Source organism: Gorilla gorilla, chromosome 10, assembly GCF_029281585.2.
Source record: "Gorilla gorilla gorilla isolate KB3781 chromosome 10, NHGRI_mGorGor1-v2.1_pri, whole genome shotgun sequence".
Taxonomy (NCBI): domain Eukaryota; kingdom Metazoa; phylum Chordata; class Mammalia; order Primates; family Hominidae; genus Gorilla; species Gorilla gorilla.
Window position 1 is genome coordinate 143,209,969 of NC_073234.2, and position 142,504 is coordinate 143,352,472.

At 41.3% G+C, this 142,504-nt stretch overlaps 1 long non-coding RNA gene across 1 annotated transcript; it reads right to left on the reverse strand.

Moving 5' to 3' along the window:
• Window positions 1-3,642: 3,642 nt before the first annotated feature.
• On the reverse strand, window positions 3,643-111,590 carry LOC129525649 (uncharacterized). Its single transcript, XR_008670079.1, has 3 exons — window positions 111,553-111,590; window positions 43,383-43,453; window positions 3,643-3,707 (listed from the first exon to the last, which is right to left on the reverse strand). It is a non-coding gene; the product is annotated as an uncharacterized lncRNA (long non-coding RNA).
• Between the last annotated feature and the right edge of the window lie 30,914 nt (window positions 111,591-142,504).

The following is a 142,504-nucleotide window of genomic DNA, read 5'->3' on the forward strand; positions in this document are numbered from 1 at the left end:
TTTTCTTTTCTTTTCTTTCTTTCTTTCTTTCTTTCTTTCTTTCTTTCTTTCTTTCTTTCTTTCTTTCTTTTTTTTTTTTTTGAGACGGAGTTTCACTCTTGTCACCAGGCTGGAGTGCAGTGGTGCTATCTCGGCTTATTGTCATTGCAACCTCTGCCTCTCAGGTTCAAGTGATTCTCCTGTCTCAGCCTCCTGAGTAGCTGGGATTACAAGTGCACACCACCACACCTGGCTAATTTTTGTATTTTTAGTAGAAACGGCCAGGCTGGTCTTGAACTCCTGGCCTCGGGTGATCCACTCGCCTTGGCCTCCCAAAGTGCTGGGATTACAGGTGTGAGCCACTGGGCCAGAAACCACATTTTCTATTCATAGGAAGATTCATGTGTTTGTTTTTTTATCAAATAACTGTTGGGTGATGCCTATATGCTGGACATAATCCTACACCTTATGAAAAAATGAAATAAAATAAAATATACTTTCCCGGACTGAACTTAGTTTCTGGTGTCAAAAATGGATGCTGATTCAAAAATATTCAAAATAAATTGTATAATTATAAACTCAAATAATTTAGGAAGTAAAGGTGTGTGGCGGCATGAGAGTTTTCAAGACTAGCTTTCCAATGTGTGGAATATTAAGGAAGGATTCTTTGAAGAATTTTTAAAATATGAAAAATTATTAGAAACATGTTCTGGTGGATTAGTTGGTTTTTCAAAAATATTTCTTTCCACCCAACCATGTCTCTCAACTGACTCATACTAGGGTGAGCAAGAATAGATTTTTGTTGTTTTCAGTTATTGAGTTGTGTTACGCAGCATTGTTACATCAATACCTGACTAATACAGATGTATGTCCATTTTCCTCTTACCTGGAGGTGCTTGTCTCTTAGCAATCCAAGTGCCCTCTGAGTAGGACCATCAGTCTCATCGTCTAGGCTGAGCACCTACTGAGAACTTTATGTTTCACCAAGATGTGCACGTTTTCATTCATACTAAATGCCCAAGCTTGGAAATTAGCTGCAGACTTCCTCGATAGATAGAACAATGGGTAACTCAACACTCCTGTCTCAATGTAGCAACCCCAACCCAAATAAGCAACCTCCACATACACCATGAATTTACTGAAAAGAAGATCTCACTCTTCCCTCGAGAATGTCACAAAACCCTTGTCAGGGGTGATACAAGAAAGTGGAGTGGAGTGGGTTGATGAGGAGCAAGACTCTATACTTTCAATCAGTTCAACAACTGTTGATCATCTGCTCTACACCAACTTGCACCCTTGGTCACAGCAGTAAACCAGACAGAGCAATCCCCCAGCCATGTAAAGCTTAACATTCAGGCCTAAGGATAAGGAGTCCTTTGGGAGCACAGCCCTACCCAGGGCAGCCCATTTCTTCACACAGGCATTTTATTATTATTATTTTTTGCTTTGTTGACTGATACGTAAATTGCTCAAATAAGTTCTCATGATTCAGAATTACAAAGACTAAGAAGTAACATTAAATACGTAAAAGGGAACAGCCTGTTAGTGCCTAGACCTGAATTCAAACCCAGATGCTTTTAGCTACACAAATAGATGTGTCTCAGGGATTCCTATTTAAGACCCCAAATAAAAACATGTCTATCTGGAAGTCTCGTGGGGATTTTTTGTGTGTATGTTTTGTTTTGTTTTTGTTTTATGAATGGCTGTCACCTTATGTACAAATGGTGAACTAATTAGAGTAAAATTTAGACTACATGATTATGACTATGAATGAAGGTTTTTATAAAATATTTAGGAATGTGTAGGTGTTTCTTTCACCTGTAAGTGAAAGCAGCAGCAAAGAACATAGAAGCTTTAAATGTTGTGAGGATGTTTTCACTAGAAAAGTCTCTGTAGAACATTTTTGATAAATACATAAAAATGCTGGGTAGCTACTTGCTGTTTACACTAAATGACTGCTTCCAAAATGTTCCCAGAAGATATATAGTGCTTGGAAGTGGTCTGAACAATTTCCTGAAATATTATTTACTCCCCAGATTGCTTGACTCAATCTACCTCTGTAAAGCAGCCCAAGCCACCTATGTCCTGGCTGCTGAGGGTTCCACCGGCTTGGGTTCCTGGTGCCCCCTCTATGAGTCACAGGAGTTAAGGTGAAAATGATCCTCAATTTCCTCTCCATATTTGCATTTTTAAGATGATTGGTCAGGCCTTCAGGGTCTCCATGACCCAGTAAAAGCAAACCCATTCTTATTCCCACCACCCCTTCCTTGCGATTGTAATGCCCAGGATGGGGTTACCCCTCCTGCAGATCTCGGTGGGTGGGGGTGCCTTATGGGGACTGGGGATTGAGACCCGTGTCACGGACACCCTGGGTTTGCACATGAGGCTGGCACCATTGCCCCCACGTGGAAAGCTTCATCTTACACTTCAGTGAAGGAAGGGCCTCGTGTTTTGCATTTCAATTATTTGTTTTCATTGAGTCTGAGGCTTTCTATTCTCAGAAAATTCACCCTTTTGATGCAACATTTGAGTATAATTACAAGGCATGAAACCAAATAAATGAATCATTGCAATACTTTAAATTAAATATGGACAGGTCTAGACACATGAGAGGGTTTTCATTATTCAGGGACACAAATGGGCAGAGATTTCAATTATGTCTAACAATATCTTCTACTTTTGACATGAAAGAGTGCCATGAAAATAAAAATGAAATTTATCTTATTGATGCAATTTTGAGAGCGATTCATCTGCTTATTGTAACCAGTAGAATTTTAGTGTTAGAAGTCAATTAAAAGTATTAAAAGATTTAAAACTTATAGGTAAAAAAACCCAGCCATGGTGGAAAAACGTATTTATTTCAATCGTAAAAGGAGAAAAAGTTGCTTAAATACTGAATGTCAAAATAAATGAAAAATATAGAGCCACACAAAAACTCTACATGGACTTCATAGTGGCAATATTTATAATAGTCAAAAAAGTGAAGGCAACCTTAATGCCCACAGACAGGTGAATGGATAAACGAAGGGTCGTGTATCAATACAACGGAATATTATCTAGAGCTGGAAGGAGAGAAGTACCAATGCATGCTGGAAATGAACCTAGAACACATCATACTGAGTGAAAGAGGCCAGACACACAAGGCCAGGGACCACATCACCCCATGTATAGGAAATGTCCAGAAGAGGCAAACCTACAGTAGCAAAGGTACATTAATGATTGTCAGGAAATGGAGTCAGGAGGGATTTGATTTGAGATGAATACTAATGGGTATTTTTTTGTCAGGTGATAAATACGTCCTAAAATTAGTTTGTAGTCTTATTTGTACGACTTTTTAAATTTACTAAAAAAAAAAAAAAATCAAACACAGAAATGGGTGCTGCAGTGAGCAGTGATCACGCCACTGCACTCTAGCCGGGGTGACAGAATGAGATCCCATCTAAAAAAAAAAAAAAAAAAAAAGAAAAAGAAAAAAAAAAGCTGGACATGATGGCTCATGCCTGTAATCCCAGCACTTTGGGAGGCTGAGACGGGCGAATCTCTTGAGACCGGAGTTCAAGACCAGCCTGGAGCAACATGGTGAAACCCTGTCTTTACTAAAAATACAAAAATTAGCTAGGCATGATGGCACCTACCTGTATTCCCAGCTACTCAGGAGGCTGAGGAAGAAGGGTCATCTGGTGAGGTGGAGGCTGCGGTGAGCTCTGATTGCACCACTGCACTCCATCCTGGGCAGAACGTATGTTTCTTTCACCTTTAAGTGAAAGATAGGAAGAAAGAAAGAAAGAAGGAAGGAAGGAAGGAAAGAAAGAAAGAAAGAAAGAAAGAAAGAAAGAAAGAAAGAAAGAAAGAAAGAAAAGGAAGGAAGAAAGAAGGAAAGAAAGAAAGAGAAAAAGAGAAAAAAAGAAGAAAGAAAGAAAAAGAAAGGAATGAAGGAAGGAAGGAAAAGAAAAGAAATTGAATACCCCAGAGTGAGACCCCATCTCAGAAAAAAAAAAAAAAAAGAAAAAAGAAAAAGAAAAGAAAAGCAAGAGAAGAAATTGAAGTTTGTACTTTAGTTGGGTACATTGTGTGGTATATAAATTATAACTCAAGAAAACTTTTTAAAAATTGAATGGAAGATAATACAATGACCATTCCCTCAAATGCCACACATAACTTTAGAAAAACTCATTTATCTTATTTATTTATTTATTTTTTTTGAGATGGAGTCTTGCTCTGTTGTCCAGGCTGGAGTGCAATGGCACTATCGCAGCTCACTGCAGCCTCCGCCTCCCGGGTTCAAGTGATTCTCCTGTCTCAGCTTCCTGAGTAGCTGGGATTACAGGCACGTGCCACAATGCCTGGCTAATTTTTTGTATTTTTAGTAGAGACGGGGTTTCACCGTGTTGGCCAGGATGGTCTCGATCTCCTGACCTCGTGGATCCACCCGCCTCAGCCTCCCAAAGCATGCCGCTGCACTCCAGCCTCGGCAATGAGTGTGAAACTCCATCTCAAAACAACAACAACAAAACCACCATGGCCTCTCTATTCATTCAACCCCATAGAATTTGTGTTTGCACCTCCAAGTTGAATCTTTTCCCATTGGCTAAACTTTTCTCTTAAGATCAATGATCTAACCAGCCTAATGAAGGCTTTGCCTAATGATTTTCCTGTGCGCTGATTCTTGCTGCCCTTTCCTCCCTCAGAGTTCTTTCTGTGTGTTAGGAGCCTGTTACTAGATTTCCTGGGTAAGTGACAGTGTTGGGTCACATTGCTCCTCAGAGGGTTATTTTAATGACAAGAGGAAAAGTAATATGACTTAGGAAGTGCCTCACACCCTGCCTGCCACACAGCAGGTCTCAGCTTTTCTCCTTTTTCTCTTTCTGCTTGCAGTCTCAGTTGATGGGCACTGGGACTGTCCACTCTGCATGTTTTGAGTCATTTAACTCTTCCCACAAACCTATGAGATACACTAATTATCTCTGCACTTTATAGATGAAAAGACTGAGGCTCAGAGTGATTTTCCCAGGGTTATGGCACTACTGAGTTGAGAGATCAGAATTCGAACCCAGAAGTGACTATCTCCATTAGAGACCAAATGTTTGTGCCTCCTCCAAATTCAGAGGTTGAAATACTAACCTCCCAGCAATCATATTACAAGATGGGGCCTTTGGAGGTGATTGGGTCGTGAAGGTAGATGGAGTTCCCATGAAATTAGTGCCCTATTGTTCCTGGAAAAGGGTCCAGATCCAGACCCCAAAAGAGGGTTCTTGGATCTTGCACAAGAAATAATTCAGAGTGAGTCCATATAGTAAAGTGAAAGCAAGTTTATTAAGAAAGTAAAGGGATAAAGAATGGCTATTCCACAGACAGAGCAGCCCTGAGGGCTGTTGGTTGCCCATATTTATGGTTATTTCTTGATTATTTGCTATACAAGAGGTGGATTATTCATGCCTCCCTTTTTAGATCACATAGGGTAACTTCCTGAAGTTGCCACAGCATTTGTAAACCGTCATGGTGCTGGTGGGAGTGTAGCAGTGAGGACGACCAGAGGTCTCTCTCATCGCCATCTTGGTTTTGTTGGGTTTTAGCCAGCTTCTTTACTGCAACCTGTTTTATCAGCAAGGCCTTTATTATCTGTATCTTGTGTGGACCGCCTATCTCATCCTATGACTTAGAATGCCTTAACCATCTGGGAATGCAGCCTCATTGTACCCAGCCCCTACTCAAGATGGTCGCTCTGGTTCAAACATCTCTGAGACTACCTACAGAAAAGACTCCAGGGAGCTCTGCAGTGCTCCTTCAGCCATGTGACGACACAGGGAGAAGATGGCTGTCTGCAGCCCCTATGAGGGCTCACTCTAGAACCTGACCATCCCAACCCTAACTCAAATATCCAGCCCCCTGAACTGTGAAAAACACATTTCTGTTTTTCGTAAGTCACAGTCTGTGGTCATTTGTTCCAGAGGCCTGAACTAAGACATTCTCCAAAGCCCAAGCTTTTAACCACTAAGCCTCCCCTACTCCTATTCACTTACACATCTAATGCTGTGGTCAGTCTTGTTTGCACACTCAACTGCCAGCCCGCCTCTACTTTTCTGGAAGATCCCTTTTCCCACTATAGAAGGCTATAGAAAATGTAACTGCCGCCAGGCACGGTGGCTCAAGCCTGCAATCCCAGCATTTTGGGAGGCCGAGGCGGGTGAATCACCTGAGGTCAGGAGTTCAAGACCAGCCTGGCCAATATGATGAAACCCGATCTCTACTAAAAATACAACAACAACAAAAAATTAGCCAGGCTTGGTGGCAGGTGCCTGTAATCCCAGCTACTCAGGTGGCTGAGGCAGGAGAATCGATTGAACCTGGGAAGCAGAGGTTGCAGTGAGCCAAGATTGCAAAACTTCGTCTCAAAAAAAAAAAAAAGAAAAGGAAAGGAAATGTAACTGCCTGAAGTGTTCTTTCTGCTCACTGCACAAACAAAATCAATTCACAGAGGCTGGGCATTACAGTAAAGAGTTTAACTGATGTGAGGCTGGCCATGCCATACAGGAGACGGAGTTATGACTCAAATCAATCTCCCCAAGCATCTGGGGGCTAGGATTTTTCAAAGGTAATTTGGGGAAGGGGTGGGGGTGGCTAGGCAATGGGTGCCTGCTGCTGATTGGTTGGGGTGCAATCACAGGGGTGTGGGAAATGGTCCTCCAGTGAACTGGGTTGCTTCTGGGTGGGGTCACAGGAGCAGTTGGGAGGTCCAGGTGGAGTCATCTGTGTCAGACATGCAAAAAAACTATAAAGGTATCTCAAAAGGCCAATCCTAGGTTCTCCAGCAGGGATATTATCTGCAGGAGTAACTGGGAATTTGCATATCTTGTGACCTCCAGAATAATGGCTGGCAATTGTTTATAGCTACACCTTAGCAGAATTCAGCCTCCTTTATCCTCCTAGCCTGGTGGCCTCTCATTAGCTTTACACAGGCAGTTGAGTTTGGGGAAGTGCTATTACCGTGTAAACTATAAACTAAATGTCTCCCAAAATTAGTTTTGCTTAAGCCCGGGAATAATTAAGGGCAGCTTGAAGGCTGAAGGCCAGAGCAGCCTTGGCTCGATCAGATCTCCCACAATGCCATAATTTTCTCACTGGCATAATTTTTGCAAAGGTGATTTCAATGATGTGACAGACATGCCCTTTCCAACTTCTCTGGCAGTTAGGGCTTAGATATATAACCCAACTGCAGCCAGTGAGATGTGAAGAGACCTCTTCTGAGAGTGTGAGGACTTCTTTTTCTTCTGCAATAAAGATACAGAGACAAACAAAAGGACCACACCTCCCACCTCCACCCACTGCCCTTCTAAATTCTGCTATTGTTGTGTAAAGATGCCACCATCAAACTGCCAAAACCATCTTTCAGTCAGAAGTGGGTAACACTGCTGGAACAAACAGCCCTCTGGCCTCGGTGATTTAAATGACATTTCCTGGCCTGGCACAGTGGCTCAGGCCTGTAATCCCAGCACTTTGGGAGGCCAAGGCGGGCGGATCACAAGGTCCAGGGTTCAAGACCAGCCTGACCAACACGGTGAAACCCTGCCTCTAATAAAAATATGAAAATCAGCTGGGCATGGTGGTGTGCGCCTGTAATCCTAGCTACTCAGGAGGCTGAGGCAGGAGAATTGCTTGAACCCGGGAGGTGGAGGTTGCAGTGAGCTGAGATGGCACCACTGCACTCCAGCCTGGGTGGCAGAGCGATACTCTGTCTCAAAAAAAAAAAAAAATGACATTTCCCTCTGTCGGTCCTACTACTTGTTCACTCAGATAGGCTGGAACATTCTGGCCACTGTTTTCACTCAGATCCAGCCTGCTAGAGCAGCCACCGTCTCCAGCATTGTTTGTTTTATTGGTTTATTGTTGATATTTTTAGGCCAGTGGACAGAGAGAGCCTCAGAAGTATTTTCTTAAATTCAGTTTCCTTTTTTTACATTGGCAGATAAAATCATATGTATAAATCCGTACAGCATGATGTTTTAAGTGTATTTATGCTGCAGAATGACTAAATCTGGCCAATTAACACATATGCACAATTTCATAGATACCCAACAACAGATACAATTAGAAACAATTGGCTTGAATGCTCCCTTTTCCTATTTTTGTATAGTTGAAATTTTCCTAATAAAAATGGACATAAATAAATAACATTTAAGGAATTTTTTGTTAGGCATAAGCATGCATTTCTGATAATATAAATCACCCAAGAGCATTTGTTATCCAGGTATACACACATACACACTACTCTGGAAATGTGTTTTCAAGTTTTATTTTCCTGATTACGGGTCTACATTTTCTTGCCATTTTGTGTGATGTCTCTAACAGTGCTTACATCTTGTTCTGAAACTATCTGAATCATTTCTTTCTTAACGTGCAGCAACATGCACTTATTAACAGTGAAATCTAGCTTCTGTTTTTTTTTCTATGCATCTTTTGAGAGCATCTTTAGCTCATCAATTTCTCTTGATAATTTCAACTCAGAAGAGCTAAGCATCATCTGCAGATTTAACGATTTCATTGAGAAAAAAAATCCTCCTCCAGATCAGGTATTTTAGAATATTAAATAACACCAATCCCGAGGCCCGTCTGTAACCACTCAAAGGGTCCACCTTGCCCGCTGCCTAGACAGAGCCAATTCATCAACACGGGGGAATTGCAATAGAGAAAGAGTAATCCATGCAGAACCGGCTGTGCGGGAGACCAGAGTTTTATTATTACTCAAATCAGTCTCTCCGAGCATTCGGGGAGCAGAGTTTTTAAGGATAATTTGGTGGGTGGGGGGAAGCCAGTGAGCCAGGATACTGACTGGTCAGGGATGAAATCATAGAGAGTAAAGCTGTCTTCTTGTACTGAGTCAGTTCCTGGCTGGGGGCTACAAAATCAGACAAGCCAGTTTATTAATTTGGGTGGTGCCAACTGATCCATCAAGTTCAGGGTCTACAAAATATCTTGAGCACCGATCTTAGGAGGAGTTTAGGGAGGGTCAGAATCTTGTAGTCTCCAGCTGCATGACTCCTAAACCATAATTTCTAGTCCTGTGGCTAATGTTAGTCTAGTCCCCAGGCAAGAAGGAGGTCTGCTTTGGGAAGGGTGATTACCATCTTTGTTTAAACTGTAAACTACAAACTAAGTTTCTCCCAAAGTTGTTAGTTCAGCCTATGCCCAGGAACAAACAAAGACAGCTTGGAGGTTAGAAGCAGGATGGATTCAGTTAAATTAGATCTCTTTCACCATCTCAGTCATAATTTTGCAAAGGCAGTTTCATGTCTGTCTGCAATCCATTATTTAGAGGCCTTCCCCTTGCTTCTACTAAAAAATGAAATATTTCCTGCTGACAAAACATTGATCCTGAGCCCAGGATGGTTAATGGATTAAGCATGTTTGGGTGTCAATCATGGTCAGGGGGGTTTTGAATAAAAGCTAAATTAGTTGGCTACATTCACTCTATATTTTCCACACACCCTTTTTATAGAATAAAAGAACAACTTGCTTGTGATATTTAATGAAGGCAAACAGCACTTCATTAATGTGTTATCATCAGCACTGCCATCTGTCCCATCAGCCGACGTAACAAGCCGGGCAGCTGGAGGTATATAGTTCATGACCTTTTCTGGGGTTGAAGAGGCCAACAGCAGGGAAACATGCACACCATTGAAACAGGCTTGATGAATAGATCTAGTGATGGGATCTATTTTGAGGATGTGTCTTTGCATGGGTGTCTTTTCAAGCCTGCTTTCCCTGATGCCTGCAGGCCATCAACAATTCTAAGCTGATGTGTGCTTTTAGCAGGGACTGGGCACTTAAATTACGTAAAGGATTGTGTTAGATGGAAACTTTCTAGTATCTCATTAAATCATCAAAGCGGCATGATGGGTTGCAACTATTCCCATTTCCAGTCGTGGACATGGAGAATCAAAGAATTTGAAGGTTGAAAGTTGTCCTAGGTTCATGGAGTAAGCCTGAGAGCTGAGATTTGAACAAAACATTGATCCTGAGCCCAGGACACTTAATGGATTAAGCATGTTTGGATGTCAATCATTGTCAGGGCGTTTTTGAATAAAAGTTGAATTAATTGGCTACATATGTCCTATATGTAGCCAATATAGCCTCTCTCTCTCTCTCTCTCTCTCCACACACACACACACACACACACATACACACACACACATATATATATATATAACCAATATATGCACCCTAACTATATCCCTCCAGCTTCCTGGCTGGTTATGTTGGCTGATGGGACAGATGGCAGTGCTGATGATAACATATTAATGAAGTGCTGTTTGCCTTTATTAAATATCACAAGCAAATTGTTTCCTTATTCTAGAAAAAGGGTATGTAGAAAATATAGAGTGAATGTAGCCAAGTAATTTAGCTTTTATTCAAAGACCTCTTGACAATGATTGACACCCAAACATACTTAATCCATTAACCATCCAGGGCTCAGGATCAATGTTATGTCAGCAGGAAATATTTCATTTTTTAGCAGGAAGCAAAGGGAATGCCCCCGAATAATGGACTGCAGACAGATGCGCCTCTGGATTGGTGTTATTTAACATTTTGCCTATCTGAGAAGGGAGGCTTTGCTGTCTTAGGTAGCCACCATGCTGAACTCCTGCAGACACAGCAGGGCTCAGCAGTGCTAGAGGATGCACAGGATGGAGGAGTTAAGACAGTTTTAGAATACTGTTGATGCTGGCACATTTCCAGCTTGATGACATTAAACAAGTCACTTAACTTCTCTGAGGCTCAGTTTGTATTCAATATGAGCAAATCTTACCGGATTTTTTTTTTTTTTTTGAGATGGAGTCTTGCCCTGTTGCCCAGGCTGGAGTGCAGTGGTGCGATCTCACTGCAAACTCCGCCTCCTGGGTTCAAGCAATTCTCCTGCCTCAGCCTCTAGTCTCATGTAGTTGAGAGTGCACCACCATGCCTGGTTAATGTTTGTATTTTTAGTAGAGACAGGGTTTCGCCATGTTGGCAGGCTGGTCTCGAACTTCTGACCTCAAGTGATCCACCTGCCTTGGCCTCCCAAAGTGCTGGGATTACAGGTGTGAGCCACGGCGCCTGGCCTAATACATTACTGCATTTACCCACACCTCCGCAGCAGCTGTTTCTAAACCCTGGAGAGCACTAATCTGCCTTCTGCTTCTGTAGGTTCCTTCTCTCCTTTCTTCTTTCCTTCTTTCCTTCCTTCCTTCCCTTCCTTCCTTCCTTCTTTCCTTCCTTCCTTCCTTCCTTCCTTCCTTCCCTCCCTCCCTCCCTGAGGATAGGAGAGGAGAGTGAGGATAGGAATTACAGATAAAAGATAACTCAGTGTGCTTACATAGGCATTATCCTATGTAAGTGTTGAATTAAAGATGCCTTATGATCTGCATTGAAAATTCACAAAACACACCCTCCTGTAGGCGTAATCAGGTTCCAAAGATAAGAAGGACTTCTCAAAATCTATGCTCAAGAGCTGAAGAAGATTGCAGCTATTTCCCCATGGTGTGGGCCAAGCTCAGTTCTGCTACGTAATTAGTCCCAAGTCCTTAATCCTTAGTGTATTTAACAGGATGTCTTCAGGAGTTGCTTCAGCTTATAGCCCTCAAAACCATACTCATACTTACCCTGCCTAGAGGGCCGTGGGCAAATATTTTGATCTGGGAGAATGCAGGCTACATAAGCTTGGGGATATGTATGTGTGTGTGTGTGTGTGTGCATGTTTACATTCATGGATGTGCCAAAGTATCCCAAATTGTCATAGAGGGTCTGGCACACACCAGGTGTTACATGAATACTTACGGAAGAGATGAGCGAATGCATGGAGATTCCAATAACAATCACAAACAAATCCTATGAAATATCACATTTAGAAGCCGGCGATGCTCAATATATTTTCAAGCTCCCAATAGAAAGAAGAACATCCTTCTAATTATTACATAGTGTTTATTGCAGAAAAATTCGATTTAGGAGAGAGCCATGTCACTGTACAAAGAAATCTGGGATCTGACTGCTGGCACTGTGGGTGCTCATGCTGGGGTCCGGGGACACGTTCCAGCTACGCTGTTTCCCTATTTGTGTGCGGTGATATTTTTTACTGTGTAATCATGTGTTTTTCCCCAACCTTTCTTTCATGCTGTGACTCTTTTCCTCCTGCACATCTCAGTCTTGTGCCAAAACCTCAGGTAAGGGACAACTCATCAGAAAGTGAGAATCAAAAGTGCTTTATTTTTAATGTCCAAAGCTTTAGACCTAAGGTAGTTGGGGTTGGGGAGGGAGACTGTGAGCAAAAACAATGAAGTATTTTTAGAAAATCCAGGAGAATTGGAGAGAAAATCTCTGTGTGTGTGCTTATGTGCTTACATGCTACATTTCTGGAAGATGCGAATGATTGCAGGAGCAGGACCCAGTACACAGAGAGATACACTCTGGCTCTCGGGAGGGAGAGGAAGCAGCCGGGGAAAGCAAGTCTAAAGTCAACGGTGGATTCCAGAGAGATGGGAATTGGCCTGATGGTGAGAAAGAAAAAGCCTAGATAATGTTTAGAGCATTTGAGTGTGAAGGCCCAGCTCCACTTTCCAAGATGGAGCTAAGGGAGATGAAAAATCCTTAGTGTAGAAATGGATGCACCAAGCCCTCCGCCCCCCATCACAGCTGATTTCCAGTGAGGAAGGCTCTCCCACATGGGATGGGGCAGGGTTAGCAAGAGAGAGCTGGACCTGAAGGAGTCATGTGTCCTGGGACAATTAGGGACCAGCAGTGGATGAAACAAGAGCCCTGATGTCATCAGCCCCAAGAGGCCCCAACTCTCAGTACCCTGGGTGCAAATAAGCTCCTCCTGCTTGGAATTTAGAGAAAGGGAATCACCCCAAAAGTGACTGAGATTGTTATATCCCTTTAGGGGACTCTAAATAGATATGGAAAATAGAGTCCCCTAAGAGGATGGCTATCTCTATCCGAACAGAGATACTTATAGAAATTAAAGTAGGTCATATTTCTGGCATAATTGAGCTGGGTGGTAGCGTAAAAGTTTTTGCACGTTTTTCTTGTAAATTCGTAAATATAAGTTTATGTGCCTAATTCTCCCTGTCTTTCTCTCTCCTTCTCGCTCTCTAAGTCAAGCATGTGATGGTCAGGAGTTATGGAGCAGCCGGCATCTCTATCTGACCACACGCAAAGCCTCCTGGAAAACACGTGGCCATATTGGGGTTGATAATTCAGGTAGCAGAGTTGGCTTCCATGCCAGAAGTGGGAGGGACAAAGAAACCACAGACTCCCACAAAAGGAGGAGGAGCTTTCTCTGAAGTGCTACTGCCCAAGAATCAGACACCTTTTGTGGTGGCCACTGATGTTTAAAGCTGAGACATTGGCTTCTGTGCTTGCCTTTCTGGGACCACCCTCCCTTTCACAGCACATGGAGATGCTCCACGAATAATGTGGCCAAGGCCCAGCCTCCCTCCCCTCTGCAGCATCTGGAGATGCTCCATGAAGGATATAGCCCCGGGCCTTCTGAGCCAGGCACCCTCGACTTGGCCAGCTCTATAACTTTGGGAAGTAGGGTGGGCCGGAGAGACCACCGAGTCCAAAGACCAGAGCTACTCTGGAGTGCCACCTTGTAATGCACAATTATTTGTTTGTGGCAATAAAACAAGTGGGAAACATTGACATTTAGCTAGAAAATTGAGGCTCTGACCTATGCACCATGCCTATAAACTCCAGCTACCTAAACCTAAACCTCAGTTTGTTTGTTTGTTTTTTTTTTTTTTTTTGATTTGGTCTATTTCATCCCTTACCACCCTGGCTGCTCAATGGAGTAACCTCAAGAGCTGAAAAAAAGTGCTAATGCTCAGGACCTAACCCCAGAAATAGTGACTCAAGTTTTCTGGGATGAGACCCAGCTGTAAGTATATCTTAAAAACAAAACAAACTAACACAAACTTCTCAGATGATTTAAATGTGCAGCCGGGGATAAGCATCTCAGACTCACTTTTGGAATATTTGCAATGCAAGATTTTTAAAAATATGGATTAGCATCTATATTAGGGCAGCTTTGTACCCCAACAGGATATAAAGGACTTCTCCCACGATAAAGTGGGAGAAGAAGGAGACAACTCTTTCTGAAGGAAGCAAACACACACACTCACAGTGTACTGTGCAGGGGCCGTTTGTCATCAGCACCAGCCCACGTCCCATCTGTGTTATGATAAGTGGCTTTAGTTGTGCAAGTTTTCTTGCCCTTCTCAGTTGGGATCTGGGGGTTGGTGCTACTGATGATAAAGAATGGTTCTAAGACCCTTATCTGGCAGAGGAATGTAAGTTATGGCTCTCGGTGAAGTATAACTACAGATGAAATAAGGCAGAAGGGATGCTGCATAGTGCAAAGTTTGTTATTTCAGACCTAAGGCAGAGCAACTGTGGTCTGTCTCAGTCTTCTGACCTTGTACAGGGGTGATGTACAGAAGCGAAGGATAACAGCATCATGATCTTCAAGCAAAACAGTGAATCAGATTTTTCAATGATGTACAATATGGTGTTTTGAAAGACATATACATAGTAAAATAATTACTACTATTAAGCAAATTAACATGTCTATCTCCTAATTTATTTATTTATTTTTGGTAAGAGCCCTTGAAATCTACTCTTTTTTTTTCTTTTTTTTTGAAATGGAGTCTTGCCCTGTTGCCCATGCTAGGGTGTGGTGGCACGATCTTGGCTCACTGCAACCTCCACCTCCCAGGCTCAAGCAATTCTCCTGCCTCAGCCTCCCTGTTTCAAGCAATTCTCCTGCCTCAGCTTTCCGAGTAGCTGGGATTACCCCTGGCTAATTTTTGTATTTTTAGTAGAGATGGGATTTCATGCTGTTGGCCAGGCTGGTCTTGAACTCCTGACCTTGTGACTCACCACCTTGGCCTCCCAAAGTGCTGGGATTACAGGTGTGAGCCACCATGCATGGCCTGAAATTTGCTCTTTTAATGAGTTTCCAGGACACAATACAATACAATATTATTCACTACAGTCACCGTGCCGTATATTAGATCTGTAGACTTACTCATCCTGCATAACTGAAATGTTGTACCCTTTGACAAATATCTTCTCATTTTGTCCTTCTCCCAGCCCCTGGTAACCACTGTTCTACTCTCAGCTTCTATGTGCTCGACATTTTAACATTCTGCATAGAAGTGAGTTGATGCAGTATTGTTCTTTCTGTATCTGGCTAATTTCACTCGGCATAATGTCCTCCAGGGTCATCAATGTTGTTACAAACGACCTTCTTATTTTAAGGCCGAATAATATTTCATTGTGTATATGTGTGTCTATCTACAGTATTAGTTCAGTCTCATGCTGCTAATGAAGACATACCCGAGACTAGGTCATTTATAAAGGACAGAGGTTTAATGAACTCACAGTTCCACATGGCTGGGGAAGCCTCACAATCATGGTGGAAGGCAAAGGAGGAGCAAAGGCAAGTCTTACATGGACAAGAAAGCATGTGCAGGGGAAATCCCCTTTATAAAACCATGAGTTCTCGTGGGACTTACTATCACCAGAACAGCGTGGGAAAGACCCGTCCCCATAATTCATTTACCTCCCACTGGGTCCCTCTCACAATGCCATGAGTATTATGGGAGCTGCAGTTCAAGATGAAATTTGGGTGGTAACACAGCTGAACCATATTATATACATATGTGTGTGTGTGTATATATATACATATATATGTGTTTGTATACATACACATCACATTTCCTTTAACTATTCATCTGCTGATGGACACTTAGATTATTTCCGTATCTTGGTTACTGTCAATAGTGCTGCAATGGACATTGGAGCATAGATATTTCTTTGACATACTGTTTTCACATCCTTTGGATATATACCCAGAAGAGGGGTTGCTGGATTATGTGGTAGTTGTATTCTTAGATTTTGAGGCACCTTCATACTTTTTTATAATAGCTGTACCAGTCTACAGTCCCACTAACAGTGGGCAAGAGTTCCCATTCCTCCTCATCCTCACCAACACTTGTCTTTTTGTTAATAGTCATCTAAACAAATGTGAGGCCATAGCTTGTTGATGTTTTCATTTGCATTTCCTTGATGATTCGCAATGTTGAGCACCTTTTCATCCATTTAATGACGTCGGCACTTTGATAAAACAGGTGAAGCGATGCCTTTACGTTAGACATACTGACCTTTGCTTTCTTGTTCAGCACCTTTGAGCTTTTGTGTAGGAAGCAAACTTCATACGGTGACTATTAGAAAAGCCTGCTAATTCTTTAAGAAAGTTGATCACCATTACACACATTGCGTATCCATAATATTCATATCCAATGAGAGTGATCTGGCAATTCTGTGAATGCCTGTAATTCACGCAGTTAGCTTCATGGGAACTGGGTGCCAAAACATAAGGAATTCATCCCCTTGCCCACTAATAGTTTACTTAGAGTGACCGACATTCCAAATTTATCTGAAAACAAAAGGTTCCCCAGGATGCAGGATTCTCAGTACGAAACATTCTCCAGGATGCAGGATTTTCAATACTACTCACAGGGAAATCAGCATAGTTGGTCACCCAAATACTGCAAAACATTCATTGATCTGAATAACCTCACAGATGCACTTATCTTACTCCCATAAATTATGTACAGACTTCACTTGTGAGTTTAAACTCCAGAGACAGGAAGCCTGCTCCAGAGAAGAAAAGGACAAATTCCGGGTTTGTCCAGCTGATGCAAAAAAGTTCCTCCTGCCTCCAGTCTACATTTTTGCATGGTGAATCCCTTAATTCATCTTTCCAGAACCTACTCAGAGAAAAGGAGCCCACACCAAGTATTTTAAAACTGGCTAGGAAGGGTTGCTATGGTGTTCTTAGCTGTCATTCAGAGACTGGTCTAAGATAAACGTTGAACACACTGCAGAATCATTCCTTGGCACTTTGATAAAACAGGTGAAGAGATGCCTTTACATTAGATGTATTGACCTTTGCTTTCTTGTTCAGCACCTTTGAGCTTTTGCATGGGAAGTGAACTTCATAAAGTGACCATTAGAAAAACCTGTGAATTCACTAAGCAAGTTAATCACCATTATGCACATTACATACCCACTGTATCCTATCCAATATTATATCTTCTAATGTGAGTGATCACCACTTTGATACTGTTTTATTGGTGCAGACAGAAAAAGTCAGAGGAGTATTTTTATGGGGTTTTATGGCCTGGGCTGGGTCATTTTTAAGATACGTCTTGCAAGGCAGGAAGCTAATTGGGATTAGTTGTGGACACAGGGAGGCAAAGGTCTCAAATAGAATCTTGATGAGAAAAACATAAATCATGATAAGTAAGCAATTTTAGTTGTTTACAGCTTTAATTTCAGGGTCCAGTATTCTCTGGAGCAAGCAGATAGTGTTTGTTCTGAGTATTATTAAATATAGGAACAAAAATATGCCCACTCTCAACACTGCTTACCACACGAACAGGACATTGAAATGGACTCGGTTCTCAAAAAAGTGTTAATATCACGGTGATTTATTATTTTTGGGAGAGAGCAAAACCTTTGTTTTTGAGATGGAGTCTCACTGTCACCCAGGTTGCAGTGCAGTGGTACAGTCTCGGCTCACTGCAACCTCCTCCTCCCGGTTCAAGTGATTCTCCTGCCTTAGCCTCCCAAGTAGTTGGGACTACATGCATGCGCCATCACACTGGGCTAATTTTTGTATTTTTAGTAGAGACGAGATTTCACCATGTCGACCAGGCTGGTCTTGAACTCCTGGCCTCAAGTGATCCTCATGCCTTGGCCTCCCGAAGTACTGGGATTACAGGCAGGAGCCACTGTTCCCGGCCAGAATCTTTGTTTTTCTCTAGGGTGTTATCTTCCCCCATTGTGTCAAGTCTTGATGGGGCCATCAACATAGATAACTTACTGCCCACACAAGTGGTACGGGTGTCACTCTGGCTAAGCAAGTAAACTTCTCCTGGAATTTTATTCACAAGCAGAATGGTACAAAAATTAAAAATGATGATAGTTGATTTTTCCAGCTGTATCACCTTGACAATTTAATTAATTAATTCCTGCAAACTGTTTTTCCCAAATTCCCTTGTACCCTGTGCTTTTTGAGCATGTCTGGGTTTTCCCATCAATCTCTAAGCATTTATATCACTTTAATATTTTTTTTTTAGTTGTTGAAGGGAGCCACAGTTTGCTTCTGTTAGATTCAACAGAAGAGGACTAGTTGATACATGTAGCAATTATTATAAAAACACTCTTTTCTGTGCAGCTCATGTCTGGTCCCAACAAGCCAACGCATCAGAAAACTTCCCTGAGAGTTACTTAATCTCCCTAAACAATACCTCCCAGGATCTCAGAGGTCAAAGATAAGGTCCTTTTCGTTGAGAAACTCTTTTTCATTATTTAATTTATTCTACAGTTTGAGTTTTTCTCCTGTGCCCAGCAACTGTTGTAGGCACTGGGAGTGGCAAAGTAAAGAAGTCCTTCGCCTTCAGGGAATGTGTCTCGTAGTAACTATAAAATCCCAATAAGCAAGTAAATATATTACATGCCCAGAGGCAATGCTTATTTTAAAGAAAAAGAAAGATGAAGTGTGATAAAGAGAAAGAGAGAAGAGTTGCTATTCTACCAAGGCTGGATCAGGGAAGACTTCATTAAAAAGTGGCATTTAAACAAAGATCTGAAGGCTGTGAGGGGCCATGAGGCTTTCTGGGGATCCAGGCAGAGGGAGTGGTAGGTGCAACCCTGGGGCAGGGGTGCAGCTTCAGAGTTTGGGGACAAGCAGGGCTAGCATGGCTGCAGCTCCGAGACTACGGGACGGCTGGTAAGAGTTGAGCTCAGAGAGGTAATGGACAGGTGTTCCAAGGCAGGTCTTCCAGACTTGCAGGTCATTATAAAAACTTTGTCTTTTGTTCCCAGTAAAATTACAGTCACTGTGGGATTTTGAACGGATGAGTAAGATGACTGATCTGTATTTTAATAACATTAATCTGGTTGCTGTATTAAGAGAGAACTGAAGCAGGGGCAAAGATTAAAAGTAAAGGAAAAGGAAAATAGAGAAGAAAGGAAAGAAAGAAGGAAAAAACCAGGCCACAGTGTGTATAACCAGCTCTCTAGAATTCAATGTCATCAGCTTTGTGAGTTCCCTAACTCAAAGTTATTTGTTCATCTTTGGAAAAAACAATTTGTGAAAACAAGGAGCTGGGCATAGTCTTGAAACTCTACAAGGTACTTCAGACAAGACTGACAACCTTAATTGGGAAATATCAATGTTTATCTTTCTGTTTCCCTAACGATCCCCGTTCTACCAAATCCATTTCAGTCCTGCTTTCAATGTTGATATATTAGGTAATAATGCTCATTGCTAAAAAGTGCCAACGTACTGTGCTTATTCCCAAGAAAATGAGGAAAAATGGCAGCATCTGAGAGACAGACCAGGCCTCTGGTGCCGAACCCAGCCTCTGAAAAAAAAATGGGACATCCAGAGGCACCCATGTGTAAAGAAAACTGCCACCAAATGGTTTTTTAAACATGAAAACTAAAATTGCTTTAGCTTTAGGAGATGTGTCCCAGTCACAGACACAGCCAAATTAGTGCTGGGGCTTCAGGCAATGGTTTTTACAGGGAAATTCTGATTACATGCAAACATCAGAGCATCTCTTTTTCTGGTCATGAAATCTCTATAGATGAGTTCCAAAAGGCTTTAGGCATCATACATAGATGTACAAATTATATACAAACTATCCGATATGGTTTGGCTGTGTCCCCACCCCAATCTCACCTGGAATTCCCACATATTGTGGGAGGAACCCAGTGGGAGGTCATTGAATCATGGGGGTAGGTCTTTCCTGTGCTGTTCTGGTAGATAGTGAGTAAGTCTTACAAGATCTGATGGGTTTATAAGGGAGAGTTTCCCTGCACAAGTTCTCTCTTCTCTTGTCTGCTGCCATGTGAGATGTGCCTTTCACCTTCCGCCGTGATTGTGAGGCCTCCCCTGCCACGTGGAACTGTAAGTCCAATAAACCTCTTTCTTTTGTAAATTGCCCAGTCTCGGGTATGTCTTTATCAGCAGCATGAAAACGGACTAATACACTGTCTTATATCAAACAAAACACACTAGCAGTAGCAGCAACAATAACAACTACTTATGAAAGGAAAATATTTTGTGTCCCCAAAATCACTAAGCTAATGGAAGTCAAGCTGGGAACTGCTTAGGGCAAACCTGCCTCCCATTTAATTCAAAGTCACCCATCTGCTCACTGAGATAAATGCATGTCTGATTGCCTCCTTTGGAGAGGCTCATGAGAAACTCAAAAGAATGTAACAATTTGTCCCTTATCTACCTATGACCTGGAAGGCCCTTCTCCACTTTCAGTTCTCCTGCCTTTCCATACCAAACCAATATTCATCTTACACATGTTGATTGATGTCTCATGTCTCCCTAAAATGTATAAAGCCAAACTGTGCTCTAACCACCTTGGAGACATGTTGTCAGGACCTCCTGAGCCTGTGTCATGGGTGTATATCCTCAAACTTGGCAAAATAAACTTTCTAAATTAACTGAGACCTGTCTCAAACTTTCAGGGTTCACATACTCCTGAACGAATTGTTTATCCCTGTAATTTTCAACTTATGGCCTACAAAGTAAAATAGGTGGATTTTCCAATATCTGCAACATTCTGAGGAAGGAAATCAATTAAAGTAAATTTGTCAAGTGGATAATCAATCAGTTATATGATTAGCCAGAATTTTTAAGCCTTACTTTGTACCCTAACCTATGTTAGATGCCCTTGGAGGATGCTAAAATAAAGGAGTCACAGCCTGTATTCCAGTTGAGGAGATAGGACCTAGAGGCACCATGCTGTGAGGAGTTAGTGGCACTGGGGAGATGAATGAGGTAAGGGAGAGGTGTCTTTCTAGGGAGATGCTCCACTGATCCTTGAGACTGAGGCTGGGTCAGAAGGAAGATGGAAGGAAGAACAGAGATACAAAGACTTAAGAGAGATAAGCCTATGTCAGGGAGGAGGAGGAGGAGAAAACTCGCCTAAAACTACGCTGAGGTCACCTGGGGCAGAGCAGAGAACCGGGGAATCAAACAGTGATAACAGCTCATTTCTTAAATGTTGCTACGTGTGTGATTTTTTGGTAATCCTTTTATAAATTTTTGCAATCCACCCATTGATAAAGGTCTAATATCCAGAATCTACAAGGAACTTAAACAAATTTATAAGAAAAAAACAAACAACCCCATCAAAAAGTGGGCAATGGATATGAACAAACATTTCTCAAAAGAAGACATTTATGTGGCCAACAAACACATGGAAAAAAGCTCATCATTACTGGTCATTAGAGAAATGCAAATCAAAACCGTAATGAGATAACATCTCATACCAGTGAGAATGGTGATTATTAAAAAGTCAGGAAACAACAGATGCTGGCAAGACTGTGGACAAATATAAATGCTTTTACACAGTTGGTGGGAGTATAAGTTAGTTCAATCATTGTGGAAGACAGTGTGGTGATTCCTCAAGGATCTAGAACCAGAAATACCATTTGACCCAGCAATCCCATTACTGGCTATATACCCAAAGGATTATAAATCATTCCACTATAAAGACACATGCACACATATGTTTATAGCAGCACTATTTACAATAGCGAAGACTTGGAACCAACCCAAATGCTCATCAATGATAGACTGGATAAAGAAAATATGGCACATATACATCATGGAATACTATGCAGCCATAAAAAAGAATGAGTGCATGTCCTTTGCAGGGACATGGATGAAACTGGAAGCCATCATTCTCAGCAAACCAACACAGAAACAGAAAACCAAACACTGCATGTTCTCACTCATAAGTGGGGTTGAACAATGAGAGCACATGGACACAGGGAGGGGAACATCACACACTGGGGCCTCTCTGGGGGTTGGGGGGTAAGGGGAGGGAGAGCATTAGGACAAATACCTAATGCATGCAGGGCTTAAAACCTGCATGACAGGTTCATAGGTGCAGCAGACCACCATGGCATATGTTTACCTATATAACAAACCTGCACGTTCTGCACATGTATCCCAGAGCTTAAAGTAAAATTTAAAAACAAAACAAAACAATCAAGGTCAATCTCTGTGTGTTGGTTATGGAAAGATGTACAGATAAACCGTTAGGTAAAAGACACGAGACATCTAAGTTCGATCTTATAGAAGACTAACAGTTTCCAGAAGGTATGTGAGTTTTTCCTTGGACACAGTTGAGAATTGCCTGGACTGGGGAAGAAAACTGATAGAGCCAATATTCAATCCCAGGTATGTCTGGCCACAAAGCCTGTGTTCCTAACCATTCACAGCCTTTTTATGTTTACACACTTGATCTTTAAAAAACAAACAAAAACCATCTTTATTTATTTATTTATTTTGAAACAGAGTCTTGCTCTGTTGCCCAGGCTGGAGTGCAGTGGTGCGATCCTGGCTCACTGCAAGCTCTGCCTCCCGGGTTCATGCCATTTTCCTGCCTCAGCCTCCCAAGTAGCTGGGACTACAGGCACCTGCCACCATGCCCAGCTAATTTTTTTTTTTTTTCGTATTTTTAGTAGAGACAGGGTTTCACTGTGTTAGCCAGGATGGTCTCAATATCCTGACCTCATGACCCCGCCTCGGCCTCCCAAAGTGCTGTAATCTTTAGAAGGGTTTCTTCTGCATAGAAAGATTCTGGCTAATTATGCAGAAGAAATAGTAGAAATTGAAAATCATAACTCTGAAAGCCTGAATAAAATTGCTCCTAGACCAGTAGCTCCTAGATGAGGAGCAGCAAAGTATGCTGAGGCAATTTTTTGAAAGAGGATTGAGATTGGCACCATGGGACCGTGCTGGCCAACCACAATATCTGCCTCCAGATACAGTGCAACAAGAAGTTCAAACACAGTCAATGAATTAATTTTGCCTAAAGAATGAAGCCAAATCTAATGAAGGCTGTAGATCTATCTACCAATTGACAGAAGATATATGGTACAGAGATGAACTTGTTCATAAAAGTTCTAGCATGCAGGCAGCCAGTCACAATGGGAGAAAAAACACAGGAAAAACAAATCCGCCTTTTCATTGAAGAAACGATGGTTCCATGGCAACGGGGAGGGAAATGCCTTCCAAGTAAGACGTAAGAGATTTATCAACTAAATGCAATGTGAATACTTATTTTTTTGCACTCTAACACACTGGCTATAATAAAAGACATTTTGAGGTGATTAGCAAATTATTAAAATAATACTAGCCGAGTATTAGATGCAAGTTGAGCATCCCTAATCCAAAAATCAAGTCCAAAATGCTCCAAATTTGTAAAATTTTGAGTACCTACATGATACCACAAGTAAAGAAATTCATACGTGACCTCGTGTCCACAACCTTTGTTTCATGCACAAAATTATTGAAAACACATAATAATCTTCAGGCTATGCATATAGGGTGCATATGAAGGACAAATAAATTTCGTGTTTAGACTTAGGTCTTACCCCCAAGATATCTCATTATGTATATGCAAATATTCTAAAATCCCCACAAATCTGAAATCTGAAACAATTCTGATCCCGAACATTTCAGACAAGGAATCAACCTGTACTATTAAGTAATTATCGTTAATGTTTTAGAGGCCATAATTCCACTGCAATTGTGTCAAAAAGTCATTATTTGTTAGATTTATATGCTAAACCATTTATTATTTAAAATAGAATGGTGTCTGTAATTTGTTTTAAAATACACCAGGAAACGAATGGGTGCATCTATAGATTAAACAAGATAATTTAAAAAGTAATTAGCACATGGGGATTTGTTATAATTTTATCTCAACTTGCAACATTTTCATAATAAATGTCTTAAAATGTGTAAAAAGAAAAGATACAAAATATTCAATTTCTATTATAATTGTTTCCTTTTCTTATCTGGGTTGACTTTTCTTCTAGTCACTTCTCACTTCCTGCTGTATAATATAGCTATTTTTGTTTGTTTGTTTATATTTTTTCCTCCACAGTGTAAGCCCGTGGAGACTAGTACGTGCTTGACGTTCTCACCGTTGAATCAGTCTTCAGTACCGTACCGAGACCAGTTCCTGGAGCATGGTAGGGGCTTGCTGAATGTTGTCATTGTTTGTTTATTTATTTATTTACTTATTTTATTTATTTATTTGAGATGGAGTCTCACTGTCGCCCAGGCCAGAGTGCAGTGGCGCGATTTTGACTCACTACGATCTCTGCCTCCCGGGTTCAAACGACTCTCATGCCTCAGCCTCCGGAGCAGCTGGGGTTGCAGGTGTGTACCACCACTCCCGGCTAATTTTTGTGTTTTTAACAGAGACAGAGTTTCACCACGTTGGCCAGGCTGGTCTCCAACTCCTGACATCAAGTGATCTACCTGCCTCGGCCTCCCAAAATGCTGGGATTACAGGCGTGAGCCACCGCGCCTGGCCAGTCACTGCTTACTATCGTGAGTACCAAGTTCTAGTCCAACTCCTCGAGACAGTCTCCAGGTAGCCAACAACTTTGGAGAACCCTGCCCTTCACCCCTTCCTCTTAAACACTCGCAAAGCACGTTAATATATTGACGTCTCCTTGAAACATCACCTTAAATTAAAAATTTGCTTATTTTTGAGGAATCGATTTCTTCTCCCGGAACGCTAACGTCTCCCAGGATTTGTCTTCACAGAAGACACTGTGGGGGACGCCGGCTTCCAGCATGAACGCGGCACTTTGAGAATCGAGCAGCGGGACCCAGGCTGAGCCGCGGAAGGGGTGGGTGGGGAGCGAGGCAAGCGGAGCTTCCGTAAAGTGACCCTGACTCCCGGCTGGCACTCTCTCCACTCACGAATGCGCGGGTGATTCCCGCAGGGAAACCCCAGCGCCATCTGACTTCAGGGAGAGAGTGGAGGGACCCGCGGGACATGAGGCTGGGAAGAGAACGCTCATGGATAAAGGAGGTCCCTGCCGAGGAAGGCCTGCTGGTGCTCTTTGAGGTGCTCTTCGGGAGCATCTTCAGACCGAATTCTGCCCGCCTGGGGATGGATTCCAGAGACGCTTTTTTAAAAGTCACCACCAGATCCGGAAGATTGTCTCTCCGAAGCTCACACAGAAGTGTGGGATCAAAAGACTCGTTGCCTTGTGTTTCTAGCTCCCCCTGAAATATCCACAACTGCTTCCAGAAATGCCTGAATTGGGAAGCTTTTCCATTCCCTAGCCTCCAACCCTGTGCTTAGCTCTGGCATATGGGGAACACCCCCTGGAGAAGACAAAAAACAAGAAACAAAAAAAAAGGAAGAAAAATCAAAAGTACAAACAACAACAAGCAGAAACGTTAATAGCTGAGCTAGTCTCTCTCAAAATAATAATTTGAAAATTTAATCAATTCATTGCGTTATCTGCTGGTCCCCTTTTAAATATGTTTGAGGGAGAACTCTGCTCAGAAAAACTATACAGATACCTAAATTTTCACTGCTGAAAAAATTAAACGGAATCTCCCTAAAGCGTGGGGTGAATGCAAGCCATCGCACTGTTATGTAATATGCAGGAAGGACCACAGAAAAGAAGCGGCCCCGTCTCCATGGTATCAACCCACGGCTGCAGAATGTCACTTCCCATTTGCAGGCGCTGGGGCATGCAGTGCTCCGTACAACTTGGGGGGTTGGGGGATGATACCAAACACTTCCCAAACCAGGGGCCCCCTCTCATCTTGTCCCATGCCTTTCTGAGGTTATTCACCACCGGTGAGCAAGAACACGTGATTAGAAACGAGGCAGCACCTGCCCCACCCCCCTGCCTCTCTCATTAAGCACCGTTGTCCTTGGCTCACCTTCAAAGCCTGGGCTCCTTCTATCCTGGGTTGTTTGCAAGACCTCCCTGTTTCTTCCTGGGAAACAAGCTTAATTGATATATTTCCCAGTGTGTCCACTCAGTCCTGCAGGAACCCATGATACTAAATTAAAAGCTATGTTTCACATTTTGGATGAGATGTTAGTCGTGTCTGTATTAAAATTAATGAGAGCAGCAGCCCAAGCTGCAAACTTCAATTTCTTCAAGGCAGTCTGAATATCCTGTCCAAAGTGCCAAGGGAGAAAATGTTGTTTGAGTCAGTGACAATATTTTAAACTTTAATAACATTTTGTTTGAAAATAAATAATACAGGTCCTATATGATTTGAATCTTTATATTACATTACATTTTTTCATTTTGAAAATTATTATCCTGTAATGGCTAATAACAAACCTCACATACTACTTATTCTTTGCCAAGCGCCCCTCTCAGGACTTTACAATTGTCAAAGTATTTAATTCCCTGAACTGCCCTGTGAGGTAGGTGCTATGCTGATCCCTCCTTTACAGACCAGGAAACTGAGGCCAGGCATGTTAAACAACTTGCCCAGTGCTCCATGGTCAATAAGAGGCTTATCCAGGATGCAGATGAAGGCAGATTGACTTGAGCCCAGTTTTTTTAACTTGACAGCAATGGCCCTCAATTGGTTGCACGTTTCAGGAGACATCTGGAACACCTTTTAAAAACACCTCTACTGAGGCTGATTCCAGAACAATTGTGTAAGGACTTTAAGACCAGGCTCTCACTCTCGAACCCTGGGGTGGGAGTGGGAGTGGGAGTATTTAGGTAAAGCATTTAACTTCTCTAACCCTCAGAGGCCTCATCTGTAAAATGGGCTAGTACTGGCCCCACCTACTAAGGTAGTGGTACGCATTAAATGTGGGGCGTTCACCTGTCCTAGTTTACTTAAACTGAGTGGGTTCCTGGGACTTGGGACCTTCCATGCTTAAACGGAGACAGTTAGGGACAAACTGGGACGATGTGGGCACCTTAATTAGATGAGCTGATGCTGTCGTATCAACGCACACTTTACCTCGCATGCATAAGCGTAGAGTCAGCAGTCGTGATCTGATTAATGTTTTACACACTTCTCTAGTACTTTAAAGCCACCCTTCATGCATGTAAAGGGCTTTTAAGGCAGAAACGAGCAGGCACACTTGAAGGTCAGAAGAAAGCAGTGTGGATGGAGCACATACAGCAAGAAGTTGCTTTTGTCAATCTCAGTAGTAAGAAGGCAATAAAAAGCCAGAAAACAATGTACAGTGATGGAGATCCAGTCTGGCCGCATTACTTGCACCACAGCACTGGAGAATTTGAGATGGGAAGAGGTCAAAATCATTACCACAGAGCAGCCAGTACAAATCAGTCCCACTAATAGAGTCCCACTAATGACACCATTTATGAGGAAACAGACTCCAAGTGCAGTGCTCAGCACACAGAAAGACCGTCCTAATCTGCACTGGCTGCAGCTCTGTTCAACTCTAATGAACACAGTCATGGAAGAGGGGTGCAAAGACAAGGTCAGTCCTGGAGGACAAAGGTGCTGACTTCTGACACTTGGCCTTTACTGATCTGTAAAATGTTATTGGTATGTCTTTACCTTGGTACTACTAGTGGAGCCAGGACATTTCTAAAGAGTGATGGGACTGTTACTTGTTTGTTTCATATCTTGTGGGTCAAAAATTTCAGGGCTGAAGTCCAAAGCCAACAAACAAAAATGCTTACCTTTTGCTCATGGCTTTTGTTTCGTATCTTTTGTATTTCCTTTTATGAGTTTATCTGTCACATTAGATAATAATTAAGTAAATTTGAAAAAAAAAGTTATGACATTGAAATTCCAGCAGAGAGCTAATTTCTCATGAGTTGAAAAGCGTATGAATGAGGAGGGCTTTTTGAAACAGCAACCTGGAAGCAATGCAAGATGCCTTCACTCCCAGATGTCTTTGCCTCTTGTATGTCTACTCTTTTCCATTGACCGTGGGATTGCAAAACCCAAAGCCTTCACTGACCAGGCAGGTAACAGACATGAGCAATGCAGGCCTGGCCCAGGACAACCAAGAGTGCAGATGGGACCATGAAGGGCCCATTACACCCTTGTGAGTGTTAGAGCCAGGAGAGGGAGGCTGTCCTGTTGCGATGTAGCTCAGACTCCAGAATCGTCAGCCTGGTTCCCCCTCCAGTGGCCTCACAACTCTCTCAGAGTAAAGGCCAAAGTTCTTATGCCCATGAATGATCTCACCTCCCTTCCCTGCTGCCCAGACCTTCCTCCATTCTTTTTAGATCTCTGCTCCTGTTTCCTGTGCTCCAGCCAAGCTGGCCTCTGAGCTGAGCTTGGGAGATACCAGGTAGGTTTCAGCCTCAGGACCTTTGCACATGCTGTTCCCAGAGAACCATGTCACTGAATCCCTCACCTTCTTCAGATCTTCACTGAAGTGTGAGTTTCTCAGTGAGATTTTCCTTGGCCATTCTTTTAAAGATTGCATCTGTTCTCTCCTGCATTGTTGTTCTTCCTTGTTTTGGTTTTTCTTCTTAGCACTTGCCATCACCTGACATAGGACATACTTAATTATCTTATTTGCTGTCTCTCCCATTCAAAATTGCAAGCTCCATAAAGGCAGGGATTTTTGTCTGTTATTTTATATATATATAATTACCCATATATATGTTTTAATATATATTACATAATATAATATATATTTATATTACTATATGGTATATTATAAATATAATATGCATAATATATATTTTATACATATTTAATATATGTATTGAAACTCAGTGCCTAGAAGAACACTTGGCAATACAGCACTTGACAAATATATGTTGGATAATGCATGAATTAAATAAATAAAGATGAATCCTCAAACAACAACTACACCTCTGCTTAAAGGGAGGGAGTATAGCGAGGGTGTGGCAAATATAATATGTTGGTGGGTTCAGTGGATCCTGGGGGCAGCCAGTTTGCAAGGTTTCCATCACCACTTCATTGAGTCAATTTACTTTTTTTTGTTTTTTGTTTTGAGATGGAGTCTTGCTCTGTCGCCCAGGCTGGAGTGCAGTGGCACCATCTCGGCTCACTGCAACCTCCACATCCTGGGTTCAAACAATTTTCCTGCCTCAGCCTCCCGAGTAGAGGGCCTTACAGGTGCCCACCACCACACCCGGCTAATTTTTGTAGTTTTAGTAGAGACGGGGTTTTGCCATGTTGGCCAGGCTGGTCTTGAACTCCTGATCTCAGGTGATCCACCTGTCTCGGCCTCCCAAAGTGCTGGGATTCCAGATGTGCCTGGCCCAGTTTACTTTTTTATTAGCACACAGGACCTTTCTATACCTTGTCATGGATAGAAGTGGAAGAGAAGTAGAGACAGGAAATAAAGGCAAAAGTGAGGAAACAGAAAGAAGCTCAGGACACTTGTAGACTAAGTCAGGCCTGATGACATGGTGGCCCAAAGACTAGCTGGCATCAAGAACAACTTTGGTGGGCTCATATAGGATTCAAACAAAAATAAAAACATCCTAAAACTAAGGATACTTCAAATTAAAACAGAGATGTCTGGCTTCTCTAGAACAATCGGAGACCTGACAATAGAGACCCTGTGTTTCTGCAGGACAAGGATTGGCCCACCCTGAGAGACACTTGTTCCATTTCTTTTCCATTCCCTGTGAAGCTCAAGGCCCCAAAGCTCATCCGTAGGGTTAACACATGCAGGTAAGAAGAAATAAGGGCCAGGGCAATCTGCAGTGGTCAGGGAGGGCTGCCTGGAGGAGGAGAAAGTGGAGGAAACAGCTGAGCCTGGAGGCATAAGGAATGCTCCCTTCAAAGCACCCTTTGGCTACAGGAATCCTGTCCTTCAACCAGTTACAAAGCTGGAATTTTGGTTCAGGAAACTGTAGGGAACTGAAATTTTCATTAATTAGAATTTACTTATCATTTACTTTAAAATTGCAACGGTATTGTAGGAAAATGTTAATTCATTTAAGCTATATATTGTGTATGATCTTTTCTTATTAATTTGCTTTTCTGTTTTCACTTATTCCAAGGACCTGATTGCAGAAAATATAATTATTCTTTGGCCTCATGAATCCGTGTTCAAACATTTGCCAATCGAGACCCAATGCTGCACCCTGCTGTCAATGCCCTCCAGCCAAAGCCGGAAGAAGACACCTGAAGTTGAACAGGCTGCGTTGATTTCTCTTAGCACAGCATGGGGAACTGAGGGGCTTTCTTATTCAAAGGGTGTTAGAAAGAGCTTAGTATAGGATTCAGAGACAAGCACTGGGTGATTTGGGAGGGTTCAAAGAAGCAGGGATTTAAAAAAAAATTGTGGATACATAGTAGGTGTATATGTTTATGAGGTACATGAGATGTTTTGATACAGGTATGCAATGTGAGATAATCACATCATGGAGAATGGGGTATCAGTCTCCCCAAGCATTTGTCCTTTGTGTTGCAAACAATTCAATTATACTATTCTAGTAATTTTTAAATGTGCAATTCAGTTATAATTGACTATAGTCACTCTGTTGTGCTATCAAATAGTAGTTCTTAGTCATTCTTTTTTTTTTTTAACCCATCAGAAGCAAGAATTTAAGCTTCAGTCACTCATATTACCTGGGGCAAGAAAATGTTTGGAATTTTGTATTCTGGCAAATGTTTTTGTCTTGCCTGTGTTCAGACAAGATTGTGGGATGATCTCACCGTTGTCTTAATCCATCATGGTCACAAAGAGGGCTTCTGTGATATCAATATTCTGTGAAAATATTCCTATTTTATAAGAGGACAGCAAGGCCTAGCCTATCTCAGAATCAGGGGCAACTTTTCTTCTTTCTCAACGGGTTATTATGAAACAAACAAAGGTCCTGTCTTACCTTCATTGAGCTTACAATCAGGAAACACAGAGAGGGATTAAGCAAAAAGTTGGTCACATAATTAGTTAATTCCTTAACCTTGTGGTAAGGCCAGTGAAGAGTAAATTCTACAAAAGTCTGTCCATTAAGCTCAGCAAACCTATTGTGGGAGATACGGGTGGTGTGGGATAATAAGCCCCAGAGAACACAGGCTTTTCAGAGGTTGAGAATTATCTATGTCCATGCATACTTTATTTCTATTTTTATATGGAAAAATAAAGCAAGCATACATAAATTTGTATTTTAATGCTTACTATTAAAACACCAATTGCACACTCAGGTAAAAGGACTGATTTTGAGATAAAGATGCATGTTCACATGGGAGCCCCCATATGGGTTTGAAGCCAGAGGTCAAATGCTACTTTAGCCACCCTCTTATGCTGCTAGTCTCATAATATCCCCTGAACACTCCAGTGGCAAGTGGATGTCAACTCAGAAACTTTCAGTGAAAGGGAAATATAAAAGAAATAAGTCATTGTTAACCCTAGCATCTCCATCTTCATCCAGGAACTGAAGGGCACAACAAGGACTGCTGCTTTAAAGATGCTTCTAGGGCTGACTCACAAATGAATCCAATGGAGTGTGGCTGGCCTCTTCCTTATCCCATGCAAGGGTGAATGAGAATAAATATCCATGTCATTATCACTTTCCATGGTGTACCTTCCTGTCATGCAGCTTGGCTTGCCAGTTTCAGGAGTGGCCTCAGAATCAATTAACAGTGAATTATTTATACTGGCAGCTGCTGCAAAGTGTTTCCAGCTGTTGTTTTACGAAAGACATCTTGTTCTTTTCAAATTGTGCCCTTGCCTTTTGTACGTGACCAAATCCATCAACAGAAATGAATGGGGTTTTCTTTTCCTTTTCTAGATATAAAGACACACTCCCATGCAGCGTCCCTCAGCTCACTCTTGGAAAGTTATGTCAGTCCTTGCTGTGTAGTTTTCACTGTCGTCTTGCTTGATGGGACTCTTAACAACCACTGTGTTTGATCTAATCTGATATGGTTACACATAAGGTAGGTTCTCCCCCCACCAAGTGCAGACACTTGAGAGTCATCTGTAGGTTACCATGCACCACTTCACAAGGGAGAAACTGCAGGATGGTGTCCCACAAGGACCTGCCCCCTTTCTTCCATCATCAAGCACTACTCAGAAACATAGCTCTCTTTCCCAGTAACCAGAGCAAAAGGACATCAGCAAGACAAAATCATAACAAGTTCCAAGGAAATTCACTGAAACCATATAGTCCTTCTATTGCTTTTCATATATACACAAATCCATTTTCTTTAGGAAGTCCTTTCACTCTCATGGAAGCAACCAGCCAATAGAGAAACTAATTTGGGAAAATATATTCAGTAAATATTAAACTGCTAACCAGATTCAGAGGGGAGGCTTTCATTTATTTATGAGACTTCTGGGAATTTATAAGGGGTTCTGATGTGAGGATGTCTTGAGGAGCCAGGAGAAGACCCAGAATTAAAGTCTGCATGGGATTAAATTTGCTGACAACTTCAGAGGAGAGATTGCAGGAATTTGGGATGGGGAATGCTGTCATGAACCCCAAGAGATAAAGTGAAGAGCAGAGTTGAGGAGAGGATTATTATTTTTCCTAAAGAAGAAAATGCTGATAACGACTCTAACCCATCAAGGACTGGTGATTTTGACATTATTACGAGATAGCACCATTGACGTGGAATTTGCAGTTCTCTCCATGGGCCGTTAGCAGGGGTAGTGACAGGGCTCTGCTGTGTGACTGTTCAGGTATCAGACCTAGGGGAATCTAGAGGCGGAACCTGGCAGTGAATAAGGGCTAGCAAGTTGGTGTGTAGGTACCAGGGAGCCTTCTACTTGGGGTTCTACAGAAAACTAACAAACAAAAAGGAAGATGCCTTGAGGACAGCTGAGTTCTTCTTTTAGTAAGTAGAGAGCTAGAATTCATGGAATTTGTGAATAAACAATACTGTACCCTGAATTTGTCACAACTGAGTTGAAAGGGAAAATCAGTGTCTGTGTGTATCTGTGTGTGCATAGTACAAACTCACCTGTCCCTTACTTTGCAGATGAAAGGTACAAAGGAAATAATGTAAAAATTTTTACTTTCAGTGGTTATTTCTGGGAGGTGGGATGACGGGCAATTCCTCTTTTCTTATTTACATATTTCTTAAATAAGGTACCAAGAAAACTGAGATTGTAAGGAGTTAAAGACGAACATTTTTTTCAGAGCATCAACAGAACATAACGTAAAGAATAGTGTCTTATATGCATTCAGGTCCTAGCTTTGCTCCTTGCCATTATAAACCTCAATTTTTTTTCTCATTTTTAAAGATATTATACTTAATATTATAAGTGTAATTTAAGATGTCATTTTGTATTTGATAGAGATGTTTTTGTCTGCAACTGACAGAAAACCTGATCACATTAGCTTAAACAAATAAAAGTATTTTTAAAAATATAACACACATTCCAGGAGTAGATAATTTGGACAATTGGTTTAGACGCTTGGTGCTATCTGGGCCAAGGGCTTTGATTTTTCTGGGCTGCTTTCTCATAGTCACAAGACGCCTGCAGTAGCTCTAGCCATCACAGCTTTGTTCAAAGGAGAAAATGAGGAGGAGACCGGGCACAGTGGCTCACGGTTGTATTCTAGCACTTTGGCAGGCTGAGGTGGGCAGATTGCCTGAGCTCAGGAGTTTCAGACCATCCTGGGCAACATAGTGAAACCTCGTCTCTACTAAAAATAACAATAAAAATAAAAAATTTTAAAATTAGCAGGGTACGGTGGAGCATGCCTGGAGTCCCAGCTACTGGGGAGGCTGAAGCAAGATAATTGCTTGAACCCGGGAAGAAGAGGTTACAGTGAGCTGAGATCATGCCATTGCACTGCGTGCAGCCTGGGCAGCAGAGCAAGACTGTCTCAAAAAAAAAAAAGTAAATAAAATAAATAAAAATAAAAATAAAATTTTTTTAAATGAGGAGGAAAGTAGAGGAGAAGATGGTGTATTTGAAAAGCAAATGTATTTTCCCCAAATCCGTGGCTGACTTCTGCTTCTCTCTCCCTGGCTAGAATGTGATAGTGGCATCTGGAAGGCAGCCAGGAAGAGCGTGGTTAGAGATTGAGCATCAGGGCATCCAACGAGCCTCCGATCATCAGAGCCCTGTGTCTGACACACAACGGGCAATTGATAATGTCGCTCTTATTCTTATCACATTTTTACAGGAACGACCTTTTTTCTTTTTCACAAAGTTTCCTGGAAGTGCCCTGCACATCCCTAAGGCATATTTGCTCCATCTATCCTGTCCCAGTCGTCAATACACAAGGATGAGTAGAGTCACTTGCAACCTGCTCACACAGCAGCTTTTATCAGCTGAAGCCATTTTTCCCAGTCTTGTCTGGCAATGCTGGACATTAGGGATCATCTACTTGGGTCCAAATGGTTATCAAGGGCTACCTGGAGAAACACATCCTAGAAAAGCTTCCCTAACCCCAGAGGACTGGCCGACCTATGAACAGCAGCTCTAACAGATGCCAGACGGATGCAAACTGCCTGGAGACTCACCTTTAGCCGCTCTGAAATGACACCGCCCTACAAAGGTTGAAATTGGGCACTTTCCATACAAAGGGCAGAGATCGCTGACAGTTTTGCTTTCTTATTATCTGCTTAATTTATACTTTTATTGATTCTTGCCCTCAGACAAACAAGAAGGTTTAAACATGCATGATTGGAAAACTCAAAGAATGCTGGTTTTGTTTGTTTGCCTTTTAGCCATACAACAGAAAAAAAAAAAAATCATGGGCTGAGAACATGGAAATCTAAGTTAAAATCCCAGATTTGGGACATATTTTACCCATATGATCTTTGTCAATAATAATAACAGTTGTGATAACAATAATAATTTATCTAAGGTCTACCATGTAGCAGACAACATGCTAAGACAGTTACGATCATTATCCCATTCAACAATTGCAACAACCTTATGAGGAATACTCTATTTTTTTTTTTCCAAGATGGAGTCTTGCTCTGTCACCCAGGCTGGAGTGTAATGGTGCCATCTTGGCTCACTGCAACCTCCGCCTCCCGGGTTCAAGCGATTCTCCTGCCTCAACCTCCCGAGTAGCTGGGATTATAGACACCCGCCATCACTCCTGGATAATTTTTGTATTTTTAGTAGAGACAGGGTTTCACCATGTTGGTCAGGCTGGTCTTGAACCCCAGACCTCGTGATCTGCCTGCCTCGACCTCCCAAAGTGCTGCAATTAGAGGTGTGAGCCACCCTGCCTGGCCGGAATACTCTGCTTTTATCTCCATTTACAAATGAGGAGACTGACACTCTGAGAAGGGAAACAGTCGGTCCATTTCCATGCATTGAGAAAGAGGTGGAGCAGTGCTTTTTAATTCACGTACGTTCTCCATTTCTCACCACCAGGCCATATTCTGACTGGCCTGTGCCCGTCTTGTAAGCATCTCCTGTACCAACTTCTAATTAAACCCATTAAAAATATTACATTTGCCACATTTCCCTAAGGGTCCAATAAAATTTCTTATTAATTCTTATTTAACATCGTGCAGCATTTAGCTCAATTCTAGCTCTATGTTCCAATTCTTTCAACCTCAGAGAAATGACTGCAAAACTCAAATACTTCCCGGTCTGTATTATCATCTGGGAGTTTAGCCAAATAATGTCTTTGGAGCTGAGGGAGATGTGAATCCAAAAACGTCTGTTGCTTTGTTTATTTCTACAGAAGACTGAGGTGACTGTTTAAGGAATGTGCCCACCACCAAGGAGGGAAGGGAAGGAGGATTTGAGAGAGAGAAGAGAACTAGAGACAGAGGAGAGAGAGGTGGGGAAAAAGGGAGAGAGAGGGAGAGAGAAAGAGGGAGAGAGGAAGAGAGAGAGAGAAGAGAGAGGAGGAAGAGGAAGAGGAGAAGAGGAGAGAAGGAATGGATCAAACGCCACAATGGAAAGTACACCGCCACCTGTGTATTTTCACAAATCTTTATCATTAGACACCCCGACTCACTGACATTAAGGAAGAAGAAAAACATCAGTGTCTGCAAAGCACATGCAGATAATGAGAAGCTAATGCATGGAGAAAACTTGCCATATGCCTCCCTTCCCTTCCTCCTCGCTGTCTGCTTCATGGGTTCTCTGATCACACTACTCCTGTCCCTGGGGACAGTCCATATTTATCCATCAGCAGCAAAGCCTTTAGAGGTGCTCTGTTTACTTTGAAAACTTCTTCTTAGGACATCCCTTGAGAGAGCCCACTCTTCCTCTGCCGATGACTTTCTACATTAGTATGTAGCAAAACTAGAGATACGGATTCGGGGGTTGTCAGCACAAATGCTATTTAAAGCCATGGGAACAGGTTAGATTACTTGGAGAGTGATACAGTGCCCCATATCCATATTTAGTAATTTCATCCATGCATTTTCTATTTTCCCCAGGAAGGAAACTTCTCCAGGGTAGCATATCCATCATGCAATCCTCCGTACCCTGCAGTGCTTGTCTGAGTCGGGGCCCTCATGGTAAGAAAGGATGTGGAATGGCACATCTGGGTCTGGAACACAGCAGGATGGGAAGTGGGCCAGCTGGCCCGTGGCCTCAGCCTAACCAGGGCAAAATATCAGATATGCCCCAATTGAGGGATAGCTATAAAATACTTGAGGAACACTCTTCAAAACTTCCAAAGTCTTCAAAACCAAAGTCTGAGAAACTCATAGATAAGAGGAATTGAAGAAGACAGGATGACTAAATTAATGTGGCCTCCTGGACCCCGAAAGAGAAGGACATTAAGCAAAAAGTAAGGAAGTCAGAATAAAGTCTGCACTTTAGTTAATAATAATGTATCAACACTAGTTCAGTAATTGGGCTGGGCACGGTGGCTCGCACCTGTAATCCCAGCACTTTGGGAAGCTGAGGCGGGAGGATTGCTTGAGGCCAGAAGCTCAAGACCAGCCTGGGCAACATACTGGGGCCCCATCTCTACAAAAAACAAACAAATAAAAATTAGCTAGGCATGATGGTGTGGGCCTGTGGTATCAACTATGCAGGGAGCTGAGGTGGGAGGATCTCTTGAGCCAGAAAGGTCAAGGCTGCAGTGAGCTCTGGTTGCGCCACTGCACTCCAGCCTGGGTCACAAAGTGAGATCCTGCCTTCAAAATAAATCAATACGTAAACACTATTTGTTCAGTAATTGTAACAAATGTACCTTGCTAATGTAAGATGTTAATAATAGGGGCAAACAAGTGCATGGGTACCTTCTAAATTTTTCTATAAATCTAAAACCGTTCTAAAAATAAAATATATTATTGGGGGAAACAAGAAAGCTAGGCCAACTGGGTCCTGCCTGGGGTTCTGTCCCATCTGGGCACTGAAATATTAGAAATATGATGTGAGGTAGTTCAGATTTTAAACATCTGTTGGGGAATGTAAATGACTTCTGTCCCCATCAAAGCAGACAGAGCCCTCCAGTGGACACTGAAAACATTCTTGAGCAGCACGGGGTCTCTGCTCATTTGTGTTTCTGTGACATTCACCTGCAGGCTGACTGGAGCCAATACACCCCACAGACACATGAATCAGGCCAGCTGGCCCTCGCCTGCAGCAAACGTCAACGTCTGGTGATCCAAACCCCAATTATGACATGTAGTTTAACAGGAAAGAGTTGTTCCTTTTACATCAAATTACCAACTTAGACAGCCTTTAAATTTTCCCCCATTCAATTCTTTACCAAATTCTACTAGTTGCAGCTTAAATATAGATGTAGATGGTCCACACCTCACCATGTCCATCAGCACCCATCTGGTCCACACCACCATCTACCCTCCTATCTGAACAATTGCAAGAGCCCCAATTGCCCCCAGATCCTCTCATGCCTCTGCCAGAGCAATCCTCCCACAGAATACATCAGACCTTGCCCCTCCACTTAAACATCATCAACAACATCCATTGCATCGGGAACAAAATTTGCAAATAAAGAATCCCAAGAGTGTGTGATGGACCCCAGCTCACACTCCACCTTCCATCTCCTGCCCCTTCCTCTTGCTCACTGTGCACAGTCTCAGGGTTACTCACTGGAGACAAAGCAACAGTCAGCTTTCAGGAAAGGGGACCTCCTTTCAGTCCAAAATCCTAGCTAAGCATACAGACTTGATTAGCATTGCTGATTGACTCTGAGAAGAAAGCAAAATTTGAGGGGAAAGCTTGTTTTCAGCCATTTCAGGAAGACACGTGTGGGTCACAGGTAGGATGGCGGTGACAGCTGCCAGCGCACGTGGCATAAGAGCCACCGAGCTGTGACGCTCCTGAGCCATTCATCAGCGCTGGCAGCAGGACGTTGATGTTGATGAAGCAGCAAGCATGGGGGGAGGAATGAAAGATGCTCCCGTGCCTCCGCCTTGGCGCCGTCTTCCCTCCAGACACCAGGGCAGGGGAGCATCTGCCTCCTCAGGTGACACGGACGCTGCTCCCTGGCTGAGAGATGAATTATAGACAGTTTGAAGACACTCGCTTTAGGGATGATGCTCTTCCTCACCCCCACCCACAATGCAAAATTAATATGAGGAGGGGTGAATGCAAATCTCTATTCACATGAAGCAGGAAAGAAGCTTTTAAAATAACATTCATCTGGGAAGAAAGCATTGCATCATGTGGAGTTGCTTAATAAACCTCAAGAAAAGCTCCCAAGAGCAGAGAGGAGCACTTGGCAGGGCCCCTGGTGACTCACAGAATATCCAGGAACAGCCTCCATCGGCTGCCCTTTCCCAAGCACTGGGGCTTACCAGCGTGGGGAGGGCCTGGAGGACGAGCGTGGGCTGCTTCTCCCTTCATACTTTTGACTCCCTCTGCCCTTTGCCAACACCAAGAGGCCTTTGTACCATGTGGTCTCTGCCTGGAACACTCTCCCCTCAGAAATCCAGGCTCACTCCTTCATATTCTTCTGTTCTTTCTAAATGCCAGCTTCTCAGAGTATCCAATGCTGATTTATTATTGTAATGCTGATGAACTACTATACTGATTTTCTTTTCCCTACAAATTTCTTTGAGATTTTCCAATAATACAATTAGATGGGTCATCCAGCGTTTGTAATATGGTCAGATAAAAATTAAAACCATAATAAAAAATAAACTTATTTATAGTAATAAGAAACCAAGCCCCCAATTTTTAATGGTTTTGAACTGCTTGACAGGTGAGATTCTTGTTTTAGGATTGGAGTTTTCAAAACTTCAAAGAGTCATTTGCAGGCCAATATAAATATTAGTATAAATAGTACTCAAGCAAAGTTTCCAAAAATCCCCTTAAAATAAGCAAGTGTTCTCCCTAAATTGTATACAGATCTTTTATTTTCACCACTTAAAAACAATGAAGCAGGCTGGGCCAGTGGATCATGCCTGTAATCTCAACACTTTGGGAGGCCAAGACAGGTGGATCGCTTGAGCTCAGGAGTTCAAGACCAGCCTGCACAACATGGTGAAACTCTATCTCTACAAAAAAGTACAAAAATTAGCCCGGCCTGGTGGCACACACCTGCAGTCCCAGCTACTCTTGGGAGGTGAGGTGGGAGGATCACTTGAACCAAGGAGGCAGAGGTTGCAGTGAGCCAAGATCACACCACTGCACTTCAGCCCAGGCAACAGAGCAAGACTCTGTCTCAAAAAAAAAAAAAAAAGCTTCTAACATTAGCTTATATAATACTGGGTATGTACTTACTGTATCAGGCACTCTATTAAGCATCTTGTATGTATTAGTCCATTTAGTTTTCATAATTTTAAGATAAAGCATAACTTCAGGCCAGGCATGGTGGCTCACTTTGGGAGGCCGAGGCAGGCGGATCACAAGGTCAGGAGATGAGACCATCCTGGCTAACAGTGAAATCCCTTCTCTACTAAAAATACGAAAAAAAAAAAAAATGAAAAAAAACTTAGCCGAGAGTGGTGGCGGGTGCCTGTAGTCCCAGCTACTCGGGAGGCTGAGGTAGGAGAATGGAGAGAACCTGGGAGGCGGAGCTTGCAGTGAGCCAAGATTGCTCCACTGCACTCCAGCCTGGGGGACAGAATGAGACTCTGTCTCAAAAAAAAAAAAAAAAGATAAAGTATAGCTTCATATAACATTAAAATCAAGCAAACAAGCAAATAAAACAAAACATTGGCACCTTCTCTTCCCTACACCTTGCTCTCCACCCATGACACATTATCTATTGATATTTTTCACAGCAAAACACCTCCAAAGAGCCACCTGTGACCCTCTTTGATGGCTTTGTCTCTTATTGCCATTTTGTTCATAAAGATCAGAGTCTTGCAATTTTTCCAAAGTCACCAAAATAATCAATGCCAGAGCTCAAAACTAAGCCTGTCTTCTAAGTAAGCAAGCAATACATTAAACTGCAGCTGTGAATATTAAACACACACACATACACACAGGAAAGCTAAAGTCCTCTTTGGTACCTATTTTAAGACATCAGGCTGTACACAATAAATATATACCACTTTTATTTGTTGATTAAAGAATGAATGAACTTTAAAAATAAAGTCCTTTTGACCTCACTTTTTCTTCATGATTACCCTGAGTTAATTTGTATTGTCATCAATGTGGCATATTACGTAGATATCGATACAGGTACAGATACACACATACATATATGCATATGTAGGTATGTGCACTTATGCATGCATGCACACATATATATGCGTGCTGAAAAATATCGTTTTGGTTTGTGATTTTTAAATATCATGCATTGTATGTATGTGTTGGTTACTTAACAATGCATGTCTTTGTCATTTAGCCTAACATTTAGCATAGACCTGCTGCATCCTTTGGGCTCTCTGAGAGTATTGCTACAGAACACCTATGCCGGAAGATTATTTCATTGGCAGGTATTTTATTGCTTCTAAAAGTTCCATTTATTACTGCAATGAACATCTTTTTACATAGGTGCCTTGGTGTGTGTGTCCTCAGCTAACATTTATCATGTGCCAGGGAAGATACATTTTATAACCATTATATAATTTTCAAACCGCCCTTTGAGGAGATGGATAATCTGGATTCATATCCAGTCCATCGCTCTAGAGTGGGGATGCTACCCCCCTGCTAGGATGTCCATATTCATGAGTGAGTAGTTCACCAGGCATCATGCTTCTCTTTCTCTAAGTTTTCCAAATTTTCTGTCAAATATGCATCAATTATTCTGGGTCTAAATAACACACACCCATAAACAAGCATAAATGAACTTAATGCAAATGTGTGTGTGTGCAAGAACCCCTAAGTCGACCATGCTTGGAACAATTAAATGACAGCAAATTCAGGAGACAGAAAATAGAAGAGCCCTATGGAGCCTAATTCTTAAAGATCATACACTCCACAATTGCTTCTCACCATTCTGAGGGGCTTGGGAAAATCCTAATCAGCTCATTTCACGGGCAAGAATGCCTGAAAAAAACCACCTCCATTGTTCTGAGACTTCTCTTTTTTTTTTCCTCTTTCCTAACTCTTCCCATTGCCCTGAGATTCCAGTGACATTTTTAATCACCCGTGAGATGGCCTCTCCATGCTGGCTTGCCTTTCTGCAAAATGCGGATCAAAACGATGGATAATTCAGATACATCGTTTGTTAATAAATGTATTAATAGATCTAAAGGCAGATTTCCTTTTTATTTGGGTTGATGTGTTGGCAGTTAAACACTATATCTCACCAAGAACAAAATAATTATTTTTGCTTTTGACACAACCAGGATACATATTTCAATTTATTCACTTATGCAATCACTTTTACCATCAGCCCACTCAGCCAGAAAAACTCATAAAACACAGTTTGATTTTTCTTTTTTCAAATGGTGCAGGCGGCCAAGCTTCATGTCCTTAGTTACCTTATTTTATACTCTTGCACTCCAGCATGAGATGCTGAGCAGAGCCCCTCTTCGCCGGCCAGGAACCCTGGACTCTCTACCCTCCCTAGCCCCTACCTGTGCCTGGCATATGAATGTGTTTCTACTTCATGCCTTTGTTCTTCTGATTCCAACTGAATCCTGTAATAGATCTGAAGTGTGTGCCCCATTTATTTGTCTGGGTACAATTATGAATTGATTTCCATTCCCAGAGTGAGGGTCCCTTCCCCTCTGGGTGCATATGTGAGTCTCACAATGCCCAGATCGTTTCACTCAATAAAGTGGTAAATTCACATCTGGCCTTGCAGTTGCCAGAAGAGACCATGAATTGGCTCAATTGGAAAGAAAATCTGGTGGACCCATTGGAAGACTGCCCTCTTCTCACCCCATGTTCAGCTGCAGAAATGTTAAGATTGTCTGGTGTCTCTTTCTGAAGATGGGCACAGAAAGCTCCACTTTTCAAGATCCACGAGATGTCATTTGAGCTAGGATAGGCATTTTGTCTTTGGGATCCATTAATCTGCTTGCGCTTCTCCCATTAGCTGAAGATTCCCTGAAGCTCCTGAATATCATCCCTTGAGGTCAGCGAGATACATTTTCAATTTCCACCTGCAAATTAGACTGGGGCATACTTTTCTGGAAATATCAGAAAGAAAAAGATGTAAAACTCTGGTCGTAATTTTTTTTTCACACCAGAGATGGGGAAGGAATACTGTTTTAAAGACAAAAGCTCAGTGAATTTTGTAAAACTTAGGAAGGATAATTAAAGCCACATTTTGGAGCCTCACTGGATAGGAGAGAGAGATCACACTGCAGTAAAGATGCCCTGGGGCTGTTGAGACCAACAGCAAACTTTATTCTTTGACATGTTGGAGTTGACTTCTGTTTCTCTCTTACCTCAACTCACTGTATCCCAAATCAATCAATAGATGAGTATTGCATACCTGATCCCTACTAGCATGTGCTAGATACTGCAGGGACCATAAGAAACATATCACACGCCAAACTTCCCTCTAGGAGCTCACAGTCTAACTAGGAGAATGATTGGTTAAAGTTTAGATTGTATTGAACTGTAAGTAATATACAACCTGAAAAAGTAGAGTAATGAACAAGTAAGAACACACATGAGACCTCAGGACTTAGACTGTTTAGAAATAGTATGATGATCCCTCATTCCCAACAGAAGCACATGCTTCTCCCAGTGTCCTGCTCTGCCAACTTACCCATACGGCTTTATCTCCTCATAGTCACAAAATGACTGCTTCACCTCCTGTATCATACACACACTCCAAAGTTAAAAAAGGGATGGACAAAGCAAAAAGACAGACCCAACTGAGATAATCATCTTACAGAGGCTTCCTAGAAGCTCTTCCCAGCAACTTCTGTTTATATCTCTAGGCTCAAAACGGTGACTCATGGCCTCCTCCAGCTGCAGATAGCCTAGTGGAAAATAGTGTTTTTCCTCAACATGAAAATAAAATCTAGGTTATTACGGAAGAAAGGTGAAACAGGTATGAGTATGTTAAGGGTGCTTGTCGTAGGCAAAAAAATAAAGATGGAAAGGTAATTGTTAATGGAAGGCAGTAGGTAGGAAGGTGTTTGTGAGGATTCAGGAAGGCGGCTCTCAAGAATCCTCAGAGGGGAACTTGATCCCACAGGAATCTTGGTCCTCATTAGGATCATGAGCCAGACGCTGATGGTAACAAATATAGACTTCTGTTTCCCGGGAGACTGCCTGCCGTGAGTGTCTTACCTGGAGTAGTGGGAAATAGGTGTGAATGGGTGGCCTTCAGAAACTGGTAGTTCAATCACCGGGTGCAGTTCCTGGAAGAATGCAAAGCAAGAGGAGGGCTTTTTTAAGTAGCCCTTGTGATCTGGTTCTGTCCTCTCTTACAAAGCATGAAGGCCTTGTTCTTTCACACTTGGTTTCCCTCTGGCACCCCCTACATCGGTCTCTGCAGACCCTTCATTTTAGACAAGCTGTTCTGAATCCATGCTACACATTAGAATAAAGTGTATACCCTAAAAAATACAAATGTGCAGGCTCCACCCCAGAGAAATTAAATCAGGATCTCTAGAGCGTGGGGAGAGGGAATATTTTTCAAATTACTAGATTTAATTTTAGAGCAGTTTTAGTTTTATAGAAAAATTGAGCTGAAAGTACAGAGAGTTCCCACATACCTCCTTTCCCCCAAATAAACAGCACTCCCCAGTGTCAACATCTTGGATCACTGCGGTACGATGGTTAAGTTGATGAGCTAATTCTAATATTGACACATTATTAACTAAACTCCATAGCTTTCATTAGGGTTCACTGTTTTGTGTTGTAATGTTCTACAGGTTTTGACAAACGCATTCACCAGTTCAAGAGTTTTCAGAAAGTCCCATATCCACCATTTCAGTATGAAACAGAATAATCTCATGTACCAAAAGCCCTCTGTGTTCTACCTATTCATCCCTCCCTCTCCCCTAATTCCTGGTAACCACTGGCCTTTTTTTTTATTTCCATAGTTTTGCCTTTCCTAGAATATGACATAGTTAGAATAATTAGGTATATAGTTATAGCTAAAATCGGTATATTTTGAAGGTCTCCAGGAAATTCTAATATGCAGAAGCATTGAAAACCACTAGGCTATAATATAGAATGATGTTCCAGTAATGTATCTGAAAGATTTTTTTTAACATACTCAAAGTGCAATCCCCCCATTTCACAGATAAAATGTATGTTCTGAAAGAGGAAGTGACTTGACCATGGCCATGTGTGAATATGAAGACTGTAAGTGTATCACATTGTTGTTCTGAGATAAACTGGTTAATGCAAATTAAAGTGTTTTCTCTCTTAGGGTTGTCTTTCTTCTAACATCCATGCATCGCACAGATATTTATTGAGAATCATTTCTCAGTCAAGCAGCATCCCTGGTGCAGTAGCTACAGCCGTATATCTGAAACCACTGTTGATCCCACAGGCCTCGGGTTCGTGGAGGTTATGGACAAGTGAACAGCTGCGTAAAGTAGAGCGGTGATATAATGGCCATCCCTGAATACTGCTCTAGGTCCTTTACCATTAACTCCTTTAATCCTCACAAGAGCCCCTTGATGTAGGTATCATTATAACCTCATTTTACAGATGAGGTTACAGAAACTGAGGCACATAAAAAGAAAGTGCTTTGTCTAGGGTTATATAAAATATAGATGGCAGAGCCAACATTTAAACACAGGAGGGACTGCCCCATGCATTAGACTGTTTACTGAGAATTTTTCCTGTGTTCTGCAGTATTTTACACTTTCACTACTGTGGCCATGGGGTTCTGAAAGTCTCCTTCTCTGTAAACAACCCTGTGACACATGATTCTGGAGGTGACTGTTGAAGCAGAACATATTCCATATGGCGTTTTGACGTGGAAGCTGACTGTGTTCACCTGGCAAGCGTACAAATGTCTCCAAAATCCCATTCCTTAGAACAAAAGGTTTGAACATCGTTGCATTCAATTGTCTCTACAGAATGAATAATACCAACTGCCATGGTTTCAGAGTCAGGTGCTTAAGAATTACTTCACTTGTGGGAGCTTATCTGCTGCTCTGTATTTACTGTGATTGAATAGTTTCACATTGATGAGGGAAATGGCTCTCTTAACTAGGTCATCTCTTATTGGCATTTACAAGTTTTAAATTTAAAATCCAACCATACGTCACTGCATTGCAAACAACACCTGGAATACCAGTTACTATTAGTAATAATATTACTAATATAATTAGTAATAACTAGTATACTGTTAGTATGCTGTTACTAAAAACATACATAAAAACGGTATGTTTCTTTTCATTGACTCTGATAAATAAGGTAATGTGGTTAAAAAAAAAACAAACAAACAATCTTAAGCATGAAACATTGGTATGCCAACCACCCATAAGAAGCCACTCAAGAGCTTAACAAATTAGAAGAATCCAAAGGTATCTATAAATGCCCTAGGGACGATACTACCAAAAGTAGGATATCACAAATGCCATGAACAGGAGCATTAAAGAAACTCTTGTGCATCACTTAACAGAGATGCCAGCTCACGATCTGCTACTCGTGAATTTCCTATCCATAATCTTTTAGTAGAAGATGCTACCAAAAAGGTTGGTAATGCAAGCACAACCCCAGAGTCGAGTCTCTTTGCCCCCTTTCGGGTTCCATGATGAATGCAGAGGCAATTACCATGGGAAGGGAAACGCAATGCATTGATTGGCGGAGCTTTGGACTCCTAACCAGAGCTATTGCCGGAAGCTCAGGGCCTCTGCTAACAGCAGAGTGTCAAAGTGGAGAACAGGTGTTGTCCCAGGAAATCGGTGTTCCATTACCTGGACAAGGGAGAGGGGGTGGATATGGGTCAAGAACAGCCAAGGATGTTCCTTGAGATGTGCATTTACTTGCCTGCTCCAGGGCACCATGCTAACTGTGCTAAAAACTTGGTAATGTCATTGTGGCTGGTCCTGTTATTTAAGATGTGGTCCTTCTTGGATGATGATGATGATGATAATGATGATGATTAAACAGCTATCACTTATTGAGTGCTTATTAAATTTCAGGCATGATACTAAATTGCATTTGTCACTCAACTTTAGACAATGACCCTGTAAAATACGCACTATTATTATTATTGTTAATATATCACATTTACAGAGGAGGGAAATAAGCATCTGTCTAAGTCACTGGGTGTGTTCTTTTTGTTGTTGTTGTTGTTGTTGAGACAGAGTTTTGCTCTTGTTGCCCAGGCTGGAGTGCAATGGTGTGATCTCGGCTCACTGCAACCTCTGCCTCCCGGGTTCAAGCAATTCTTCTGCCTCAGCCTCCTGAGTTGCTGGGACTACAGGCATGCAACACCACACCCGGTTAATTTTGTATTTTTAGTAGAGACGGGGTTCTCCATGTTGGCCAGGCTGGTCTTGAACTCCCGACCTCACGTGATCCACCTGCCTCAGCCTCCCAAAGTGTGGGGATTACAGGCACGAGCCACTGTGCCCAGCTACTGTGTGTGTTCTTAACCATGCTCCATCTCCCTCAGCCCCACAGTTCACATCTAGTTGCTAGTAGATCCTGACTCCCCATCCTACTTGACCATACTCTCACTCATGGCAGTCCACAATGATAAGTAAAAATAAAATAATACAATACAATACAATACAATACAATACAATACAATACAATACAATACAATACAATACAACTACCACAACCAAAAACAATAAAAGGCTAAATCTTAAGGGCTGAGTAAAAATTTGACTGCAAACAGGCAACCTGACTCAGTACATCTTTGTAAGAGGCTTTTGATAAAGGGGCTGAGATAAGGAGAAATGCAGTGGATCTTTTAAAGCCAAAAATATCGTTGAACTGCATCTCTCCTACGGTAGGAAAGCGACATTCCTGAGTCGGGTTTCTTGCATGGCGACCTCCTCATCTCAACTTCATGTAAGCCCTGGACTATTTGGAGACAATCTTCTATGTATGTAGGGTCCCCATGTCCAGATTTGGCATCTAGCTGCCTTGTGAAGAACCTGAGTTGGGCTTTTATCTCTCGGTCATTTTTTAAATTTTAACTTAATATTTAATTTAATTTTTTTTTTTTTGAGACGGCGTCTCACTCTATCACCCAGGCTGGAGTGCAGTGGCCCCCGAACTTGGCTCACCGCAACCTCTGCCTCCCAGGCTCAAGCGATTCTCCTGCCTCAGCCTCCCAAGTAGCTGCAATTACAGGTGCCTACCAGCAGGCCCCGCTACATTTTTTGTATTTTTAGTAGAGATGGGGTTTCACCATGTTGGCCAGGCTGGTCTTGAAGCCCTGACCTCAAGTGATCCCCCTGCCTCAGCCTCCCAAAGTGCTGGGATTACAAGCGTGAGCCGGTACGCCCAGCCTAATTTTATTTTTTAATTGACAAATAATAATTGTACATATTCATGGGGTACATGGTGGTGTTTCAATAGATATAATGGATAATGATCAGATCAGAGTAATTAGCATGTTCATCACCTAAAGTATTTATCGTTTCTTTGTGTTGGAAACATTTAATATACTCCTTCTAGCTATTGGAACTAATAATATGTTATTGTTAACTGCAGTCATCCTCCAGTGTCACAGAACACTAGAACTTGTTTATTCCTCTACCTAGCTGTAATTTGCTATCTTTTAACAAATCCCTCCCTTTCTTCAACCTCTCCCAGCCTCTAGTATCCTGTCTTCTATGTTTTACTTCTGTGAGATCAACATTTTCAGGCTTCTGCACATGAGTGAATAAAAAACACAAGTTTTTAATTTTCTGTGTTTGCACAGGTGCCTGAAGATGGGATGGCCAGGTCAGAATTTGTCAACAGACAATGAAAAATGTCCATGGACTGGTTGTGATTCTCTCTAGCTCAATATTTGGCTGATACACACAGAAATCAAGAAAGACTTAAAATAACTATCACCATTATTTTCTTTTCCTCCCTGGTGAGGAATTCTTCCGGACCCTTCTTTGCTCTTTTAAACTCTCCCAGTGGCTCAGGATCATATCATGGGTAAACACATGAGTTCCTGATTGAGTCTGGACAGACCCACTTCTCTTTGCTTGATAAATATATCAATCCATTGTTACAAAGCTCCACGGTACTAAGGAGATCCCTCTCTGGGTCTGGGCTTTCAGACACACCCTCGACCACACAGGGTGGGATTTCTTGTTGCTGTTGAAGTCAACATCGCAGCACTAGTGATAGAAACGGCACATTTAACCTCCTGACCCTAGGGGGAGGAGATGCCCAATTTATTAATATATTAGAGTATCCTGTGAGTGGGGCAGTCACACAGGGACCTAAGCCTCTGAATTCAAGCCCCAGGCAACCTGTCCCTGCTGTATGTCCCCTGGTTCCTCTCTCAACTTCACTCTTTGTGGTTGCATTTTCCAACAGGGCACCTGCACCAAATAAATATGCATATATTTAGCATCCGTATTTCAGGAAGTCTCATCCTCACCTGTTTTTGGAGAGAAATATGCTGGGGACACACATGGTACTTGTAGAGTGGGAAAAGGGGTGCTGCGCAGATGGGGGATGCTGTGCTCTGGGGTTTATGAGTCTCTGTGACAAACCGTACACATTATCACAGGGTGTATCTTCAAGAAGCCTCCCTGGGCAGGATGTTTAACCTTTCTAAATGTCGTTATTCTCATCTACAAATCGGAGATTAATATGAGTGGTCTCGTAGGTTGAGAGGAGAGGGAATTCCTTGGGGGAGGGCTGGAAGCCCTACTCCCAAAAGGAGCATGGTAATGAGTCCAACAAGAGGTAGGAGGTAAGAGGCAGAGGCCAGTAGACTTGGAGGTGGAGGGTTCTGTGATAGCTTAGCTACTGCTGTTCCAGTTTCTATGCACAGCTTAGGAGCCCCATGTTTGGGGAGACAAGGTCTCCAGAGAACTGACTGGGGAGTGGAGGTGTCTCTGCAATCCAAGAGGTTCCTTCCTCCACAGAAGCAGCACAAACACACATCCAGGGGCACAGGATGTGTTTTTGCCAGAAAGAACGAGGAGAAGCAGCAGCTTGCCACACCGGGCCCACGGCTCCAGGTCTGCCTCCAAGATGGGGATGTGTCCAGATCCACCATATGCCATGGCTTAGAGGAGAGGTGGTGAGAGATCCAGAAACTCTCAATCCTTCTATCTTTAGCTTTATGATGCAGCAGGACCCAGGGTGGGCCTCTGAGTCATTTTCTTGGCACAGACTCGCAGTGAATTAAAGACACCTCACTCCAAATTCAAACAAGATGCAGCAAGAATGAAAGAGAAAAACAAATCCTAAAGCTGTCAATGTCACCGTCTCTTTGATGGCTCCATCTCAAAGCCGTCAAAGGAATTCCCAGGCCCCTTTGGACATAATTCTAGGTGGTGGAATATGGGGAGGGTCACCCCGAGAGATGCCAGGCAGAGCAGAGGCTGGTGGACCGTGCACAGCCAGAAGCCCTCACAACACAGCAACCCTCAAGCCCAGCACATATCACCCAGCAGTTTGTAGGCAAAACCTCAGGCAAATCTCAGTCACAAGAACAACCTCTTTCAGTCACAAGAATAATCTCTGTCCAGTAATGCACAGTGTCATACCAAGTCACATCAAAACTCTGAAATGTATGCAAGTTAACGGTACCACCCTACCCCAGCTGGGGCTGCTTCTGGCTGAGAACCTGCAGTGAAGTTTACAAAGGCAAGTGGGGACGGCTCCTTCTCTCTGGTTTCATTCCCCGCCCCCGCCCCCCTCCCCCGCTTCAGTCACTTCTGATTATGGCCCCAGAGTGAGACGAAGAAGTACAGGAGCGGAAAATATCTGCCCTGACAGACACAACCAGGAACTGACACCAATGTCCCCTAGACGGAGCAGATACCCAAGTCTGACTCTTCCTCCCATGGCATCATTATCTGAGTTTTGTGGGGCCCGTGGCATGGACGTAGCCTGCATTAGCTTGATCCAAGTGACATCTTTTCCTGATGGCCGTGAACAGCTCTCCCGTTCATGCCTTGGCTTCAGGCAGTCCACTTCCTCCAGGCAGTTCCCTTTATAGGTTCCCTTTGAAGACCACTTTTGACCCGGCTTTCTTGTACCGTCCCAAGAAAACAGACAGCTCTTTTCCCCTTTGTTGGTAAAAGCACAGAGTCTCCCAATGCGTCCCTCTCTGTCTGTGCTCTGTCCCAGTCAGGCAGTTCTGACCCCAGCCTTTGACATTCAGAATTCGCCCGGTTGGACTCAGATCCGAGTTCTTACGTCTATTCCACGCCAGAGGTCACAAGTCAAACTCTCCATGTGATTTCTCCGAAGCTCAAATTTATCCAAGTCAGTGGCTCGATCCTGCCCCATCTCAGGTCTGCGCTGGGCTTAGAAATTGTAGTGAAGAAAAGAAACGCAACTAACTGACTCTCTTTTGCTTCACCTCTTCTCCAATTGCTAATTACTAATTACCTCCTTCCTAACGGTTACATTAAAGCTACGTTCACTGGCTTAGGAGGTGAGAGATGCCAGCACAACAATAACTTCCCTCCAAGTCATCTCAGCACCTCTGATCTTGGCAGGAGCAGGTGATCCGCTGCTGCTGGAGGATCCATGTTCAGTCTTTAGCATGTCCTTCCAGTGTGTTTTCTCATTAGCCTCTGGGGGACACCTGGTACCTATTTCATGATTCTCATCTCCTGGTTATTAGAAAAATGTATGGGTTTTAATAGATGCTACGTTTAATATCCTCCACTCCAATTTTTTTTTCAGATTTTAGATTTGGGGGTACAAGTGCAGTTTGTTACATGGACATGTTATGGTGGTGAAGTGTTGGCCGTTAGTGCAGCCATCACCCAAAAGGTGTACATCGTACCCGGTAATTAATGTTTCCTCTCTCACCCCCTCCACCCTCTCGCCCTTCCAGTCTCCAGTGTGTTATTCCACACTCGTTGTTCATGTGTACACATTATTTAGCTCCCACTTATAAATTAGAACATGCAGCATTTGACTTCCTATTTCTGAGTTATTTAAGATAATGATCTCTAGTTCCATCTGTGTTGCTGTAAAAGACATTATTCCATTCTTTTTTTATGCCTGAGTAGTATCCATGGTGTGTCTGCGTATGTATAGGTGCGTGTGTGTGTGCATGTGCGCGTGTGTGTGTGTGTGCGTGTGGGTGCATGTGTGTGTGTGTGCGTGTGTGCGTGCGTGTGCGTGTGTGCGCGTGTGCGTGTGCACGCGCATGTGTGTGTGTGTGTATACATCTGCACATTTTCTTCACCCAATCGTCCACTGACGGACAATTTAGTCGATTCCATATCTTTGCCATTGTGAACAGTGTTGTGATAAATATACCAGTACAGGTATCTTTTTGGCCTAAAGATTTTTCTTTTGGGTAGATACCCAGTAGTGGGATTGCTGAATTGAACGGTCATTCCATTTTCTGTTCTTTGGGAAATCTCCATACTATTTTCCACAGAGGCTGAATGACTTTACATTCCCATCAACGGTATCTAAGGGCTCTCTTTTCTCTGCATTCTCACCAACATCTGTTATATTTTGATTTGTGTGTGTGTGTGTGTGTGTGTGTGTGTGTGTGTGTGATGGAGTCTCGCTCTTTCTCCAGGCTGGAGTGCAGTGATGCGATCTCGGCTCACTGCAACCTCTGCCTTCTGGACTCAAGCGATTCCCCTGCCTCAGTCTCCCGAGTAGCTGGGACTATAGGTGTTCGCCACCATGTCTGGCTATTTTTTTTTTTTTTTTGTATTTTTAGTAGAGAAGGGGTTTCACCATGTTGGCCAGTATGGTCTTGAACTCCTGACCTTGTGATCCGCCCGCCTCGGCCTCCCAAAGTGCTGGGATTACAGATGTGAGCCACTGCACCCGGCCATATTTTGATTTTTTAGTAATAGCCACTCTGACTGGCATAAGATGATATCTCCCTGTGGTATTGATTTGCTACATTGACTCACATCTCTCTTTTCACCGATCTTTGATGTCCTTTCTGTCCTCACTGTTCATGTGACAAGTGTCTGCCGCGTCACATCCTGTCTTATCTTTTATAGTTTAAGAGCTTAACACTAATGAGTCTATGAATATTTTTAGAAAAATATCTGCCAACCAGTAGATATAGGAACCACACCATGTGTCGGGCACAGAGACTTTCAGTGGGGATACAGCAGTGTCCAGACACATATGGTGTCAGCTCTTGAGAAGTTTGCAGGCTTCACGTGGTTTCTGAGAACACAGAAGGAACTCAATAGATGTGATTGGTGATTAGTGGGTTATAGGAAAGGAAAATTGGATTGCGATTAGTGAGGGGGAACTCTCAAGACTCTGGCTGTGATGGGCCAGGCATGATGTGAGATGCTCCTCCAAACCTTCCATGAAACACCGGTTTATTTGTGCTGCAAGTACCTCTGACTTTTTCCAGTGCTGCAGCTTGATGGTTCAGTGACATCTATCTTTCCTTTGCCTAGTGTACAGTGGCTTTTACACAAAGCTTCCTTCCATTGAGTGACTTTGTCAATCTCCTTTGTTTAATTCATTGGCATTCCATCTCTTTATGGCAGAGTTTCATCAGGTAGAGGAGGGTAACTCTCTATTCTTGGTAATAATATCTGCCACCTGAAGAAAACACTAAAGAATACACAGAATAGCCATATCTTTACCAAGAAGTGCCTACATACATTTTGATCATGAGTAAGGCACTAGAATGTCACAGGAGTGTCCTCTTCTTAGAGACTATGGTAAGATGGCCCTAGGAACAGCCGATCACATGTGTAGATTTAATATGATATGTTTGTAATGTCAATTCTGTTCTTCAAACTCCCTTCAGATCCTGGTAAGCTCTCAATATCATCTCAAAACCCTGGGGTTAAAATACTGGTCCTTGCTTTGGACACTGCGTCGTGACTGACCCAGCCAGCATAAAATCCCTCAGCTCATCATCCATTGCCATCAAGACTCCAGCAGCTACAGAGCACGGACCCTCCGCAGAGCTAATGACAGCTCCATCTCTGAACCTACTGGCAAAAGAAGGGATTGGGAGACCATGGAGATGGGCCCAGGTTAGTCCAGCCATAGAGGGGGACAGCTTCCTGAGAAGGCGGCTTCTGCAGGCAGTTGTGTCCAGTCCTCGCTCTGTCATTCCCTTCCTGGGAGATGTTCAGGCCTGAAGGGCATCTCCAGGTGGACCAGTGGGCCACTCTGTTCCCGTCAGAGAAGTCCCTTACATCTTCCCCTGCTGCTCAGACCCTCCTTGCACTGCTGATCCCAGGGCATCCGTGGCCTCCACACCAGTCTGAGGATCTCCTTCTCTGCCATGTGCTCACTCAGGGTCCCTTTCAGAGGAATGAGAAGACGGAAACCCTCCAGTTACAGAAAGTCCCTCTGGAAAACAGGTCCATTCCTATCACTCCTCTTTAAGTGTCTCTCAATGTCGACATGAAACTGTAGCCTGTCTCCATATCTTAAAACCATCTAATTAAAAAACATATAATATATGGCCATTTTAGTTCATGTTTGGCATTATGTTATGATTTCTGATAGATTGTGGTTGACAACATTCAAAAATTAAAGGGAGTGATAAAACTAATGGATACCTCTTTTATTCAGTATTACTTTTCTTTGGTGAAAGTTCTCCATGGACCATGAGCTAATAATGAGACCAGCTCAGGTATCCACCTTTAAGCACTTGCATATTTTTTCTGTTGTCTGAGAGGTACCAACAGTCTGTGTTTGTAATTACTCTGTACATTCGACAGAGCATTAGTGATCACATTTGAGAATAGCTGCCCCACTCCAAAAGTATCCTATAATACGGCTGCATAAAACAAAAAGTAGAAACAAAACATAAAAAGCAGACATATTACTCTTCATGAGTTCAGGCTGACACTCATTTTTCCAGCTCTTATTAGTGAAATAAAATGACAACAACAGCAAAGTAAACACATGCCAATATTCTTTATTCCCAAGCACAGACTGTCAGCATGTGTGAGCATGTGTGAGCCTCTTTCCGACTTGCATAGCCAGAGTGTCATTATCTTCTACTTCAAACGTTAGAAACAGCGGAAATGTTGAGCTAAAGAAAGTGATATTTACACTTTGATAGTGTCCATCTTTCTCCAACATGGGTTGCCATACTCCTGGGAAATTCACTTGGATTGGTCTCTAGGAGCAAAGATGTGTGACCTTAAATCTGATTGTCTCAGAACATACTGTCCTGGACCCAGTCACCCGTGAAGGAGAGAGTCTTTAAAGACACAGTGAGCTCTATGGTATCCAATGGGGTAACTGTGCATAGGGGGATTTTAGGAAGTAGTGCCCCAAATTGCCTTTCCTGATAATGTGAATTCCTCATGGGCTGGTAAATGCCCCCACATACAGTGAGCTTTAAATGACTGGAAAAGTGCAATTAGAACTTTGTTTCACAGAGTAGGGTAATTTTGACAGATGAATCTCTGACTCATGAGAAAGAAGTAAAACTGAATGTCAAGAAGATGTAGAATACGATAGACACTTAGCCTTAAAGCAACTTAAAATATCGAAAGCCAGAAAGAGCTTTTCTGCCCAACCTAACAATAGGAATAAGATGGATAATCTATTACATTACAACTTATATTGAACCTCTCAGTTCAAAAGGAACCGATTAGATGCAAATTTAAGGGATACACCACCAGTCAGAACAAACTGAGGTCCACAAAAAGAAATAACTGTAAAAATTGTTAAAATGGAACCGAATATCAATGACTTTTTTGACCATTCTAAAAGATAATTGTCTGAAGAAAGTCCAGCGTCATACTGTGTGCATGTATAATGCATGTACATTTTCATATGTGCATATGTACAATATGCATATGTATATGCTATATATGGCATATGCACAATAGCATACATTTAGATCATATGTAAAACTAAGCCGTATGACAGTTCACAAAAGACGAGGGAAAATAATTGGGAGTACACTGTTCAAGATTCTTGCAATGCATGAATCAGATAATAGTGATATAATATTATCTGACGTTTGAATTTGATTATTTAAAGATGTATATTGCAAAGCCAGACAAAATATAAAAATTATAAATAAGTTAATATTGAAGATAAAAATGATTGGTAAAAATATACAGTTAATTGGAAGCAGGCAGAAGAGAGGAAAAAGAGAGAACAGGTAAGAAAATAGAAGACAACTAAAATGGTAGACTTAAATTCAAGGATATCAATTATTAATACACTAAATGCAAATAGTCTAGGGTCTAGACTACCAATTAAAAGACAGATTGCCAGACTGCATAGAAGACAAGAATCAACTATATGCTGCTGTGAGTATCAAAATAAACAAATGGGCCTGGCGTGATAATTCATGCCTGTAATCCCATAATCCCAGCACTTTGGGATGCCGAGGCAGGCAGATAACTTGAGGCCAGGAGTTTGAGACCAGCCTGACCAACATGGGGAAACCCCATCTCTACCAAAAATTCAAAAATTGGCTGGGCGTGGTGGCACAGGCCTGTAGTTCCAGCTACTTGGGAGGCGAAGGCAAGAGAATCACTTGAACATGGGAGGCAGAGGCTGCAGTGAGCCGAGGTCATGTCACTGCAGCCCAGCCTGGGTAACAGAGCGAGACTCCATCTCAAAAAAAAAAAAATCCCCCCAAAATAAACCTATGCCATGTGAACACTAATCAAAAGAAAGCTGACTGACTATGATAAACGTAGGCTTCAGAAGAAGGAATGTGTCAGGAATAAAGAAGGAAATTACATAATGATAACAGGATAAATTCTTCAAAAGACCAAACATCCTCAATGTGCATGTATCTATCAACAGAGTTGCAAAACATATGAAGCAAAACCAGCAAGAAATGATAAGAGAAACAGACAAATTCACAATTGCCATGGGAGATGTAGCACTCCACTTTTGTTAATAACATCACAGAGGCCAGGCGCGGTGGCCCACACCTGTCATCCCAGCACTTTGGGAGGCCAAGGCAGGTGGATCACTTGAGCTCAGGAGTTCCAGACCAGCCCGGCCAACATGGTGAAACCCTGTCTCTACAAAAAAATATAAAGATTAGCCGAGCAAGGTGGCACACACCTGTAATCCCAGCACTTTGGGAGGCTGAGGCAGGTGAGTCACATGAGCTCAGCAGGTCAAGACCAGCCTGGCCAACATGGTGAAACCCCATCTCCACAAAAAAAAAAAAAAAAAGAAAGAAAAATTAGCCTGGCAAGATGGTGCACACCTGTAACCCTAAATACTAAGGAAGTTGAGGTGGAAGGATGGCTTGAGCCAGGGAGGCAGAGGCTGCAGTGAACCAAAATAGTACCACTGCACACCAGCCTGGGCAACAGAGTGAGACCTTGTCTCAAAAAAAAAATAAAATAAAATAAAAAATAAGAAAAATTTAAAAATTTAAAAGACCCAACAGCTCAAGGAGGAAAAAAAAATTAGTGCGCATATAGTAGACCTTAAAAAAAGCTATCAGTCCACCAGTGCCAATTGTTATTCATAAAATACCTAATAGAAGAGCACACACATTTTCTTTAGTATACTTAGAACACTAGCCAAGATAGTTTATCTTCTATTTCATAAACCAACCTTAATAAATTAAAGAAATATAAAGCAAAGTATGTTCTTGAACCACTATAGAATTGAATGAGAATCAACAACAGCAAAATACATAAGCAATACTTAAATATTTGGAAATTTAAGGACACACTAAGAAATTTATCCATGGAGCAAATATTAACTCATAGGAGAAACCAGAGAAATTATAAAACTTGTTTTGATCACGAGGTGAGGAGATCGAGACCATCCATCCTGGCTAATATGGTGAAACCCCGTCTCTACTAAAAATACAAAAAAATTAGCCCCGCGTGGTCGCGGGCGCCTGTAGTCCTAGCTACTCGGGAGGCACGGGCAGGAGAATGGCGTGAACCTGGGAGGCGGAGCTTGCAGTGAGCCGAGATCGTGCCACTGCACTCCAGTCTGGGCGACAGAGCAAGACGCCGTCTCAAAAAAAAAAAAAAAGAAAGAAATATTTTGGGTGAAGTGAACACCATGAGTAACTACATTAGAATGATGCTCTGATATTTAATCCTACTCCACCATCTGACCCCAGGACAAAGGAGACAGAAATCTAAGAAACTGGAACATAATCTGGAAGGATACTTTAATATTTGGCTGGAGACCACATATACTCACAAAGGATGAAAGCCTAAATCAATAACAGTCTTCACACCTGTGGCCCAGAGAGGACAAATACGGTAGGTGGTGAATGTGGAATATCTTAGTGATGGGTGTTGTTCTATATTTTTGTTTGCACTCATATGTCCTGATACTGGTTCTTAATGGTAGTTAAACTCTATACGTGAGCTGGACAGAACTATTATAGGCTTTCCACACCTAACAAAGTTGTACTATTGAAGCCATTTTGCAACTCAGACTAGAGAGTTATGAGTAATATTAATGTTACAAAAATGCACATAAACTATTGAAATTATTTAAAAATTAATAAAGCACCTACAGAACCCAGATTCCTGTTGCTGAGTGAATTTGTGAAGTCTGGTCACATTTGGGAACATTTTTCAATTACTGGTGTTCTTAGTTATAGCCCAAGACATCTCTTAAATTATAATCCTTCAGAAAAGAAATGCAAACACAAGTACAACTCATAATAATTTATCACTGCCACAGATAATTGGGGAATTAGTCTTTATCAGTCAGTCCTTGTTTCCATACTCTTACAGAAAACCTTCTCTGAGTCCTAAAAACTGAGCTAGCAACCTATCTTCAGTGAAGTTCCAATCACTACACTTGCTTCATTGTATTATGCTGATCTATATAAAAGTATGGACTTCTTACTAGATTTTAAGCTCTTTGTGTGCAAGACAACGATGAATATCAATACAGTTTTGCAGAACAAATAAATAAATGTGTATCAAGGATTGTGACTCACCAGCTCCACTTGTATTCTCCAAGGTCTTGCTTGAATTTCAAGTAGAGAAAGAAGAGGTAGACCACATTCTTCCCTTCCATTTCCTTCCAGTTTATTAACTTTCCCTGTCACCTACAGCTTTGCCAAATATGATCTACTTCAGTCAACGTAATCTTGAAACTTCTGAATTTCAAAAACTGAAGAGTTGTAGAAGATATGGCTTCATCTCTCTTGGTGCACATCCACACATGGCACACAACTAGATTCAATTCAAGTTTGTTCTATAAGATATTCTTCAAGTAGAAATAGGTTAGTGCATTCTTTCCTAAAATATTAATATCCAAAAGATGGCACAACTTCTCAAAAGACCTGGTCTTTACCTAAACAGGTTTTATGTGACATGAATCTATTCTTTTTCTCTTTTAATGACCATAATCAAGGCAAAAGTCTTTACCCTCTTTTTCTCAGAATTAGAAATCCAAAGAACACCATACTTATGAAAACACACTTTGATAATTTTTTAGAGATCAAGGTAAAGATTACAAGTCCTTCCACTTTCCTTCTATGCTCTTCTCCTCCAGAAATAGCACTTTTATGTTCATTTATCTGCTTCCTGCTTTTTTCTCTTCACTCTTAGACTCTCTTCATGTCTAAGAACTAGGCTGAACCCTTGATTTGCTACTCTCCTGCTATAGGGACTTGGAAAACATATTTTTCTCATTGGACTTCAGTTAAGTCATCCAAAAATATGAGGATTCAAGCTGTTATCAAATAATTGTTTTAAGAAAAAAATCACCAAAGAGATGTAAAATATTTAACCTAGCATTCAGTACTGGTTATCTATTATATTATAGTAATTCTTTAAAATTTTATTCTTAAAAATCACTTTTTTTGAGGAGGAGTATGCATACAGTAAAGCACACAAATCTTAAGAGAACAGTTCCATTAATTATTACACATTTACCTGCCCGCCTGGTCACCACACAAATCCTGATATAAAACACACCTAAAAGTAATTGCCTCCTTAAATTTTGTATTCTGGTCCAAAATTTGCTTCACTCTAATTCCAAACATAATCTGATATTTGTTACCATAATGTCTTGGTTATTATAGCTTTCTAGAAATCTTTGAGGTCAGATTGTACATGTTCTTTAACTTCATCCTCAAAATTATGTTGGCTCTTATAGTTCCTGCTTCTTTCCCCATAAATATTAGAATCACTTTATCCATTTCTATAATAATTTCCACATGGATATTTGTTGAAATTGCATTTAAACTACATGTTATTAGAGAGAGTTCACATCTTAAGAATATTAAGTCTTTCAATCCATGAACATGGTACCTTTCCATTTATTTAGGTCTTAAATTTTTTTCATCAGTGTTTTGATTTGTCATTTTCTGCATACAGCTCTTACTCATATTTTGTTATATTTGGCTATTTGGTGTTTTTTAAATGGTACTTTTTTTCATTTAAATTCCCAAATGTTCATTGTTAATATATAGAAATGCAATTGATTATTGTAAACCGAAACTGTATTCTGCAGTCTTATTAAACTCACATTTTAATTCTAGTAGCTCTTTTGTAGAATTTTTGGATTTCTCTAGGAAGACTGCCATGTCATCTGCAAATAGCAATAACTTTATTTCTTATTTTATGTTCTGTATGTCTTTTATTGTTTATTCTTTACTTATTATGCTGACCAAGATCTTCAATATGAGGTTAGGTAAAAAAGGTGAGAGAAAATATTATTTTCATGTTCCTTATCTGAGGGGATGAACATTTAACCTTTTGTCATTAAAGGCGATGCTAATTGGACATATTTTTGATGTAAGAGATTTTCTTTCTGTTCTTAATTGATTACAATTTTTATCATAAATGTGTAATGATTTTTCTCAAATGCTTTTGCTGCATTTATTATAATGGTTGTATGCTTTTTCTTCTTTAGTCTGTGTGATGGTTAATATTGAGTGTCAACTTGATTGGACTGAAGGATACAAAGTATTGATTGGCAACACCTATAAGGCTGTTGCCAAAGCAGATTAACATTTGAGTCAGTGGGCTGGGCAAGGCAGACCCACCCTTAATCTGGGTGGGCACAATCTAATCAGCTGCCAGCACAGCTAGAATATAAGCAGGCAGAAAAATGTGAAAAGAGAGACTGGCCTAGCCTCCCAGCCTACATCTTTCTCCTACGCTGGATCCTTCCTGCTTTCAAACATCGGATTCCAAGTTCTTCAGCTTTGGAACTCCAACTGGCTCTTCTTCCTCCTCCGCCTACTGATGGCCTATGCTAGAATTTTGTGATCATGTGAATTAATACTTAATAAACTCCCATATATATATATATATATATATGTATTCCATTAGTTCTGTCCCTCTAGAGAATCCTAATAGTCTGTTTATATGTTAAATTATACTGATTGATTTATGAATGTTGAAACAATCTTGCATTTCTCAGATAATGGAAGCGATTATAATGTAATAGTGTTAATTTATTTTAAATTAGATTTTAAAATAATTTGTTAAGAATTATTGCATTTCTATTTATGAGGAATATTTGTTTCTATTTGCTTTTCTTGTAGCATCTTTGTCTGGTATTTGTATCAGGGTACTGCTAGCTAATAAAATGAACTCAGAAATGTTTTTTCCTCTTCTACTTTCTAAAAGACATATTGTACAAAGCATACTATTTCTTATGAAATATTTAATAAATGTAACCAGCATGCCATTGGGTCTGGGTTTTCCTTTCTGAAAAGTTTTTGTTCCCTGCCCTTTGAATTAAATTTCTTTGAGTCGTTTAGGACTATACAAGTTATCTATTTCTGCTTGAGTGGCCTTGTAGTTTCTGTCTTTCAGGGGCTTGGTCTATTTATTTAACTTGGTAATAAAATTGTTGCAGTATTCCATTATTTCACTACCTCAATTTTCTCACAGCTAGTCTACCAAAGGTCGAGAAAAAAAAAAGGAAAAAGCTTAACTCTTAGTGAATTGTTTTTTCCTGTGATTACTAGATGGAACTTGCTAGTAATTAAAATATTTTATATTCCTTTATGAAATTTCTACAATCAATCAAACATACTTCTTTCAAGACTGTGTTGTGTGTTGTTATCTCCAAAATATTGGTATTCATGATACATTTTAACAACTCTACTGAAGTATCATTGACATAAAATACATTGTATATATTTAAATGTACAATTTAATAAGTTATGACATATCATATACTCATGAAACCAACCATGACTAAGACATTTTTTTTGAGATGGAGTCTCTCTCTGTCACCCAGGCTGGAGTGGAGTGGTGTGATCTTGGCTCACTGCAACCTTTGCCTCCCAGGTTCAAGCGATTCTCCTCCCTCAGCCTCCTGAGTAGTTGGGACTATAGGCACATGCCACCACACCCAGTTAATTTTTGTATTTTTTAGTAGAGACAGGGTTTCACCATATTGGCCAGGCTGGTCTCGAACTCCTGACCTCATGATCTGCCCACCTGGCCCTCCCAAAGTGCTGGGATTACAAGCATGAGCCACCGTGCTTGGCCTAAGACAATTTTAACATATGCATCAGCTCCAATGGACTTCTCATGCTCTCCCTATTCCTCTGGTCCTCCAGTCACTCTCACCATGCCTGGACAACATTGGTTCATTCCTTTCATTATCAATTATTTTGCATTTCTAAAAATATTATGAAAATGGAAGCATATAATATGATGGCTAATTTTATGCATCAACTTAACTGGGTCATGAGATGTCCAGAGAGTTGTTCAAACATTACTCTGGGTTTGTCTGTGAGAGTGTTTTGAGAAGAAATTTATATTTAAAATGGTAGACAGAATAAAGCAAATTGCCTTTTATAATGTGTGTGAACCTTATCTAGTCAGTTGAGGGTTGGAATGAAAGAAAATTCTGATCCTCCCTCTAGTAACAAAAGGATTCATCTACCTGTCAGCCTTCAACTTGGAACATCAGCTCTACAAATTTGGACTTGCCAGTCTCCATAATCACATGACCCAATTCCTGATAAGCTTTCTCTCCTCTTTCTGTCTCACTTTCTGTGTGTGTGTGTGTGTGTGTGTGTGTGTGTCTGTGTGTGTGTGTGTGTGTACACATACCTTTTTGGTTCTGTTGTTTTAGAGAACTCCAACTAATCCATATAGCAAGTAATATTTTCTGGCAGCCTTTTTTCACTCAGTATAATTATTTTGAGATTCACCTCTGTTGTTTTGAGTATCAGTAATTTATTCCCTTTTATTACTAAGTGTTTATAATGTATGGATGCACCATAATTTTTTTTATCAATTCACTTGTTGGTGGACACTCGGGTTTGACTATTACCTAAGGAGCTTTTATGAACATCGGTGCATGAAACTTTATAAAGACATAGGCTTTACCTCTCTTGAACAGAGACTTAAGAGTATTATGCTAGATCAACGAGTAGGTGCATGGTTACCTCTTAAGAAATTGCCGAACTGTTTTACAAAGTGCTTGTAAAAGTGTGTGTTTTCTCTAACTGTATGAATGTGCTCAAGACAAGAGAAAGAGCTGCTTTATGTATTCTACAACTTCCTGACTGCCCACTGTTTTCCTCTTCCTATGTAACTGTTTTAATATTCATCCATCTCCTTTAGTTTTATGTCTTCTATTTCCTTGATCTTTATTAAAATCAACTCTGTTTACTCTTGCTACCTTATATCTGGTTTGCACCTCTTTTATATATAAAGGCTCCCTGTCCTGGGAGAGGAGGTTGCTTTTATACAGAAGAAACACTGTGTCCTCTGGAGTAGCCAGTCCTTTTGCACAGGCTGTGTATGAGTCCTTCTCTCTACACTGCTCATTGTCCCTCCAGAGAGGCTTCTCTTTTTCTGTTTTTGATAGAGTTTTAAAAGCTCTGGTTTACTCAAAATTCAGTGTATCCACCCCTCTACTCACATAGGCATAGAAAACTGCAGGCTCACTCCTCACAGGAGGGAGACACTTTACACAGCACGTGTATTTACATAGATGCAACTAAGTGCCCAGGAGCTCCAGAAACTTGTGATTATAGAATCATTCCAAGGGCAGGCTGACTTTTGAACACAGGGAGCTGGAGGAGATGGGGGACGTGAGAGTACAGCTGCTGCATACACTAGTGTACCTGCAGGAACAGCCCAAACTGGGCCTACTCTGTTGATCACAGAATGTCAAGTTACTTTGTAGGTAACAAAGCCAAAACTGCAAGTCCTGAAGCCCAGGCATGCACAATAGAGAAAAGTTTGTCCTCTAACAATACCTGCAACTAATAATTCCTCCCTGGGGCACCAAGAATATTGGATATGATTGGAACCTGAACCCTTCCAAAGGCAAGGGGACTGGTGGCCCAGATCAGAAGCTAAAGTCCACTTCAACATACCTTGACTACAAATGGTCAAATTCGAAACTCTGTAATTTTACGCATCAACAGTGCACTGTAGAGAGAAGGACTCACACACAGCCTGTGCAGAAGGAGTAAACAAGGTGATGTTAATAAGGATCAAGGAAATAGAAGACATAAAACCAAAGGAGATGGATGAATAATAAAAAAAACTCTGCAATCAGAAACGATAACATTCCTAAATCTTTTCCCTTGCCTCCCAACTCCTTAAAATTTGCCCTAGACTCCAAATCAGAGAGACAGGTTTGAGCTGCATCTCCTGTCTCCTTGCTGTTGGCCTCGCAATAAAGCTTGTCTGTTTTCAAAAGCCAGTGCCATAGCGTTGGCTTCTATGTGCATCCAACACCAAGCCCACTTGCTCAGTAACACTAGGAAACCCAGAAAGGGAAGGAAACTGGCATGTTGAAAGACAAATGAGGATATATTGTTATCATCTGTAAGATTCCATCACTAAACCAGCCAAAGCTGGGCAATTTCCTATCACTAACGTAGTGAGCCATGTGTGATGTCAGAGCTGAGATGCTGGAGACAGGAAGGAGAGAAGAAAAATCTATAAAGGTGGTGCCCCTTGCAGAGAGCTGGGCTCAAACGCCAGGGAGGTTTCACTGAAGGTGGAAGATTTGAGGGATGAGGCATTTTTGGTGCAAAGATGACCCTGAAGAAGAACAGAGAAGGAACTTAGTACAGGAATCATTAGGAGTTGTAAACCAAAAATAAAATTCTAAGCTCCCTCAGCCAATTGAATGGATCCCTCCTCTCCAACCAGGGGATTAAAAAGAAACCTGATTATGTAGGTCATGCCATGATGGGAACGGGTGGTGGGACAGGCTTTATTATATTGGCCTTCCTTTGAAGTCCAGGTGCAAATGACCAGCATTAACATTAAAACGAAGTTCCTAAGGCTGCCAGAACAGACTCTTTGTAGCAATAAGATGCCAGATTCCAACCTGACTCTAGTATAGCATCATATGACAGACAGTAGGCATTGAAATAAATTGAAGTATTTTACCCCAAAATATTTATTTGACATATTTTAAAATGCTCCTGTAACTCTATCTCTTGTGGGGAAAATCTACATTCTATAGAGAATCCTCTTTTCTTTCCAGGTCTTTTTCTGATCCTGAAGAGATTAAAACTGAGAGCCTAACAGCTTTTAAAGGACTGAATAGGAAATATTTGCCTCTAAGGGTGGCCATCTATAAGGCTCCATCTACATAATAAAAACCTTGGTTTCCACAACCCTTATTTCACCCAGATGCCCCTTTCTACTGATTCCAGGTCTTTAGGTAATAGCAACTCTTTCAACCAATTGCCAGTCAGAAAATCTTTGAATCCACCTATGACCTGTAGCCTCCCTGCTTCCAGTTGTCACACCTTTCCAGACCATGTATACCTTCCATGTACTGATCAATGTCTTACGTCTCCGTAAAATGTATAAAACCAAGCTGTCATCCAACCTCCTTGGGTACATGTTCTCAGGACCTGGGGTTGTGTCATGGGTTAGGGTCCTCACATTTGGCTCAGGATAAATCTCTTCAAGTATTTTAGAGTTTGGCTATTTCGTTGACAGGGCCTAGGAATGAAGAACGATCTGACTGTATCTTCAAGGAGACATTGACAAATGATTAGGTTCCAAATATCTTTAGTGTTTTTTCACTTTATTCAACATTATACTTCCACAAAGGGAGCATTCTGTTGACTGCAGATGGATGATACACTGAGCTAGCAGGCCAGGACATGTTGATGAACCACATGCAATAGGGCTGGATAATTTCCCAAAGTAAGTAGGGGTGTTATGTATAACGAGAAGTGAGACATGCATCCGAAAGACAAAAACAAAACAAAAAACCTGCTATTTTTTAAGTTTCCTCACTGCTCATTTTTTCCTTCTTCCTATGTAACTATTGTAATACTGTTTTTCATTGAATTGAGAGCCCTTGATCTTATTGAAAAGTGTTTGTCCATGACCTTTGAGCTCTTTTATAATCTGTAAGTTGACAATAACTGATATTTGGGCCAGGCACGGTGGCTCACGCCTGTAATCCCAGCACTTTGGGAGGCCGAGGCGGGTGGATCACGAGGTCAGGAGATCGAGACCATCCTGGCTAATATGGTGAAACCCCGTCTCTACTAAAAATACAACAAATTAGCCAGGCGTGGTGACGGGCGCCTGTAGTCTCAGCTACTCAGGAGGCTGAGGCAGGAGAATGGCCTGAACCCGGGAGGCGGAGCTTGCAGTGAGCCGAGATTGCGCCACTGCACTCCAGCCTGGGCAACAGAGCAAGACTCCCCCTCAAAAAAAAAAAAAAAAACAAAAACTGATATTTGTTTCCATGGACAAGACAGAATCTTGCTGTCCAGTTGGCAGGTTTGACCATGGGTGTCTCCCTGCTTTGGCTCCTAGAATTTTGGGTTTCTCATCGCTCCTGCTGTATTAATCGGACTAGCTCTTAGAAAGGTTCCTGTCTGAGACCGAGCCTTTTTATTTTTCTTTTAAAGCTGTGAGCAGATGGGGTGAGCATTTAATTACCAAATCAGTTTCCGGCCAAAGGGAGAATATTCATTCCCTGGGAGGTAAAGGCCTCTGTGACCCAAGACAATCCCAGCTCTCATGACCCACGCCAACATGACTGAGTCTCTGAATGCTCTTTTTTTTCCCCTCCGAATGTGGAATTTAATTAATTCATCATACCCCTTCCAAAAGGGTAACCAAAATAATACCTGTAACAGCAACCCTTCAAATATAACATCTCAAAAATGCAATTTTCTTACAATATGTCCTCAGTAATGGAAGATTTTTTGAAAAATATTACTGTCCCTAGATCTTAAGGTGAAGAGTTTATAACTCAATTGACTTATATTTGTCACTGAAAGATTCATACTATTTCACATTATGACTTAAGGACGCAGGTTTATTTTTTAATGCTTTTATTGTGGTAAAATATACCACATTAATATAATTAATAATGGTAATGGTAATATAAAATTTACCATTTTAACTACATTTCAGTGTATAGTTGACTGGCCTGAAGTATGTTCACTTTGACGTGTAAGGTCGACTTTTGAGAAATGGTCGCTCTGTTGTGTTCTCAAGTTCAAATCTATTTTATTTTCCTCCCAAAAAGGGGCATTGTGAATCCAGCCAATACTCATGCTAAGAACAGAGTGAATTCTTGTTATTGGCTTTCTAACAAAACTCAAGGTGAGGAGAATTGGCACCATGTGAAATCCTGCAGGGAGGGGAGGCTGGAGAGTTAAAGCCCCTTCCTGTGCCAGATCAAAGGCAAACGTCCAGGACAACTGAGACTTGGCCTTCGATGGTCAACCTGTGTCGGTGCCGCCTTCATGTGTGAAAGCTCATCACAGACTGTAAAGCATCAAGGCTTTCTCCTAGAGGGAGCCCAGCCTGACAGCCCCGTCTACGGCTTTTATTTGCAGTAAAGTCCCTGGAGACCTTTTTCAAACTGCATATTTGATATTTGCATGAAAAGCAAAGTGGCTGCTCCAGAAGACATGCTTTGCCCTGTGCCTCCAGGACCCTGAGATGCATTTGGTTGTCTTAGAGGAAATAGCACTTGGCCCCATCAACTCACCATGTGGTTTCATCTTTTCCTTCTAATCGGTCCTTCCCTTTTCCCTTTGTAGAAAAAAGAAAGTGCTTCCGTGGAAAACCATGCATTGTTTAGAGCAGTAGTCAGCACCCACTTTCCAGAAAGAACCAGGGAGTAAACACTCCAGGCTTTGGAGACGGCACAGTCTTGTACACAGCTCCCCAACTCTGCATTGTGTGTGAAGGCAGCCAGAGACAATGAATACACAAATGAGCATGGCTGTGTTCCAAGAAACCTTTATGTGCAAAACCTGGAGAGGCTGGATGTGGCCTGCTGCCCTTAGTTTGCCAACTTCTGGCTTAGTAAGATCATCCTGATTATCTGATTCTGATGCAACTTTGCCTTTGAGCTGTTTTATAATCTGTAAATTGTAGATAACTGATAATGATGCCAAATTATTATTTTCATTTTTTTTGTAGATAAGAAAATAAATTCTTTCCAGTGGAGATTCTATTAACTTCTTTCTCCCCATCAACAAAGTCAGTTTCATTTCTGTTTGTAAATTCATTTCAATATAATGTCATTTCATATAAGTGTGGCTTTATTTGACTTTTTCTTTGAACTGCTCACTGGATTCTTCATTTAACAACTTCTCTGGTCCTTTATAAATGAGTGAAACAATACACTTATTTTACATCTCTATGGAGGTCAGAATTTTATCATTTTTGGGGAAAATATCCATTAATACATATTCTATACAGTGTCTGCTGAACAATGTCCATTCATAGGTATTAACAGCTGATGGGATTTTTACCTTCTCTCAACTTTCTGATGAGTGTCTAAAGCCTCCTTACTCTGGACCCCTCCTTTCTAAAACCAGACCTCCTGGGTCCCCAGCCCACCTACCAAAGAGTCAATGAATGAAGTGGGGTGACGACTTGCTCCAAAAGCATGTTTCGATCAGGGATAATCATCACTGAGAATAATTAGGCATTGATGTGTTCCAGAATCTAGACTGAGCTTTCACATGCATTTTTTCATTTAATCCTCACTGTGGCACAACAAGCTACACGTTGCAAAAGGGAAAATGGAGGCTCAGAATTGTCAAGTAAACTGCCTGTGATCACACAGCTTGTGAATGGCAGAATTTGAACCCTGGTCCAAAGCTTTCAAATACAATGTTATCCATCTTTCTTTCTCAGCTCAGCCTCTGTATTCATAAAATAGACATTCATTTTGTGGGTTTGGTGGCGGGGGTAAAAGGTAACATGGACCGCCACTGACACAAGGGTAAGCTGAGTGCGGTGCCCGTGCTAGGACTCCCAACATGCAGTTCGTGGCACAAGCAGGTGAACACTCCCTATTCGAATATGCAATCTGTACAAAAGTGTCTCATAGTTGGTAGGTGCCTGTTCATTCAAGTCCACAGTGGACAGATGGTGTTCCAAGGCTATGCCAGGTTGTCTTCTACCACTGATCCTGTCTGCACACATTTAATCTCTTCTTCAATACCATTTTATAGATAAGAAGACTGAGACAAATTGAGGAGGAATAACTTCCCCACGTTCACAAAATGAAAAAGGACTGGAGCCTGGTTTGCACTAAAACAGGTCAGGCCGGGCATGGTGGCTCACACCTGTTATCCCAGCACTTTGGGAGGCTGAGGTGGGTGGTTTGCCTGAGCTCAGGAGTTCGAGACCAGCCTGGGCAACATGGCAAAACCCTGCCTCTACTAAAAATACAAAAAAAAAAAAAAAAAAAAAATTTAGCCAGGCATAGTGATAGGCACCTGTAATCCCAGTTACTTGAGAGGCTGAGGCAGGAGAATCACTTGAACCCTGGAGGCAGAGGTTGCAGTGAGCCAAGATAGCACCACTGCACTCCGGCCTGGGTGACAGAGAGAGACTCGGTCTCCAAAAAAATAAATAAATAAAAAATTAAAATTAAAAAATAATAATAATAAATAAAATAGGTCAAACCTAGAGCCTAACCCTAAAACCTCTTTTCCATGGCATAATAGACTGTCGTTTTCTGCTTTCTGTTTCTTCTCCTTTCCTTCTTCTGTCTCATAAACAAAGCTCCCAGAAAAGGACAATGACAGGAGAGGAGGATAAGGAGTGAGAAAAGGTAGAATGAAAAAAGGCAGCAGCTTTTCTCCGTGCCCTTCTCCTCATCTTCTCATTTTGTGCTTTCCACCAGGCAATAAAAGATGGCCATAGAGGAACTTACAGCGTCTGTAGGGGTCCTACTGAGGGTGAGCAGCAGCCAACAGTTTCAGCAAGTCCCTGGGGAGATGTGGACCCTATTGGTTTCCATCTGCTCTTTCTTCAGCCGGCCCAGTGCAGGCAGAGCCCCGTGGCTCTCTGTTCGTGTTATGCCTTTGGTGGCCAGAGTGGACGCCTGATGATGTAAGAGAGAAAGTAGGAAGAGCGTATGGGGGGCTTGCAATTGTCTTTTCACATGCAATTCCTAAAATGGTAAATAGACCCTCAAGGAGAGCTATGACTTATGATCCCTGGTGTGTAGAACAAGCTGAAATGCTGGTACAAAGCTAGGCCTGATAAATTCAGTTCCCAGTATTGTATTCACTATTGTGATCAATCAAGAACCTCACCAGGTCATCTCAAATGCATTGATAAATAATAATAATTGGGCCAGGCACAGTGCCTTATGCCTGTAATCCCCGTGTTTAGGAGGTCAAGGCGGGAGAATCACTTGAGCCCAGGAGTTTGAGACTAGCTTGGGGCAACACAGAGGGACTCTGTCTCTACAAAAAATAAAAAATAAAAAAATTAAACAGGCATGGTGGCATGTTCCTGTAGTCCCAGCTACTTGAGGGGCTGAGGTGGGAGGATCGCATGAGCCCAGGAGTTTAAGGCTGCAGTGAGCTATGATTGCACCACTGTACTCCAGCCTGGGCAACAGAGCAGGACCTTGTCTCAAAAATAAATAAATAAATAAATAAATAAATAAATAAATAAATAAATACTATTATTATTAAGTGAAAATGATAATAGTAATAACAACTGAAGCTAGCACTCACTGAGTGCTTAATACCACAATATATCATTTCTCATACATTAACTCACTTTTCCCCACAAAATTCCCATATTCAAGGACTGTTCTTATGGTCCAAGTATAGTGAAATAAATAAAAGGTTTGGAGAGTTTAAATTACCTGCCCAAGTTCAAAGAGTAAGCAGGTGGAAGAGCTGTGATTGAAACCCAGACATAGGTTAATACTCAGGAAAAACGTCCACATCACACTTGCATATTGCTAAAATATGTTATGTTCTCAAACGGGATGCCAGCATATACATGGAGCATTCATGGATCACACTGAGATGTTAATACTTGTTTTTTCCCTTTGGCATTCTTGTTTAGTTTTGGTTGCGGAGGTTGATAGCTCACATTAAAAATGGTTATTTAGTAGCTCTGTCAAAGCAGGGCAGTTTCCAATGTCTGATGCTCCTGGCCAGGTGCTGTGAAGGGCGTAGAAGCCCCCATGTCCAAATCATGAGCTCTCAATTCACTCCAGCTCCCAGCGCTTGGCTCCGTTGATGACTGTCTCCTTCGTGAAGGAACACTGTTTGCTCGGTTTTCAGGACGACGCTCCCTTTTAATTTTCTTCTCTACTCTAATTACACAACACCTGAAGTAGACCTTCAGGTCTGTGATTTTTATCCTCAGCTTTCAATGTTTTAATTTAGGAGTGCTCCAGGGATCAGGTTCTGTACATAGTCTCTATTAACTCTAAAGTCCTATTATATAATAATACATAATATAATAGGAATTATATATGCATATATTATGTAATAGTATCCATATGTAATATAAGAAAATATAATTCATTTATATTATATATTGCATAATATAAATTATAAAAATATTATACATAATTATATATATCCATATGTATTCATGGATATATATATAATTGGATATATATACTCATATATCAATGAATATATATAATTCATATTTTATATATGTATATAAATATATGTATATATTTAATTCATGAATATGATTATATATGTGTATATAAATATATACATATTTTATGATATATAAAATATGAATTTTGTAGTCCCAGCTACTCGGGAGGCTGAGGCAGGAGAATGGCATGAACCCGGGAGGCAGAGCTTGCAGTGAGCCGAGATCACGCCACTGCACTCCAGCCTGGGTGACAGAGCAAGACTCCATCTCAAAAAAAACAAAAAAAAAGAATTTAGAGTTCATGTTATATACACATATATACACTTATATGCATATATAATATAAATTTTAAATTCGTATTTATATAAGATAAATATATATCATATTATATATAATATGAATATATGAGTACGTATACATATTCATATTATATACATATATATGACTCTACACACACACACACACACACACACACACACACATATATACATTAACAATCAGCCACCAGATATGTCCAGCTTGGGTCTCTCTTCTTAACTCCAGACTCCACAAGATAAATCCCTACTGGGCATCTCTACTGACTTAACTAAGATGTTTTTCAAATAAAACATGCCCCAAATGAGTACAAGGTCCCTCCTCTCACTCATGCTCCCTCATTCATTCATTAAGTCGGTCTAAAACCCTCTGGTTCATCCTTGGCTCCTCTCCATATCGTATAACGTGCATCTGGTTCATCAGAACATGCCATTGCTTTGCCTTCAAAATAGACTTAGAAATGCATTGCTCACATCTTCAGCTCATCGCCTTGTCCCAGTCACCCTCCTATCTCTTGCCAGGACTATTGTCCTTGACTCCTAATTGCTCTCCCCGCCCCTGCCATCACTTTCCCCACCCTGAGGCCCCGCCAGGATGTCGGCACCATGAGAGCTGGGCCTTTGTCCACTTGACTTATGCCTGTGTCCTGATGCCTAGAAGACTGTTGTCAGTTGAGTAGGTATTCAATAAATGTATTATTTATTGAATGAATGAGTTCATATTTATTGACTATTTATTGAATGCATGAATGAACTCTTTACACAGCATATCACATGATAATTTTTCTCCTAAGGATGATGAAGAATATGGCTATCTTTCTTTGACTTTTTCTTTACATCATGCCATTAAGATTCAAAATAGTTTATGTATTTTAGGATCATGAGTCTCTAACATTGGATTAATCTTCCTGGTTCCCACGTATCAAAATATAAAATTAAATTAGTTTAAATGCTGATGTGGAATAAGTTCTGGGAAAGAGTTGTACCTATTCAAATGATACTGCCTAACATTAACTCTGTCCAGAACCACCAATGGAGAGACTGAATTCAGAGCTAATTCTAGAGCCAGAGAAAAGAATCGGGATCAAACTGTCTCTTCCTAAGTTTCTCTGCTGCCTCCCAGGCCAGCACAGCATGCTTTATAAAAATACACTTACTTTTGTGATAACAGTCCAGCTGCTAATAAAATACCATGTAAAGACACAGGTGCCCCCTTTCATTTTTATCTCTGGGCATTTATCAAGTGAAGCCACAAGCAAATTACATAGCCTGTCAATCAAAGAAAAGATAACCTGTAATATACTGATGTCTTACATAATTTCTAGGCATATATTTTATTTATGAAACTTGTTACACTTCTACCCCCCCCTCTTTTAAAAATTGTCTTGTTTTTCCCTCCTACTGATATGTGTATATCACTTTGAGGACAAAGATGTCATTGCCTATGGGGGAAACATAAAATGTATAAGTAGAAGAGAATATGCTTTTCTAAGGTGGTGATTTTTCTTGGCCATACAAATGACTCTCAGCAAGGCCTTGTTAATGACAGGCCCATGGACATGGCATGGAGGTGAGTTTACTGTGCACAACCACAGGCCTTCCGAAGTTAGAAAGAAATGGCCCAGGCTCAAGGTTGCAAGGCTGACTTTTTCAAAAATTCAATACCAGTGAACTGTGATGGATTTCTGGATCCTACATGACTCAGCTAAGTGTTTGCATTACATCATGCCTGAGCTGTTAAGAGCTGTGCCATTATTTTCAGGCCTAAGATTATGAAACAGGCTATGAATTTATGTTTTTGTTGCTATGGTAATTTATTTTTCTGCTGTTTTAATAACCTCATCAAATGCAAGCAATCAAAAGTAATGTGGCACCTCTACATAATTCAACTCCAAACCATTCATAATGACTTGTGGTACATTTGAAACATTGCATAAGGAAATTAAAAGCAAATAGAAATAAGTCATCTCAAGCCTGAAACCTATAAATACTTGAGCTGGGAGCATAAACACTCCAAGAATGATTTTTGATGATAGAAACAAATATTTCTAATAAATGTTGCAAGACGATTAGAATAGTTTAAAAGAAATAACTTTAAGGTATATTTTTCTTACTTCAAAAGAAAAATAAAAAATTCCTGCTTTCCAATTATTCAGACATATAACATAAAATGATTTTTCACAGGTTTTAGTAATATATTTATAATCCTTGATTATTTGAACATGGATATTAGCTCTGGCATAAATATTGGTATTTAAAAGTTATGATTATTACAGATTGAACTTGTGTCCAAATGTTTATAATGGGTAAAACTGGAAAGTGTAATATGCCTTAACGTATAATCAAACCCCGTGTATTCTAACACACACACAGTCATACTAGTCTCACCACAAATGCATATTATTAAGAAACAACATCAGGGTTTGCTTGGTTGCTCTCTTCTGATTCGTCATTATTATGGGGTTTAAAGGCTGTGCTTGCCTCATTCATGAGTAATCCCCACTGTTGTCAGGGAATAGCTGTCAGAGACAGCTGTAACCACAGAAGCCTGTCCCTTCTGGAAGATAATTTATGGTAGTTATGTGGGTCTGGAATGAATTTCAGAGTCAGGAAACGTATTAGTCAGGGTTCTCTAGGGGGACAGAACTAATAGGATAGATGTATATAAAAAGGGAAGTTTATTGAGGAGTATTGACTCACACGATCACAAGGTGAAGTCCCACAATAGGCTGTCTCCAAGCTGAGGAGCCAGGAAGCCAGTCCGAGTCCCCAAAACCTCAAAAGTAGGGAAGCTGACTGTGCAGCCTTCAGTCTGTGGTCAAAGGTCCAAGAATCCCAAAGCTGAAGAACGTGGAGTCCCATGTTCAAGGACAGGAAGCATCCAGCATGGGAGAAAGATGGAGGCCAGAGGACTCAGCAAGTCTAGTCTGTCCACATTCTTCTGTCTGCTTTATTCTAGCCACACTGGCAGCTGATTAGACGGTGCCCACCCACATTGAGGGTGGGTCTGCCTTTCCCGGTCCACCGACTCAAATGTTAATCTCCTTTGGCAACACCCCTCACAGACACACCCAGGAACAATACTTTACATCCTTCAATCCAGTCAAGTTGACACTCAGCATTAACCATCACAGGAAAGAATCCACTCCTTTCTGGAAATCATTCTGGAAATGTGGCATTTCTCTAATCTAGACATTGGGCCATGGAAACTGCAGTAGGGGCTAAGATCTGGATGTGTTTTCAGTAGTATGGGGAATATGTCCACCTTCTGCCTCCTCTCCTGTACCATGAATGAGTCTTCCTGTAGCTTGATGAGGAGGCTGGGGGGTCTCTTCATAGTGAACCATCAGGGGAACATGAGTAAACAGCCCAGTGACCGTGGCCCCAGAATGATGGACTACAGAGTGGGCAGACCAGAGCAGGGGAAAGTGATGGGAATGGGAATGGGGTTTTGAGAAATGGACTCATTCTTTTACCTTCTAACTACTGAGCATCTTCTGGGGACCCGGCAGTGGGCCAGGCTTGCAAACTCTAGTGGGCACGGTTAGGTGCCTGCCCCGCATTGGAATCCCTTTTCTTCCTAATACAGCTCTGATTTTATTCAGGTGTACTCCTTAGAGGCTTTAGGAAAAACTGACTTTATCCTCAGGTCAAGGAATAGTGCTTTAACTCTATATGACTTCTCATTCCCAAGGCAAATGCTATTGGGGCAAGTATGAACCCATGACCTAGGCTGACACCAGTTCACCTAGGTGCTTCTCAAGAACACACCAGTTATTAAGAAACACCATCAGTGTTTGCTTGGTTGCCTTCTTAGCCCTTGTTTTCATCCTGCTTGGGTCACCCTAGGTCATGGGTTCATTCTTGCACCAAGAGCATTTGCCTTGGCAATGACAATTCATATACAAGTAAAGCCCTATTCCTTGAGCTGAGGATGGAGTCAGTTGCCTTCATCCTGCTTGGGTCAACCTACAGTGTATAACTGCAGTGAGGTTGTAGGTGCATCTCTCTCTCTCTCTCTCTCTCTCTCTCTCTGTGTGTGTGTGTGTGTGAGAGAGAGAGAGAGAGAGAAAGAGAGAGAGAGAGAGAGAATAAGAAAAGCCATAGCTCTGTTTGTTTTAGAAATCATCTTTCAAGGAAGGAGTAGGGGAACTAGAATTTGATTGGAAACTTTGCTACAGGCAGGAGAGCAGATGGAAAAAACCTGGATCCGTAATGACATTGATTAGCTCCTCAATCAACCAACTTTGTAGTCTTCCCTAGATCTTAACAGCTCTTCATGTGTAGAAAAAAAGAGAATTCTCCCATTATTTAAATGACCCTGAGTCAGAGTTTCCAACTGCCTGCTGCTGAAAGCATGGTAATTGCTCCAGCTAGGATCTTTCAGTTGACAGAACTAGCCCACATCATCATCCTGAAGTGAAGCAGCAGGGAAGTCATTTTAGGAATGACGTGATTCTGGCAGCTTCGTTTGCCCCAGTCAAGAGGGAAAGAAGCAGAGTCTTCAAGCAGCTGCTGAACGAGCCCCTCCCTCCGCCCCTCCCATCCCTTCACTTGCCACTCTCCGCGTTTTCCTGAAATGTGATGCCTCAGACCACACTCTGTACATAGGGGATCCGGGATTCCCCGCACCATAAAGCAGCTGCTCCTTGAATCAACTTCAGGTTACATTTGGATGTTAAAGCCCATCTTTCAAAACATCTTTCAAAACATAATGGAAGGGGACTTCTGTTTCAGTTCCAACACGTAAAGAGCTTGGAAATCATGACTCCTATCCTTACAACAAAGCAAAGCTGGGAAAACTGAAAATCAGTCACTATTCTTAGACTCATCTGAGAGCTGAGATTTCCAAGCAAACTGCAATTCCAAAATCTGGAGACACAGGTAAATCGAGAGAGCCACAGCCAAGATCTTCCCACCTGGAGCAGAAGCCCCTGAAACCATAAACTGGTAGGTTCAGTTCAGAGGGTTTTTTGTTTTTGGTTTTGGTTTTTTTGAGCCCGGGCCTCACTCTGTCACCCAGGCTGGAGTGCAGTGATGTGGTCCTAGCTCACTGCAGCCTCCATCTCCCAGGTTTAGGCAATTCTCCCTCCTCAGCCTCCTGAGTAGCTGGGACTGCAGGTGCATGCCACCATGCCTGGCTCATTTTTGAATTTTTTTTGGTAGAGACTGGATTTCACCACATTGGCCAGGCTGGTTTCGAACTCCTAACCTTAAGTGATTCACCCTCCTCGGCCTCCCAAAGTGCTGAGATTACAGGCGTGAGCCACTACACCCAGCCAGTTTAGTGGGGATTTTGATGAACTGGGGGGAATCTGGATGTTGACTAGGAGGAGAGTGAGAAACTCCTGGGGGTCACGGTTTGAGGAGACCCCACACTTTCATGGGCTTTATCTCCAAAGAACCCCACTAGACTGCCATTGTGAGCATTCAAAAAAGACCTGCTTATGGCCGCAGCAGGACAAGAGGAAGAGTAATCATTGTGAAATAAGCCTAGAGCTATCTCCACAACAAATGGCTACTCTCCAGATAAAAAGATTATGAGAGCTTTATCCCACCTGGGGAAAGATGTTTCTCCCACCACACCACATCTCTTCCTGATTCACCTAGGAGGAGAAAAATGCATAGTCATCAAAGGGCCAGGTCTTCACAGAAATAGATTGGAAACTCTGCAGGCCATGAAAGGGAGCAGAGGGCAGGGTGAAATCAATAGCCACAGAATTGAAGAACTACTCATCAATGTTACAGCCTGGGGACATGGGACCACTAAAAGATGGAAATTTAGCTGGAAGATGATAGAAGGATTCCCCTGCACAGCCTATCAGCACGCTTACAGGGCTCCAGTACAACAGCAATGCATTGCAGCTGAAAGAGCTGCAAGCCACAAACCTTTTATGAGATGGAATGTTTAGGAAGACCTAGGGTGAAGAGGAGACAGAAGTAAGAACAGTGAAGAATGTACAGCCTCTGGTACACAGAGTTATGACAAACATTTAACATGGTCCAACACCTAACCAGACTGACATAAATTGTCATCACAATAAAGCCTTCTTTTCCTCAGTTCCTAGTATTCAATGCAACAAAAATTTACAAGGTATGACAAAAGGTAATGGAAACATAGTCTGAAGAGAAAAAAAAACTCATCGGAACAAGACTCAAATATGTAACACATGTTGGAGTAATCAGACTATCAAATAACTATGATGAATGCATTAAGGACTCTAAGAGAAAATGTGGACAACACACAGAAATAGATGTGTCGTATAAGCAGAAAGAAGGAAATAAATAAGCAGAAGAAAATGCTAGAAATCAAAAACACTATAGCAGAAATGAACAATTTCTGGACTGGTCTTGCCAGCAGAGTTCATACGACCAAGGAAAAAATCATTGAGCTTGAAAATAAGTCAAATATCAAAAATTAATGTGGAAAAAGAACAATATTAAAACAAAAACAACAAAGAACCCCAGTACATTCAGGAATTGTGCAACTATTTCAAAAATTGTAACATCTGTATAATTGGGATACCAGGAGGGTGTGAAAGGAATAGTGGAGCAAAAGAAATATTTGAAGTAAAAATGGCTTAGAACATTCCAAATTTTATGACAGGCACCAAATCAGACATCCAGGAACCTCAGAAAACACCAAGTAGAATAATATATACATACATACATGTATACACATGCATGCATACATACGTAAAATAGACAAATTGTATTCGAATTGCAGAAAACTAAAAATTAAATAAATATCTTTGAAAGAAGCCCAAGTGGGAGGTTGGGTATCTTACCTTACCTATGGAAATACAAGAAAAATAGTTAAAGTAGACTTCTCATCAGACGCCATGCAAGAAAGAAGAGGTTGGTATGAAAGTAAAAAATCATCAATGCAGACTTCTATGTCCAGTGAAAGAATTTTTCAACAGTGAAAGAGAAATAAAGACATTATCAGACAAACAAAAACTTGAGGGAATTCATCGTTGGCACATATTCCCTGCAAGAAATGTGAAAACACTTGGCTCAGTCAGAAGGAAAATGGTATAAGGTAGACACTGGGAACTACATAGAAAAATAAAGCATATTGGAGGAGGTATACGGGAAGGGAAAATAAAACATTATTTTTCATATTATTAATTGATTGAAAATATAACAGTTTAAACTAATAGTAGTAACACTGTAATGGTCGATTACAGGATGTAAACAGCTAAAATGAGTAACATCAGCTTGCTGAAGGGTAGGACTGAGGAATTGGGAATAGTCTGTTATAAGGTACTTGCATAATATAGGAAGTGGTAGAATGTAATTTGAAAGTGAATTTAGATTATTAGTTAAAATGTATATTGTAAACTCCAGGGGAACCATTACAAATTTTTTTAAGTATAACTCAGACGAGATAAAATGGAATCAAATACAATGCAAAGTTAAAACAAGAAAAGGCAAAAAACAGGAGAGGAAACAAGGAACAAATCCCATGTATAGAAAATGGTTAAAATGATGGTTTATATTTATCCAGTGGTATCGAAACTCACTTTAAATGTGAATGATCTCAATGTATTTATTAAATGACAAAATTCATGAGAGTGGATAAAGTAAAAACAAGACCCAGCTATATCTTGATTACAAGTAACTCACTTTAAATAGGAAGACTCAGGTTAAAAGTAAGGAAATGAGAAAGATACAACACGCTAACATGAATCAAAAGAAAACTGTTCTAGCTATATTAGTTTCAGATGAAGCAGGCTTCACAACAAGGATGATTATCAGTGATAAAGAAGCATGTTACGTAGTGATTGTGTCCATTCTTCAAGAAGACGTGATAATCCTAAATGTGTATGTACCTAACAAAAGGAGGTTATTCTTTAAATATCAGTTTCCTGTGGTTACTTTCAAAGCTATGAATCATTTTTCTATCACTTTCCTCTCTTTGCTAGTAGGAAAGTAGCCAGTTATTTGTATTTAGCCACAATGAGCACACCTAGCACCAAGATCTTGACTTTCTAACACTGCTCTTCAATTAAAAAAAGCCAAGGGTCTTTGGAGAAATGGCAAACTCTAGGACTGGTGCAGGAAACACAGAAGATGAGCCTCACCATAAGATTAATGCTTGAGGTCTCTTGAAATTCACACACTGAGTCCTTCACCCCCAAGGTGATGGTATTAGGATGTAGGGCCTTTGGGAGGTGACTAGATCATGAGGGTGGTGCCCTCTTGAATAAGATTAGCAACCTTATAAAGGAGGCTGCAGACAGCTTTCTCTCCCCTTCCTCCATGTGAGGGCACAGCAAGAAAGAGGCCATCTGTGAATGGGGAAGCGAGCCCACACCATGCACCACATCTACCAGTGCCGTGGTCTCGGACTTTCAGCTTCCAGGAACTATGAGAAATAAGTGTTTATCAGCCATGCATAAGCCATGCAGTTTATAATATTTGGTTACAGCAGCCTGAACAGAGTAAGACAAGCCTTGAGCATTTTGTAGTTCCAGAAGCTGAGAAAGTGCTCACACACATGAACACACACACACACACACACACACACACACACACACAATGGCGGCATGTGGGAAGAACACAAGGGCCAATCGAACGTGTTCTCAATGTGCAAGATCGGGAACATTTGAAAAAAAATAAATATATATTGGAGTATTAGCTACATTACAAAGTAATGCCCATGAGTTTATACTGATATAAATACATGATTGGATTAACCAATAAATGGGAAAAATAATTCTCCTTAGATCCCATTACTGGGTATATACCCAAAAGATTATACATCATTCTACTATAGAGACATGCACACGTATGTTTACTGCAGCACTATTTACAATAGCAAAGACTTGGAACCAACCCAAATGCCCATCAATGATACACTGGATAAAGAAAATGCGGCACACATACACCATGGAATACTATGCAGCCATAAAAAAGAATGAGTGCATGTCCTTTGCAGGGACATAGATGAAGCTAGAAGCCATCATTCTCAGCAAATTAACCCAGGAACAGAAAACATAACACCGCATGTTCTCACTCATAAGTGGGAGTTGAACAATGAGGACACAGGGAAGAGAACATCACATACCGGGGCCTGTTGGAGGGTGGGGAGCAAGGGGAGGGAGAGCATTAGGACAAATACCTAATGCATGCTGGGCTTAAAACCTAGATGCCAGCTTGATAGGTGCAGCAAACCACCATAGTACCTGTATACCTATGTAACAAACCTACACGTTCTGCACATATATCCCAGAACTAAAATAAAATAAAATAAAAAAGAACAGGAGAGAAATGAGTCATGCAGACACTGCATCCTCAAGGTGAAGCATAACTCTTTACTCCATGTGTGTGGTTTGCTGACAATGACTTGTTTTCCAATTGTAAAGTAGGGAAATTGAGAACAAAGGGTAACTTTACAGTGGAGAACTAAAGACTCTTTCAGCCAGGTGGTCAAATCATCATCGACAGTCATCAGTCGTAAGTCACAGGGACAGCGTGAGAGTGTGCACCTTTGACATGATGCGATGAGAATGGCACTCTACTTCGGGGATCTTCTTTCTCTGAAACCCATAACCATAAAAAGCCTCAGGGCTTTTCCCCAGTTCAGGGACATTCTATAGTACCTGACCAGCATGCCTCAAAACTGGTCATCAAACTCAAGAAAAGCCTGAGAAACTGTCACACCAAAGAAGAGCCTAAGGAGACGGGGCCATTAAATGAAATGTGGCATTCTGGATGGAATCCTGGCAAGAAAAATGTCATTAGGTTTAAAAGAGGAGAAAAAAATGAATGGCCTGCCCATAGTTAATGATACTGTATTGGTATTTGTTCATTATTTTGGATGAATGTATCACTTTAATTTAAAATGCTAATAAAGGGTCAAATTGAGTGTGGGGTTTGTACTATCTTCTCCATTTGTGGTAAAGCTAAAATTGTTATAAAATTAAATGTTTATTTAAAGTAATATAATCATTTCTAGTCACTGGTTTTAGTCTCCTTTCTCCTTTTTACCTTGTAAGATACACCAAATGCAGTATTCCCATGGTTGTGCAGGTCTCATACATCAATGCAGTAAATAGTCCCAAGTAGTCACCATGTCCTAGGTGTTGTCTTAGCCACCAGGGTCTAGAAGTCCATCACAAGAGGCACTGCTGTGGAGAGTGCCACCTTCCCCTCCCCTGCCCAGACAGTTAGGAGCTCATTAGTGCAGAGTGGGCTTTGGAGATACTAACCACTACTTACCATTTATATTTACATATAAAACATAGATATTGGGACTTTTCAGGAAGATGAACTATTTTCTCTTCCTTCTGCTAAGTGCAAATAAATCCCAGCACTTTGGGAGGCCAAGGCAGGAGGAGCATTTGAGCCCAGGAGAGGAGTTTGACACCAACCTGAGCAACATGGCAAAACCCTATCTCTACCAAAAATACAAAAATTAGCAGGGCGATGTGGCATGTGCCTGGCATCCCAGCTACTTAGGAGGCTGAAGCAGGAGGATCGCTTGAACCTGAGAGGCAGAGGTTGCAGTCAGCTGAGATTGCACCACTGGACTCCAGCCTGGGCAACAGAGCAAGACCCTTAAAAAAAAAAAGAAAACTGAACATGACATAAAACACAAGCACCAGGAGGGTCTGAAAGGTGGAGAGAAACAGTAGAGGGGTTATGAAACTGCGAGCCCAGGGAATGCTGTGGGAGTGAGTTGTCTGTGTTGTATTTTTACCTCCTCTATTCCAGAAGCTGAAAAGCTATAAATGTCAAAGGGCACATAAAAAAACAGAGCCCCAGCCAGGTGCGGTAGCTCACGCCTGTAATCCCAGCACTTTGGGAGGCTGAGGCGGGCGGATCACGAGGTCAGGAGATCAAGACCATCCTGGCTAACACGGTGAAACCCCATCTGTACTAAGAATACCAAAAATTAGCCGGGTGTGGTGGTGGGCGCCTGTAGTCCAAGCTACTCGGGAGGCCGAGGCAGAAGAATGGCATGAACCCGGGAGGCGGAGCTTGCAGTGAGCCAAGATAGCACCACTGCACTCCAGCCTGGGCAACAGAGCGAGACTCCGTCTCAAAAAAATAAAAAAAAAAGAAAAAACAGAGCCCCAACAAAAGCTCACACTCGGTAACCAAAAGACTAGAAAAGGGGCAGTTGGCAAGGCAAAAACAAAACAATAGGACAATAGTCACTCTACACCAGCCAAACACTACAAAAAATCCTGCGGCCACACTCACCCATGCCTCAAAAACCCAACGGGCACCCTGATTTCCAACCTCAGAAGGTATAAAGAGGTATTCCAATGCCCTAACCACCTCATAACCTGGGGTGGTGTCCAAGAAGGCTTAGGAGGAAGCTGCCAGTGGAGATTATCTGGGGAGCATGGACTAAGTTATAGAAAGGGAGAACAGGAGAGTTCTCCCAGATTCAGAATGGAATCCCCAGGGATTAAGAAGAGAGTGAGCATAGCTATATAAGGGTGACAGATTCTTGTGGGGATGGAAATATTTATCATGACTGCATTAATACCAATCCCACGGTTGTGACATCAATGCTGTAACTTTGCAAGTCATTACCACTGGGGAAAATCGCGTAAGGGACACATGAGATCCTTTTTATTATTTCCAACGAGTGTATGTGAATCTATAATTATATCAAATAAAGTTTAATTAAAATTATGTTAGTTACTTTGTAAACACTTTATGGTTACTAACACCATACCTGGGCCATGCATTTTATACTTTTATACTACAGGATTTTCCTGTGGCTCCAGAGTGGCCTGGGAGCAGCTCAGCCGGAGCTGGCCCTGGAGCTAAGAGTCAAAGAGACAAAGCAGCATCGATCACCATGAATTAATTACCAAGGGCTGGGGAGATCACGTTTATCTCAGAAGGCGCAACAGAAACAGGTGCAACCAGAGGATCAGAGGCCCTTCCTCCTGGACCTTGGAACTGATACGGCCTTGAAAAATGGCAGAGAAAGAGCTGAACTGCCTGAGACGAGATGACCTAGAATCAGATGAAACCAAGTTCCTACCACTCAGCACAATGGGGATTTGAAGTAGAAACACATTCACTTACGAAAGTAGAAACGTGCATTTCTGGCACCTGATGGTGTGGCCTGAGATTCCTGTCTGCTACAGTGACATCGTTGGTGACATTATTAGTGTCCCTACTTTCGTCAGCAGCAGGCAGTAGCTGGCCTAAGATGTCCAGGTCACTAACAGTATTCTGATGGGTTCAGCCAGCACAAAGGTCAAACACCTCATACACGGCCCTGCCTGGGGAGCAGTATCTGGTTCATCCTCCCTCCTATCATTGTGGTTAAGAACAGTTGATTCATAGTCCAGGACCCTGGTAGGAAACAGACGACATACATGAGTTGGGAAAATCAGGGGAAAAATTAACAAATAAGACTATGTGCAAAGGAATGTGCAGGTCAACACCAAGGACTGGTTATAGCAGGGCACTGTGCCCTTTTCTCAGCCTGCAGAGACAGGGGTTTGCAGAGGACATGGGAGCACAGAGACAGGGAGGGCTGTGCTTAGAAGGCCACCAGAAAGGAACTGGGGCTGACAGTGAAGGATGCAGCCAGCCTGCAGCAAGAGCATGGTGCAGGGAGCATGCCAGGGAAATCAATGCATTGACTTCATTCTTCTCCCTTTCTCTGATCTCCTGCTGGTGTATGCCATTGTCAGATAGCCACATAAATTCCAGGGAAAGAAAGCCCTCTGATGTGCAGAACACAGAGCAGCAGGAGAAGGTGGATGGTACTGCCTACTACAATTCATTCTCTCTTTTCTTCTTTAGGATAAAAAACTCGATCCTACGATTTCACTGTGTCCAACATCCTGTGCCCTGTTGTCAAGTACTGAATAACAGGAACTCAGCTATGTAGAAGTTCCGGAAAGGAGCAGATGCAGGTGAGAGGGTGTAATTCATTTGGTTTTCCTGCCTCCTACTCTTTCTTGCTGCTTAGAACATGGATGTGATAACTGGGGCACTAGCAGCTGTCTTGGGTCATGAAGTCACCTTGACTTTGAGTTATGTCAGCTGAACAGAAAAAGAGAAGCAGTTTGGGTCCTTTGCATCATTAAAGGCACCCCACCAGCCTCAGACTGGCTGACTTCAAATTGCTTTATAGAGAGAGGTGATTTTTATCTTATTCAAGCCACTGACTCTAACCCTAACGAATGGGGCTTCACATATAAATTGCCTGTAAAGCTCTGGGCACACAACACCTCCCAGACTCTCCTCACACTCCCCGCCTTCACTCACCACGCTCTGTGTCTCAGCCACTCCTGCCAATCCTTGCGCCGGCAAATGCTGCACCATCTCTGTTCTCTACCATCCTTTTTGTCCAAGATTTTATTTTATTTTCTTTCTTCTAGTTCAGTGAAACACTTTTCTAATGTGGCAGCTATTAGGCAAAAGAACTCTCGTTAGCTTTGAAACTCCCTTGGTTTACCCTTTGGGGTGGAAAAAGCCCAACCCCCAAGATATGCAGTAAAAAGAGGCCAGAAAAACAGGGGAGTCTCAACTGTGTCTCATGCCAAGGGGATAAAAATTTGCAAATTGAGAATCACAGTTAGAAATGCATAAAAATAAAATGGAGCTAAAAAGAAAGAGAACTAAGCAACAGGTGACAATGAAGGCTGATGGAAAATCTCCAGTGGGGTAACGGCGGGATTGCCTTCTTTTTTAAGGCTGAATAACATTCCACGTATATGTGGAATTTTATATATATGTGTGTGCGTGTCATTTGAGTCATTCGAGGCATTCAAGGCTTCCCACCCATCTCAGATGCCTGACTTTAAATTGCTTTATGAGGCTGGGCGTGGTGGCTCACGCCTGTAATTCCAGCACTTTGGGAGGCTGAGGTGGGCGGATCACTTGAGGTCAGGAGTTTGAGACCAGCCTGGCCAACAACGCTAAACCCCATCTCTACTAAAAATACAAAACTTAGCTGGGTATGGTGGCATACGCCTGTAGTCCCAACTACTCGGGAGGCTGACGCACGAGAATCACTTGAACCCCAGAGGCGGAGGTTGCAGAGAGCTGAGATGGCACCACTGCACTGCAGCCTGGGTGACAAAGCGAGACTCTGTCTCAAAAAAATAAAAATAATTTTTTTTTTTAAATTGCTTTATTAACAGAGAGAGAGAACTTTTATCTTATTCAAGCTGCTGACTCTAATTTTAACTAACAGACCTTCACATATAAATTGCCATGTAACATATTATATGTGTGTGTATATATATATGTATATACACACATACACACACACACACATATATATATATAATTTTATCTATTGGTCCATCTGTCCACTGACATTTAGATTGAATCTGTACCTTGGTTATTGAGAATAAAGCTGCAATGGACATGAGAGACGCTGATTTTATTTTTAGGGGGATAAGTATTCAGTAGTGGGATTGCTAAATTCTATGGTAGTTAGAGAGTAAAATGGTGGTTTCCAGGAGCAGGTGGAGAGTGAGAAATGGAAAAATATTTCTCAAAGAATACAATGTCTCAGTTCTGGACACCTAACATACAGCAAGGTGACTGTAGTTGATAATAACGTACTGTAGACTTGAAATTTGCAAGAATATATCTTAAGTCTTAGTAGCACACACACATAAAAATGGTAACTTTGCCAGGTGATGTGAATGAGCTTGATGGTGGTGATGGTTTCATGATATATGCATCTATCAAAATACCGCATTGTACACCTTAAATGCATACAGTTTTAATTTGTCAATTATACCTCAATAAAGCTTTAAGAATCTATTAAAAATAAAGACATGATATTAAAGTCGAGGCGAGAAAGAAGAGCAGGAGTCATGTGGGGAAGATATGGTCGTGTTCCTGGAAGGTGACTGGAGAAGAGCAAGGTGAACATTCTAGGGGAGATTTTTCCTGCTGTGAATACAGCCATGTGCTAAAGGTGCCTTTTGATTTGTTTTTGTTTGTCTCATCCTGTTTTTAAAAAAGGATTAAATTCACATACAAATAATTTATGTCCTAGGCTTAGGAAATTAACAAGCAAAATTCTCACAGGGAAGGTTAATCCCACATTCACTCAGTGATGTGGGTGGCGGCTGAGACAGGACTTGGTGCCACGTGGGAGAGTCTCTGAAAGTCGTTAACAGACTTGGGTTCTGACTCTGTTATTTCTGGAACTCATCAAAGCACAGTAAAGCCAGAAAACTGAAGTGAAATTACCTTTTCTTTCCTCTGAAGATAATGTAATTGACATAAACCATCTGAACCCAGAAGCCAGCAAAGTGTTCTCTTTTTTAATAACTTCTCAGAAAGGCCCAGCAGCCAGGGCCTCTGCATGGCAATTATCCCAGGAACTGTGGGCTCCTGGACACGCTGTGCTCTCCTGGAGAGCATGTGGGTGTAGCCCAGGGAGGTGAGGGCAGAGTGGGCAGCCAGGAGGGGCCGCTGCCAGGCTTTTTCTGTCTTATTTCCATTTTGGTAAATGATCTCACTTTTCTTCTTGAACAACCAATGTGTAACGGGAAGATGAACATGGGGAAAAACTGCATGTAGTGGCTTTAAGCACTATAGACTAGAAAGACTTGCAAGGCCAGAGACTCAGGCACTTGGCATGGATTTTACATCCCCTGGGGAAGTGGGCTTGCTAAGGTCTGCGAGGCTGAAGCTTGTTAAGGCTTGCGAAGGTCTGTGACCATCATTACTGCTGGTTTGATCCCTTTGGATAACTGTATCCCTTCCAAGAGTTTTTGCAGAACACTCCGTAGATGAGATACCATTTAGACTCTTCCCTGAGCTCTGGGAACACATCAGAGAATCCTATGATTAAACATATGTAACCAGGGCCATTTTAACTGAGAGAGAGAAGGAGAGAGAAAACATACTAGAACAGGACTTTGAACCTCCATGCCCATTGAGCTGAGTTGGTGTGGAGGGAGGAAAGAGATCATTCCTGCTGTCTTGGTTGGTTTGACTGCCACACCACACATCACAGCCTGTGATTCTTGTGCATAGAGTTAACCAACTGCTTTATATTCAGGGGCTTCAATGTAATCCACCTGCTACCGAAACAGACCCAATAGTCCCATAGAACTGATGTTTATGGTTTCCTTTGAATAAACATAGAAGTGGACCCTCCTAGTCTTGAAAGTTGAGAAAGTTACATTTTTCCTATCTGAGTTCCTTGCTGAGGAAACCAACCATCAGGCCTCCCAGAGAGTATCAAGGAACTGAAACTCACCACGTCTCAGCATCTGCATAACGAGACACCAGAGCCCTCGCCCATCGCGACTGCCTAACCCACCACCTGCTTCCTGTGGATCAACTCCTCTTCCTTCCCCTTCCATCAGTCCTGTTTACCCGCATGTAGCTACACTTCTGCTATGTAAACCCCTAATAGGATTCAGTCAGGAAGATGGATTTCAGACTGATCTCTCATCTCCTTGGCTACAGCACCTGATTAAAGCCTTCCTCTATACTCTGGTTTCTCTTCAAATTGTATACATCTTCTGATTAAAGCCTTCTTCCTTGGCAATAATTGTTGTCTCAGTGATTGGCTTTCTGTGATGTGAGCAGCAGGACCCAGACCAAACCCCTGGTGTTTTGGTAACACTGCTTCTGCCCTGTCCCCCACTGAGTGGGGACCCCATAAAGTGTTTCATCTTTAGGAAAACAAACACAAAAACTTGACTTTTCTAGGAGTAATTGATTAGATCCAACATTTGGCTTCTGTTCTAACTTCAGAATGCAACTACCCTCTGGAGAGACAATTTCTCTCTAGATTCTGCCGGGCAGCTCCATGATGCCCTCAGTGATCCCTACAAGTAAAGCTCAGGGTCCCCAGCACTTCTCTTCCTCCTCACCCTCCTACCTGCTTCATCCCCTGTCTCCTGTATCAGTGACCCAGGATGGATGAGGGGTGATCCACCTCAACCCCTCAGGCACCTTTAGCACGTGGCTCTATTCACGGCAGGAATAACCTCCCCTAGAAGGTTCATCTTGCTCTTCTCCAATCACCTTCTAGGAAAATGACCATTTCTTCCCCACATGGCCCCTTCCCTTCTTTCTTGCCTCAACTTTAATATCTTGTCTTTATTTTTTAATAGATTTTTTAAGCTTTATTGAGGTATAATTGACAAATCAAAACTGTAAGTATTTAAGGAATGGAATGCGGTCTTTTGATAGATGGATACATTGTGAAACCATCACCACCACCAAGCTCATTCACATCACTTGGCAAAGTAGCCATTTCTATGTGTGTATAGTACTCACATTTAGGGTCTGCTCCCCTGGCAAATTTCAAGTGTACAATATGTTATTGTCAACTACAGTCACCTTGCTGTATATTAGGTGTCCAGAACTGAGACACTGTAGTCTTTGACAAACGTTTTTCCACGTCTTACTCTCCACCTGCACCTGGAAACCACCATTCCACTCTCTTACTAACACAGAATCCAGCAATACACTACTGACTACTTATGCTCTTAAAAAATAAAATCAGCCTCTCTCACGTCCATTGCAGCTTTATTCTCAATAACCAACATACAGGTTCAATCTAAATGTCCATGAACAAGATGGACCAATAGAGAAAATATATATATATATATATATACGTGTGTGTACACGTGCACGAGAATACATATACACACACACTATGTTATATGGCAATTTATGTGAAGGTCTATCAGTTAAAACCACGTGCTAAATGTGCTCCACTCGCTCCATCACACTAGAAGTCAGACGGGAACTCAGAAGCCCCCCGTCCTCACTGCTCTGCCCCAGCCTCCATTTTACATGCTAACTTTCTCAGTCCTTTCATGAGATCCCCGCGTTTCCCACTCTCCCCAATTGTTTCCCTACCAGCTCTGAAACGGGAAACCTCTTTCTGCTCCAGTGGCTTCTGTCCTGGGCTGGTCTTTGCTTTCTTTACCTGAGGACTGGGATAGGCTCCTGCTATCCTCTGAACATTTGTGTCTCCTCACATTTCATCTGTTGAAATCCTAACCCCCAAGGAGATGGTATTAGGATGGAGGCCTTGGGGAGGTGATTAGGTCACGAGGGTGGAACTCTCTTGAACGAGATGAGTGCCCTTAAAAGGGTCCAAGGCGATCTGAGTTTTCCCCTTCCTGCCAAGTGAGGAAATAGCACGGACACATCCGGTGAATCAGGAAGCGAGGAGCCCTCACCATGCACCAAGTCAGCTGGTGCCACCATCTTGGACTTCCAGCCTCCACAACTGTGAGAATGGATTTCTGCTGTTTATCAGCAGTCCGGTCTGTGGCCTTCTGTCACAGCCACACTCATGGACTAACATGTCTCCTGCGCAATGCCTGCTTTCATTCTTTCAGCCTCTCCAAACTGCCCCAGGCACTGCTCCTGAACGCACCCATCTGCTCCCTTATCAGAACCTTCAAAGACTCCAATCCTCTGCTGCCTGCAGAGTGAAAAGGAGAGCACCCAGCCCGCTCTCCTTTAAGTCCTCCATGCTTGGTTCCTCCCTGACTTTCCAGTCTTTTCTCTCCTCCCCCCTTGCAGCTCCCCAAAGTCCCCACTGTGTCCGGAATTGGTTCCTGCTGGGTTCTTGCTCCCGCTGACTTCAAGAACGAAGCCGGGACCCTCGCGGTGAGTGTTGCAGTTCTTAAAGATGGTGTGTCTGGGATTTGTTCCTTCAGATGTGTCGGGAGTTTCTTCCCTCTGGTGAGTTCATGGTCTCGCTGCTGACTTCAGGAGTGAAGCTGCAGACCTTCGCAGTGAGCAGTGAGCCTTACAGCTCTTAAAGGTGGTCCGAAGTTGTTCATTCCTCCTGGTGGGTTAGCGGTCTCACTGACTTCAAGAGTAAAACCAGAGACCTTAGAAGTGAGTGTTACAGCTCTTAAATGTGGCGCGTCGGGAGTTGTTTGTTCTCCCAGGCGGTTTGGTGGTCTCGCTGGCTTCAGGAGTGAAACTGCAGACCTTCAGAGTGAGTGCTCATAACAGTGTGGACCCAAAGAGCGACCAACAGCAAGATTTATTGCAAACAGCGAGACAACAAAGCACCCAAAGGGTGGAAAATGACCCAAGTGAGTTGGCGTTGCTAGCTCAGGTTGGCCTGCTTTTATTCCCTTATTTGGCCCCACCTACATCCTGCTGATTGGTCCATTTTACAGACAGCTGATCGGTCCATTTTACAGAGTGCTGATTGGTCTGTTTTTACAGAGTGCTGACTGGTGCATTTATAAACCTTTAGCTAGACATAGGGCGCTGATTGGTGCATTTACAATCCTTTAGCTAGACGGAAAAGTTCTCCAAGTTCCCACCAGAGGCAGAAGCCCAGCTGGCTTCACTTCTCACCACCAGGTCTCCATCTCTGAGCCATTCCTTCTGTGCACTTGACCTCCATGAACTATCTCCCTCACATTGCCCAGGTCCACCAGCCACACCTCCATGCTGAACAAAAACCTGTTTGTTGGATGAATAAATGAATGTGTAGATAGAGCAACATTTGCCTCTCAGTCACGGAGGCTGGCGGTTCTGGCATGGGCTGATAGTTTTGTCTGTTGTATTGGTTTCTTGTGTTCACTTCTGTTTTGGTCCATAAGGTGATTTTAAAAATTGAATGTGTTGCTGGCAATTGTGAGCTTTCATCAGGCATCATGCAACTTGTTGGTTGGAGCTGAGTCTAACTTCCTTCTAAGTTCTTTCTTAACTCGGCTGCTTTTGGGCAGCCGTGTGCTCGGTTCTATGTCCCTTGCACCACTTGGTTCATGGTAGTGCTCAGTCAAGTTGTTATATTGCTTTTGTGGGATCCAAGCTTTCTTTGCTTGTGCTAGACACTCCCTGAAACAACCAAGACATCCTGTGTGAGCCAATCAAACACACCTGCAGTGCAATCTGACCTTAGGGCATTCATTTTGCAACCTGAGCAGGGCTCTCCTGAAGAGATGGCTGCAAGGAAAAGAAGCTTTGATGAGTCTTTTCCTTTTTTAAAGTCTGTCTTTCGAAGCCAATGTCTCACTCAACTGTTTTCATCAAGGTACCCGAGGGCTCGATAGCAATACTATGTACGATTTGAAACAGCTGGACTTGAACGACGTTAAGATTACTTTGTTGGATTTTACCTCCTCCTGCTCTGTGGCCAGAACCTTCAATAATTCATCTGGTTGATATTTTTCTTTAAGTGAAGCAGAGGACGTCTAGGACTTTCCACACCAGAGAATTAAGGACAAACCTGATATTGACTATCCCTGCTCCAGAAAAGTACAATAAATGACTCAAGGGCTCGCCAGAGAGCATAGACTTGAGACCAACCAGATGCCTGGGATGTTCAGCACAGACTTTCCCAAAAGCAGCAAGATCCCAAGGTCTGGCTGTGGTGGGAAGAGCCCAATTGTGGGTACCACCTCAAATATTAGACAGGAAGAAGACTGGGCCAGGTGGCGGGAGCCCCGCTGCCCTGAATGCATTTGGGGTCTTGATGACAATCTCAGCACTCAGAGGAAGACCTCTCCTCTGCCGGAAGGCAGAGGGTAGAGTCTAGGATGTCCAGACTGTGCATAGAACTAACCACCCCCTTATATTCAGGGGCTTGCATGTAAACCACCTGCTTGGATGGAATTTAGTTCTCTTCTGAAAATAAAATGTGGCTCTTCCCAGCTTGATTATCAAAAAACCTGAAAACATAGATTAGTCAGAGAAAAAAAGTAAAGCGCTCATCCTCCCTGGGATAACCACTTAACTTTTAGCACTTAAGTATGCCCACTGCAAACCTTATTTGTACAAGCATACATATATATGTGTGTGACTATACATATGCATTATATGTACAAGTACACACACACATTAGACATGTAGGTAGGCAACAGATATTTAAACAAATACACATTTACTCTTAAAGGGATATTGTAAACATCTATGGTAGATGATCTTTTCCTTCTCAATTATTCACTCTCTCTTAGCAATAGAAATAGAAATAGAAATCCACCCCCCATTGCATGTGACTTTGGAGTACCTTCCACTCAAGTCCTGACCCTCTGATTTGGATCTTTGTCGCGAGATATGTTTCATACATGCGATGTTAGCCATGATACCATGAACAGAGCTCTAAATGTACTTTGTGTGTGTGACTAGCCTTTGTGTCCCTCTGCCAGCCACCGTGAGGAGAGCATGCCTCGATACCTGCTGGTCCGAGGGGGAGAAGAAACAGGAGGTGTGTGCAGCAGATCTGACCTCTCTCAGCCACCGCCGACACCGGCCCTCCACCAAAAACTACGTGCTTGCGGTGGGAAGTCACTGGGATTTGGAGATTGCTTCGTATGCAGCATTATTGTAGCAATAGCTGCCTAATATAGCCTATGCCATGTCAATTACAACACTTAAAGTATTCTTAAAGCTGTGGATTATTGCACGCGTGCATTCACTCAGGCAATACTAACACATTTCTATAAAGAGTGTTAAGTGTTTAGCACAGTGCCAGCCATTGTAAGTGCTCAATTATTGTAGCTATTGCTAAAAGTGATACTCCTATTTATTTCACCAACCCTTACTGTTCAACATTTAGGTTTTTGCCATATTTTAATACTTCACAACAGCTGTTATAATCTCCTTTTTGGGAATGTCATTGGACACAATCTTAATTATTTGCTTGGGATAAAATCCTATAAGCAAGATTGTTCAAAGAGGATATGTTCTGTTAAAGGTGCCTTATTTTTTGAAACTTGGGTGGAGTTGGTGATATCTAGCACTTCTCTCCTATGATGGATGAAGAGGCAGGAGCTAGGAATGGCTCAGCATTGGGAGTGGCCCAAAATTCTGCGACTGGAGATAAATAAATGATCAGGCTCTTTCCCACACACATGTGCATTGGACATTGTCCCAATGCCCATTTTAAATGTTGGAGAACCGTAGACCAAGCTAATGCCACAAAAAAACCCAGGAGTTCTCCACGTCTGTCTATTAGAAGTGTAAAGGGGTCCCAGTCCCTTCTCTCGAGTGGGTTACTCTGAAGAATTCCACCCGAGCCATCTCTTTCTGAGACTCACTCGAGCTTGTGTGTACAAGTATTATTATTGGTTTATTTTTTTAACCAATAAAAATACTGGTAACTGATTTATAACTAAGACAATACCATTCAATTGGTATTAGACCCTGGAATCACGTGTCTCCATTCTGACCATTCTCTGTAATTGTTAAAATGCAAAGGGATGTGGAAATATTTATATCCATGAAGTCCTTGGATTCAGTGCTATGTCAGTAACTGGCCCTAGCATTTTGAAAAAAAAAAAAAAAGGATAATATATAAAGGAAGTTATAGTTCCTAAGGTGGTAAAGTCATTTGGAACTTTGACTAATGACATTGTTTTGTTGGAAAGATTTGTTTATATATATAAAAGGAAATGTTGGCTTTCAGTTCATCCATTTCAGGGAACAATGGGTTCTTTCTTCAAAGTGAAATGTCATCTGTTTTTCTAGAGAAGAGAAGCTGCTGCAGCTGAGCTGGGAAATTAACTGCTAAAATAGCCGGAGAGAAAGAATTGCTGATAACTGGGACAGATTAGCTGTTCTAGTCCATCCCATGCCTATTTATTTCCACGCAATTGGTGATGGGGTTTCAGCTCAGTCCTGCATCCCCCTTTTCTTACCCCTTTGGCAATACATAACTGCAGGTCCTCAGTGTGGACTCAAGCCCAGTGGTTGGGGAGTTGATTTCTGAATAGAAAAGGCTGTAACCTGGGAACATTTCCAAATTCACAATTTCATTATATAATTGGATTGACTCTTTTAATTTGTTTCCAGACACTCAAGGTAAGGCTTCACTCAGTTCAAATTTTATGGGATGGTTTCCGGTTTTGTTCATTCTTTAACTTATTAATTTAGCAAATATATGTTAAACATCTTCTGTGTCCTGGTGGTTGCAAAGGGAAATAAAGGCCAGGCCCTGTCCTCAAGGGGCTTATAGTTTAAATGAGGAGGCTGACAGTAAATCAGGAGAAAGAAAGAATAATATAATTTCTGGAAGTATCTAGTGTGACCATTTTTAAAATCAATCAAGGTGAGGGGACAAAGGATATCTGGGAGAAGTGTGTTGTTTTAGACAAAGCATCAAGGAAAGTCCCTCTGCGAAGTAATATTTAAATAGAGATCTGAATGAAATAATGAGAGAGTCATGCGGAGATCAGGGGAAAGAGCATTCCAGGCAGAGGGCACAGTGAATGCAAAGGCCTGGAGGTGTGAATGAGCTCAGTGCATTCAAAGAACAGCAGGCAGGCCAGATTCACTGGAATATAAGGCCAGGAAGGCCACCAGGACCAGAAATACAGGACCTTGAAGACTGGTTTACATTTTACTCAAAGTATTAAGGAAGTTTTAGCGTAGAGGAATCGAATGATGTGGCTACCTTAGAAATGTCATTGGGGGTTAGAGGGGCTATGTCCAGCAGATAGTCACATAGCGAAACTCCATACAGATGATTGGAATCGGATCCATCACGTGCAACAATGTCATATTTTTTTTTTAAAGTTTGATTTCTAGATGGAGAACTTTACTGTGTTTATAAAACTTTTATAAAATTTTTAAAAATGTTAACAAAATGCTCCTAAATGGTTTAATACAATTTTATTATCATTAATGAAGCAGAGTTTTGGGGAATTTCCCACGTTGCCACATATTGTTTAGACTGTGCAAATCCTACCCCAAACCCAACTATTCAATATTCTGTGTGTTTTTTTTTTTCCATTCAAAAGTGACAGAAGAATTTTGAAATGCTCCCTGGACTCCACTCCCCTTCTCCCACATGCACTGAAAGAAAACACACACAGTCTGTTGGACTTTCGGACTTATACTCCCAAAAGTGTCATCCCTGTATAGGGGAGCATTTGGGATGACAACGAAATTCTTTGAGCAAAAACCTGAAGAGATAAAAATTACCCCCAAGTCTAGAGAAAGCACGGACATGGAGAAGAGTGCACAGCAAGGCTGTGGGGCCTCCGTGGATTCCTGCTGCCACCCTCGGGGACATGTGGACCTCCGGGAGCTGCTAGCAGAGAACATCCAACAAACACACCTTTCTTAGTCCTGGCTGCATATTAGTGGAGATGGCCCAGGGAAGTTGATGTCTTGAAGGGATACTCACAGTTCATGATTTTGCCATATTTTAAATCTCCACTATAAAATACTAGATTAAGCGGAAATTCATGTAGATTCAAAACAATATGAGCTGAAATATCTTAGAAGCCTATTGCTTTTGATGTGAAATAGGTACAGGGCTCAGCAGTCCAAGGCTTGTGGTGTGGCTCACAGCATCATCGGGGACCCAGGTTTCTGCCTGTAGGTATTCCTATGCAGTGATACTTGAATCTTCTGTGCCTCAGTTTTCTCATGGGTAGAATGAGTAAAATAATAAGCCCCACTAACCAGGTTGCTATGAAGTTAAAATTAGGTTTAATCCAAATAAAATGCTTTTAAGATTGATGTCTAGCAAAACTGATTGTTCAATGAATGCCAGCAATCCCCATCATCATCCTTCCCATCATCACTACCATCACTATTGCCATCATCATTACATTTTGTGTAGTCAACTATAAATTTTTTCATTTATCATCACCATCATCACCATCACCATCATCTTTATTCAACACTATCGTCACCATCATCATCACCATCACCACTACCACCATCACCATCACTGCCTTCATCACCACCATCACTGTAACCATCATCACCGTCAGCACCATCATCATCATCCATCATCATAATCACTATTTCCATTAAGGCTTAGGAAACATTTATAGTTCTGCACTAATTCTATTTTGATGACAGACTGATTGAATAATAAAGTTTCTGACTTGAAGTAATCTTTAGCCCATCTAGTGTAACCCATCGCATATGTAAAAATGTTATTAGTTTGTCTAATAGTTAATCCCATATTGCTTAAAGCTTTTCTAAAATTGGGAACTCTTTACCTCACAAAAACACCTCTATCATAATTCCCACCTTGATTACTTGCTTGAAATAAATACTAAGAAGTGAAATTAGGAGGATAAATATGACGCTCCATTCGACCTAAATCCTTACCGTGAAAGTGTTCTTCAAGACACTCTCACTATGCAAGTGCCATTTTAACATAGTTTACCAACAAGGGAAATTATGTCTAAAAATTATTTGCCAGGCTGAGGAGTAAAACATATCATGTTGAAGTTTTGTTTAGTGTTTTTTAAAATTATTTTATATTTTGAGAGACAGGGTCTCACTATGTTGCCTAAGCTGGTCTGGAACTCCTCCTGCCTCAGCCTCAAAGTGCTGGGATTACAGGCGTGAGCCACCACACCCTTTCTAGTGTATTTATTTGTATGACATGCAATATTTTTCTATAATATATATTCCCTACATTATATTATTTTCATTCCTCACTTGCTTATTCATGACCTTAACCTATTTTTAATTGAAGAGTTTGTATTTATATTGGTTGATTTATAAATGTTCTTTGGATACTAAGCATGCAAATGGCTTGTCTTCTGTATTACAATTATTTCCCCAGGTTTCATTTGCCTTTTAGTTTATTTATAACGAATTTTAATAAACTGAAGTCTTAAAATGTTGTACAGTGGCCTATATAAGTTCTCCTTTATGGTTTATTAATTTTCTTTTAGGATAGAAAAACGTTTCACATTTATATATCAGATAAATATGCACCCTTTATTTTTTGTGTTTATTAAAATGGGTTTGCACAGCGATGTAGTAATTTATGAACTTTTGTGTGCTCCTGGTCATCTTTTTCTAGGCCATCTTGTGGTTCTTCTTTTATTTAAGCCACGCCAGGAGGCACTCTGAAAGAACGGGCTGGTGGACATGGAGAGATGATGGAGGCTCAGAAGCCGCTGTGAGTGTTCCGGGGGAAGCACTGCCTTCTGCGTCCTGCCTCCCCCAGTGTTTCTCCTCCGGCTGACCCCGAGGACTGCGGGGCAGGGAGTGAGGTGGGAGAGAAATGTGAGGATGTCCGCGCCGTGTTTCTCAGGGGCTCTGGGGGATGCCAAGACTCACAGTGCGTCCAGCTCCCAGCCCAGCCTGAGGCAGGGCAGTAGAGATGCTTCCCTGACCCCTTCAGGTCCCGGGGATCAGATGCTGAGATGGTGCCCACACTTTCCTCCCATCCATGCGCTGGAGGGAGCCTCTGAATGTCTCCAACTGCCGCAGTGCATGAAGACAAGATGATGAGAGAGCTCAGGAGATACCCTGGCCGCGAGGGCGCAGTAGTGGCGGAGACAGGCTCAAGGGAAAGACAGCAGCGCCAAGGACCTGGCGCCCACCCCCAATTCCCGGGGCTCTCTAAGACCCTGGAGGACCCGCCGACATCCCTGGGCCCTGGGCTAAGAAAACCCTAACGAGAAGTCGATTACATACCTGCCACGTTACGGCAGGAAGATTACAAATGAAAATGAAGCAATACATAGAAGAATAAAGAGGCATTACCTGTACATCTGAATGTAGGGGGTCAAGCTTTGTATCCATGAAGTTATTTTATGAAGTGTGTGTGTGTGTGTGTGTGTGTGTGTGTGTGTTACTCCTTAATTCAGTGAATTTCTGTAAGAGTATAATACAATATAAAGATTTGCCATTTTAAAAAATTAATTCCAAACAGATTTATAAGCCAGCTATTTGCCGTTTAGAAGTGCGTGTTTGCGCGTCTGTGTGTGTGTGTGTGTGTGTGTGTATGAGAGAGAGATTTACCAGTAATTTAAAATGGCACACTTATCATGTATCAAATTCTAATGGCATTTTAATAAATTCTGGGTCTGTCCTCTCCGGGCATTTTATTCTATACATTACCTAGTCTCTGTCTTACCATGGACATTAGATGGTTGCAGGTAATTGCTGAAATCTTGAAATACGTTTTAGGATTGGGCTACGCTCTTGCCCAATAACTATACTCCTGCTGACAATAATTTTCTTCTCGATATCTTCTTGGAATTCTTGCCCATTTGGAAATTTCTTGTCATAACTTTGGTTTTAAGAAATGCTTTAGTAGGTGGGATTTATACCTTTACTACATTGATCTTATTATGGGATTTATGCCTTTACTATATGGATCTTACAATCCAGGATTACAACATGCTTTGCTATTGATTCAAGTCTCCTTTTATTGTCTTCAAGTACAGTTTTATAGTTTCATTTATGCAGGTTCTGTACATCACTTCAGGATCTATTACCAGGTAGTGGAATCTTTTGTGTTTTCTGATTACTTTCATTTTTTCATTGTTTGCTTATTGGTTGTTTTGTCATTATATTGAGGAAGAGATAAGGACTGTATCTATTCTAGCAAAGGAACTTCAGGTCTCTATGCATTTTCTACATATTGGATGAAGCTCTTTTACCAGAGGCCTCATTTCCTGTGATGTTTTGTTTTTTTCAGTAGGGCATCCACACCATACTTCCCGTGTGTTTGGGGCAGACTGGTTTTGTACCATGGTTCCTGCCCTCTCCCTGCCTCAAGGAGGGCCCTCTATATTTAGGAGAGGCCCTGTTCTCAACTTATTTAAAATCCTTGCCTCTACAGCTCCCAGACAGTGACTTTTACGTGGGGTTGTCCACTGCAGCAAGTGAGAACTCTTCCTCTCCCCTGTATCTCATCCCTTTGCAAATCAGGACAACCGCTGAGACTGGGCAGAGATTCTCCCATTTTCTTTTCAGAATACTGCACTCCTGACTTTCTGAAGAAAAAATTAAATTCTGTCCTGGGCCACTTGCTTCGATCTAACCAGGGACTGTGTTTTGAATGGTGAATGTTGCCACTCCCAGGGCATTAGGAAGTCTGTTAGATTGTTTGTTTTTTTTTTTTTTTTAATACTCCTAGAGTGTTTATTTTTATTTATTATTTCCATAGGTTCTTGGAGAACAGGTGGTGTTTGGTTACATGAGTTAGTTCTTCAGTGGCGATTTGTGAGATTTTGGTGCACCCATCACCTGGGCAGTATACATTCAACCCAATTTGTAGTCTTTTATTCCTCACCTCCTTCCCATTTTTTCCTCCAGAGTCCCCAAAGTCCATTGTGTCATTCTTATGCCTTTGCATCCTCATAGCTTGGCTCCCACTTATGAGTGAGAATATATGATGTTTGGTTTTCCATTCCTGAGTTCCTTCACTTAGAATAATAGTCTCCAGTTCCATCCAGGTTGCTGCAAATGCTATTAATTCATTCCTTTTTATGGCTGAGTGTTAGTTTTTTTTTTTTCCTTGTCACAATGTCTGGAGGGAACTAAAGTGCTTTATTGGATCTTGCCATCCCTGCAATGTGTGGGACAGGCCCGTATGGCAAAGAAACATCCTATCCCAAAAGACAATAGTGAACTGTAGAAAAAGAGGTCATTCTGACTGCACTTTAGTAGCAGAAATCATCATAGATTTCAGAACTCAGGTAGCTATGGTTTCCTAATTTCCTGTTTGGATATTTCCCTCCCCCCGCCCCTTTTTTTGTTTCCTTTGCTCCTTTTTGGAAAGAACACACAGCGCTGGTAGAGGGCAGTCATTTTTCTGGGATGAAGTTTTTTTTCTTTCCCATAATGAAGTGGCATCATTCATTTGGGGTGATACCTGAGGTTCATTGTCCCATGCCAAGGCAATCAAGGATGCGAACACACAATGAGTGAGGTTCAGAGCAGAAGTTTAACAGACAAAAGAAAGACAAAAGCTCTTTCCTGCAGAGAGAGGGGTCCTGAACAGGTCTTCCAGTCCATGGTGAAGTGCAGATGGTTCTGCAGATGAGCTTGAGGAGTTAGTGTCTTGTTTACACAGGGCAGGAAAGATTGGTTGGACCAGCTGTGTCATTTGCATAGCATGCAAAGAACTGGTTAGCAGGTGTACTGTTTGCATAGGTGAGAAGAAGCTGCCACCCCACCCCAATCTTTTATTATGCAGATGGGGTCTCTACCTGGCTGGCGCCATGTTGCCTGTTTCTTTACTGTACACGTGGTGACAAAGAAAAGAGAAGATGGAGCCTCTATATCGAACATACTTGGCCCCCAAGTAGCCCCTTTCTATTGGCACAGCTGCCAGCATTCCCCCATGCAAGCTTCCAGCTTGCTTATCTATGGCTGCAGCTTGATCTTTTTTATTTTACTTTCAATTCTGGGATACATGTGAGGAACGTGCAGGTTTGTTATATAGATATATATGCGCCATGGTGGTTTGCTGCACCTATCAACCCCTCCTTTAGGTTTTAAGCCCCGTGTGTATAAGGTTTTTATCGTAATGCCCTCCCTCCCCTTTCCCCCCACCTCCTGACAGGCTCCAGTGTGTGGTGTTCCCCTCCCTGTGTCCATGTGTTCTCATTGTTCAGCTCCCACTTATGAGTGAGAACACTGCAGCTCTATTTTTCAGGCTGCTCTTTGTTAGAAAAGAAATGATTTGGGGACTGCTTTTTCTTAAAAGGGAAGGCTTGCTGAGGACTCCTTTACCCTCATTATCTGCCTAAATAATTTCTTTCTCGCTCCTGTATCAATACGACTTTTCCATTTGTGATGGTCAGTGTTTTGCACCAGCTTGAGTAGGCCAGTGTACCCAGCAAGTCAATCAAACACTGATCCAGGGGTTGCTATGAAGTTATCTCATCGATGTGGCTCACACCTATACAGTGGCCCTCCTTTATCTGTGGCTTGCTTTTCATGATTTCAGTTACTCACTGAAACCATGGTCTGAAAATATTTAGTAAGAAATTCCAGAAATAAACAATTCATAAAATTTAAGTTGTACACCGTTCTGAGTAACATAATAAATTCTTGTGATGCCAGGTCCCATCCCGTCTGGGACACTAATCATCCCTTTGTCCAGCATATCTGCACTGCATACATCACCCAATCATAAGTCATTTAGTGACCTTCCAGGGCTTAAGATCAAAAAACATAGTATCTGTGAAGTTTGGTGCTACCTGCAGTTTCACGCATCTACTGGGGACCTTGGAATGTACTCCCTGAAGAGAAGGCAGGGGTGGTCACTGTACTTATTTGACTTTAAAGAAAGTAGATTATTCTGGATAATCTTAGTGGGCCTGATCCAATCGGCTGAAAGTCTTTAAAAGAGAAACTAAGATTTCCCTGAGGAAGAAAAAATCCCACCTATGCACAGTAGCATCAGCTGGGTTTCCCAAGAGTTTCCAGCCTGCTTACTCGCACTACAGATTTCAAACTTGCCAGCCCACATATATGCAAGCCAATTCTTGAAACAAACCTATCTCCCCTCCTTCTCTCTTGCTCTCTCAATCTCCTCTCCTTCTCTAGACAGATAGATGGGTATTATATATACACATATATACATATAATTTCTAGATATTTAATTTCTAGATGATATGTTGGTTCTGTTTCTGGTGGAACCCTGACTGTTGCTCCACTTTACACCACGTGGTGTTTCACATGTGTGTGGTGCATGGAGAAGTCTCTTAGGTGGGAATAAGATTCTAACACCAGTGTGAGAATGCATTTGGCCAAAACTACTCTTGAAACTCCCCTAGGACAGCTGCAGACACCTTTGAGGAGTGCAACGTAGCTGCTTTGCTACACTCCAGGATTGAAAGAGTTTAATGATTCCCTGTGAGCAACAGACAATGAGTTGGTTGTATTTTGGGGGTATAGAAAGGGCTATGTATAGCATTGTTGGGATTACACACAGTTGGACAAAATATTCACAGGGCCAGGTTATTTGAGGACTGAGGAAGTTGAAGGAGCATCAGAGATACAGCTCCCATCTCATGCCCATCAGGGCTTATGCTCATTAAGTGAGATGGTGCACAAAATTGTCCAAATAATTAAACTTGCTGGCTCTTGGACTGGAACACATAGAGTAGAATTGGAGTCAGTTCCAGGCACCTGCCATACATCCCCACTGTAGGAACAAAGGGTCTTAAGACACTGGGAGAGGAGATGTCTGCTCTGAAATTGCCTGGGAGAAGGTGGTGCAGATCGCTCCAGGTGGTGAGTTATGAACAGGTGCTCAGCACACTTGAGAAAATGAAAGAATTCTAGTGGTGCCTCCTTTGGATGAGACCCGAATCTCATGGGTGACCACCGCCCGCTGCAGAAGCCCAGCCTGCTATTCCCCATGCCGTGCTGGACCACATGGTAGTGTCAGAACCACCAGCCCACCGGGATGTCGGTGGTGCTAAGAGTTCAGACTCAGCCCCTGTACCACACAGGCATGACGTTTCAGCTTGTCACTTGCTAGCTCTGTGATGTTGTAAAGTTTCATAACCCTTCTATGTCTCACTATTTTTTTAACCGGTAAAATGGAGGTAATAGCGCATGTTTCAAAGGCTCACTGTGAGAGTCAATGAGCCTTTGAAGGACGTACCCTTATTATCCACATTTTCTGGCTATTTCAACCTCCCTGCACCACCCCACAGGGGCGAAGGACATGCCACTCTTTACTCTTCATATCTCTGCTCCCTTCTCTGGGCCACATCTTCCCTGAGGGTCTGGGCTAACTCACTGTGTGCCCCCAGAGCCCCATATAAGGCCTGGTTCACAGAAGGCAGCCAGTAGATGTGAATAATAGATATTAATAGAATGGATTAATACATATTAATGTCTGGCCCCACTTAGAGGATTGGAGGTTTTAAGCAGTAAAAGCCTACCCTAAACTCAGCTTCCTAGATATGCACATGTCTTGAGACCTTTGGGGCCATTGAAGTTTTGCTTAAGGAAATCCTAAATAGATGCTAGCAAGATTGCAGAGAAAAGGGAACACTTACAGACCATTGGTGCGAGTGTAAATTAGTTTAACCATTGTAGAAAGCAGTGTGGCAATTCCTCAAAGAGCTAAAAACAGAACTACCATTCGACCCAGCAATCCCATTACTTGGTATACAACCAAAGGAATATAAATCATTCCACCATAAAGACACATGTGCACAAATGTTCACTGCAGCACTACTCACAATAGCAAGGACACGGAATCAACCTAAATGGCCATCAATGGTAGACTGGATGAAAAAAATGTGGAATACTATGGAAATGTGGAATGTGGAATACTATGCAGCCATAAAAAGAATGAGCTCATGTCCTTGACAGCAACATGGATTGACCTGGAGGCCACTATCTTTGACAAACGAATGCAGGAACAGACACCAAATACTGAATGTTCTAACTTATATGTGGGACCTAAATGATGAGAACACATAGGCACATACAGGGGAACAACAGACAGTGGGACCTACTTGAGGGTGGAGGCTGGGAGGAGGGAGAGAAGCAGAAAAAGAACTATTGGGTACTAGGCTGAATAACTTGGTGAAAAATAATCTTTATAACAAACCCACAAACCCCCATGACATGGGTTTACCTATATAACAAACCTGCACATGTACCGCTGAATGTAAAATAAAAGTTAAAATAAAAAAAAAAAAAAGATCGCACTCTGTTTTCCACTGGGCTTAGGGACTTTTATTTTATTTTTATTTTTGTTTCTTTGGTTTTGGTTTTCTTTTCAGACAGAGTCTTACTTTGTCACCCAGGCTGGAGTGCAGTGACACCATCTTGGCTCAGTGCAACCTCCACCTCCTGGGTTCAAGTGATTCTCCTGCCTCAGCCTCCTGAGTAGCTGGGATTACAGGTGAGTACCACCATGCCCAGATAATTTTTGTATTTTTAGTAGGGACGGTGTTTCACTATGTTGGCCGGGCTAGTCTCCAACTCCTGATCTTAAGTGATCCGCCCACCTCAGCCTCCCAAAGTGCTGGGATTACAGGTGTGAGCCACCACGCTCAGCCTGGGCTTGGGTTTTTTAAATGGAGCTTTGAAGTGATCATCATTTCTCACTGAACACGATAAACCCAGATTTTAGGAGATTAACCACGAGGTTCTCCTTTACTATTAAACAGAGATACAACACAGGCATATTTCCCAACAGTTGAATATTTTTATTAGAACTCATTAGTTAGTAAAAAAGATTGTTGAACAGAGAGGAGATGATGGTTGGAAATGAATTCTATTAAAATTAATTATTCCTTGATTTACAGACTATTTCCCTTTTTCATCTGAAGTCTTATAGAATAAATGGAAAAAGCAAACTTATGACTTTTTCAATGCTGCTGGAAAAAATGACATATAGCAATATGTAATTAACATATAAGTAGCCATATGTTATAACACATAACTAAAATGTTTAAATAAAATATAATTCTTGGAGGAAGTTTGGCAACACAATCACTTACTAAATATAAAAGAAAGTTGCTTGCTCTTCTGTCTTATTGTTAGAAACCTGACAAAACTTCAAGGACAAGCGCTGTACTTGGAAGATAAAAAGCTCATTCAAGAATTTCAGATTGGGGGGTATGGCTTAGTAAGCATTGTTTAAGAATCGAGGACTGGTACTGGGAAAACTGGCTAGCCATATGTAGAAAGCTGAAACTGGATCCCTTCCTTACACCTTATACAAAAATTAATTCAAGATGGATTAAAGACTTGAACATTAGACCTAAAACCATAAAAACCCTAGAAGAAAACCTAGGCAATACCATTCAGGACATAGGCATGGGCAAGGACTTCATGTCTAAAACACCAAAAGCAATGGCAACGAAAGCCAAAATTGACAAATGGGATCTAATTAAACTAAAGAGCTTCTGCACAGCAAAAGAAACTACCACCAGAGTGAACACGCAACCTACAAAATGGGAGAAAATTTTCGCAACCTACTCATCTGACAAAGGGCTAATATCCAGAATCTATAATGAACTCAAACAAATTTACAAGAAAAAAACAAACAACCCCATCAAAAAGTGGGCAAAGGATATGAACAGACACTTCTCAAAAGAAGAAATTTATACAGCCAAAAGACACATGAAAAAATGCTCATCATCACTGGCCATCAGAGAAATGCAAATCAAAACCACAATGAGATACCATCTCACACCAGTTAGAATGGCAATCATTAAAAAGTCAGGAAACAACAGGTGCTGGAGAGGATGTGGAGAAATAGGAACACTTTTACACTGTTGGTGGGACTGTAAACTAGTTCAACCATTGTGGAAGTCAGTGTGGCGATTCCTCAGGGATCTAGAACTAGAAATACCATTTGACCCAGCCATCCCATTACTGGGTATATACCCAAAGGACTATAAATCATGCTGCTATAAAGACACATGCACACGTATGTTTATTGCGTCATTATTCACAATAGCAAAGACTTGGAACCAACCCAAATGTCCAACAATGATAGACTGGATTAAGAAAATGTGGCACATATACACCATAGAATACTATGCAGCCATAAAAATGATGAGTTCATGTCCTTTGTAGGGACATGGATGAAAATGGAAACCATCATTCTCAGTAAACTATCGCAAGGACAAAAAACCAAACACCGCATGTTCTCACTCATAGATGGGAACTGAACAATGAGAACACATGGACACAGGAAGGGGAACATCACACTCTAGGGACTGTTGTGGGGTGGGGGGAGGGGGTAGTAATAGCATTAGGAGATATACCTAATGCTAAATGACGAGTTAATGGGTGCAGCGCACCAGCATGGCACATGTATACATATGTAACTAACTGGCACATTGTGCACATGTACCCTAAAACTTAAAGTATAATAATAATTTTTAAAAAAAGAGAAAGTATCCATTTCCTGAAATCATCTCCAACTCTGAATGTTACTATCTTTTAAAATATTTAACAATTGGGCAAAAAAAATAATATTTCAATGATGGTTTTAATATTGTTTGACTGGTCTTTGGTTCCTAATACACTAGAGCATCTAATATATATATATATATATATAAAAGAATCAAGGACAATTTCAGACTTTTCAAACTCTTTCCTCTAATGAGATCTCCTCCAAATCCACAGTGAACTCACTAGAGCATCGTCAAGGGGCCTGAGCTCCTCCTAAGGAAGCTGGACACCGTCTGGGTCATCACCAGGGAGGGAGGTGAATGTGTCTGTGATTGGGACAGGGATCTAAAAGAAACACAGGTCTCAGGACTGTACCTAAATCCTCCCCATCCCACCTCTCACAAAAAGGATTGCACTTAGTCCGCTCTGCGTCCAAGACTCAAAAAGCTAACAACAGGACTATAATGCCACCTTTATTTTCGTTGTTGGCAGGTAGCAAGGACACAATAAGCAGAGGTCTATTTGCAGGTAACACAAATTAGCACAAACAGTGGCTGTGGCATCTCCGACAAACAGGGTACATGCCCAGAGAAGCTCAGCCTGGGACACAGAAGGAGAGGAAGGTCCCTGTGGGTAGCAGTGACCACTTCGGCACCCAGGAGGAGCCATGTGCTACTGGCATCACTATTGTCCTTGATCCATCTTTTTCTTTTCTTTTCTTTTCTTTTTTTTTTTTTTTGCAGGGTCTCACTCTGTCACCCAGGCTGGAGTGCAGTGGCAGGATCATAACTCACTGCAGTCTTGAACTTCTGGGCTCAAACGATCCTCTCTCGTCAGCCTCTTGAGGAGCTAGGACTGCAGGAGTGAACCATGGCACCAGGACCTCGTCTTGACAATTAGGCTTAAGCCTGTTTTTATGATGAAAAGAGAAACTCCAAGGATATGAAAGAATCTCCCCTGTAGATAAATATGTTTTCTCCATTTTATTTTTCCCTCACTGTCTGAAGTATATTCATGAATTTTTAGAGCAATATATAGAGAGGGTTTTACAAAATACCCCCTTTTCCAGTCCAGAGACTCATCAGAGTATGAAAACAAGTGAGAAGTGGCTGGACATGGTGGCTCACGCCTGTAATCCCAGTACTTTGGGAGGCCAAGGACCGGCGGATCACTAGGTCAAGAGATCGAGACCATCCTAGCCAACATGGTGAAACCCCGTCTCTACTAAAATTACAAAAATTAGCTGGGCATGGTGGTGCACGCCTGTAGTCTCAGCTACTTGGGAGTTTGTTTTGTGAAATGTTAATGCTAGCTTTCAATCAATTTTATTATATAGCCTTCCCATTTAAAAGAAGTCCTAAAACATGGTCTCTCCTTCAACACGTTTCCTATTAAAATTATACTCTGAAACCTGGCTGTGTTTGATAGGATACCATTTGCTGTGGCTTCCTTTGATTCACAAAGCATGAAGGGTGGCTGGGAACATAACCTTAGAGACTGATGACCTTCTAGGCCAGTGCTATCCACGTTTAAACAACCAGAGCTCTCGAGAACTCACTCATGATGACGAGCACAGCACCGAATGGATGGTGCTAAACCATCCCTGAAGGATCCATCCCCATGACCCAGCCACCACCCATCGGGCCCCACCTCCAACACTGTGGATTACAGTTGAACGTGAGATTTGGGTGGGAATACAGATGCAACCATATCAAATGAATTTAAATTAAATAAAACTGAAACTCATGTTCTCAGTCACACAGTGCTCAGTAGCCAGCTGTGGCTAGTGGCTCATTCACTGGACAGCACAGATGTAAAACATTTCCATCGTCACAGAAGTTGCTATTGGCCGGTGCTGTGCCTTCTCCAATCAGCAACAGATCAGATAACATGTCTGTAAATTTCTTTGCAAAAGAGTCTTCTTTAGATGCTGCATGGTGACCTTATTTCAAAACATCATTCATTTTTTATTGTATGTAACTTGAATTCAGTGGTTCACAGTTTTTGACAGTTTTATTTGTGTTGCTATGAAATTTATACATTTTTATTCTAGAAAATTTGGAAAACACAAATTAAACTCCCCCCCCCAAAATCATTAAAATCACCAACTCCTTTGAGACTCAGAGGTAAGCACTGTAAAAATTTGGATGTAAATATTTTCAGTGATTTTTTATTTTACTTTTTTTTTTTTTTTGAGACATAGTCTCAGTCTGTCACCCAGACTGGAGTGCAGTGGCGAGATCTCAGCTCACTGCAACCTCCACCTCCCAGGTTCTAGCAATTCTCCTGCCTCAGCCTCCTGAGTAGCTGGGATTACAGGTGCACCACTGGGCCTGGCTAATGTTTACATTTTTAGTAGAGATGGGGTTTCACCATGTTGACCAGGCTGGTCTCGAACTCCCAGCTTCAGGTGATCTGCTGAACCTTGGCTTCCTAAAGTGCTGGGATTATAGGCGTGAGTTACTTGCCCAGCCTTCAGTCATTTTTTTAAATAAATATAATTTGAGGACAAAATAGGATTAATTATACATAACAGCTTGGAACTCTTTGCCACCTATTACTGCATTATGCACATCTTTTAATGTTGCTAAATATTTTATGATTGATCATTTATAGTAGGTGACTAGAATTGAATTATTGGAATCTTTATTTGATCCAAAAGTCATGAATTCAGACACCTTCAGAGCTTAAGCAGATATAGAGTGCAAGGCTGAAGAACCTGGATCAAGTACAATAAGAAACAGTGGGTGTTATGGAGAACCAAGGGAGTGATACTGAGTGGAGGGTGGGCAGTTGCCACTTAGAAGTAGAATTTTTTAAAGCTTTAATTACTTATTTATTTTGAGACAGGCCCTCACTCGATCACCCAGGCTGGAGTGCAGTGCTGTGGTCAGGGCTCACTGTAGCCTCCACCTCCCTGGCTCAAGTGATCCTCCCACCTCAGCCTCCCAAGTATCTGGGACTATAGGTGAACACCACCACACTGGGCTAATTTTTGTATTTTTTATTGATACGGGGTTTTTATGTTGCCCAGGCAAGTCTCAAACTTCTGGGCTCAAGTGATCCTCCCTCCTGCCTCAGCCTCCCAAAATACTAGGATTACAGGCGTGAGTCACTGAGCCGGGCCATAGGTTTTTTTTTTTTTTTTCATGTCTAAATGCAGTGATACTAGATATTCTAATCTTCCAAGAGGCACCAAAATTCTGTAACTTCATGTGAGAAAAAAAGCTGAATTAATTTAGGTTATCTGTTTGTGTTAAATCACTGATTTGGCCATAGAAAACAAGTCTGCATGCTAGATATCCTACGAGGACTACCATTTTGAAAATTCTGATTCATTTATTTTGCATAGATTGTTAGATGGTAAGCAAGTTTTCATTGTTATAAACAGTGCAGAAGTGAAAAAAATACACATCAACAATTTAAAAATTTATTAACTTTGATCTTCATTACCACTTCTCGGCATTGATACTAACAAAGTAACAACAATTATTTGCAAAGATAATAAATTTTAAAATTGTTGATACATATTGCAAAAGTGCTTTGTAAAACTGTACTAATTGACAAGATTACCAACAGCTTATGAAACTATGTCCCCTGACAATTTTCCTAACACAAACTTGTTTTTCACTTTAAAAACCTAGCATGTAGGTAATATCTATCTTTATAATTTTGTTGTCTTTGGTAATGGTAGGATTTATTTTCACATCTGTTTATTGTTTATGTGTGTTTCTTCTTGGATGAAATGTTTGTCTATGTTCCATGTGTATATATGTTGGTTTTGATTTGCTATATAAATATATATAAAGCTCTTTATATATTAATGGTGTTAACAAAGGTTTAGATTCTGCATCATTTTAACACAGATTTAATATTATCCATATTAATCTAATCATCTTAACATTTTTTGTGCACCACAAGACTTCCACATTTGAAATCTATGAAACTACATTCTAAAGGAGAAGTATACTATTTGATCATTGTTCCATTCTTTGATTAGGAGTACATTTGATACTTGAGAAATGGGAACATATGATGTTTCAACAGTAAAAGAAGATTAAAAACATTAAAATAAAACACTGTGGGAAAGAAGAAGATTAAAACTTGCCTTCTGTCTTGGCACAGTTATGTCTCCCACTGAAATCACTGTAAGGATATAAATTATCCCAGAATCCCGTGGCTGTATTTAGCATTCCTCCCCCAGCCGACCACAGAACCCCATGTTTAATGATAGCAATATTCAAATTTATCTACATCATCATTTTATGCATTGGTCTTTCACTTCAAAAAGGTATTTGAATAATATTTCATTATATGATTATACTACATTCTGTTTAGTTATTGATCAGCTGATGGACGTTTGGGCTGTTTAGGCTATAGCATTAATAGTGCTACAATGAACATTCATGTACAAGTTTTTTCTTGACTACATCGTGGAATATGGATGAACCTGACACGGATTATGCAAATGATGGAAATCAGACACAAAAGGACACAGAGTGTGTGATTCCATTATTTGAAATGTCCAGAACAGATAAATTCATAGGAACAGAAAGTAGATTTGTGGTTGCGAGGGGCTGGGAGGAGAGGAGAATGTGGAATGATTGCTTGAGAGGAACAGGGCTTTATTTTGGAATAATGAAAACGTCTTAGAGTTCTATAGAGGAGATGGTTGCCTAACACTGTGAGTATCCTAAATGCCACTTAATTGTTCCCTTGAAAACGGCTAACGGTCAATTTTATATAATGTGAATTTTACCTTAAATGTGCACACGTTTATATATGCATATGCATATGCATATGTAATATATGTATAAGGAAATATATATATTATTTCTCATACATATTCATATTAGAAAGAGAGAAAAACAGAGACAGAGAGAGAAAAAGGAGAGTGCATCATTTACTTCTAAGTCACCATGGTTTATCTCAGTCTCTCAAACACAGAAGCCACCCAAGAAATGTTTGAAGTAAATTACAGGAATTAAAATTCAATCATTTATAAAATCCATTTGGGGTCTGATATTTTATATTATCTATTGTGTAGCTGGCTAAAGAAGAACCCATTATTCTTAATTTAAGGTGTATGAAATGTCAGGCTGCTGGCTCTAGTTTAATTCACAGTACAGCCACCATTGGTAAAGTTCCTTACGATTTATTAAACCTGCTTATCCTATGTGACTATAATTCATCACATCTAGCCCAGGTAGCATCATTTCTCCTTGGGACTGGGAGAAATGGCATTTAGAAGGTACACCACCTATTCTAGAGTTTGGGAACTTAAATTTATCCTACTCGATAACATCCTTTGGCTTAAGCTCACAGGTGCTATCCTTGGATTTTGATGTCTGGATAATGGCCATATCTCCATGGGTTGCTTGGACTTGGAGAAAGGCAGTAGAAACAAAGAGGTGTCTGGCAATAGTAAAGGTGATGATATCCTCTTTCTCAGCAGACAAACCCTGAATAATCAGTAGCTTGACACAATTAAGGTTTATTTCTCAGTTAGGCCTGATGTGAGCAAGACAGCTCTCTTCCATCCTGCAGTTCATGGGGTGACGAACCAGCCCTATCTGTGCAGTATTGTCCCATTATTAGCAGTAAAAGTCCCAGAAAATCTCTCCCACAGGACAAAACGTCCTGATTTTTGGCAATAAGTATGTAAGGTTAGGATCAAAGTATAAAACCCCAAGTCTGCGCTGAAAAATTAGGACCAAAAGCAACATCTTTACTCACTCTGAGCGATGAGACTGAAGCGTGCAACTGGAAGTGTGTTGTCATCGTGATGTTACCAGCCCATCTTTGGCTTTGCCTGTAGAATAACTGTTGTTCTTTGTATCAAAGTAACTGTAGTTTGATATTCATTTTTTAACAATGTGAAAATTATGACTATGTTTTCAAGAGTTTAGATGATAAGAATGATAACAATTGCAATACCAATACCATATGACCAGACATCACCAAAAAAAAGGTGGATTAGCAGATAAACTATTAACAAAAAGCATACTGCACAATATGAACAAAAGAATTTTGGATTGGGCATGGTAGAGAATATCAGAATGCATATGGAAATTCAATCTCCCAAGTCCAAGATGAGCCAGGCAAGTACTTCCACATCAATCAAAAGTATTTTTGTCTTTCAGGAGCCACCAACGCTCAAGTGAAAATAGTGGCCACTGAATTCGCTTAGCAAACCACACAAGCATACATATATCAACATTCCATCCCCTTAATTGTACTAGGACTGAGCAAAGCTACATTTTCTATTTCAGAGATTGCAACTAACATGTCCTTTAGGCAAACAACAAAATTTTGATACCAGATATGTTGGCCCTTTATCTGTAGAACTGATTTTATCATGTTTTCTGCAGTATATCAAATGATGTGTTAAAATCAGAACAGAAGAATTTCCCCCCAGCTCTGATGCAGTTTGCTTTATTTTATTTATTTATTTTGAGACAGGGTCTTACTCTGTCACCCAGGCTGGAGTGCCGTGGCGCGATCTTGGCTCACTGCAACCTCTGCCTCCCGGGTTCAAGCAATTCTCCTGCCTCAGCCTCCCGAATAGCTGGGACTACAGATGTGCACCACTACCTTCCAGCGAATTTTTGTATTTTTAGTAGAGATGGGGTTTTGCCATATTGGCCAGGCTGGTCTTGAACTCCTGGCCTCAAATGATCCAGGCACCTCGACATCCCAAAGTGCTGGGATTACAGGCATGAGCCACCTTGCCTGGCCCTGCAGTTTGCTTTAAAAAATAGAGTTTCAAATTGTTTTCTTGGTTTTGTTGGAGATTTTTAACTTTTATTTTAGGTGCAGGGGTACATGTGCAGGTTTGTTAATACAGGCAAACTTACGTCACAGGGGATTGGTATACAGACCATTTTGTCACCCAGGTACGAAGCCTAGTACCTGATACTTATTTTTCCTGATCCTCTCCCTCCTCCCAACCTTCTCCCTCAAGTAGGCCATTTCTCTTCTTCCCTTCTTCGTGTCATTGGTTCTCATTATTTAGCTCCCACTTATAAATGAGAACATATGGTATTTGGTTTTCTCTTCCTCTGTTAATTTGCTAAGGATAATGGCCTCTGGGTCCATCCATGTTCCTGCAAAGGACAAGACTCGTTCTTTTTTTATGGCTGCATAGTATTTCATGGTATACATGTACGCACTTTCTTTATCCAGTCTATCATTGATGGACATTTAGGTTGATTCCATGTCTTGCTATTGTAAACAGTGCTGCAATAAAAACGTGTGTGTGTATCTTTATGGTGGTATGATTTCTATTCCTTGGCTATATACTCAGTAATAGCATTGCTGTGTCCAATGGTAGTTCTGTTTTGAGCTCTCTGAGGAATTGCCACACTGCTTTCCACCATGGTTGAACTAATTTACACTGCTACCAACGATATATAAGTGTTCACTTTTCTCTGCAACTTCGCCAGAGTCTGTTATTTTTTGACTTACTAATGATAGCTATTCTGACTGCTGTGAGATAATATCTAACTGTGGTTTTATTTTGCATTTCTTTAGTAATTAGTGATATTGATCATTTTTTCATACGTTTGTTAACTGCATGTAGTTCTTCTTTTGAAAAGTGTCTGTTCACGTCCTTTGCCTACTTTTTATTGGGATTGTTATTTCTTGTAAATTTGTTTAAGTTCCTTATGGATGCTGGATATTAGACCTTTGTCGAATGCATAGTTTGCCAAAATATTCTCCCATTCTGTAGGCTGTCTGTTTACTCTGTTGATAGTTTCTTTAGCTGTGCAGAAGCTCTTTAGTTTGATTAGATTCCATTTGTCCATTTTTGCTTTTGTCACAGTTGCTTTCGGCATCTGTGTCGTAAAATCTTTGCTAATTCATCTGTCCAGACTGGTATTTCCTAGGTTATCTTCCTGGGTTTTTATAGTTTTAGGTTTTACATTTAAGTCTTTAATTCATCTTGAGTTGATTTTTGTGTGTGGTTTAGGGGAGGGGTCCAGTTTCAATCTTCTGCATATGGCTGGCCAGTTATCCCAGCACCACTTACTGAATAGGAAGTCCTTTCTCCATTGCTTGTTTCTATCAGCTTCTTTGAAGAGCAGATGGTTGTAAGTGTGCAGCATTATTTCTGGGCCCTCTCTTCTGTCCCATTGGTCTATGTTTCTGTTTCTACACCAGTACCATGCTGTTTTGGTTACTGTGTACCCTGTAGTATAGTTTGAGTTTGGGCAATGTGAGGATTTTAATAAAGCCATAGAAATCATCAGAGAACAGATTTATTTTTGCATCTTGTCAAAATACCAACTAGATTTTACTCATTTATCTGCAGATTCAGCCAGTGTGCAAATATAAATGTTGACAAATTTCACTCAGTCTGTAAATTCTTAGCAAATAAAATAATAGTTATTATCTGCTAAAGTCTTGAACATTTTGTACACAATACTGCTAAAAAGAAATATTTACTGGCCGGGCGTGGTGGCTCACACTTGTAATCCCAGCACTTTGGGAGGCTGAGGCGGGCAGATCACTACGTCAGGAAATCGAGATCATCCTGGCTAACATGGTGAAACCCCATCTCTATGAAAAAAAAAAAAATACAAAAAATTAGCCGGGCATGGTGGCAGGTGCCTGTAGTCCCAGCTACTCGGGACGCTGAGTCAGGAGAATGCCGTGAAACCAGGAGGCAGAGCTTGCAGTGAGCCGAGATCATGCCACTGCACTCCAGCCTGGGCAACAGAGCGAGACTCCATCTCAAAAAAAAAAAAAAAAAAAAAAAAGGAAGAAAAGAAAGAGAGAAATATAATTTACTTACCTATGACATAGAGGCTTTAATCCTAAAAAATGTTTAGTCAATTTTCAGTTTCCTCAACATTTGCAGAAGTACTTTCTATGTTTTTGCTTTTCTTTTTTTTTTAACTTTATAAAAATGAAAGAAGATAGCCTTCTTACAAATGTACCCCAAAAAATCCACAAAATGATACTAAGATGTCAGCCTGCCATAATATGTGTCCAAAGTGCGGGGCAAGGAGAACGTCCTTCTCTAGTCTGTAAATACATTGAGAATGAGGATACAGAAAAGTATAACTTTGAAACAAGAACCTATGTGGGTTTTTCTAAAACTGTTTGATGATCTTTGAAGAGGATATAAGAAGCTTATAAAAGAATGGACCGATTCACTTGACTTTTTCTATGTTATGTGTACAAGTTGTGACAGTAGTTCTCACAGGAAAGAAAAAAATTCCTTTTTCTCAGAAAGACTGCTTCAGAACTCAAGAGAGTGTCACTAAAAAAGGGCAACCAAGCTAAACAGGACTTTCTCCTTTTTTTGTAAATAAAAACTCTGACTCCTAGACTCCAACTTTGATTTTATATGTTGAAATTACCTCTATGACTTTACATCATTTTCTCTGACAGAAGAAATTCAACTTATAGTGACATCCAATGTGCTACAGAGTGTTTTAAAATGACATGAAATTAAAGATGTAAGTGACCAGTCCAAGGAGTTTATTGATGCAAATGAGGTAATGGACAAACAGCTGGTTTACCAAAAAAGACAGATGTGACACAAAGTGAATGGACATTTTTGGAAAGCAGGAAAGGAATGCCTAAAGGGTTTAAAGCACATTGTTGCCAGTGAGGAAAACTCTGTGTATTCCAGTCAAACACTTTTCCCTAGAGGATTTATAGCATGATGTCGACCCATTGGGCCAAGCATCATTTTAATGTGGATTTAGTAAGAGTGCATTAACTTAACATTTAGTTTCAGAACCACATAGAAGAAAAGAAGGACTAGGTATTAGTCCCTTCTCACATTGCTATGAAGAAATACCTGACACTGGGTAATTTATAAAGAAAAGAGGTTTAATGTACTCACAGTTCAGCATGGCTGGGGAGGCCTCATGAAACTTACAATCATGGTGGAAGGTGAAGGGGAAGCAAGGACCTTCTTCACATGGTGGCAGGAGAGAGAAGAGTGAGCCAAGGAGGAACTTGCCAAACTTATAAAACCATCAAATCTTGTGAGAACTCACTCACTATTATTAGAACAGCATGGGGTTTTAAAACTGCCCCCACGATCCAATCACTTTCCACCAGGTTCCTCCCTCAACACATGGGATTACAATTCAAGATGAGATTTGGGTGAGGACACAAACCCTAACCATATTAGACTTCCTTAAGGTCACAGGCAGCTTCAAGAACCATCCCCCTGTTGTGGGCAGTAAGGGGTATCCTTTCATCCCCACTGGCACAATGATCACATCTCCAAGTTCTTTTGTTTTCTATTTAATTTTAGGGCAGCATATCTGGCCTGATTTATCAACGACAGCCATTGTTTACTGCAGATTAATCAGAGGCAGGTGACGACCAAAGAAGGTCATTCGGGGATCTTGAAGCCACAATTACAGTGATTTCAAGGGAGATTATGTAATTTAGCAGAAACTTCCATTGTTTTCTTCCTTTGTCAAATGCATCTCACATGTTTGCTTGCAAAAACTCAACAGATGGGGCAAGCTCTTTCAAGTTACTATTTCAAAATCACACAATGAAGGTCCCCAATCTACATTCCTCAGCACGAGGGCCTTGACTCCTTTCTCTAACCCCAGCTCCATGGCAACCTTTTCTTCTGGCCTTTGCAGCTGCAGCTTTTGAGGAGTCCTGCTTGGGATACTATTTTGGGTGCCCTCATTAGATACAAGGTCAGTGCGACTATGTGTGCCCATTGCAGCTGCACAGAGGGGAGAGATCTAGGACACTGAAAACAAACCCAGGATGCCATCTCCCTTACTTCTCACTTTGCCAAGGCAGCTGGACCCTCCTGAGATATCATTTACCCATGACAAACTTGTTGTCCAGCTCAGGTGAAGAGAGGGGTGGAGAAAGTCAGCTCCAAGCAGCACCCTTTGTGAGGGGCAATTGTTTTGAGTGTGGTTGTCTTTGGGACACATTCTGTCTGGCTCTCTTCCCCAGGCACATGGTAGGAACGCCCTTTCAAACCCTCTTGAAATTAAGGATAGTTGCATGACTTGCATCGGCCAAGGAAATGAGCACAAAAGTGTCCCATGCATTCTTTGCTGTCTTTCCTCTTTCATTCTGCTGTGAACACCTGTGTTTTCCAACAAAGCTGCTACCATAGCCAGGGTTCTGGGGTGGGGCCAACGTGGCACAGAGAACTCAGGGCCTATACCCAATGGGCACACAGCATAAAGGAGAAATCAACCTTTGTGGTGAGGCTCTATGCCTCTAGGATTTTGGAGATAGAGAGTTACCAGAACATAACCCAAATTATCTTGACTACAACAGTGTAGTTGAAAAAGGGTGTGAAATCTGAAGAATCCCAATGCCAGGTCTTAGAAACAACTTCTCAGACCAGAAGTCCTAAGACTACACTTTCTGTTGAAAAGGAGATGTCATTCATGTTGTGTGCACTCATAGAGGGAACGATTGCAGTGCGGGCACATGGAGAGCAACCAACCAAGCACAGAAGCATCCAAGGGCACCAGATGATCATTAGCGTTTTCACATCATCTTCTCCACCACACCAAATACTTGGACTTCCCTTTGCAAAACTCTCACACCCATCACCACATTTGAGACCTCCAGGACTGGGATATCTAGAGCCACTTTATCCATGAGAAAATGAAAAGAGAGGTTGAAGGACTGGACCACTGATTTTATGAATTGTGCTGGTTGTTTCCTTTGCTGTGCAGCAGCTTCTTAGTTTGATGTGGTCTCACTTGTTTATTTTTGTTTTTATGGTCTATGCTTTTCATGTTATGCTGCCTTTGTTTGGGGTCCAAAGGGAGAAAAAAATCATTGCCAAGGCCAGTGTACAGAGCTTTTCTTCCTACGTGTTCTCCTAGGCATTTTATCTTTTTAGATTCTACATGTACATCTTTAATTCATTTCTAGATAATTTTTATATGGTGTAAGATGAGGATCCGATTTCATTGACTTGCATGTGAATAACCGATTTACTGCAAACCATTTATTGAAGAGACTTTCCTTTCTCCTTTGCATATTCTTGGCACACAATGAGATTCCACTTCTCACATGTTAGGATAGTTATTATCCAAAAGACAAGAGAGAGGTGCTGGCGAGGAGGTAGAGGAAAGGGACCCTGTCTGCGGTTGATGGGAATGTAAATTGGTACAGTCATTATGGAGTACAGTATGGAGGTGCTTCAAACAACTGAAATAACACTGCGATGGATGTGAGAGTGTCCGTTATAGCAACAAGGGAAAATTCACCAAAAATACGTGAAAAATCTAAGCATTTCCACAGGCAGCCTGTCGTGTCATTGATAAGAGAGGATATTTCACACAGAAACAATTTTAAGGGTTGTTATTAATAATACGCTGGCACTATTTCAAACACAGTGGCACCTGGAACAAACACAGGTTCGGCTCCAGTGCAGAAGAAGAGGGAAGGGTATCATTTAGTGGACATGATCATAACTGGAGCTCAGGAGGAGCTGAAATAAGATCCAGGCAGGGAAATCATTGGATAGAATCTTCCTGGTGCTGAATTGGAGGAAGTCTGATTTTATCTAAAGATGATTTTAGGAGCTTTGATAAAGAGAAGGGAGGAAAGCAGAAAGGAGAGGGGGAGAAAAAAAGGAGGTACACCTCACAGGTATAGCTGATAAGTGCAATTCCACCCCTCTCCCCCAGCAGGAATGGGTTCAGCAATAAGACTCTTATGTAAGTTGGTCTGAGCAAATGTGTTTCCCAGGGAGTAGGACAGCAGTTATCAGAGGCAAAATTTTATTCTTCTATAGGTACAAGAAAAATACATTACAAAAAATGATTTCTTTTTTTTTTTCAGCCAGTTTGAATAAACGTTTCAGGTGTGTGCATTTAGAAGGGTATCAGCCAGAGCAGCTATCAGGGCAGAGCCCATGGTCATGCCCCACTTTGGAGGGGAAGGGCATGGTTAGGCTGTTCTTGCACTACCATAAAAAATACCTGAGGCTGAGTAATGTATACAGAAAAGATGTTTAATTGGCTCACAGTTCTGCAGGCTGTTCAGGAAAGCATGGTGCTGGCATCTGCTCAGCTTCTGAGGAGGCCTTGGGGAGCTTTTACTCATGGCGGAAGAAGAAGGGAGAGCAGGTGTCTCTCATGACAAGAATGGCAGCAAGAGTGTGAGGAGGTGCTGCACACTTTTAAATCATCAGATCGTGCAAGAATGAACTCACTATTGTGAAGACAGCACCAAGCCATGAAGGATCCGCCCCCATAATCCAATCACCTCCTACCAGGCCTACCTCCAACACTGGGGACTGCAATTCAACATGAGATTTGGAGGGGACATCTCATCTATATCAGAGCATGAGAAAGGAGTGGACACTCAAGGGAGTGGGCACGTATTTCTGGAGAGTCCACTTCTTTAGCAAATCAACAGCTGGTGAAGCAGGAACTGATGGACACTCCCAGGCAGGTGCAGCCAGGAGACCATGCAGAGGCAGACACCGTGTGGCCAATGCTTCCCCTGACATAGCAGAAGGGTCCTGGCCTGACCACGTGGTCTACCACCATGGGGAAGAGACCACATCAGAGCTGGATGCAGAGAGCTGAGCTTACTGCAGCAGAGCCGCCAAGCAGAGGAACCACTGTCCACCTACAACATTCTCCACCCCCAGACCACCAGGTCTGGGTGAATACACATTGACCAGCTCACCCAGGTAGATTCTTTAGACCTGTTGGTAGCAACATACCAGCCCTGGCTAGTTATATTCTCATTCACAGGTGAGTCAGTCGGGGGCACAAAAATCACATGTGCGCTTATGAAAAGATCCAGCACCATAAGAGAATGGAGAGAAGTAAGCCTTAAGGGGCAGAAGAAAAGCACACTTTAGTAACATTTTAGTAAATGAAAAATATATGGATTTGAGACATCACCTGCTTTAAGCCCACAAACAAGGCTCAGCTACAGAGCAGAAATGAGAGAGTGATCGCTCTTTTCACAGAGGCAGCTATCCAGATACTCTTTAAATATTGCCTCCGGCTGTCATCTATTTTAGCAAATGAATGGTATTAGGTAGAGGAAGCTGGGAAAAGTGTGAAAGATGGACACAGCAAACTGAGCAAGCCTCCTTCTTTTCTCTGTTTCCCTCATGTATTAGTTAGGCAGTGAGCAGAGATGGATGAAACCACTCAATCTGTCCAATCCAAAATGCCCACCTAATCCCTTGCTCCCCTTCTCTTTCTCCAGCGAATGTGCTTCCTCAAGGCCACGTCAACTCTATACTCTGCTTTTCCCAAATTCAGGGCTTCCTACTGACAGATACAATGATTTTTTTTTTCCTTAGTGTAAGTACGTCCCCATGAAATATTTGGGATATACTTGTACTAAAAATGTATTCATGGTTGATCTGAAATTCAGATCTCACTGCCTGTCCTGTATTTTATCTGGAAACTCTGACAGGGAGTGGTGCATGTCATGGGGCTTCCAAGGGGAATCAATTGCTCAGAAGCAGACAGCTCGCAAATTAGAACTCCTGGGAAAACACAAGGAGGGAGGAAATTAAATGGAAGACACCCAGAATGGCTGCAGTAAGGATTCTTTAAAAACTTAATCAGGAGAAGATTCCTTGGGCAGAAAGTCTGGAGTCAAGAGGGCAATTATTTTTCCTCTTTAGAATTTTGCTTCTTATTCCACAGAGGAAACAGAAAATACAATTTTTCTTTCGGGTGATTAAGGCCAAAGGAAAGTCTGTGCTAGAGGTCTGGCCTTACCATCTGATACCAGTAGCAAAGAAAGATTAACTTATTAATACTTTCATAAATATTTAAGACTATGCATCCAAACACTATTGTGGACCCCTACACAGACACCCTTGACTTCCAAGCCAACTCTTAGAGTTTCCCCAGGGAGATGTTTTATGTTCTTATCATTGGGAAAATTAAGAAACATTTCAAATGAGCTGCAAAATCAGACCAAGATATAAATAATTCACAAGGAGACTAGCAGATTCCAGATATGGAATGTTTATCAGCATAACTGCTCTCTACACAGTTTTTCCTTTTTCTTTTTCTTCTCTCCAGCAACTGCTGCAAAGCTCCATACAATCAAGAACCTTTCTTCTCTAGTTTGTTTGTTTTGCTTTGCTTTGCTTTGTTTCATTTTGTTTTGAGATGGGGTCTTGCTCTATTGCCCAAGCTGGGGTGCAGTGGTGCGATCATGGCTTACCACAGCCCATCCCAGTTTTAAACCCTAAAAATCTATTTTGGTCAGACTTCTTTGACATACCTCCAAAGGAGGGAGAGATAAGTTCAGGAAATCCAAGTGCAGACAATGTGGGTATTTCCTTTCCTGGGTAGATCCCAAGTGGAACTGAAATGGACTTTGGTGATGTAATCCAGGGATAGAGGTGGCTGGGTCCTATGTGTGTCTTTGCAGATGAACCTGAGACAGCGTGATAGAGCATCTTTTGTCCCAGCCTAGCCCATTGGGTTTTCTGGAAACCAGCATCTTGTGAGAATAGCAGAATAATTTCCATGTTACTAAGAAAGATAGTAGGGTAGAAATAGAGGCCAAGAGATGCAATGGCAACCCTCCAATGGATGAAAGAGAAGACACAGAAGACATCTGCATGGGAAATGGGAAAGAAAAAAATAGAGCAAACGTCCTCAGAGACAGATCAAGAATGGAAAGGAAGGAGCTTCCCCTCTATCCCACATCCCTTATGCCCAGAACATCACAAGTTCCTCGGATTTAGATGAGATGAAGGGGGAAAACACGCAGGAATCCCAGAATGCATAAGACAGCCTCAGTATAATTCAGTATTCATTGACCAAAGGCCTTCACATGACAGCTTCCAAAACCCAAAAGACAGAAGGACAGAAATAGTGACCACTCCTCAGGTAGTCCTTTCTTCTATGAAAGAACAGGCCTTTCCTGGAACCTGCCAACTGACTTCCTCTTATGCCTCACTGGAGGTCACATGCCCACTGCTATACCACCAATCACTGGCAAAGGAAAAGTGGCTGAAGCGAATGGCTTCATCCAATCAAAATTCATCTCCTACAGACTGGGGCTACCTTCTTGGAGATGAGGGCATTAATCCTAACACCTGACCAGAGACAAGAAGAAGGGGGAAATACTTTTGGTTAGGTCACTGACAATATCTGCAACTTGGGGCAAAATGGTAAGAACGAGGACTGTTGCATCCTCACCTCCAAAGAGAACCCAAGTAGGCATCATCCCCACCTCCTTACATCCTGAGGGCTTCTTATTTTCGTATCACACATGAAACCAAGGAGACTACAGGAGAGGTCACCCGAACCGTGGCAGAGGTGAGCTGGCCATGACCTCCTTCACTCCTGACTCCGGTTCTTTCCATAACACTGTGTTTTCTCATGTACCATGGAATACTATGCAGCCATAAAAAGGATGAGTTCGTGTCCTTTGTAGGGACATGGATGAAGCTGGAAACCATCATTCTGAGCAAATTATCACAAGGACAGAAAACCAAACACCGCATGTTCTCACTCATAAATAGTATTTTCAAAGGGCATTGTCAAAGTTTTAAAAAATACGTTATTTTCACATTTTTCTACCATAAAAACGCATAGAAAATTGCATCACCTTTGCTATTTAGAAGAACTCCTTTCAGACTCCTTCTTTAAGAACTAACAGAAGCAAGCACATAAAGCCAAGGCAAGACACGGTGCACTCTTCCAACAATGTCACACACAACAACTCACCTCGTCATTGCAACAACCTATGAGAAAAGCATCATTATCTCAACTTTAGTGATGGGAACACTCCTCAAAGAGATTAAATATCTTGCCCAACATCACACAGCTGGTGAGAGTCAGAGCCAGGATCTAGCTCCAGAGAAGTATATCATAAAAGATGTTACGTTTACTCTAGGAACAGAGTTTAGTGCCCAGTGGGATTAAGTGTGTATATATGGATTTCAGAAAATTCACATACCTGGAACAAGGTAAGATAATAAAATCTAATAGGCAATAAGTTTACTCAAGCAAATAATTGGTAAAATAAAATTTTAAATATTATTTTAAAAATAAAATTAAAAATGAAATTAATACCACCCCTTTGAAAATTGTTTAGTACTCTCTATTAAAGTTAGCACCTACCAAAGCTAAACATGTACATACTCTGTTACCCATCAGCCCCACTGCTAAATATATTATCAACACAATTTTTTGTGCATAATTTTGCCAAAATTCATGTACTAGAATGTTTGAGAAACCAGTATTTGTAACAACCAGAAGCCAGAAACTACCCAAATTTCCAAATGGTAGTTGTGGTATATGTGTATATATACATAAAATTATATATAATATTATATACATATAGCTTATATAATTAAATAGACTATTCAACAATGAGTATGGGCAATCTAAAATTGCACGTAAAGGCCAGGCACGGTGGCTCATGCCTGTAATCCCAGTGCTTTGGGAGGCTGAGGCAGGTGAATCACTTGAGGTCAGGAGTTTGATACCAGCCTGGCCAATATAGTAAAACCCTGTCTCTGCTAAAAATACAAAAATCAGCCATACGTGGTGGTGGGTGCCTGTATTCCTGGCTGCTTGGGAGGCCAAGGCAGGATAATCACTTGAACCCAGGAGGCAGAGGTTGCAGTAAGCCGAGATCTTGCCATTGCACTCCAGTCTGGATGACAGAGTGAAACTCCATCTCAAAAATAATGATACAATAAAATTGCATGTAAAAATATGAATGACATGAATAGATACAATGATGAATGAACAAAGCCAGAACCTGCCAGCCAGAAAATTATGTCTCAAAACACTCTTATTTCTGCAATAATTATACCTACTATGTATACTGTATAAATCCATTTACATAAAGCACAAACAAGCAAAACGTATCTTTTTGTTGGGAGTTGCTGCCTATGGGCAGTCAGGTAGATGTGGTTAGAGGAAGGGGAGATGAGGAAGGCCTCTGCGGGCTGAGTGTGTTCTGTCTGTCCAGGACAGTTTGAGTGACACAGGTGTGTTCAATTGTGAACACTCACCAGGTGGGCGGTGAGGACACAGGCAAGCTTCTACATGTACATGGCACTTTAATTAGAATATTTTAGACGGTCAAATGATTTGAACTTCTTCAATATTACCTGTCTTTAAATTTTGCATATTTTATTTCTTTTTTGCCTTCCTGGCACATCTGTGATATCAAAAAAAAGTCTAGGTTTTATTTATTTTTAATGTTCTCCCTTGAAAAAGCAGTTTTCTTGCTGTGATACATAAATTAACCTCTTGGCATTACGATTTTCCTTTTCATTAAATGGAACTGTCAGGGGAGAGTAAAAAGCAAGAACTTTACTGGAATGAAAGAAACTGGGATTAATTTTTTTTCCCTGTTCTCAAGCGCTCCTGGAGGACGGGTTGGATCAAGTCTTCCCCACTCTGGGAGGAACTCCGGCCTCCCTGCCTGCAGCTGAGGGCTGACTTTGAACCAGTGCACGTGCTGGAACCTCCTCCTCACGGAGGAAACTTGAGTTGGTCACTGTTGGAGTTTGGAGCCTCTGGGATTATAACTATCGCTAATCTGAAATCAAGGAGGCAGCTATGCATAGAGAGAGGCATCTGCCCCAGTATCTCTCTAAGGGTGTAGAGAAACAGGCCCATATACCATGGATGGTATAGAAACAGGTAGAGAAACAGGCCCACCTGGATGGGAAATGGGTATGGCCTCCATGAAAAAATGGTCAAAACAGGTTAAAAGCCTTAAAGACTGTGCAAATCTTCAACTCAGTAATTCTACTTCTAAGAAATGATTCTAAAAAATAACTGGACAAGTCTTTACTCCATATTAATTATATTTCCATTGAGATTCTATTTCAGTTTTGCTTGGGATAAATACGATTTTAACTTAACTATCATTTGACTAAGTAAGTACAAGTTAGGGTAACTTAACATAGTTGTTGTAAATTATTGCAGAAATAAGAGTGTTTTGAAACCTATAATTTTCTGGCTGGCAGGTGAAGCAAAAGTCATTTTCTGATGAAATTGTGGAGATGAGATTTCTAAGAAATGTGTTCATGTTCGTCCTGGAATTCAGAGGCCAGTCTGGATTTATTGTATCTTCCAGAAACCAATTTATCCCCAATAGATCACACAGAGAAATATGTCTTGATTCCCCTCTTGCAACTAACACTCAATATTTTAGTTTATTTTATCCACAAAAGAAATAGAGATTTTTCACAGTTTATTATGCTGCACACTCCCTAATGGACGTTCTTTGAAACAAATATATGTTTTTCTTTGCTAGAATGAGCATAATTACGTCAGTGGACAGATCAGATTTACCAACAGCTCTTTTTGGAAATCTTGAGACATCTGTTGTAGCTGCTTGAGGCTTTAGTGAATGCAAGCTGGAGCTATTAAATTAAGGCTCTGAGAGTCCCTTTCTCTGGCCAGTGGAGGACTCAAGGGTCATCCATTAGCTTTGGAATTTGTTCCTGTCATCCTGGCCTTCAAGGTCATTTTTTTTCTGAAAGCTGGAACCTCATCAAAAGGCACCTGGATGGAGACCTTGTAGGCTGAGGGCTTGCTGGTCAGCAACATTGGCAGCTGGGCTGGTGAAAAATAAATTAATTTATCGCACCTGCAGTTCTGACCTACACAGTCAAAGGCAAAGAAAAAACATTGAACATCATGATCATTCATTAAGGTGTTGGGTTTTATGCCCAGGGCTCAATGCTTCCCCCCAACCCCATTATGGAGAATAAGCAGACAATTATATAACCATCTGACCTAATTTGAGGTTTCTATTCAAAGAGTGTTTTAAAATGCAACTTTTATTGTGATTCAGGGAGAGTGAGAGCAACAGATCAGCTACCATTAAACAGATGGATTGTTACAGTTCCCGAGAGGTAGGGCACGCAGCACGGGGGCAATTGGAAGCCGGGTAAGTTAAAACGCAGAGGGAGTGAGGGGATGGTGCGGGTAAGAGCTTTCACTATGGTTACTATGGCAAATAACAACGGAGGTAGGGTAAATAGGAATAGGATCGATTAGTTGGAATAATTTCAGCCAGCCCTTTGGTGTAGGTGTATTCTCCAGTTTTCTGGTACCTGGCCCTGGGGTAATTAGGGCAGGTATATAGTATCCCTGAGTATAAGATACTCACCAAGAAGGTTGTTGGGGTCTAGGCTCCAGGTGGGTATTTTATATATGAAAGGAGTGCAGTCTTTTGCTATCCCTAGGAATTACCTAACCCCAGGTGGGGCAGTCACTCCCTTGTCAGCAAGATCCCAGATGTCAAAGCATTTGCTTTTGGATTCTTGGTCACGAAATCCTAATTTTCAGCAAACAGAAATTATATTTTACCTTTTTTACGTTTTTAATTTTTTGTTTTTGATTTTTTTGAAACAGAGTCTGGCTCTGTCACCCAGGCTGGGGTACAGTGGCGCGATGACAGCTCACTGCAACCTCTGCCTCCTGGGCTCAAGCAATCCTCCTGCCTCAGCCTCCTGAGTAGCTTGGACTATAGGTACATGCCACTGCACTTGGCTAATTTTTGTACTTTTTATAGAGACAGGGTTTTGCCGCATTGCCCAGGCTGGTCTCAAACTCCTGGACTCAAGAGATCTACCTCCCTTGAGCTCCCAAAGTGCTGGGATTACAGGTGTGAGTGAGCGTGCCCATCCCAAACAAAAATTTTAAAAATGCACACTTAATACAAGAGTCATCTCACCTACATGGCCAGGGAGTCAGAAGATGATTCCCTTCTTGTCCTGCAGCATCCCATTCCACAACTCTGTGAGATGAGCTGATGTTTCCACACTCTTGAAATTCAGGGTGCACAGGTATGTGGGATCAAAAAATGTGACCCTATTAAAGGCATCTGGACTTCCTTACCTGCTAAACTGGCCTATTCTATTATCTGAAGAGAGAAAAATAACTTTTTTGTACATATCAAATATTCAGTCTTGATCTGGCTGCAGAGCCAACGAATGTGTTGTTTTTCTCAATCCTGTAGGTTTATTGGTTGCATTAAAAAAAAGTCTAAGGAAATTAGAAACACAAATTCCTAGGCCATTTCAGGGCAATAATTCAGTGGACTTCTTAAAAACAATATAGGAACTAAAAAATTACCAACAAAAAAAAAAGCCCAGGACGAGACCGATTCACACCAGAATTCTACCAGACATTCAAAGCAGAATTGGTACCAATCTTTTTGACAATATTCCACAAGTTAGAGAAAGAGGGAACCCTCCCTAATCCATTCTATGAAGCCAGCATCACCCTAATACCAAAACCAGGAAAGGACATAATCAAAAAAGAAAACTACAGACTGATATCCCTGATGAACGTAGAAGCTAAAATCCTTAACACAATACTAGCTAACCAAATCCAACAACATATCAAAAAGATAATCTACCATGATCAAATGGGTTCCATACTGGGGATTCAGGGATGATTTAACATACACAAGTCGATAAAGCTGATACAACACATAAACAGAATTAAAAACAAAAATCACATGATCATCTCAATAGATGCAAAAAAGCAAAAGTCAGCATCCCTTTATGATTAACGCTTTCAGCAAAATCGGCATACAGAGGACACACCTCAATGTAATAAAAGCCATCTATGACAAACACACAGCCAACATAATACTGAATGGGGAAAAGCTGAAAGTGTTCCCTCTGAGAACTGGAACAAGACAAGATTTCCACTCTTACCACTCCTCTTCAACATAGTACTGGAAGTCCTAGACAGAGCAATCAGACAAGGGAAAGAAATAAAGGGCATCCAAATTGGTAAAGAGGAATTCAAACTGTCACTGTTTACCTCAAAAACCCTAAAGACTCCTCCAGAAAGCCCCTAGAACTAATAAAAGAATTCAGCAAAGTTTCTGGATACAAGATTAATGCACACAAATAAGCACCTCTTTTATACTGCACCAATGATGACCAAGAGGAGAATCAAATCAAGAACTCAACCCCTTTTACAATAGCTGCAAAAAAAAAAAAAAAAAAAATACAATACTTAGGAATATACCTAACAAAGGAGTTGAAAGTCCTCTACAAGGAAAACTACAAAACACTGCTGAAAGAAATCACAGACAACATAAACAAATGGAAACACATCCCATGCTCATGAATAGGTAGAATCAATATTGTGAAAATGATCATACTGTCAAAAGCAATCTACCAATTCAATGCAATCCCCACCAAAATACTACCATCATTCTTCAAAGAATTAGAAAAAAATTTCTAAAATTCATATAGAACCAAAGAAGAGCCCACATAGCCAAAGCAAGACTAAGCAAAAATAACAAATCTGATACAAAAAGAACAAATCTGGAGGCATCAAATTACTTGATTTCAAACTATCCTATAAGGCCATAGTCACCAAAACAGCATGGTACTGGTATAAAAATAGACACATAGACCAACAGAACAGAATAGAGAACCCAGAAATAAACCCAAATATTTACAACCAACTGATCTTCGTAAAGGCAAACAAAAACAAAATGGGGAAAGGACACCCTTTTCAACAAATGGTGCTGGGATAATTGGCTAGGCACATGTAGGAGAATGAAACTGGACTCTCATCTCTCACCTTATACAAAAATCGACTCAAGATAGATTAAGGACTTAAATCTAAGACCTGAAATTATAAAAATTCTAGAAGAAAACATTGGAAAAATCCTTCTAGGCATTGGCTTAGGTATGGATTTCATGGCCAAGAACCCAAAAGCAAATGCAATATAAAAAAGTTAAATAGCTGGGACTTAAGTAAACTAAAGAGCTTTTGCACGGCAAAAGGAACAGTCAACAGAGTAACCAGACAACCCACAGAGTGGGAGAAAATCTTCACAATCTATACATCTGACAAAGGACTAATATCCAGAATCTACAACGAAATCAAACAAATCAGAAAAAAACAAACAATCCCATCAAAAAGTGGGCAAAGGACATGAATAGGCAATTCTCAAAAGAAGATATACAAATGGCCAACAAACATATGAAAAAATGCTCAACATCATTTATGATCAGGGAAATGCAAATCAAAACCACAATGTGATACCACCTTACTCCTGCAAGAATGGCTGTAATCAAAAAAGTCAAAAAACAGTACATGTTGGCATGGATGCGGTGATCAGGGAACACTTCTACACTGTTTGTGGGAATGTAAACTAGTACAGCCACTATGGAAAACAGTGTGGAGATTCCTTAAAGAACTAAAAGTAGAACTACCATTTGACCAGCAATCCCACTACTGGGTATCTATCCAGAGGAAAAGAAGTCATTATACGAAAAAGATGCTTGCACACGCATGTTTGTGGCAGCACAATTCGCAATTGCAAAATCGTGGAACCCACCCAAATGCCCATCAATCAATGAATGGATAAAGAAACTGTGGTATAAATATACAATAGAATACTACTCAGTCATAAAAAATAATTAATTAACGGCATTTGCAGTGACCTGGATGAGATTGGAGACTATTATTCTAAGTAAGGTAACTCAGGAATAGAAAACCAAACTTCATACGTTCTCATTGACATGTAGGAGCTAAGCTATAAGGACCCAAAGGCATAAGAATGATACAGTGGGAGGGAGGAGCCAAGATGGCTGAATAGGAACAGCTCCGGTCTACAGCTCCCAGCGTGAGCGACGCAGAAGACGGGTGATTTCTGCATTTCCATCTGAGGTACCGGGTGGATCTCACTAGGGACTGCCAGACAGTGGGCGCAGGTCAGTGGGTGCGCGCACCATGCGCGAGCCTAAGCAGGGCGAGGCATTGCCTCACTTGGGAAGCGCAAGGGGTCAGGGAGTTCCCTTTCCTAGTCAAAGAAAGGGGTGACAGACGGCACCTGGAAAATTGGGTCACACCTGAATACAGCGCTTTTCCAATGGGCTTTAAAAATGGCGCACCAGGAGATTATATCCCGCACCTGGCTCGGAGGGTCCTGGCCCACGGAGTCGCACTGATTGCTAGCACAGCAGTCTGAGATCAAACTGCAAGATGGCAGCGAGGCTGGGGGAGGGGCGCCCGCCATTGCCCAGGCTTGCTTAGGTAAACAAAGCAGCCGGGAAGCTTGAACTGGGTGGAGCCCACCACAACTCAAGGAAGCCTGCCTGCCTCTGTAGGCTCCACCTCTGGGGGCAGGGCACAGACAAACAAAAAGACAGCAGTAACCTCTGCAGACTTAAATGTCCCTGTCTGACAGCTCTGAAGACAGCAGTGGTTCTCCCAGCATGCAGCTGGAGATCTGAGATGGGCAGACTGCCTCCTCAAGTGGGTCCCTGACCCCTGACCCCTAAGCAGCCTAACTGGGAGGCACCCCCCAGCAGGGGCAGACTGACACCTCACACGGCCAGGTACTCCAACAGACCTGCAGCTGAGGGTCCTGTCTGTTAGAAGGAAAACTAACAAACAGAAAGGACATCCACACCAAAAACCCATCTGTACATCACCATCATCAAAGACCAAAAGTAGATAAAACCACAAAGATGGGGAAAAAACAGACCAGAAAAACTGGAAACTCTAAAAAGCAGAGCGCCTCTCCTCCTCCAAACGAATGCAGATCCTCACCAGCAACGGAACAAAGCTGGACAGAAAATGACTTTGAGGAGCTGAGAGAAGAAGGCTTCAGACGATCAAATTACTCCGAGCTACGGGAGGAAATTCAAACCAAAGGCAAAGAAGTTGAAAACTTTGAAAAAAATTTAGAAGAATGTATAACTAGAATAACCAACACAGAGAAGTGCTTAAAGGAGCTGATGGAGCTGAAAACCAAGGCTCGAGAACTACATGAAGAATGCAGAAGCCTCAGGAGCCGATGTGATCAACTGGAAGAAAGGGTATCAGCGATGGAAGATGAAGTGAATGAAATGAAGCGAGAAGGGAAGTCTAGAGAAAAAAGAATAAAAAGAAACGAGCAAAGCCTCCAAGAAATATGGGACTATGTGAAAAGACCAAATCTACATCTGATTGGTGTACCTGAAAGTGACAGGGAGAATGGAACCAAGTTGGAAAACACTCTGCAGGATATTATCCAGGAGAACTTCCCCAATCTAGCAAGGAAGGCCAACATTCAGATTCAGGAAATACAGAGAACGCCACAAAGATACTCCTCGAGAAGAGCAACTCCAAGACACATAATTGTCAGATTCACCAAAGTTGAAATGAAGGAAAAAATGTTAAGGGCAGCCAGAGAGAAAGGTCGGGTTACCCACAAAGGGAAGCCCATCAGACTAACAGCGGATCTCTCGGCAGAAACTCTACAAGCCAGAAGAGAGTGGGGGCCAATATTCAACATTCTTAAAGAAAAGAATTTTCAACCCAGAATTTCATATCCAGCCAAACTAAGCTTCATAAGTGAAGGAGGAATAAAATACTTTACAGACAAGCAAATGCTGAGAGATTTTGTCACCACCAGGCCTGCCCTAAAAGAGCTCCTGAAGGAAGCACTAAACATGGAAAGGAACAACCAGTACCAGCCACTATAAAATCATGCCAAAATGTAAAGACCATCAAGACTAGGAAGAAACTGCATCAACTAACGAGCAAAATAACCAGCTAACATCATAATGACAGGATCAAATTCACACATAACAATATTAACTTTAAATGTAAATGGACTAAATGCTCCAATTAAAAGACACAGAATGGCAAATTGGATAAACAGTCAAGACCCATCAGTGTGCTACATTCAGGAAACCCATCTCATGTGCAGAGACACACATAGGCTCAAAATAAAAGGATGGAGGAAGATCTACCAAGCAAATGGAAAACAAAAAAAGGCAGGGGTTTCAATCCTAGTCTCTGATAGAACAGACTTTAAACCAACAAAGATCAAAAGAGACAAAGAAGGCCATTACATAATGGTAAAGGGATCAATTCAACAAGAAGAGCTAACTATCCTAAATATATATGCACCCAATACAGGAGCACCCAGATTCATAAAGCAAGTCCTGAGTGACCTACAAAGAGACTTAGACTCCCACACATTAATAACGGGAGACTTTAACACCCCACTGTCAACATTAGACAGATCAACGAGACAGAAAGTCAACAAGGATACCCAGGAATTGAACTCAGCTCTGCACCAAGAGGACCTAATAGACATCTACAGACCTCTCCACCCCAAATCAACAGAATATACATTTTTTTCAGCACTACGCCACACCTATTCCAAAATTGACCACATACTTAGAAGTAAAGCTCTCCCCAGGAAATGTAAAACAACAGAAATTGTAACAAACTATCTCTCAGACCACAGTGCAATCAAACTAGAACTCAGGATTAAGAATCTCACTCAAAACCGCTCAACTACATGGAAACTGAACAACCTGCTCCGGAATGACTACTGGGTGCATAACGAAAAGAAGGCAGAAATAAAGATGTTCTTTGAAACCAACGAGAACAAAGACACAACATACCAGAATCTCTGGGATGCATTCAAAGCAGTGTGTAGAGGGAAATTTATAGCACTAAAGTGCCCACAAGAGAAAGCAGGAAAGATCCAAAATTGACACCCTAACATCACAATTAAAAGAACTAGAAAAGCAAGAGCAAACACATTCAAAAGCTAGCAGAAGGCAAGAAATAACTAAAATCAGAGCAGAACGGAAGGAAATAGAGACACAAAAAACCCTTCAAAAAATCAATGAATCCAGGAGCTGGTTTTTTGAAAGGATCAACAAAATTGATAGACCACTAGCAAGACTAATAAAGAAAAAAAGAGAGAAGAATCAAATAGATGCAATAAAAAATGATAAAGGGGATATCACCACCGATCCCACAGAAATACAAACTACCATCAGAGAATACTACAAACACCTCTACACAAATAAACTAGAAAATCTAGAAGAAATGGATAAATTCCTCGACACATACACTCTCCCAAGACTAAACCAGGAAGAAGTTGAATCTCTGAATAGACCAATAACAGGAGCTGAAATTGTGGCAATAATCAATAGCTTACCAACCAAAAAGAGTCCAGGACCAGATGGATTCACAGCTGAATTCTACCAGAGGTACAAGGAGGAACTGGTACCATTCCTTCTGAAACTATTCCAATCAATAGAAAAAGAGGGAATCCTCCCTAACTCATTTTACGAGGCCAGCATCATCCTGATACCAAAGCCGGGCAGAGACACAACCAAAAAAGAGAATTTTAGACCAATATCCTTGTTGAACATGGATGCAAAAATCCTCAATAAAATACTGGCAACCCGAAACCAGCAGCACATCAAAAAGCTTATCCACCATGATCAAGCTGGCTTCATCCCTGGGATGCAAGGCTGGTTCAATATACGCAAATCAATAAATGTAATCCAGCATATAAACAGAACCAAAGACAAAAACCACATGATTATCTCAATAGATGCAGAAAAGGCCTTTGACAAAATTCAACAACCCTTCATGCTAAAATCTCTCAATAAATTAGGTATTGATGGGACGTATCTCAAAATAATAAGAGCTATCTATGACAAACCCACAGCCAATATCATACTGAATGGGCAAAAACTGGAAGCATTCCCTTTGAAAACTGGCACAAGACAGGGATGCCCTCTCTCACCACTCCTATTCAACATAATGTTGGAAGTTCTGGCCAGGGCAATTAGGCAGGAGAAGGAAATAAAGGGTATTCAATTAGGAAAAGAGGAAGTCAAATTGTCCCTCTTTGCAGATGACATGATTGTATATCTAGAAAACCCCATTGTCTCAGCCCAAAATCTCCTTAAGCTGATAAGCAACTTCAGCAAAGTCTCAGGATACAAAATCAATGTACAAAAATCACAAGCATTCTTATACACCAACAACAGACAAACAGAGAGCCAAATCATGAGTGAACTCCCATTCACAATTGCTTCAAAGAGAATAAAATACCTAGGAATCCAACTTACAAGGGATGTGAAGGACCTCTTCAAGGAGAACTGCAAACCACTGCTCAAGGAAATAAAAGAGGATACAAACAAATGGAAGAACATTCCATGCTCATGGGTAGGAAGAATCAATATCATGAAAATGGCCATACTGCCCAAAGTAATTTACAGATTCAATGCCATCCCCATCAAGCTACCAATAACTTTCTTCACAGAAGTGGAAAAAACTACTTTAAAGTTCATATGGAACCAAAAAAGAGCCCGCATCGCCAAGTCAATCCTAAGCCAAAAGAACAAAGCTGGAGGCATCACACTACCTGACTTCAAACTATACTACAAGGCTACAGTAACCAAAACAGCATGGTACTGGTACCAAAACAGAGATATAGATCAATGGAACAGAACAGAGCCCTCAGAAATAATGCCGCATATCTACAACTATCTGATCTTTGACAAACCTGAGAAAAACAAGCAAAGGGGAAAGGATTCCCTATTTAACAAATGGTGCTGGGAAAACTGGCTAGCCATATGTAGAAAGCTGAAACTGGATCCCTTCCTTACACCTTATACAAAAATCAATTCAAGATGGATTAAAGACTTAAACATTAGACCTAAAACCATAAAAACTCTAGAAGAAAACCTAGGCATTACCGTTCAGGACATAGGCACGGGCAAAGACTTCATGTCTAAAACACCAAAAGCAATGGCAACAAAAGCCAAAACTGACAAATGGGATCTAATTAAACTCAAGAGCTTCTGCACAGCAAAAGAAACTACCATCAGAGTGAACAGGCAACCTACAGAATGGGAGAAAATTTTCGCAACCTACTTGTCTGACAAAGGGCTAATATCCAGAATCTATAATGAACTCAAACAAATTTACAAGAAAAAAACAAACAACCCCATCAAAAAGTGGGCGAAGGACATGAACAGACACTTCTCAAAAGAAGACATTTATGCAGCCAAAAAACACATGAAAAAATGCTCACCATCACTGACCATCAGAGAAATGCAAATCAAAACCACAATGAGATACCATCTCACACCAGTTAGAATGGCAATCATTAAAAAGTCAGGAAACAACAGGTGCTGGAGAGGATGTAGAGAAATAGGAACACTTTTACACTGTTGGTGGGACTGTAAACTAGTTCAACCATTGTGGAAGTCAGTGTGGCGATTCCTCAGGGATCTAGAACTAGAAATACCATTTGACCCAGCCATCCCATTACTGGGTATATACCCAAAGGACTATAAATCATGCTGCTATAAAGACACATGCACATGTATGTTTATTGCGGCACTATTCACAATAGCAAAGACTTGGAACCAACCCAAATGTCCAACAATGATAGACTGGATTAAGAAAATGTGGCACATATACACCATGGAATACTATGCAGCCATAAAAAATGATGAGTTCACGTCCTTTGTAGGGACATGGATGAAATTGGAAATCATCATTCTCAGTAAACTGTCACAAGAACAAAAAACCAAACACCGCATATTCTCACTCATAGGTGGGAATTGAACAATGAGAACACATGGACACAGGAAGGGGAACATCACACTCTGGGGACTGTTGTGGGGTGGGGGGAGGGGGGAGGGATAGCAATGGGAGATATACCTAATGCTAGATGATGAGTTAGTGGGTGCAGCGCACCAGCATGGCACATGTATACATATGTAACTAACCTGCACATTGTGCACATGTACCCTAAAACTTAAAGTATAATAAAAAAAAAAAAGTTTGCCAAAAAAAAAAGAATGATACAATGGACTTTGGGGTCTTGGGAGGGGGATGAGGGATAACAGACTACAAATAGGGTGCAGTGTATACTTCGTGGGTGATGGGTGCACCAAAATTGCACAAATCACCACTAAAAAACTTATATAACCAAATACCACCTGTATTCCAACAACTTAAGAAAAAATAAAAAATAAATTAGAAAAACAAAATAGGAATAAATCTCAACATGGAAATGGGTTGCGCTAAAGATTGCATTTTGTCCTCTTCGTTTTTGAAGATAATTTCCTATGCACATTTCTGGTATCAATGTCAACTCTGCTACTTGCTACCTGTATAACACAGTCACGACATTAGTTTGTGCAAGTCTCACTTTCTTCAGCTGTGAAATGGAGATAATAATAGGTTCTAGCTGGGTAAGGTGGTTCACACCTGAAATCCCAGAAATTTGGGAGACTGAGATGAGAGGATCGCTTGAGCTCAGGAGTTTGAGACCAGCTTGGGCAACATACCGAAACCCTATCTTTATTATAAATAAATAATAGGTGTTCCTCATATGACCACTGTGATGGAGAAATCGCATTACAATGGAGCATTTGTGATGCATGTGATGAATGTTAACTCTGACAATCATGAATCTTATTACTATGGCAGATTGTATTTTCCAAAAATGGCCACAATATGCTCTTCTTAAAATTTGGAGTGTTTGTTTGTTTGTATGTTCTGTTTTGTTTTGTTTTGTTTTGTTTTGTTTTCTCTCCCTTTGCAACGAAGCAGGCTTTTGTGACTCTCCTAATGGATAGGATATGTCACAAGTTAGGATGCGGGACTATCAACTGTAGCATAGAAACGACTCTACAACTCTGCCTGGTCATCATGGGACTCTCAGGCTTTGAATCCAGCCATGATGCTCTGAGGAAGTCAAGTAGCCACATGGAGAGACCCAGCTGAGGTTGCAGTGAATGGTCAGCGTCATCCCCAGGCATGTGTAAACAAGCCTTCAGGTGACTCCATCCCATACTTACCTATGGGACTAATGCTGAGTGCAGGGAGAAGAGCACGCCCCTCCTAGCCCAGCCCACATGGATTATCCACAAGGAAAATCAATGCTGTTTTAAGCCACTGAGTTTGGAATGATTTTTGACATAGTAATAATGCTAAAATAAAAGGTTTGTAATATATAGGAATCCTATTAATGTTTGTGCTATTATTTTTTTCTAATTAACTAACCTCAAGCAGCCCCTCTCCCCAAACCTAAGATAGAAAAACTAAAAGGTAAAAAGAAATCTTGATTCTTAGCAATACATGAATTTTGCATAAAATATATTACCATGTGAAGCAATATTTCTTTAACAATAATATATTGAGAGGCAGATGTTTCTATTTCTGCTAATTTGCAAATGTGTAGGTATATCTGTACCTATATATTTATATCAATACCTATATACAGATCTATATTGATAGATAAATACATAATTATTTTCTTACTTCAGTTTTACCCTTTTGTTCTATAATCAGGATAAAACAGTGATAACTTTTAAATGATTGAATTAAAGTACATTCCTGTATTTAATAGTAGTTTAACAACTTAGGCAGCATAAATATGTTCTCTTATAACAAGCAAAAAAAATGCCGAGTACATCTAAATCAATAAAATGGTTTCCTTTTTTTAAAGATTGTAAAAAATACAAAGGGAGCTCAAGAATAGATTCAGAAAATAAATGGCTGAAATTATAATATACGTGTTACTTGTATCTTTAAAAAATGCTATTTTAAAAAATGTAAAGATTTCCCTAAGCAAGAGGGATTCTCAACTTACTTTGAAATGACTGTTCTTAGTTTGCTTGATGCTACTTTTTAATCTTTGTCAGTTAAAGGGCAACATAATATCCTTCAGGATGAACCAGAGAAGAGTACAAAGATCAGCTCAGAACCAACATATCTTCTTTCTGAGTAGTTTGACTCAGTGAATATTTCTTTTAGAATGTCTTATATTTCAAATGGTAGCATTGCCTTCTCCTTCTTTACAGAAATAATATTTTAGAAATACTCGCTTTGATCAAGTTATGGATACTTGCTAGCTCTATCTGTTATGGAAAATCACTAGACAAAGTTAACTCATCACTTTTTTATCGTGGTGTATATAAAACATGAATATCTTTTCTACAACTGACTTTCCTTGGTCGAAAGATGTCTGCATCAATAGGAAGGTAGACATACAAATCTCTAACTCTGAAATTTTATAGTGTGTAAGCCCATGATTCTTCTGTCCAGATAGAATAAAATTTAGAATGAACATCTTCCTTTCACCAAATCATGGCACATTTGCATCTTTTAAAACAGGTAGTTCTGTAAGTTCTTTGTAAACGCTCACTGAGAGTATTCAGATCACCCAGGAATCCACCTAAGAACCTACGGCAGGGCTGGAAGCACTGGGTGTTCCAATCACTGTTTGGAGAACCTCTCATTTGTATGCCTACCAATGGTGACCTCATATTTTCACTTTTCAACTATTTTTGACTATTTTTATTTATTTATTTATTTTTATTTATTTTTTGAGACAGAGTCTCGCTCTGTCACCCAGGCTGGAGTGCAATAGCAAAATCTCAGCTCACTGCAACCTCCACCTCCTGGGTTCAAAGGATTCTCACGCTTCAGCCTCCCAAGTAGCTGGAATTACAGGCATGTGCCACCACTCCAGCTAATTTTTTTTTGTATTTTTAGTAGAAATGGGGTTTCACCATGTCGGTCAGGCTGGTCTCGAAATACTGACCTCAAATGATCTGCCCGCCTTGGCCTCCCGAAGTGCTGGGATGACAGGCGTGAGCCACTGAGCCCGGCCTTGTTTTCTTTTTATAGTCTCAGATTAGGTGATTTATCGGCTGAACTATGTCATATTCAAATGTCATTTCATATCCAACACTCACTCACTTGGACACAGATTGGGAGGAGAAAAGTTTATTCTTCTCTGAGATTACAGGGAAAGGTGACCATTTTCTTCACAGGAAAACATAAATTCCCGGAAGTTTTTGTTTGTTTGTTTTTTGTTTTGGTTTGTTTTTTGTTTTGTTTTTTTTTTGAAAAAGTGTCTCGCTGTGTCACTCAGGTGGGAGTGCACTGGCACGATCTGTGCTCACTGTAACCTCCACCTCCCAGGTTCAAGTGATCCCATCACTTCAGCCTCCTGAGTACCTGGGATTACAGGCATGTAACACCACACCCAGTTAATTTTTGTATTTTTGTAGAGACAGGGTTTTACCATGTTGGCCAGGCTGGTCTTGAACTCATGACATCAGGCATGAGCCACCACGCCCGGCCTTATTTTTAAGAATAAAGCCTAAGGTCATTACTGAGACTATCCCTTCCAAATATCATTGCCATTGTGCCTTACTTCCTGTAAAAAATAGAAATAAAATTCAAGTGGATAGAGATTTTGGATTTTGAGTTCCTCGAGTCAAGGTTCCATGGGCCAATTGCAGAGGCTCTGTGGGTCTGTTAAAAAAAAAAAAACATAAAACAAAAACTAAAAGACTCCAAAGTTCTTCAGCTTTTCCAAGTGCTCAGGTCACTCGTGGTCACTGATGCTCAACAAGGTGTCCTTTCTGATTCACCATTCTTTCTAAGGTCCAAAAAAGGTCCTTGAGTTATTTGCAGGATCTTATTCTCTCAATCCTTCGCTTTCTTGTTCAAGCCAGTAAATTTACCCATGTTTCCTGCAACCTGCTGTTCACCGAATTCAAAGCCTGTCTTCATACTACTACCGTATCAGTTATCTGAAATGATTCCTGAACTCATTTTCCAATTAGCTCTAGCAATTAAGTCTCAAGGTCTCTGAGATCAGAGATCTATAGACCCAAAGGAAATACTTCTGAGTGAATATCTTCGCAATGAGATTAGGAGGAAAAAAGACTTGAATATAAAAACTTTTAGGCCCATAAGTGAAAATGCCAACAATTTTCTTATAAGATTTCAGCTATCTGGGCCGGGCGCGGTGGCTCACGCCTATCATCCCAGCACTTTGGGAGGCCAAGGCGGGTGGATCACAAGGTCAGGAGATCGAGACCATCCTGGCTAACACGGTGAAACCCTGTCTCCACTAAAAAAATACAAAAACATTAGCCGGGCGTGGTGGCAGGCGCCTGTAGTCCCAGATACTCGGGAGGCTGAGGCAGGAGAATGGCGTGAACCGGGAGGCAGAGCTTGCAGCGAGCTGAGATCGTGCCACTGCACTCCAGCCTGGGTGACAAGGCGAGACTCTGTCTCAAAAAAAAAAAAAAAAAAAAAAAAGATTTCAGCTATCTGAAATAGTAATAGTGTGCATTTTTTACTTCTTGTAATGCTTTCTTTTAACTTCAGGGGAACATGTGCAGGATGGGCAAGTTTGTTACATAGGTAAACGTATGGTATACAGATTATTTCATCACCCAGGTATTAAGCCTCGTATCCATTAGTTATCTTTCCTGATCCTCTCCCTCCATCCTCCTCCCTCTGGTAGGCCCCAGTGTGTGCTGTGCCCCTCTATGTGCCCATGTGTTCTCATCATTTAGCTCCCACTTGTGAAAGAGAACATGCGGTTTTTGGTTTTCTGTTCCTGAGTTAGTTTGCTAAGGATAATGGCCTCCAGCTCTCTCTATGTCCCCGCAAAGGACATAATCTCATTCCTCTTTATGGCTACATAGTATTCCACGGTGTATATGTACCACATTTTCTTTATGCAGTCTATCATTGATGGGCATTTAGGTTGATTCCATGTCTTTGCTATTGTGAATAGTGCTGCAATGAACATACACGTGCATGTATCTTTATAATAGAATTATTGATATTCCTTTGGGTATATACTCAGTAATGGGATTGCTGGGTTTAATGGTAGTTCTGCCTTTAGCTCTTTGAGAAATCACCACACTGTCTTCCATAATGGTTGAACTAATGTATACTCCCACCAACAGTGTAAAAGCATTTATTTTCTCCCACAAGCTTGTCAGCATCTGTTATTTTTTGACTTTTTAATTGTAACCATTCTGAATGGTGTGAGATGGTATCTCATTTGCGTTTCTCTAATGACCAGTGATGTTGAGCTTTTTTTTTTTTTCATGATTTTTGGCCCCATGTATGTCTTTTGAGAAGTGTCTCTTTATGTCCTTTGCCACTTTTTAGCGGGGTTGTTTGTTTTCTTCTTATACATTTGCTTAAGTTCCTTATAGATGCTGGATATAGACCTTTGTCAGATGCACGGATTGCAAACATTTTCCTCCCATTTTGTAGGCTGTCTGTTCACTCTGTTGATAGTTTCTTTTGCTGTGTAGAAGCTCTTTAGTTTAATGAGATTCCATTTGTCAATTCTATTTTAAATTCCAAGGCACACTGGTGTTCCTTCAGGGCTACACAAAATTATTTGTTCTCGTCTTGCAATTATCTGATTTATCAACTTTCTCGCTGGATGCCCATAACTACTGTGGACCAAAGTAAATACGCAAAGTCATTAAATTCCTGATTTCTTCCTGATACTGCATCACGGTGTCTCCTTGCTGATGGAGAGTAGCAGTTTGTTCAGTCCAAGATTCTACTGCACTCACATAATCTCATCAGCTTTCAAGGTGACCTTTAGCATCAACAAGTATTTCTCAATTGTGTAGCTCATTTCCTAATCAGTGGTAGCCCTTGAGTCTCCAAGTCTCTGCTAGCAGAGATCTGTAGCCCCACAAAAAATGGTTCTATGTGTCTGGACATTTCCCCAATCAATAAAGAAAGAAAAGAAAAACCTAAATGTGTAAATTTTTAGGCACATAGTTACATTTACTCATTTAGTTAAACCTATTCTATCATTGTATTATATACAAAGTTAGAAGTGTTGCTTTTACTCATTCTCATATTTCCTAAAGCAATTTACTTAAACACATCATATGTATATCATATGTATGTTTGACATCAATATACTTTTCAGTCTTGAAACACCTGTCTAATGCAGTTTTCCAGAGCACATTTGTTAAGTTGCCTGAGATAGAGTGCAAGCTATATTTATGTTTTATGTTTTGCCTGGAAATTTTATCTCAGACCACCAGTGCCTATTTGCTTAACCTCAGGATATTTTTTTTTTCCTTGTTCAGTAAGTATACACGATCACAACAGAACAACTTCAATATTGTTTTATTAAAGAGTTCTTTGAATGCCTTGTAAAGTTTAATGCTCGCAGTTTTAAATTCATAGCCCTAAAAATAGCTACTAAATCTTTGTTAAATATTATTATTGCTATTGTTTGTTTTCTCTTCCTTCTCCTCCTTTTCATCTTGGCCTTTTCATTTTCTTATTTTCTTTTCAATCATTGTCTTTTTTTTCTCTTCCATCCTCTTCCTTTCCTATTTCTCTTAATAAATGGTGTTGGGTGGTTCTGGCTCAAGGAAGCTTCTGAGGTTGCCATTAAGATGTCAGCCAGGGCTGTAGTCCTCTCAAAATCACCTAAAACTGGCTCATGTGATAGTTGCAGTCTTGAGGCTTTTGCCATTTCAACCCCTCAACAGAGCTATCTTATGACAGCTGCTTTCCTCCAGAAAAAAAATAAGAAGTGACACCCCCAATGAAAGCCACAGGTTTTTTTGGTCTTCTTTTTATAACCTAATCTCAGAGCAGATACCTCTGAGATTTGGCCTATTCTGTTCATTGGAAGAGAGTTCTTCAATTCAGCTCATGCTAAAGGAAAAGGGATTCCACAGGGAGTGGACACCCTGAGGCAGGGGTCAGTGACCACCATCTTACAGCCTGCCATGGTCACCATGTGCAAACTTAGGGAAAGCTGGGAGAGCAGCAAGCCAAAATAACCAAGTATTTGCATCAAAAACCAAAAATTAATCCCTTGAAGTAATTTCAGTAGTTGAAGCTAGAAACAGATAAAGGCACATACAGTTGAGACTAAGTAAACCTTTCATTTCTACCAAAATGATGAGTTGACTCAAAGAATATCCTTGTGTATTTGTTATAGTTGTAGGAATGTCACAAAGGTGTTTAAAATATCCAAATATTCTCCATTACCAAAGTTATATGACTGAAATTAAGCTACCTGTAGATTTTTCTTGTTTTAGTTTTTCTAGTAAATTTTGTTATTGTTAATGTTGCCGTCAGCT